General features: G+C 39.7%; 8 protein-coding genes across 13 annotated transcripts; 1 reads left to right on the top strand and 7 right to left on the bottom strand.

Annotated features, from left to right (window-relative positions):
• Window positions 1–964: 964 nt before the first annotated feature.
• LOC124406479 lies at window positions 965–49,985 on the bottom strand. Its single transcript, XM_046881905.1, has 7 exons — window positions 49,206–49,985; window positions 47,626–47,768; window positions 14,888–15,136; window positions 4,204–4,257; window positions 1,501–1,621; window positions 1,137–1,453; window positions 965–1,041 (listed from the first exon to the last, which is right to left on the bottom strand). Exons 1-7 carry the CDS (start codon window positions 49,349–49,351, stop codon window positions 965–967), a joined length of 1,107 nt encoding a protein of 368 aa, XP_046737861.1. The 5' UTR covers window positions 49,352–49,985.
• A 25,628-nt stretch (window positions 49,986–75,613) lies between these two features.
• LOC124407122 lies at window positions 75,614–80,092 on the bottom strand. Its single transcript, XM_046882962.1, has 6 exons — window positions 79,796–80,092; window positions 78,112–78,359; window positions 77,587–77,912; window positions 77,022–77,265; window positions 76,571–76,851; window positions 75,614–75,936 (listed from the first exon to the last, which is right to left on the bottom strand). The coding sequence occupies exons 1-6, from the start codon at window positions 79,866–79,868 to the stop codon at window positions 75,699–75,701; spliced, it is 1,410 nt and encodes a 469-aa protein (XP_046738918.1). The 5' UTR covers window positions 79,869–80,092; the 3' UTR covers window positions 75,614–75,698.
• A 4,800-nt stretch (window positions 80,093–84,892) lies between these two features.
• Window positions 84,893–86,300, top strand: LOC124406477 (cilia- and flagella-associated protein 100-like). Its single transcript, XM_046881904.1, has 5 exons — window positions 84,893–85,245; window positions 85,348–85,714; window positions 85,794–86,023; window positions 86,092–86,235; window positions 86,292–86,300. Exons 1-5 carry the CDS (start codon window positions 85,051–85,053, stop codon window positions 86,298–86,300), a joined length of 945 nt encoding a protein of 314 aa, XP_046737860.1. The 5' UTR covers window positions 84,893–85,050.
• Window positions 86,301–97,733: 11,433 nt separating this feature from the next.
• On the bottom strand, window positions 97,734–110,249 carry LOC124407124 (ADP-ribosylation factor-like protein 4C). Of its 6 annotated transcripts, none has more exons than XM_046882966.1 (4): window positions 109,513–110,249; window positions 99,879–100,226; window positions 99,570–99,785; window positions 97,734–98,691 (listed from the first exon to the last, which is right to left on the bottom strand). In XM_046882966.1, the coding sequence occupies exons 2-4, from the start codon at window positions 100,090–100,092 to the stop codon at window positions 98,495–98,497; spliced, it is 627 nt and encodes a 208-aa protein (XP_046738922.1). In that variant the 5' UTR covers window positions 100,093–100,226; window positions 109,513–110,249; the 3' UTR covers window positions 97,734–98,494. The 6 variants fall into 6 exon arrangements, with proteins under 6 accessions (XP_046738922.1, XP_046738925.1, XP_046738927.1 ...); XM_046882969.1 differs by having other exon boundaries at window positions 109,520–110,249; XM_046882971.1 differs by lacking the exon at window positions 109,513–110,249 and adding an exon at window positions 103,077–103,394.
• A 4,285-nt stretch (window positions 110,250–114,534) lies between these two features.
• Window positions 114,535–126,350, bottom strand: LOC124407120 (methanethiol oxidase). The gene is made up of 13 exons (XM_046882960.1): window positions 126,107–126,350; window positions 125,638–125,983; window positions 125,383–125,537; window positions 125,159–125,299; window positions 124,971–125,079; window positions 124,648–124,896; window positions 118,030–118,242; window positions 116,434–116,613; window positions 116,058–116,352; window positions 115,738–115,998; window positions 115,264–115,597; window positions 115,050–115,172; window positions 114,535–114,763 (listed from the first exon to the last, which is right to left on the bottom strand). Exons 1-13 carry the CDS (start codon window positions 126,328–126,330, stop codon window positions 114,715–114,717), a joined length of 2,679 nt encoding a protein of 892 aa, XP_046738916.1. The 5' UTR covers window positions 126,331–126,350; the 3' UTR covers window positions 114,535–114,714.
• LOC124407126 lies at window positions 118,594–119,596 on the bottom strand. Its single transcript, XM_046882972.1, has 2 exons — window positions 119,151–119,596; window positions 118,594–119,053 (listed from the first exon to the last, which is right to left on the bottom strand). Exons 1-2 carry the CDS (start codon window positions 119,456–119,458, stop codon window positions 119,002–119,004), a joined length of 360 nt encoding a protein of 119 aa, XP_046738928.1. The 5' UTR covers window positions 119,459–119,596; the 3' UTR covers window positions 118,594–119,001.
• LOC124407121 (sodium-coupled monocarboxylate transporter 1-like) lies at window positions 120,442–122,985 on the bottom strand. Its single transcript, XM_046882961.1, has 8 exons — window positions 122,718–122,985; window positions 122,281–122,626; window positions 122,044–122,198; window positions 121,832–121,972; window positions 121,647–121,755; window positions 121,336–121,557; window positions 120,760–121,259; window positions 120,442–120,674 (listed from the first exon to the last, which is right to left on the bottom strand). Exons 1-8 carry the CDS (start codon window positions 122,939–122,941, stop codon window positions 120,581–120,583), a joined length of 1,791 nt encoding a protein of 596 aa, XP_046738917.1. The 5' UTR covers window positions 122,942–122,985; the 3' UTR covers window positions 120,442–120,580.
• Window positions 126,351–128,279: 1,929 nt separating the features above from the next.
• On the bottom strand, window positions 128,280–133,832 carry LOC124406476. The gene is made up of 10 exons (XM_046881903.1): window positions 133,610–133,832; window positions 132,911–133,001; window positions 132,755–132,826; window positions 132,508–132,638; window positions 132,379–132,407; window positions 131,956–132,138; window positions 131,551–131,885; window positions 130,135–130,366; window positions 129,501–129,890; window positions 128,280–129,389 (listed from the first exon to the last, which is right to left on the bottom strand). Exons 1-10 carry the CDS (start codon window positions 133,830–133,832, stop codon window positions 128,280–128,282), a joined length of 2,796 nt encoding a protein of 931 aa, XP_046737859.1.
• Between the last annotated feature and the right edge of the window lie 10,347 nt (window positions 133,833–144,179).

Below are 144,179 nucleotides of genomic sequence, written 5' to 3'. Positions count from 1 at the left end.
TTCTCGCCCCTACTTGAAAAAAATGCTGTACGTAGTAAAAAACGTAATCTTTAGGCAATAATTTTTCTTTTTTTTCTTTGTATCACAAGTTTTTCAGTTGGGGGTGAAGGAAAACATGGCTTCCCATTGAAACACCTCGATGTAGGTCCGTGGTTGTGAAGTGAGATTTAGAAGGTTAGTCGACCAAAAGTCTGTACTGTGTATTAATTTTATTAGGAGATAGTTGTGCATTGAGTATTTATAAAATTATTATATACGATAAAAAATACTGAAATTATAAACAAAACCTTAGAGGTATTTTAGAAAATTTATGCCTTTCCGAAGCTCTACGCGTGGTCGTGGAAACCGAAGTGAGGATGAGGATTTCCTATCCGTGGTCGTAATTGAATCAGTGCCTATAGCGTGTGGTAGTATAAGGTCCATGTAGAACGGATTCAGACGCTGTTATACACCCGGGATGGATATAGATATGAGATTGATAATAAGTTGAACAGACGTTCATTAACGAGACGCGTTAACGCTGGATACTGAGGACTCGGAACTCGATTAAGTCTCTAATTTATTAGTTGGTAACTCGAGTAGGTAGCCCCAGAGCAGAGTTTCCGCCTGGTTGCACGTTCTGTTGTTAATTGGGTCTAGCTCGGATTCAACGGAGGAAAAGAGGAGAGAGAAAGAGAGAGAGAGAAAGAGGAACAGGGAACGAAGGAAGAAGTGCCAGAGGCTGCGGGGAACTCGATGCATCCTGGGCTCACTCCCACCGGAAAAGGGAAGGGAGAAAAATATATAGCACAGCCCTTAAGTCCGTCAGATTCATAAAATGGAGCCCAGTTTAATCAGTCCCGCTCTCCAGGTCGGAGGAAAATAAAGCAAAAGCTATTTAAGTCGATATAGATGATTAAAATTTGTCCGTTCTTCAGACGAATCGTTCCGCAAGTACAAGCTCTTTCTCTTCGACTAAGTGCTGTTAATCTCTCGCCAGCGATTTTTTCTTTCGCAGATGAGACGATTGACCAGAACGATGATTTGCGAAGGGATTTTTGTCTTCGAAATATAAGAGAAAGAAAGAGATAAAGGGAGATGGAGAGGAAGGGTTGAGGGTCGCTAGCCGCGGGCTGGGACTGCCGCAAGATTTTGACGGTAACCAGGAAAGAGGACGACATTCTCAACGCGGAAAGCCGAAGATATTGTACAACAAATGGAGCACTTTATCTCCTCGCTTTCTAGTCCTCCTCCCCCTTCTCTATTCTTGAGGTATATTTTGCGGGGGGCAGCGAATCTTGATATGAAGTCCCCGCGACACTTTCGCAATGGAGAAACATTCCTCGCTCTAAACTTCCGCAGAGACGCCATATCTTTTCTACTTTCCACCGGGAAAACGTGCGGTACCATAAAAAATATAGCCCCTTGGAGCATTTTGGAATGAGAGAATAATCCGAATGGTTCATTCTCCCTTCTGCGGGATTTATCAGATGTCTAGTATTCGCTTTGTGCAATACTTACACATGCGAACTGTCAATGCCTGCGCAATTCTTTATACGTAGACGCTTGTCAGCGCCATCAGTAGCCCAAGTGGAAAAGCTCACACCCTTACTAGCGCCGCCTATGGTCGGCGTTGATGGGTCTATGGTCGGAAGAGTTGATGCGTGGAAAATTTGTACATTAAAAAAAAATGAATAGAAATTTAGATAGGCTTTTTGGAACCGAAAAACAATGCAGTAATGGAAAATCTAAATTTTTTTAGTCAAAATTGAGAGGGTTCAACGGTCGAAAGGTATTATACTAGAATAAATTAATTTTAAGTGACTCGAGTTATAGCTTTCGAACTTTCGTATAATCCTTTTTCCTCAGTTCAGAAAAACAATAAATCATGGATGTTGATTCTTCAGGCTTCATTCACGAGGCCTATGTGGATAAAATAACGCATTGAGGTAAACACCTTGAAAAGCTACACAGAGGTGAGAGAACACAAACAAGTACCTAAGGAAAAAGGAAGGAAAGTTGGGGGAGATAAGGAAGCAGGGAAACAATCGGGATTTGTGTAGGACTTGTTTGCGAGGGTTAACCAGGTGATTAAAATCCCGGCCGTGAGTTTCGAATGAGATTTTATCATGCACATATACGGTACGTGTGTACAACGCAGGCAGGACCGAGTAGAAGCGGTTCTCGCGCGTCCCTTATTATAAAACTTGACCAACTTTTCTATTGTTGAGAAACTTTCCTCGTATATATAAATCTGAGAGATAACTCTTAATAACTCTTGGCTGAGAATTGTTGAAAAGTAAAAGCCTGCTGCTGCGAACAACGCAGGAAGCCTTGCACGTACTTTCTCTACCATTCCGCAATTATTCCTAGAGCCATGCTGACCACGCTTCAAATTTAATTACTTCCCAGTTTGACGTGTTTCTTTAATTCAATTTTCAACTCAACCTAGTTTTTATTAATTTTCGTTTTATTGCACTAATGACGAATCAATGCCTTTGCAATCAGTTTAATTTTTCATCCCTACTCTAAAAGAAAAACTAGTTTTAGTATTTTCAGCAATTTTCTTTATCCCATTGTGTTGAATTTTTTTTTCCAACAAAGAATTGCCAATTTCCTCACATTTTCATTAATAATTCAAAATTGCTTCAATTCGGAATGAACATAAATTTCAGTTCAACTTTTAATTTATTCTTTCAAAGTAGCCAATTTCGAATCTTAGCATTTTTATAAATCAAAATACAATGCAAATGCAAAATAAATCAATGCTGAACAATTCAATGGACGAATTGATGCCAGTTTCAAAATAATATCACTGCAAATCATAATTACAGTTAGCCGTTATTTTCATCGCGACTCAAACAACGCAAATTGCAAATTTTTTTCACGACAATAAATCGAATTCATCCAAAAAACTGGATGAAATTTTTGATCGAATAATTAAATTTTCGTGGCTCAACGTTAGATCTTCACTAGAAAAAAATCGTGACGTTTCTATTTTGTTTGTTCTGTTCACGTCGTGTCGACTGTTTGAATGTTGTTTCGCTAGTCTGCGGCGAGTGCGAGAATCGAATGAAAATTGTTTGTGTCCGTTGGATATATGAATATAAATTATCCGTTGAAGTCGGTGTGAATTTATTGAAATGGATTTATGCTAAGATGGTGTTTCTTTTTTTCTTGCTTTCTTACGACTTCAGCTCCGTTAGTCATTCTCTTACAGGCACTCTTTATTTATTTTACCAGGACCGTCATACGTTACGCAACGTGTCTGTACTTATGTGAGCTTACATACTTGATGAGAAGAAAAATCCGAAAAGTCGAAAATCCCCACACATATTACACATACTTTACAGCTTGTCTATCCATAACACTGAGGTGAAATATTTCCCTATTACCCTGGAAATTTCCCTCGTATACAACAACTCTTCATGGATTTTCAAGAATTTCCAGCTGGAAAATTTAAAAGGATTCTGAAATTGATGCGTTACTCAAATTTCCCAACCTCGAGTACAGCGCGAGTTCCGAATACCTGGGACGCCGCTGTTTCGCTGTTAAAATTTCAATCCCGACGACAAAATTTTTACATTCATTTTGAAATTTCACAATTTTTTACCAAGTATTTTCTTTTCTACTTGAGCTTATTTATCGATATTTGTACAAGCAGGAAAATTTTCTTCCACCTTGCATCATTTAGCATGAATTGTGATGACTCGTACAGTACAACATCCAAAAGACAGGATACAGTATTTTAAAATACAGCAATATACGTGGGAGCGTTGATGATCAATTTTTTTTTACGAATCACCCGCGCTAATTCGGAGGAACAAAGACTAAAACGCATAAATCCCAGAACGAGGGGACTTGATACAAAGTTCGCAGAAGCGTGAAGTTCAAATTGGTTTATCTGTCCTTCTATTTCACGTTTATAATCCATCGGTTTTTCTCTTTTCTTCACTCCCTGTCTGCTTTTTACGGCCCTGCGTGGTAAATATTATTAAACCACCCTCAGCGCTGCCCGTACCCCGTGAATAATCATTAAATTCGTACGAGGGGTTCGGAGTGATAAAATAAAAGCTGAAAAGGCCAATCGATGCAGATCCATTAACCCCGTCAAACCTTTGTAATTAACTGTAAAAATGGACGATCAGAACTGGCGCAGGGGGGGAGGGGGCTTAGATGAAAGAATACAGAAATAGAGGTTGAAAATTCGAATACAAAACTCACCAGTTGATGTCGTCACCTGGACTTCTGCCGCTTGTGCAGAGTTGAAGAGATTATCTGTAACAGAAAATTATTTCTTCAATAAATATGAGGAGTTGGAAAAATATAAATATATGCTATCATAGTGATCACCTAATGTTGCCGTATATTTAAATTTAAAAAAATCTTTGTTCCAAATTTACAATTTACACCACGAACCAATCACTTTTAGTTCAACTACGCATGACGTAATTATTTAATATTCACAAGAGGATTCAGTATCGAACTAATCGATGTGATAATTCTTTTTAAATTAACTAACGATAGTTAATCAGAGATAATTTTCACCACAGAATGAAAAAGAAAAAAAAAATGAAACAGCAACGATGGTAACAGTTTTTCAACATGTTTGGAAGTACCTCACACTATTTTTTTTTTTTTAAAACACCCTAGAGTTGTTATCGTTGGTGTTTTTCGACTTTTTTGCGTTCTTTGTCACTGCTTGTAAGAAAACTATCTCCTTGATGATACGTAGGCTCAACTTATTGACCCAAACCTTCGATAGAGGGTATACAGAAAGCTCCTTTTAGATGTCTGATATCGACCTGGAACCTTTGTTGCGTGTATAACGGTCTCGAGTTCCTTTCAGCGAACGTCCGAACCAGATGCGATGCCGTAACATGCATGGAAACTTGAAAAGCTACTCTCAATACCTCAGTTTATTTTATTTTATTTCATTCTAATCCTCTCGCCATCGCGTGGCTTTGATACCTTCTGCAGGTTTGCCGGTTCAAGTTCAACGCTGCTCCCAATCTCATCCTTCGCGTCTCATTTTACACATCGCCAGACCAGCGGCAAAGTTTTCGCGAAGAATATGTCGAGAGAAAACTGTGAACTTGGGTTGAACGATGAAATGCGCATGCGCAGAACAATGGAATTCTATTGGTCAGCGAGATCATACAGCGGTAATATTTTTTCTGCAAGGCAGGGTAGCCAATTCAGACGAACCTGAATATGAAATATCAAACTCTCCCGCGTAAATTGGTGAGTGAATTGGAATTCTGTTGTCACGATGATTCGAATCGCTGCATCAACTATTTCAAATCTGATTCCCCAAAAAATATTCGCTTTATCCACATAACTTCCACGTGTCCCGCGTTCGGCAGCTAAAGCTCCTGTTAAGGTGGCCAACCTGTGCGATAGATGACAAAGGTCACGCACGCGCAACCGGACACTCAATTTGCTAAATTCCATCCTTTCCTCTCGGTATATTTTCCGGAGGGTGGTATATACACGGGTTTTGACGTCATAGTTGGAACTCGATTAAAGGACGAATTCAAGATGGGTAGCAGGTACCCTTTCGATCAATTTTCAAGCCTCGGTGGAGTCGAGGGTTTCCTTCATCGGCCCTCTCTCGGGGACTCGAAGAAAATAACTTGTCGACCCAGCATCGAACGTTTATATCACCTCGCCCTCTCCGATTCCTGCACCCTATAACCTCCCCACTTAAATACGCACGTATTCGACTGCCTATCAGCCTGCCGTTTACTCCACAACAGTGAATAATAATAATAATAATAATAAATGCCTGCCTCTAACATCTCGTTGTTTTTTTGTTTTTTTTTCTTCTTTTTTCTCTTTAACTTGATTTTGTTTTTATTACTTCATTTTACTCGATCCCTTCCATATCGGTATCAACTACGCAGTGACTGCCTCTCTCGTTGACACCTAACAAAATAAGTACCTTATTTACAAAGAGAATGTAATTACGATGCATGGGTACTCATCATGACTTGCCTGACTTCGGGTTGGGTCAGGTTAGATTTTGCTGGGGTTAAAGCTGCAGGGACGCGCAAACTCCGCGACCCTTTAATCAATTTTACCTTCTGCCGCATGGAGATAAATCAGGAACGGTGGAAATGTTCTCAATTCTATGAAACGCACAGCCGTTGGTATCCAAGGATTTCACGGTTTTCGCTCAAACCAAAGTCGCGGAGTGTCTGCGATACTCTGTGTCTAATCTTATAAGAACTTGGAGTCATGAAATTAAAGCCTTAGACCAAAACACCTAAAACGATCAGTTTCTTACACAGACATAATTTTATAGTTACGGTAATTAAAGTTGTAGTTACGGTTAACAAAGAAACTTAATAAATGAGTGACAGATTTGCCATTTTGGTGCTCTGAACTACGTAAGCGTAGTACCAGATACTACGTGATACACATGGTACCTGTCACCATAGTCACGTGGTAGCCACTGCCATGGGACATTGTAGCTAATACCATATTCACGTAGTAGCGGTTACCATACCTACATAATTTCCGAAACTGTGCACATGGCCTTGACAACTATGATATCGTCTACCATGCTGTGAATAAAAATAAGAAAAGACGTTATCGATGATATAGAACTTGGCTGGCTCACAAAGTCCCATAATCTTTTTATGAAGCTTCAGTCATCGATTCAGAGATTACGTACTTGACACAAAAAAACTGCTAATACTTATTCACAAAATTATGCATTGAAAAAAAATTGATGGAATTTCAAAGTAACATTTTTAAATAAAAATGATGGTCTGTATTATGGTGAATAGGAAACTCGAGTATGTATCAATAGTGACGAAGACAATGTACCATAGTACCAGTTACTATGTAAACGGTAATGGTAACTACATTTTCAAGTGTTGGACATTATAATGCATAGTTAGAACTACTATACATGCACATAGTGCCGATTACCATTTTACCGTTATATCGTTAAATTGGCGCCATTGCCAAGGAACATTTTTTCATTGTAAGGACAAGTCAATCGAATCACCCCCTAGTAAGTGAATAGTAAAAAGAATCACCGTAATCTTTTTCCCTTTATCTCAACTGTGGAATATTAGCGAAAAGTAAACAAATGTAAAAATTAAAAATGGTACATCGAGTTGCCGGTAAAGAATAAACGAGGCTCTACAATCCGATTATTCTTTTCTTTTCCATCTGATTCGCGCCCCTGTAGATCGACCAATCAACCGATCCATATATGGTTGCAGGTGTATATACGAGGCTACGAGGCTACGAGGCGTGTCTTTCCAACCATTTGTCAGAATACCTCGGGGTTGTCTGATCGGTAGGAATAATTTCCGGCACCGAAGCAAAAAGCCGTGGCATCACGGATGTCTGACGTGAAACTATGAGGGTTTAGGGTGGATATTGAGGCGAAGCAAAGGGGTGGAAGTGGAAGTGGAAGTGGGTGTTGGGGGTGGACGGAGACGCGGTGCTAAGGAAAGGACGAAGATGGGAGAATGTAGGAGGCGAAGGCATGTGTAGATCGACGTGTAAGTGTGCAGGAGGCGAATGCCTGCAGCGCAAGCACCTTCGATATCAGCCCAGCTGCCTCGCAATATGACGTCGAGCCTCAGCGCCTTTCGATGTTTCGCTCCCGCCTCCATGCCCCATATCAGGGAGTAAAAACTGATTGGATCCAAAACGTGAGGGCCGTGACGAGGATCTTGGAAGAAAGAGCCAAGGCTGTGCCGAGGGATTCTTGTTTCTGGAGCGGGTATATTATGCCTAAATCCCTGCGTGCTACGCGAAATTACGGGACATTACGACTGGCGTGAAATGGAGGCGGGGAGGGATGAGAGGAGAGGAAAAATTGTGTCATCGTCGTGAGATTATCGTGCGACTCTTGAAAATCAAGGATTGATCCGTTCGATCCTGTGAAACAAAAACACGTGACAGAGACAAAATCGTTTGAAAAATCTCTACCCGCATGTGTTATTTGGAATGTGAAGTTAAGAAGCTTCAAGATTTATTTTCATTAACTATTTTCTCTAGCTCCGCAATAGTAAAATTTTTCTTTTGCCTGGGACAGGATTTTTTTTGTTTTGCAAACCTCGAAATTATTTCATCATTTTTCAGGTCCAAGTACAATGCGTGAATTGTCGATTGTTCGGCGAATTAGGTGTGAATCGTCCTGTAGGTTCTTCAACGCTTCGCCAAAATCTGCGAAGGGAGAACATCACGGTTGTTATACAAAGCCGGGTAAATGGTTGTCTAGACGCTGGCTCGCAGGCGTGTAATGATTCGATTAAATTAATTCCTCAAATAAGAGTAGGTACGCTGCTCTTGCGTGCATCCGTGAATTTCAACACGTGTCTGTATGGGTACAAGTAGGTACCAGCTGCACGGCTGCCTAGATTAAATCTAGGATACCCTGTACTCGAATCTCTCTATCTCTCTCTCTTTTTCTCTCTCTTTCACTCTGGTCCCGAACAACTCGAAAATGGCTAATTCATTCATGCAGGCTCCGACTGGAAAGAGTTTTTTAATTAAAAAGATAGGAGGCAAAAAGAATCAAATCATTTGCATAGTAATGAAAAATTTCTACACTATGTTGTTCAAGTAGCAATATGTCGTCGATTAAATTATCGTTTCAAACGATTTTACGAATGACAATTACTGATCGGATAGTATTTTTGAAAATACAGTCAACGCTTTGAAAAACTGGAAAATTAAACAGCTTTTAAACATTTAAAATTTATTTTCAACAGTCATCGTTCAGGAGATTAAATCGGTTTGCCCAAAATCAGTACTTTTTAGTCATTTCACTACAAGCTATTTGTTGTATGTGTAGTAGTTATCGAATTATTATAATAGTAAACTACGGAAATCTGTTTGCAAAGACATCAGTATTAAATACTACAATTATAAGCAAAGACTTGGATATTGATGCTTCATTTCAAATACCTTCAAACTTGTAAAAAAATTGGTCGATTCGTATGATGGTCCATTTGATTCGTAATACTATAATTTTCTCTGAATTTATTAGAAATCTTTATCTTATAATTTTAGAATCTTTAAATATTTCATTTGATAACGTCGCACTGATATTGATTATCATCAGCAATTGAGAATATTAAATTTCCTGCTGAGAAAAAAATAATTCTGTTTCATTCATTTCGTAGACGATTGCCCTTTGAATAACACAAATTCCATCGTCGAGTGACATCGGACAAATTTCCTAAATTTCATTTTATCAATTTACAAGTCATTTGAATCGAAGCATCGATATCTAATTGTTGGCCTATCATCCAGCATGTTGTATTTTCGTATTTTCGAAGTGATTCCCATAACTTGCAGTTGCAATAATTGAATAAACACTTTATGCACGACTGTCTTTTAATAAAAATTTTCGGCTAACCAGCTGCCTTAATTTCATCCTGCACTTTGATACATCGGTAGTAGCAAACATCGACTACAAGAGTTGAAGCATCTAGGTCAGACTAAATATAAGTATGAAAAATAAATAAGGAAACAGGAATAGCACTGAGAATGAATAAATCAAAGACGAAAAAAAGGGATGGCGAAATGAAAGATTAAAAAAGGAGTTTCAATCTCGCGATTTAATCTCCGACTGTATACATATAAAGTACATAACATGTATACATGACATATAATGTTTAAATACCGCAGTGTACGACTCTCTGGCAATTTATTATCTCCCATTGCACGGAGTTTACATCTGTGGAAATCAATATTAATATCGTATCGAGAGAAACTATCCATTACTGCGTTATTTGAAACTTCGTTTCAATATTAATTAAAACGTGATACGATAGCTTGCTTTACTGATTAAATAATTTCATTAAAATATCGGCTAGTGTACGGTAGTATTGAGTATCTGTATTAATTTTTTTACTTCCAATTTAGCTCCCCACTTTATTTTTTGGTGCCTTTAATTGTCATGCAAATGGGACCGGGTGCCGATTCTATTCCAGGGTTAAATGGACCGTCGTTTTACGTTTAACCGCGGTAGATGATCAATTATAAAATGAACGGTGAAGTCGGGGGAGGGTTGACACTTCCAAGCGTTGCGAGGAGAGGAGAGAGAGGGGGAGAGAGAGGGAGAGAGAGAGAGAGAGAGAGAGAGAGAAAAGGAAAAAGTCCCGAGGTTTTCTCCCCGCGAGGAATGATTACCAAAGAACCGAATGCAAAGCGAATGAACATAAAGAAGGTGGGAAACCATGAGAAAGGGGAATCAGCAGAGAAAAGAAAGGAAGAAAAAAAAGGAGAGAAAGGTACCAAAAAAATTAAAAGTTCTGAGAAATTAGCAGAATGAAAGAAAGAAAAAAAGCCAAAGGGTAAAAGAGAATAGCGCAAGAGAAGAGAAAGAAAACGAACGAGATATCGTTGCAAGGAAAGTTAAATTTACTTCGGGAAAAGTTTAACCGCATACATTTAAAAATTGGTGGTTCAACTTGGGCAATGCCGGAAACTTGTAGGCTATGTCGGATTATGTCTTGATGCGGGATCCTTTGAATATGTATATATGTAGTACGTATACACTATACATGCAGTTATATGAACCACATGAACTGACACTTATATTTTCATGGCATGCAGAGAATGCAGAATCCTAATTGCTGAAACTTGATTTGTTAAGCATAAGATTATGGACGCTTTTCTCGCGATAACTTCTAAACTGTTTTTACAATTTTCATGGAGTTTGAATGAATTTCATAAAAATCGATTATCGTATTTTTGATATGGGTTTGAAAATTCTTAGGCTATAGAAGAATTGAAATAGTTTTTGAAAGATCTTCAATGGTTGTACTGACATAAGAAATATTTTTGATGAATTAAGAAAATGTTATGGTAAACCATCTACAAGGTTGACGTGGAAAGCCTCGTTAAATACAAAGTGAATTCCTAAAGACTGCATGGCCAGTTATCTGCTAATATTCAATGCACATGCGCCGCAGTAATTCGTGACTAGTTATTTTCCAGGATGACGAACCGTCACAAATTCGACAACTGTGAAAAATTTTCAGGTTATAAATGTAACGGTTGGCCATCCTGAGAATAAATTACTCTTGGACTGTAGCACGTGCGTGTAAAATTTTAGCAAACGACGAAGCATGCAGTCGTTACGAATTCACTCTATAATAGATTGCCAAAGGTGAAGAGCGGGAAAGAAATCCATCTGGAATGCATGCGCACATTGGTACCAACACACGCGCGCAAGCTGTACACGTTTCTCATTAACGTAGAGCCGCGCGTTTCTATTTTGTCTTCTCCTTTTTTTGCCAATTTCTTTTTTCCTTCTCCCCCTCATTTTCCGCTCCGCGCCCTTCCCAGCCCCGTTTCCTGACACTCTTTTACTCTCGCCTTTTCACTGTTCTTATTTTCTTTTCATTCCTGGGATGGCCATCGCTCGCTGGCAGCTCGAGGTCTGACTCCGGGTGCCCGGAGGAAAATAACATGTTTCCATTCTACCTCCGCTATCTTTCTCCCGTTTCCTACCGTTTCCACCCCTCCGTTTTACCTATTCGCAGTTCCTCCTCGTCCGCTTCGGCGAGCTGCTGCGGATGCGAGATTATCATCCAGCAAAGCTACGCGCTGCAATGGGCGACAGATTTTTCCACGATGGGGGAAATCCGCCCGCCGCGCCCGGGCTGCAGGCTGAAAAGCCGGATGACATCCGGCGGGATTATTACTCGCCCATCTACCTACGCAAAAATCTAACTGCAGACTTCTCCATTCGTTCCACGTCGTTACAAGAAGCTCGTCGGCGAAGAATCGATGCTTCTTTATCAATTTTTTAAAAGATAACTTTAAATTTGTATAACTTTATTCATAGAATTATTATATTCGTAAGCTACGAAGATCTCTTTAAACAGACAACAATTGTTGAAGCATAGATATCAATGAAAATTTTTGTAAAATGTAATTTAATATACTCTTTTGATTTCGCTCTAAGCTAGCTCATTTTATTTAAGAAACTCTTTTTTATAACTTCGCTGAAAAACTTTTCATATCATGTTGGCATTGGTAAATATTTAATTTTACAACATAGCCCCGGTTATTCATTATTATCAAGAATACAGTCGTGGGAAATATTCGCTGCAGTGATTTGCTAAGGGGATTGTCGTACAAGCAAGGCGTGCTTTGTGAATTCAATTTTTTTTCTTTGAGTTTCAAAATTTGAGCAAGGATCTCATTTAAAAAGTCACGAAGGAATGTAGTATTTTATTGCTACGTATATACGTTTCTCATGCCAGTCGTTTGAAAATTTGGAAAAATCAATCTGTCTATGTCTGAAGCCATGAATAGTAAAGTCTGTGGCATTGCAATCGGTAAAAAGATATATTGGAAGGAAATTAGCATTTGATATCAGAAAAGCATGTTGGGTGAGGGTAAGAGTATAAAAGGATTAAGAAAAAGCAAGGTAAAAATTTTTGAAAAAGCGAAAATGCGTTTGAAGAAAATTTTAAACGCAGTAAAGTGAATGTAATGTAAAACCGACCCAAAATGTAGAATTGTCAGGATGAATGACAATGTGCTAAGCAAAAATATAGAATCTTCAGAATTTTACGATTTTGTATTTTGATTTTATATACTTTAATTTTCAGCGTTTTGACTTTAAAATTTCTGTAAAATACATCGTAGTAATTTTTGAAAATTCGATATAGTAATTCTTAAATTTCATATTCTTCAACATTTTCACCGTCAACCCACATGGTCTACTACATAAAAACGATGATTCAATCTTGAAAAATAGTACAGTCCGAATAACAAAGATCAAGTGGGTGGAAATAGAATCTGATTAATTAAAACTGGTAATACCTGTAAGAGTTGAAGTGTAGAATTTCGGCTGTATGTACATGTGAACATAATTAACGGTGGTTATTATCCGATTTATTAGCAACCTACGACCTATAATAACAGACTGCTGCATAACGCCAGGAGTTCGTTCAAGCAGAAAAACGTTGAGAATTTTTTACCCCGTTTTAACTTCACCCTTCTCTCGTTGGTTCTCCTTCTCGCGCCAATTTTCGCCGAATCACGTATTTCGCAAAACCGGATATTACGTGACAGCGGTAATTAAAGTGAAAACCGTGCGGTGCAATGCGCACGAAACAAGAGCAATCAGAATTACAGGGGGGGGGGGGGGGGGGGGGGGCAGAGCTCGCTCTACCCTTTTCGAAGCCCACGATGGTAGGTGGTGGCAACGCAGCCACCAACCACCAACCGCCACGTCAACGAGGGGCAATCATTCCGAAACTTTCCCGATTTTCCCCGCCAAACCCTTAGTTTTTCGAAGCAGAGTTACTGAATCATCGGAAGTCCAGTACCGACTCGACTCAAATTCCGTCTCTTAACCCTTTCAATTTTTCGCCAATCGTTCGTATATCCTCTAAGGTCGTGAAGTACTGCAACCCTTACCGACCGAGGAAACTCACCCTTTCTTTCCTATATTAAATAAATGAACGTACGAAAAGGGTTCAAATTTTGACGAAGCTTCGATCTTTTGTAACAAAAGATGTATTTTTTTTTTTTTTTTTTTTTTTTTTTTTTTGAGATGTGATACCACACTTCCTGCATTTTCAGGGGCAAAAAAGTGCAGAGGTGAGATAATTTGCGGAATTCCGGAAAGGTTATCTTTCCATTTTTTTATCGACCTTTACATCTTGCACGCGGTTCTCAGCACTTTTCAACCACTTTGTGTCTCTTCTCGTGTTATCCGCTCTCACTAAAGTGACTGTAACCGACAATCAGTCAATTTTAATGATATTTACTTAAAATTTCACTACATATTTTTGAAAATATGTAATTCAAAGAAATACAAAAGAAAAAAAGGAGAGTTTTTAAATTTCAAATTTTCACAGCATCTTTTTCCCTTAACTCCAGCGTTGAAAAAAGGTTTCCAAGTAAACGTATACCGATTAAAAAAAAAGAAAAAAATATGAACCTTTGAAATAAAATTCCGGAATAAAACGAGTGTTTCACAATCTGTGTGTTTTTAGGAGCGGAAAATTTTACAGCGTTTTTAACAGTGATTTGGGTATGACAGAGAAGTGCTGCGGAATGCGGGCGTGTAATAACTTCGTTATTACGAAAACCCAATCATAAATGTTACGGTTAAAATACAAGTGTAAAACACAACGTCGGGGGCGATTCGAGACCCCCACCCCACCCCCAACACCCATATTCGCCATTTCACCCCGTGTCGCCAACTTTTTACCCCCTCAGGAATACGCGTCAGCTTTACGGGGTGATATTTTGTGATTGGACGTTAGTTATAGATCTCTGGCGAAATCAGCGTTAAAAATGAAAATTCGATGTATATTTAATACTTGTGCAGTCAGAAATTTTGACACCTCATAAATTGTACGAGATAAGAGTGTTTGTTGTATAACCATCGAGTGATTGAAATAATATGGATGATTCCTGTGTCTGCATTGAACCGTTCAAGATTACAGCAACCTTTTATATTTTTTTGCTCGAACAAGATCTAAATTTTAGTTATTGCTGGACTCAAAATTACCCCGAAGTATAGGATTTTCGATTCCAATCTCAGAGATGCCTCAGTTTCATCGCGAGATTTTTCATAAATTTAAAACAATGCATTAAACATCCTCATAGGATTTTTAAAATTATTCAAAAAACGTTGAAAATAAAGCAAACATTTTCAGGACTACGGATAACCCGAAAATTCAAATTCTAATCGTGAAAGAAATTATCAATAAATTGTAAATTGCTATAGACTAGACTAGACGCTGTAATTTCCGTCACTTGAAAGACGTTGAATTATTCATCTTATTTACCGCATGTAAAAGAAAATGCAGCAAATACATCTTTTAACACTTAAATTAATAAATGAATGGTAATTTTTTTCTGGGGTTCATATTGCAGGCAAAATAAAATGAATTCTTACCGTTGGCGAGTTTTGCAGCTAAATTGAGTTTGCACTCGTGCTTCGTCCTGTAGGTATAAGGTTCCGGTTCACCTGGACACCAGGGAACGGATGGACCGCAGATGCACTTCCCGCTACCCACGTCGCTTCCACCTGCGTTGTGAGTCCCGCTGTTTTCTCTTCGGGTCAGCCCTTCACCGACGAGATTACACCCCGGTCTTGACATTTCTGGACCGTGAGGACAATGCCGCCGCCAACGACCCGGAATTTCTGCAATGGAAATGAAAAACGATCAATAACCACTAGGGAAACCTCGTTTTCAAGGCTCGCAGACGCACGGAATTATACTCGGCTTATTTCTGTTCCATTCACGATAATTACTGCAGTCGGCAGTTCCATTCTATTTCTCTAAATTGAGAAGTCTTCCGAAATTTCATACAAGACTTTTCAATCTTGTAGGATTTCTTTCAAAAATTTAACTCAGGAGGTAAAAATAATTGGCTTATACAATCTTGTAAAATTTATGACATCGAATGTGTCGATATCGTTCGTAAAACAACTCGAATGGTCATTGAAATCAGTTCAATTTGTGGGGAAATATTTTCACAATCTTCCAAGTTCTTCTGTAATAGTGCATCGCTCTTTCGTAGAGGAATTCAAGAAAGTTATTCATTTTCCGAATATGATTGTAAGAGCATTTTTTACTCACGAAATTATTTTAATTCCTAATTTTAGTTCAGCAGCCTCGATATTGCATAAAAACAATCTCAAGATGGCTCATTTTACTCCTCATTCTTTCCGGCATGGCAGAAAACATCTTAACTATACAATTTTTGGCCCCTGAAATGCGGTAAATGTGGAATTAGTAACACGTATCAAAAAACCATACATTTTTCCATAATTCCGGTATGAAAAAGCGATGCACCGTCGAAATTTCAACCCTTTCCGTTCGCTTGTTTATTTATAACAGGAAGAAAAAGGGTTTGAGTTTTCTCAGTCGGTAAAGGAAGGACTACTACTACACGACCTTAATATCAGAGTTTGAAATTTTTAGAGCTGTATCAGAAAATTTATAAAATTCACCACAGTCTCAAACCCATAAAAAACTTGTACAATTTTGCGAAAAACTATCTCCAAAACAATTAAAAACCTCCTTAAAATCGCATAAATAAAATACAATAAGTGTGTAAAAGAAAAATTGTGTTTGAAGAAAAATATGAAAAAAAGCACGACGGCTGCAATTTGGAAGTAAATGAATTCCACCATAGGCCAGAAACGTTGTAACTCAATGGCGGACAAGCAGTCAGCCATAATACGAATGTCCGTTATACGTATTGCGAGTGGCTTACACTGTAGGCATATACTATATACAATATCCTCGGTAGTAGAAACTTGTTACAGTTAATTGGAAGGACATGCGGAACCGGCGACAATGTTCATGGATATCTATGCCTGGGCCATAGAACACGGCCAGATTGGCAACTCTGTCCTCGCATAACGAGTCCATTGCAAATTAACACGCAGCTCTGCCGCTGTTCGCGGGAACACACGGAGAGCTATCGGCTTGTTCCGGAAGCTCTTCCTCCCGGTTACACTGCATATATCTGTAATGCGTGTTCTCTGTACTCCAGGCAAGCACTCGGGCACAGAGCTGCGCGGATTTACCTACATCGACATCGACAGCACATGGTCTACGAATTCAAATTGGTCATCAGTTCGAAATTGCCGTATTTACAATGGACGCCCTATAACGACGACCGAATACGCCGATCCTCCGCAATCACCGCAATGTTTCACTTCCGGTTCTGCACTCGCCATTAGAGTCGAGCCTCCTGTTATTTTTCGCACCCTACTACACCATTTTTTACTCTTCATCGAGTATTACAGTACCAATGAAGACCTTTGTTATCGTTATTGTTGTTTTATTTTTTTAACGAGGTTATTAATCTCCGACAGATTTGTCAATATCACATCTTTAGAACATTGAATTTTTTGAAAAAAATTGAAATATACTTATTAAATACTTTTCGATCGTTTATGTGGAATGTCAAACGGGGTGTCTAGCTGTCAGGGAAATCTGTAAAGCCGGGACTTGTCAGGTAATTTGCAATAAGTCTGGAAAAACCAGGAAATTTCAGAGAAATCGGGCATTTATCTTGGAATTTTCGTATTTTGTACGATTCTTCGAAGTATAAAAAATTATTCTTTGCGAAACAGTTGACGGGGTTAGTATGAAAAGGGTATAAGTAACGAAAAATATGATTTTTCGAGAAATTTAAAGAATTGATAAATTGATGTTGAACACGTGTAAAATTTGTGAAAATTTGGAAAAATTGTAAAAAATAGTTAATATTATGCTCTCAGATTGATGATTCTACTTTCGCGTTTCAAAAGAATGGTAAACTCAAAATAAATCGTAAGTGGGTCTCCATCTCTCTTAAAAAGTTTTACACATTTCCTTAATCTTGTCATTATTTCTTCGACATTAATGACATCCTCATCTCAGATAAGCTAATTTTTCTGCGATGGAATAAATCTAGAATTGGCAATTCTTTTTCGGTTTTTGCAAACCCTGAGAGGGATGATCGGAAGGGATGGGATGGGGATATGTGCCTGCGCAATTATCCCCGATTGTATAATACGATGTTCACTGTTATATGGTGAAGGTTTATTGTTAGTTTGTATTTATTCAAGTCAAGAGGAGCCTCGAATCGGAAACTCCATTAACGCAATTTACCCCCAACTCCCGAATATTCGCGGTTCCGTTGTTGGCTCAGATCCGATCAACGAGCCGCGGAAAGAGCAGCGCTGCTTTTACTCCCTTCGAATTTAGGTTACGAAGCGTAAACTTGGCGAAAGAATAAAAGGAGAGAAATAAAAGCAGAAAGTATTCACTGATGAAATGAATTGATACAGTGTCTGCAGTAGAGAATTAATATGAATCAGGCTCGGTTTCTCAAGATATTTGTTGAAATCAGTCTGCGAGTAAAGAAGAACTCGAAGCTCGTGTATTACAGACAGAAAACCCCGGTTGCTAATTATTTATAATTAATTGCATTATTGCATTATTTTTTAGATGCCAAGATGGAAGCATCGAATTGTTCCAGTTTGTGTTGAATGATAATTATTTTCGTGTTTGATTAAACTTTGAGAGTACACGTTACTTGGGATGAAATTTTTCCCTTAATTTGTCAATAAAAAAAAAAAAAAAAAAAAAATAATGCGTGCAAAATTATCGAATCACAACGATATGATGAAAAATCTAATTAAGTTTTACCGAGAAATACATTGACAGCATCAGAAATGGATTTTTAGTAGCCTTTACGGAGTTCATGTAACTACAAACTTAATAATCTTTTACACAGGGTATGGAAAAATTAGATGAATATTATGATTTTGATACAGGACAGAAAAACGGAACGATAACGAAATCATTGACAGTTAAACTGTCTTCATTTAAATTAATGGTTACAATAATTGGTTTTCCACGCGCTGAGGAAAGATTCTTTTAATGAAAATTAAACTTGATTATCGTCATCAATTTCACTGTTCAAGTTTACATTGCACCATATTTTTGATTCCTCAGAAGAAGAAAATATGGTATCAGTGTCCACAAAAAAAAAAAAAAAAAATAACAAATAAACAATAACAATTAGTAAAACGCACCAAATCTCATGGTTACAGTTAAAAAACTAATTCTTATTCTATAACCAGAGCTATATTTTTCGCTTATGGTAAAAGAAGACAATACTTTTAAGACCATAGAGTAACCACAATTAGAAAAATTTATCCCCATAGTAGAGGAATGCAATTGCTTCTCAGAACCCCTTTCCCCTTAAGAATCCAGCTCTACGCACAGCCTTACGAGGGAGGCAAGTTGGCGTTTTTCTCGAGGCGTGAAAAAGGTCGTCGGAAAAGTTTTTAGAAGAAAGGCAAGTGTGTAAAGGTATAGGCACCTAGAACGGATAGTACAAGTGTAAGTAAAAGGAAGTAGCAGGTGCACAGGGGTGCATGCATGTACGTATATGTATGTATGTATACGCATGCGTTAAGGTATACTGGAAGCATTACAACAGTTTCCCTGGAACTTTTCCGAAGTAGGTAGGAATGACAAAGTTTCCCGGCTGTGTGCTTTACAGGTATATGTATATGGCAGAGCGATAAATGGATTGAATCGTAAAAGTGACTGGATAGGAATTCACCCGTCCCGTTGTCGCCCTTCTCGTCTCTGTTCGAATCCGGCTAGACTTACGTGGCTAGAATGCCACTGAATTTCTCGCAGATTTCCCCTCGCCCCTCGCCCCTTTCGGTACAAGTGCAGGAATATCGCCTTGCCGTTATGCCCGCAGTGGCTCTGTGCAACAAAACGGTGCGGCGTGTGGCAACTGCAAGCGGCAACTCCCGTGATGAACGACTCCGGCACGACGTCGACGGATAAATAAAATACAATCCCACCACGTTTACTTTCCCAAAGGATTCCTCTATACTATACCTACAGGTATACCTTAAGCTGGACGGTGCAATTCGAAAGATTTGTTACCCGACTTTTGATAGACTGGTCTGAAATCGAAATGGATTTTTATCTTTTACAGAAAGTTTGCACAGAGAACCGTGAGTGCAGGTTTCAATACTTGGTTTCAAACGATTATTTTTTCATGTCTGTTGCAGACGTGAATTTTTTAAGGAAAAATTAAAAGTTTGTACGAAAAAAAAAAATGTTACCAAAATCCTTTGCCTTTTTGAAAGCCTTGGTGTAGGTATTTATTCGTTTGAATAACACAGGATTTTTGGGCCTTCCGGTTCGTTGTTTTCTCTTATCGACACGCTGGGTAAAAAAAGTTTCAAACTTGGTACATTCGTTTACGAATTCGATACAGAATTAAGAGATTTGAGGAAACAAGTTGACATTGAAGCTTCACAACTTTACTACTTGAATAACGTATGATTTTTGGTACTCTACGATTAATTCTATTTTCTCGTAGAACCCGACGAAATTTTACCCAGTAATTATTAATAGTCATTAAAAATTTACTGAGATTTTGATTTTTCAACGCGACACGTGAAAAAGAAAGAAATATTAACATGTTAAAGGCCGCTCTAATGTCACATACCACCATATTTCACTCGAAACCCTAATCGTGAAGAATAGTTTTCACACTTCTTCTACCCTAACTGTCATCATTAAGGTATTCTTGATTCGGCCCAGCTCCTAAAAAAAAACCCAATTTTTTTTCAAATTTTAGAATAAGACGATCTTCTACTAAATTTTAGAGTGTAATTAATTTTCACTTGAAAGGTAGGTCGAAATTAGATTCCTCATAAAAAATATTACTTCCCCTGACCCCAGTCGGTGCTTTCACTGTACATATGTGATATATGTATAGATTAGAAATGAGAAAAATTTGACGATCGCTTGCCTGAACAGCTGACATAAATAATGTGTAAAAATTTACAAGGTATCTTCTGCACGGTCTTATAGAACCTTGTCGATTGTATGAAGAGAAAGGAAAACAAAGAGGAAAAAGAAAAATAACTTAGCCGCGAAAAAAACTTCCTCAGAAGAGATGTAACCTACAACACCTCAGGTTGTCAATTAAAGTCACGTTTCTGCTCTGAAGATGGTCGACCTTTCTTTGACCAAAAAGTCAGCTAAGACTAATAAATTATACATGAGGATCGTTTATACCCACGTGTCTTAATACTTCAATTATTCGTAAAAGTGGTCCACTCGATGGATCAAGTCACATCTGTGTAAGCGGAAGCGGTAAATAAATTTGATAAAATATTTGAATAAGCAAAGAAATAAGGGGGAAAGCTGAAGAAGGGAGGCAAAAGAGATTCATCGAGTAAATATCACATAAATAATCGACTTCAGACATACCTATCCGGAGTAGAGGCTCATACCGGGAGTTTACTGTGAAACTCGGTGCTCAGCACCAGCGAAAAGGCAACCAAAATTACTTTTGAAATTTGCATTGCAATTTTTTTGCAAAGTATGTTCGAAAAAAAAAAAAAAAAAAAAAAAAAAACTGTCGCACCGAAGAAAGTGATCGTTCGTGTCAAGCTGATATTTTTTTGCTGATAGCGGAAAGAATAGGGGATGGTTTGGCAAAGTGGGCCCCTTGAAAAAAAAAAAAATAAAAAAATAATGCCTGAAATCAGAATAAAATTTTTAGTTTTCATATAAAAAATCGCGCGCCAAATCCGAGAGGTCAAGGGTCGGACGCAGGTCGAATTGGAAAGGACTGCCCCATATATATATATACCTGTTGACACGTTGAGTTTCGTATAAAACTTCCGGTATACAAATGATCAAGGGCCGTGTGTGGGCGTCGCACCAACGTCTACGCGTTTCTAAATCGAAACGGAACTCGCAGCCGGAAACGGATTTATTGAAGTGATGCTATATACATACCCAGGGACGAATCAAATATTTGAACTATTGTATGTGGATGCTGCGCATACAGTCCTGTCCATGTACATGGGGGTGTGCTGCAGCACACGACGGGGTTTGTGCAGAGAACGCGGACGGAACTGACGTGTAATTTATTGCCGACGAGTTAATTACGCGGACTAATTAGTGCGCCGTATACATCTATGTGATACCATTGGCGAGGCAAGTACCCACCCACCCACCCATCTTATACGTACATTTAGTGTAATTAGGGGTATTAGAACTCGATTAAAAGTGCAGACGCGCGATGAAGATTTATTAATATTTCATTTACTATCTTTTTTGCAGATATAATTTTCCCTCTTGTTATTCTCTCACTTTTGGCTTCACGAGGTAAAGTGATTCTGCGGGGATGGGAGTGCGGATGGAACCACTCTTTCGCGAGGGCATTTCATCTGTCAAAATTTTTACATAAATAATCTTACAACGATGCATTATCTAGATAACAATAATCGTCATTTTTTCTATGGAAGTGAATATCGCGTAAAGAAATTATTCATCGATCAGGAAGGAGAAAAATCAAGTTCGAAAATGCACCTGATAGATGTATTTTAAATCTGCAAGGCACGTCCGTGAGACGACGACGACGAGACATCGCATCGGCACAAGCCGAACGTTTTCAGCGCAGAAGACGCCCGGAAATCAGAGGTGAAATTCTTGCGGACAACTTGTTTGCGGTTCGAGACCGGCATACAAATTACTTCCTGAAATCGAATGAGCCTGCACTGACTGCCGGGTGAGACCAATATGGCGTAATAAATTCAACGGCGGTATTTGGCTCACCTTTATTATCAATTCTTTTCAAGTTTGAATTTGATTTTTAACCGGCAATTGCCCGACGTAACTAGTGGAAGAATATTTTCTGTAAGCGAGTCTGAGAATGTTAATCTTGTGATTATAAATCGAGTGTAGGATTGAGTAGAAATAAAGCGAAAAGAATAAAGGAAGATTGAATAATTCTTCGACTCAGAACCTGATCGAATGATGGATTCTTTTTAGTACTAATCCGATTTGCAAATCTCGTTCAATTTAAAAAATTTGATTAATCTAGAGAGAAAATTAGTTTTTGATGCAAAATTTGTGTACAATTTTGTCGTTAAGAATGCTAAATTCGAATAATGCAATCAAGTAAAATTTCCGAAAAGTTTTATCACGAAACTTAAAAAAAGGCAGTTGATTTTGTTGCCCTTTAATTTTTGCTTATTTATTTCTTTCGATTTTGAGACACTTTTACTAAGTTTCATAAAAGACGATAAAATAAATTCCTCGGCTCGATTCGTGGTACAGTTTTACACAGATTTCAAGTCCATGGGAGTAATATTATACGCATAAAGAAACGATTTTTTAATTTGGTACGAGAGTTAGATTATTATATAAGATTAAGGTATGAACGACGTTCCGACGGTGGTTCAAAACTTTTTCGGCCATGAATTATGATAATATAAGTTCGTTACTTAATCTGCACTGGCAAGTAATAAGAGTCTGTAATTTTATAACTTGGTCAATTAATCATATTCCGTTCAGTTATTATAAGCTCTGATTCTTAGATTATAATTAATAGCCTAATTACAATTTATTAACAAGAGAAGTTCCCGATTTTTTCCTCGTTTGTATTCCTCGTGTGATCTTTGAAATTCTTCTAACTATTATAATCTTTGTAATTCATTTGAAAATCTTTTATATTATTCACGTCATTTTTTTGCAATCTCTTGTAATCTGTGTAATCTTGCTATAATCTTTGTATATATTTTTCAATTCCTGAAATCTGCATAATCGATTTGTTATCTTCTAAATCAATATGAATGTCAGTTATTTTTACACAGTGATTAACCCACTGCTAAGTCCTAATCAGAGACGACTTGTAATGGCAAAAAATGAATAAATTGCAGAATTATAGTGTACAAGCAAAAATTGAATCACCCTTTTCTGCTAACTTTCTAAATTCTTCGACCCGGCGTCTCAAAAATTCCCGACATTTAGAAATCAGCTCAGCCCCAGAAAATATCTTCGGCATCCGCGGCCTTCGTCGTCCATGATTCGATGGGTCGGAGGCTCGGTTTGTATACCAGCAAAATATCGCTTAAAAGATTTTACGCTCATAGAGTTTGTCCCGATATTGAAGCGCCTCGCAGGAATTTTTAACGACGATCCATACCGGCTTTCCAATATACGGAGCCTGCAGCCATTTTCCACAGTACAGCCCGTTTATATAACGCCGTTACACTCAACCACCGACGCGACGTGCCCATCGATCGACTTTACAGGGATGCGAAATCAATTCTCCACGACTACCACGCCGATATATACTGTCCAGTATGAATAACCGATGCGACAATTCATAATTTGATTGTCAAATGAAGGGAAACATATCTGATAAGACTTGCAACAGGCCGATAAAAATAATCGTTTCTCTTCCCTCTCAACATTCTTCCCGACTTTCAACGTGACTGTTGTCTTGATTTATCATAAATTTCAGTATATTTTTGCAGGACCAATGTGTCCTTGAAACGTGTATTAAACGTGAGTCTGAAAAGTCTGATTTTTTCGACTTTCATTACAATCATGATGGCAACGGTTTTATTTTTTACACTATTACGATTTCTGTAGCTGTAAATTTAGAATTTAAATCTCCAAATTTTTTCTCTCTTCCCATTATTTAATTTACCTATTTTCCATTAGCTAATCTCTAAAAATTATTTACGAGAAGTTTGGATATACATATGTACTATATATTCTTCATTTGCGACACCTCTATCCACTCAAAATTCGCATAGATATATATGATGAATAAATATCAGAGGAAAATTTGCGAGACAAGATGAAAAGGCGGGCCTAGGTTATGCATAAGGAATTGATTTCGAGAGAAAGAGAAAGAGAGAGAGAGAGAGAGAGAGAGATAGAGAGAGAGGGAGAGATTGTGTAAGGAACCGTCGTGAGTCAAACAAATTGATGCCTGCTAGCAGGCAGTCGAGAATACCGGAATTGAATCTCATCTGAAGCCTTGAGTCTCGACTAATGCTGTTGCGAAGGAAAACGGAAGACGGTGCGAAGGTAATGGGGAGTAGCGCGGGATGGTTGGGGGGATGGTTGGGGGATGGTTGGGGGGTTCCCACTCAACGTTGCCTCTCTAAAGCCGTGGCTATTTATGTCTGTCGGTGGCAATTCAATTTTCCCAAAATTTAAATGCAAATTCATCCTTCTGCAGCCCCCTCCCACCACCCACCCTTCACCCCTCACCCCTCAATTCCACCCTCACGCCAGTTCTTTTCGGTGTTCTACATTTTATTTTATCTGATTTTTTTTTTGTTTTTTGTTTTTTTTTTCAAATACTTTGTACAGTTGATTGCGTGTTTTCTTTCTTTCTTGTGCAAATGTGCAGTGGTATGTTTTTTTTTTTTTTTTTTTTTTTCCTGACGGATCACATACGATTTTATTTTTTCAACTCTTTCAGGGGATAAAAGATTTGCGAATATAATTCCGCAGGTTTTCTTAGCGTATCTCAAATATTAGGAAAGATAATTATTTTTCAGAAAATATTGAAAACTTTACGTTTTTAGGTAGCGAAGTTTCTACTGGTGTGTTGATATTTACGTGAACAGTAGTATTTAACTTACATTTTGACATCATTGTATTCGGTATGTTCCTGAATATTGGTACTGTAAAAATAAAAAATCAAGCTTTCTTTGACAAGCTTTGCCTAGCAATTTTCGGTGAACGTACTTATACATTATAAACATACGTTTGTAACATTATAAATACATATACGTACATGTATATATTTATTTTACATGTTTACTATTTACGTAAAGAAAAGCAGTTTACTTTTTAACAAATCGTGATTTCATCGATTTATTTATAATTATCGATTTTTGATAAAACATTACACGAATGAACAAATTTCAGCAAATTCTATGCTAAATTACAGACATCCCAATTTTCCGCAGAAAATAGTATCTTCATTAGCTTGGAAGTTATGCATTATTTACTAGGATTGAGACTTGATTTATTAATATAGATTTTCCAGTATGTTGTGAAAAATGAGAAAAGAATTACAGGAAATCCGAAAAAAAAAATTGCCAAGATTATGAAAACCTATGAAAGGCATTTCGTTCATTTCTTCGAATCGTTGTAATTACATCTAGAATTTTCTGGAATTTATGACAGACCTTTCAAAGCTTTTGAAAAAATCTAGAATAATTGATCGACGGTGAGTTGTAAGTTTAGTTAATAAATCCATAACTTCCGAGCCAATCATTATACAACTGTCTGAAAATTTTCAGATTTTTTCGTCATTTTGCATAGCAGTTTCTATAATTTCTTCAGATTTCGAAAGGCTTAACAGCTTATTCTAAATTTGAAACGATGAACTGTATTACAAATAAAAAAAATTGCGCTATTTTATCTCAGACTATTACCATATACTCAAGTTACAACCAAATTATAAATTGCAACTGTCTGACGTTTGTTCTCTTTAAGCCTCAGTTTTTTGAAAACTTGTTACTTTTCTTATTCTTTTTTATCATTTATTTCTTTTCTTTTTGTTCTCTATCTACTGTTCTGCTTTTTTCTCCTTCTTCTTTTCTTCTTCTGACTTGGCGTGCCTTCTTTTTCTACCTACAGATCAGTTGGGTTGAGTAAAGCAAAGCTAAGTTGAGCTCAGCACCGGGAGGTCAGGTTGACAAGGGGGTGACGCAAGCTACGCATCTCTTCCCATAGAGATTAAACCATGTCATATTCCAAGCCCAGTATATATCTGCTCGAGCAGCTGCTCCCTTCTTTCTCGTTCTCTTTGACTCTATCTCTTACCATTTTTACCCTTACAAATATCAATATGCCACACAGTATAACCATAAAACTGACATTTCTATTTTCATGCATTGTTAATCTTTGAATACTGCTCGCCGTAATTAAGTTTGTTTTTAGACAAAATATTGAATTACCACTCAGTGTGAAACACGTAAAATTTCTTTTCGCTCTTTCTGGTTAATTCTATAATTATATTACTAATCTTAATTGTCAGAAGGATTGAAAAATATTAGCTAATTTCGGAGTGATCGTTTAAAAAAAGGAATCGCTGAATAAAGGGAATTGAAAGGAGTAACGAAGAACGATAAAACAAGTTAAAAATCAAAATTGTAATTATAAAGGGACGCAGTTGGTGTAGAATTTTTTTAATTAAATTTCATAACAGCGGCTTGACGCGCAACCCGGCATCTTATCTCTTCTTCAATACATGCTTTCACCTCACACGCCGCTGCCGGTGCAGGAGAAGTAATTTACAATTCCCAGCTCGTGAGTTTTGCGTTCGTTTTTTTCATCCTCCTTTTTTACGCTCCACGTTTTTGTATCTCATTTTGTCTGTATACCTACCTGGTCTTGTACCGGTAAGATTGCCACGTTGAAAATATTTCGTGGTGAAAAGTGTAACAGGTATAGGTATACTCTATGTGTATTTCGACTTTTTGTCTCCTTTTCTGCGCAAGCCAGGATCGAGAAGTTCGCGTATTTAAGAAGCGTGGTTTATACCACTTGGAGGAGCAAATATATTAATCATGCTGAAACCTGCTTTAGGCGATTTAAACAAACGCGAGCCCTAAGCTGGCTGGGTAAAATAAATTTCCTATCTCTTTTCTAACGGTTAATTTAAATTCTTTACTTTTTCATTCTTCCTTTTATTATACAGATAGGACAAATTTGCTTTCCAAATTTCTTCTTTTCATTTCGTTTTCAACAATTAACAGTAATAAAATTGATATTACGCTGGAAAAATTATACTTTCAGAATTATCATCGGTATAGTATTGAAGCATGAGATCTAAAAATCGAAATTGAAAACAAATCGTAGAGAAATTAATTTCAGCTTTGTTTAAAAAATTATTCAATTTCTCGCGAGTCAGCTGCGGATGTCAAATAATTAGCACACGCTCCATATACGTAAAAGTGCGATGCAATGCTTTGTCTGATCGTTGAAATTGGTTCGCGAATGAAGAGAATGATTTTACAGGTAAATACGTGTTGGTATAATGAAGTGGCTGACTGAGTGCGATTCATGTTACGTACAAAAGCGTAAATGCACGCAAGCGGTGGAAAATCGACAAGCGCATCGCGACTAGCGCAAGTCGATATACTGCTGCATAGGTGAATTCGCGTTGCACACGAAGTAGATAGCTAAAATATACAGGAAGAGAGCAATGCATCCGGATACATATGTCACGTGTGTCTCGTATATCTATAAAATATTACTGCAATATTTTCTCTCAACTCGCGTGTATCGATTTTCCATTATAGCATCGCTCAGCTTTTCTCTCAAAGGAAATGAAATATGTATCTATACATATAAATACTATGCATAGATGACGTGCATCGTACTCACAGAGACACAGTAATGTACGTATTGTTTGAGTCATAAACGTACACTTCAGTTTCCTTCTTCCTCAACAATTATTTGCAACGTGTCATCGTAATCCGATTCTGTGATACTGCGATTGCGTAATTCGATGATACTTATCATTTGCACCGAAGAATTGTTACTTTTTTTACATAGTGAAATCACGAAGTTCAAGGGTAAATCGTCTGAATTATGAGTTTGAAGCAGAAAAATTGTTCGAAAAATTTCTAGCGCTTTTATTTGCACCGGTGACAGTGAGATCGTACGCTGGGAAAAAAATTCTTCCGGACTTGTTTGAAACAAAAAGATTATATTCGAATATGGACAATTGAATAATTTACTTTGCGTGAGTAAGAAAATTTTATCTCATTCTGTCTAAATTTATTTCAAGCGAAGAAATTTTTACAACATTAAAATAGATATTTTTTCTAAGTGTAAGTTAAACAACATTTTCATACTATGCGCTAGAAATAAATCGAAGCAAATTTAAATAACACAAGTTAAGGTATGAACGATTTATGTAAAAATTTTGTAGCATAATGTTGAAAATAATAAAACTCTGGTGCTCTTAGCCCAATTCAAATGTTTGTGAGGTTCTTTTATTCACAAATCATTCAGTTCTGCATTCCTGGCGACAATTCACCTCGAATTTTGTGCGCGATAACAACACCGTGGATAAATCAAAACTTAAAAAAAACAGCTTACGTGATACCTGTGATCACGTATAACAATAATTGAATTTAAACGAGAATCGGGGTAGAAATCCTCTCGCCGAATATGTTACAGAGGGTAGGTTACATAGAGTTTCACAAGGCCATAGCACGCGTTACGCTTTCCTCTTGAGCGTTTGCAAAACTGCTGTTTCTCCACCCCGGAATATTACCCCGGCACGATATAAAAACACACACAATATCATGTACAAGTACCGTGTTCATACGACAAGGGCGATAAGCTGCCTTCCACACATTTGGAGCACTTAAAACAGCCGCGTCATCAGGGGTGTCAAGGGGCACCCGACAGAGGTGTTTCAAAAATTAAAACAATTCGTTTAAAAATTTCCCCGCATCAGCGTTCTCGAAGCGCGCGCGATTCTCTGTGAGAATGCGTGTGTGCGGGAAGTCGCGCAAATAGAAGAATTGATGAAAAAAAGAAAACGGAAAAGAAAGAAAAGAAAAGAGAACGTGAAAACATTGTACCGAAATGAAGCGAGAGAAAAAGCGCGAATTTAAAACACACGCCGCACCGCCAGTTTTGTTATCTCGATCAGTTGCGCCTCGTCTGCTGCAACCCCCGTTGCGTTCATGCGAAATACAACACACACAATCAGGCGCCGGGTGTTGGAACTCGTTTAAAAAGCACAGCGCACCCTCGTTTTTATCACTTTCTCTCTCTCTCTCTCTCTCTCTCTTCTCAACGCACTCACGATGCTCGCTCGTCGTTACCCTGGTAAAATTGCCCGCGATACGCTCCGGTTACAAGAGTATTTAATTTCTTCGTCCGATCTTGCCACAATATTTGATCGCCCCATTCATTCAGTGACGTAACTCGAGTAGAGAAGCACCTGCATTCTTACAAGGAAAGTACCCGATGAGTACCTAATCGATTTATTCATTCTGTCATATGTTGTAGCACATCGAAAAATTTTAGACACGTATTCTTCTGTTGGATCAGTTTTACCTTTTGGAGTAAAAATCACCCTCAATGACCTCCCCCCCCCCCCCCCCCAAATAAAATAAGGGCTGCAAACTCTCAGGGTAAAAATATTTTTATCAATTAATTTTACAGCATTCTACAGCATAATAAAAAGTCAATTTTAAATGATAAACTGACTATCAAAATCGCTCTGGGAAATTTCAGTGGAAATTCGTTTTTTATCGATGGAATTTCTAGAATATACAAGAATATATTGCGAGTGTAAGTTTAATGTGCTGCGATGTATATCATCTGCTTGTTAAAAAACAGTATTAGATTTATCAATGAAACAAACTTCACTCATTTATTTATACACCGAAATCTTCTATTTCGATCCCGATTTGGTTTACTGCTAGAAAGTTTTGTAGAGACTTCTGACGGTGGAAAATATATCGTATAATTTAGGCAAATTTGTATATTTATTTTTTTCCAACCTTTCATTTCTTTATGACTATCCGTTGAGATTTTATTCTGCACAGGGTGCTCTAATTACGAGATAATTACTACGGGGCGCTGCATGGGCTTTGCAGCCGTTGAAATCTGATATAAATGTACCGGAGCCTTTGATGTGTACGGTATTCCGTTGAATTGGTGTGAAATACCGTTGACCATTGAATTATTCATAACTTTAAGCCAGGCGTCAGCCCGAGTTCCCCATCATGCCGGGAGATCACCAAATTTTTTATCTCCCAGCAGACAATTTCCCCTAATTTGTATTCATTTTTTTTATTCAAGAAGAGAAAAGCAAAAAAAGGGGAAAGGTAACGAAAAGCCAGAAAACAGAAGTACAAATAATTTCATCATCAAATGGAGAAAAAAATACCGAAGTCAGGGAATAAAGGGAGTAGACATACAATATCAATCACCAAACAACTCTCATCGAATTTATCGATCCAATAACTATAGAGTTAACAAGATGGCCATTTAATTTGGTTGTGAAAATTTTCCGACTTTTCGTTCGGACACAGGAAATTTCGCAACAGATTTTTTCGTATTTTTAAAAACTTAGCATAAATAGTTTACGCGTATAAAACAGAAGGTTGCAAGGGCTAGTAAATATATCAAGTTTAGGTCTCATTGTTAGGCATACTTATTAACGATTTTATTTATAATATTATCATTATTATCTTTATGAAATTATAATAAACATCTATAGATAGAATTATTAGTCCTGCAGTTAAAAAATTTAAAGAACGCATTGAAGAGTTTATTCGGCGAAATTTGGTGCAAAAATAACTGCATTATAAATATATCATAAAACTCCCTGGTATCACCTTGACGTTTCCACATTGAAAGAAAAAAAAAAAGAAAAAGATTCCCTGATACTTCCCAGTATTCCAAGTTTCCCTGCCAAATCGCCACCCTTATTTAAATACGAAATTAAATCATGGAACTTCATCGTTTGAGTGAATATACGCCCAGATATCGTGGCTCAATTTGATTTCTCGTATTTCCTTCCGACTCGAATGAGTGTATATTGAACCAAGTTGAGAGTGGAAAATTTCGGAATGAAAATGGACAGAACGCGGAGCCCCAAGGGCCGGGATTCGCGGTATTGATAAACCAGTTACACCCGAATTGTTCGTGGCACGAGCTCGTGAAGATAATTAAAAAGGTGGGCAAGGGTCGCGTGCAGCCGCTTACCGCGTGCCTATTTACGTGTCTGACCAAGCAGCCACGAGCACATTACGCTCACTACGCGGTGGCGCGTAGTCGTGGAAAATTAAATGATCCATTTTGCAAGGGTAGAATTCCGCCCACGCGTGCCCCACGTATGTATACGGAAATTGGCGAAAGTACAAACGCAAAAATGAAGAACCAACTGTTTTATTTTCTTCGAATAATTACGTAGAATTGAAAAAAATACAGCAAACTCTCTGCTGCCATGCCACCGCGTGTATTAGACCATGCAATATTGGACTAGAATTAATTACAAGATTCTGTTTTATTTCCAAGTATCACGTATGTATGTACATACATAGCAAACGTCTCTAGGGGTGTTTTTCGTTGATTTAGTTTGTTTTTGGCATCTCGTGAACGGTTGTAATTAGGTTAATAAACGTAACTATGTTTGTCTTAATTTATTATTTTTTCATGTTGTCTTGTGTATAGATAATTAGTCACAGGAATGTAAAGAACGCATTGATGCAAAAAAAAAAAAGAAAAAAAAAACCATGAAACGTATGGAAGTTGAGCTATGGAGTTCCGATAATTCATTTTAAGACCATGAAGGACTCCCACCCTTATCGACCGAGTAAACTCACCCTTTTTCTCCTTATATCTATATATAATTAAATAAACAAACGAATGGAAAGGGTTCGAATTCCGTCGGTGCATTACTTGTTTACAATGTTTACAATAATTCCGTAAATTAAAGATGCTGTCACACATAGCTGGGCGCACCTTTAATTTACGAAATTATTATCATTACTAGTTCTTCTTTAGCGACCTCAATACTGCATGAAAACAATCTCACGATGGCTCATTTTACTCCGTATTCTTTCCAGAATTCCCTAAAGCATCTAGCTATAAATTTTTTTGCCCCTGAAATGCGAAAAATGTGGGAATAGTGAGACGTGTCAAAAAACCATACATTTTTTTACAGTTTTCGGGACGTGAATAATTTTCTTGAATCCCGCTACGAAAGATCAATGCACCGTGGAAATTTGATAAGAAGAAAAATGTTGAGTTTAAGGCTCTTAAGCACAGCCAGTGACGTGATTGGGTTGGATTCAATCTGAAGTTGGCGCGTTTAGATTAGGTTTTATGAAGCCGGGCCTGCGCCCAATCTGCCTCGTTCAAATGATTATATCACATTCTTTGGTCTCGCAAAGATCTCTCCATAGATGTTGGAAAAAATGGCGTGTGTCACCTGAGTGGATGAGCGATATCTGATTCGTATGAATACAGCGCTAGCAGCCTCACAGAAAAAACTCTCAACTTGAGTCTAAAGTCACACCCTAAACTTTTTTTCTTATGGAAATTTTGCATTATTTATGAGTTGTGAGGGCGAATTTACACTCTAGTTAGGTTTTTTTCCGTAAGGGCACCTCTGCGGGTTCCCTGATGGAAACAATTACGACACTTCAAAACGAATTTGATTTCACGATTGAGCAGAGAAATTTGGACACTTTCGTAATTCTGGCTTCGAATTTTTAGTAGGTTATCGTAATTTTCCATGAAACAGTACGTTTATCGTAGATTATCGTTATGTTTTATAGATAATTGTCGATAGGCTCGCGTTTACGCGACTCCGTTTTTTTTTTTTTGTTTTTTTTTTTTTTTTTACCAAATCCCACAAGCTTCTAAAAAAAAAGAAGTCAATTTTCTCCGTGTCGTATATTGTAATCATCTTTTATGAAAAATTGTACATTTTTATAATACCTATTTCTTAGAAACTTGTAATTTTTTTTATGCAAAATATTAAAATTTTCGACGATTTTTCACAATGTTTTACGTTCTACAATTTTCAACCAAACTTAACTTTATTGTAGTTTGGCCTGAAAATTATTTTCGCCGTTGCATTACGCTGCAAGCCACTCTCGTCGGAAACCGCCTACTTTCCGCACTACATACATTCTTGTGAATTTCGTGATGGTGGTGAAGTTCAATAAACAGAAAATGTGATATCTATATTCTCTTTTCTGATTCCACAGCCGCAGGAAGCAGCTAGGAGAGAAGCAGGTACATTTAAGCATCCGTAAAATGTATTTAAAAAGGAAGTATTTCTACCGAAGAAGTCAGTTTCAAAATGAATACGTGTACATAACGCAAGTAAATATCTTCCACTCCATCCTACCTTCCAAACAAATCTTCGACCGTTCCTGCTCGTTACAGAAGAAAGTACAGGACGCATAGCTATATGTATAGTATGTATACCTATATACACCCATTACTGCGTACTTTGTATTCGAATGCTTGGTGAATATTCGAGTTGGCGATAACGAAGATGGAATCATAAAGCCTGGAACTAAATCTCCGGCTGTTCGATATTGGATGTAAATCTCCGGAGGGCCCTCGTCCCCCAATATGACGCCCCTGTCGCCCTTCCGAGTCCATCTAGGATGGTTGATGAAACTTTGAAATTACAGGAATATTACTCGACCAATTAATTGGTCGATGATAAATCTATAACGCAATCAATCATAAACGGATTATACGAAATACCAGAGGGAGATTCATTTCGAAGGAGATGAATCGGAAGAATAAATTAATACTGTACTGTATATGGCTACAGGTAAATATGGGTGAATGAGAGAAATCGTGAGGAAACGTTTATCATTTCTGCCTGACAAATTGCGTCCTGAAATCTTGTTTAATTAAATATTACGCGTATTATATCTGTATATTCCTTACGAATAACATAATTCATTCGTCGGATCAATAAATTGATAAGCGAGGCCTTCCTCGCAACGATCAACCGTCAAAAATCAATCATCGAACAAGCCGTAATTGATATAAACGTTATATCATGTATTGTATAAGAGTAATAATAATAACAACAACGACGACAGCCGTGTAGCAATGGAATATGATTCATTTTCGTCAGAAAAAAAAACAAGTCAACAAGAAAAAGAAACCAACAATATTCGATATTTGATATCCACTGTTAAGCTTTATATTATTTCAAACCAACCAGCCATCGACTTGACCCCCTAGGATTCCGATGTCCAGTGGATTTTTTGTTTTGTTTCGATGAAAAATGATATCTCTGATTTTGCGAAAATTTTAGCGCCATTTTGTAAAAGTATGGTGACCAGAAATATCCTTGACATGAAAATGGACTTTTTTAAAATGAATGAAACTTTTTTGTAAAATCAGGAACTCGAAAACACATATCTTTTTATTGTGATTCGAAAATGGGATGACAATTATGAACATTTTTTTTTGGAATTTATTTTTAAAGATGGTTTCTTGTTGTAAAAAATAGAATAAAAAGAAGCTTCGTCTTGATAAAATTCGATTTTCCTTTTAATTCAAGAGTAAAACCATGAAAACAATTTTTTTTTTCGAATTAAGCATCGTTTCCTTCGGTTTACTCTGAAAAAAAAAAAGAAAGTCGAATTTCACGAGAACGGAGTTTCTTTTCATTTTATATTGTACTACAACAAACGATTATTAAAAATGAACTCCAAGAATTTTTTTTTTTTTTTTTTTTCAACAAAAATGCAAAATCAAATATTCAGCGTTCTCATTTCATTTTCGGATCATGAGAAAAAGCTGTTTCTTCGAGTAACTGATTTTACGAAAAAGTTTCATCGATTTTAAAAATGCCCATCTTCATGTCAGGCATTTATCGGGTCACCAGACGTTTACAAAATGGCGGATAAATTTCGAAAAATTAGAGGTATCATTTTTGACCGAAAAAACCAAAAATCCATTGGACATCAGAATCCTAGGGGGTCAGGTCGATGACTCATTGGTTCAACGTGGAAGCCCCATAGATATACTGACATGCACATAGACTATAGAGGCATGTGTTATAAGCGATCTGTAAGATATATATATATATATATATATATATATATATATATATATATATACATATATTTCAGCTATTACATATTATCACACTCTTCACTTTTCTTTCCCGATATTTTATAACGAGCGAATATCTCGCGAAGCGAAAAACGAAACAGAAAAAGGTCTTACGCAAGAGTTACAATATTAACGCTGACATGGGTGATTGGTGGATTTTTCATCTTTCATATTCTGCAAGTAACGTCAGATTTTGTCTAGGAGTAGACGTTTTCCGTACATGAGCATTTGACGGTGAGATCAAAGACAAATTCAAAGACGTAAATAAAAACAATTAACTAATACATTATTTGCTAAGTGATTTTCTAAGAATCTTTCTATTGTAAATATTTTTTTTCATTATCCTCATTTTTTCTCTTTCTTTTACCTCAGCTTTCGCACATTCATTTATAATCCCTTACCCTCGCTGAAAATATCGTGACCATAATGCGGGAGTCAAATTAAAGTTATAAAAAATCTTCATACTAATATCGTTTTGAACTTTCCTCAATTTTCCATCCGCAAGAAAACTCTTCAGCGTAAATGCCACTAGAAACAATCAATATGTACGGAAGCAAAGTTAAAAAAAAAAAAAAAAAAAAGAAAAAGAAGGAAATGTTTTTTTCTTCACATCCTTCAATTCTTCTTTAACATCACTGTCAACTGCCAATACCGGAAGTACGTATTCGATATCTGAAATTACTTGAAAAATTTCAAAAATGATTTCAAATAGTTATAGTTGGGATACTATGCCTCCTATGAATCCAATATATATATATATGTATATGTAGAGAGAGAGAGAGAGAGAGAGAGAGAAGAACACGATGCAGACTTGCCATATATGGACGTAAACTACGTACACGAATGCATGCATAGTGAATAAATGGGCGTACAGAACACGTCCATAAATCCATACATTATATAGATATACAATATGGACAATGCACATATACGAGTATGTATATATATATATATATATATGTATATATGTATACACATATGATATAAGTTCGCGAATGAATATTTGATAACAACTTCTCTGTGCAGGTATAATTTTGCGGTAAATGCACAGCCACAACGTACATGTATACATGTATCTATATCGTACATGTACATGCGAATATGTATATAGAAGAAACGAAATTAGTTGTAACTTACATGCCCGCGTAAAACTTTCAAGCTTAATTAATTTGCGGCGAGCCATTACAATCGCGGGCGTTTATACTTTGTGTGTATATTAAATTCTATATATTCATATACGACTCGTGCATATCACACATATTACGGGCGCATGTGTGTGTAATATATGTACATATATGCGTATAATATACATTTACAGGATGCGGCAGTATATAATCCCAAAACTTTCCCTGCTCAAGGTATGTACGTAGGCAGAAACCAGCATGCTATGTGCAACGAGCCGAAACCGCTAATCGTAAGTAACACGTCTGCTAAGTATGACAAACGCTTCGTCGTTTCCCAAGTTATGATATCAACAACTCCAGAATCGATTTATACCTAGTAAAAGAAAAATTTTACCTTATCCAAATCACAGAAATATGTGTTTAGGCTGGCCAAATCCTGTTTTTTTTTTTTGTTTCTTTTCTTATTTATTGCGTATTTGAATAGCTTGCGAATAAATATTCAGGTCATATTTTTTCGTCTTCGAATAGCCCAAAAATGACAGTTTATACCAAGGATTGAGAACAACAAAGATACGAAGTGATGATCAATAAATATATGTATTAATATGCATAAAAAACGCTGGAGATCATCTGCCTGACAAAAAAATAAAAGTACGCCGTAATTATTTCAAGTTGCTGGATGAAAAGTTCTTATCGATATTGAAAATGAAAATTTAGGATAAAGGCTAGTAAGAACATCGTTTCTGTCAATAATACAACCTAAAACCATCTAATATTTATTCACGTGCCATATAATTTTTTCATATTTCTACCAAGAACAATTTTTACACAATTTCTAAAGAAATTTTTTAAAATAATTTCGAGCATTGTTTAGCCTATTTAATTAAAATTAAGGCACCTTCTAAACATATGGACAAAATTGTAGAATTTTTAAACAAATTTTTCGCACGTACGCGTTGACAATTGCATGGCTGTGTAGAAAAATAATTGAATTGATGTGACATGTATTTGTAAGTTGATTATTATTTTATTTTAGTTCATTCGTTCTGTATAATAAGCTAGTAAATGTTTATTGTACTTTGATGCCTTTGAGTACCTTTGCATGGATACCAAGATTATACCAGACTTGTAAAAAAGGATGAAGAGGTGAATAAATAAGTGATCTAAGTAAATAAAAAAATTCTACACCGCAAAGAAGCTGACCTAGCTTAACTTAGTTAAAAATGTATAGGATCTACGTATATCCGGATAATTTTCCGCTCTGTAAACCGAGTCTAACAACCGTTGGATGAAATTAAAAATACAAAATCTGCGGGGAGAATCCTAGTCCGCTTTTGTTATACCGCAGATGTAAACCTAAGCTGCAGAATAAGTACGTTAATACTGATGAAAAAAATCCGAGACGTTGGCGATTTTCAACCGACTTCGGTAGTTAAATTTTCGTTCTATCATTTCAGTTAATTGATCATATTCGCATCCGTGATATTTCATGTTTATGTCTTTCGCAATTCCTTAATAATCGTGTCCAATGAAATTGTGGAGCATTTTTTGAAAAACTTGATTCGTTTTATTATTGTGTATATTCTTGAGAAATAATTGGATCATTCGACTTAAGCGTTATTAAATTACCGAATTATGAGCTTGGATAAAAAATAAAGACAGTCATTACATACGATGACTGTAAGAATGTGATTAACTTGTAAAAATTGTAATCAAACAGAAATTGATAACGACTTATAAATACAATTTGCATTTCATTTCTACCCCAAAATTACCAAACAAAAATGTAATTTATAATCAATTTCACCCTCATTACAAAATGTAATCAGACAGTATCCAATACTTTGTATATGACAAATCATCGTAATGAAAGCAGGGGACTTGGAGGTTGTAGAACGAGATAAGGAAAGAGGATTGCGTAGATGAGAAAGAGACCAGAGGGGTGTATATATATGAAGATGGATAAAACATGCCTGGAGAAGGGAAAAAAAACGCAGATGAGAGAAAAGTCGATATAGGTTTCCTGCCGGTGGTTTTTCGTACGCAAAATTCTTACACGCGTCTCTTTCCTCGAGCCACCTTCAACCTCGTTCCTTCTTTCTTCGCGCCTTCGTCCTGGACAGCCCCCGAGGCACGGTAGCAGCGGGCTGATTCTTAATATTTTTTTGACTTGATGAGCCGGTGCCGAGAACACATTTTCCATGTACTTCAGTGGTTGTTTCCAACTCTAGAGGGGTTGCAAGTCCATTTCCCATCCGAGGAAACTCGCGAATCTACCAAAGGGAGGCTTCGGCAACGAGCAGAGAAGGATTCCAAAAAGCCTGGGGCTACTCACGCTTCGCATCCCTTGCTTTATTGCACGTATGTACGATCGGCGTGAAAAAACACGCGAAAAAAAGCAAAGAAAATACGAGCTACTGCGGGTGCTCGTATATACCGACGCCGAACAAGATTCATTGCAACGAGTTTCAAAGATGACAAGTAATTTCAAGGATCACAACGATATCATGAAGATTACAAGTGATTACAAAGATTCGAAGGATTTCAAACATATGATAAAAAAAAAAATGAAAATCGATCGCAAACCATTACAGAGAATTATTTGAGAATACAAAGAATGAAAAAAAAAAAAAATTAAACATAAGATTGCAGAACATGTGTAACATAGAATTACGACAGGGGTTAACCTTTGGCCCTGAAACGATGATATTGTGGTCGTGACATCGCAGACATCCGCGTGATCGAAGGACCGAACGAAGCTCTGGGAGAATATCAATCAATCAAATCGGAAAATAACGCCCCCGGTAAATGTCACTCATTGTCAATCAATGAACAATGTACGTTAAATTTTGAAAAGCTGGAAAAGTTCAGAACCCTGTTGCACTCAGATTACGTAATTACTTTTTTTTTTTTTTTTATCAATCTAGCGTTTACTGGCCGTTCACCGTTCAACGCTATTTATAGCTGATGGTCGAGAATTCACTGCGTTGAGATTGCACCATCAGGAAATCGTGAAAAGTTGAACATTTAAAAATTTCATTATAATTCAAATGACTATTGCATATTTTCATATAATACAAAGAAAAAATATTGGAATTTGGATTTCAATACAAGCTCTAGCGGAAGAACTACGCTCCGTAGAGTTATATATTAAACAATGAAGATATTTCTGAAAAGTAAATACGACTAGAAAACAAGGCTCGCATTACGTGCTTCATAAAGACTCTAAATTTTATAACAAAAAAATTAGGACACCGAATCTTATAAAAACATATTGACTTCCGAAGCTGAAAAGTGGGGTTATGTTGCGTGATTTCTGCACAATTTTCATGAAAATTGGATAATTCGCATAGTTTGAGATCATAAAATAGATTTAAATGCAAGTGTTCTACTGAACAAGTAACTAAAATTATAGCCATAATTCTTTTCTTTTTTTTTTTTGTTTCCAAATGTATAAATTTAGATTACAGTACTTGAGCCTTACTGGGCCACCTACAAAATTCGCCCCCTCGGAAATGGTTCTTTTCCAATGCAATTTTGCAGATGATTTGATCAATTAAGTGATGTCAGTCGCTTCAAGAATACCGTGATTTTTAAACCCAGAAAACAGTGTTTTAGTTTCACTCTAATTTGTTACCAGTTCATTGGAAGTGTATTCGACGAGTTAATCTTGTTTCCGACAATACGTGAAACGAATTCTACATAAGACGGAGGCGACGTGTACGTTTGTGTCGATGGACAGAGAACAATGCTCGGATTCAAGCTACACGGAGGTGTAATATGAGCGACCTGTAGAACCGAAGAATTGTCAAGCATTGCAGTAGTTGTTCATCTTGTCTGTAAACCTGGATCGTTTAACCTGTTTCTATATTCTATTTTCTATTTTCGTTCTACAAACGAACGGGGAAATAGATCGACAAAAGACAACGTGTATTCGGGATATTGTGATAAATCATTTCAAAAAGTGTAACCAATGTATTGTTCGTGCCTATGAGTTTGAAAGTTCCGAACATGAAATCCGATTTTTATGTCAGTCTTAGAATCGGAAAATGAATTTTTTCCGCAGAGAAACGGATTCAGGTCGATAATTTTTTGTTTGAGAAGCATGGAGAACCCGATTATCGTTGCTGCTGAAAATTTATTCAAAAATTAATTTCATATTACGAAAAGTAAAATCCATTTTCACGAAAGCACTTTGAATCGTGTTTATTGTCGATGACAGGGTCAAAAGTTTAAAGATGAAAATTGCATTCATTCAATGTCCAATTGAAAGTACACTTCTGAGTTAAGGCTTCATCGTTTCCAACTTGCGACCTTCTACACCAGCATAACGAAGGCCGATAATTCTAATCATAATACCGATTTCGAAGGATGAAAGCATATAAGAACGTCAGAATCTTGCAGACGAGTACGCAACAAGGAGATATTTTTTGAGGAACGGCTGACATTTCGCCTCTCATTGGGCCTCATTGAGCAAACAAGATCACGTAAACTTTCGTGGAGAAAGTATACGAGTGAGGTTCAAATTCTTCTAACTCTGTTATCCTTATTGTCGCACGTGGCAAAGTCCCGTTGGAAACTGTGAGGCGATTACTACTTTGTTGTCAGAGGGGTTGGTAGGCAGCGAGCAAGGAAGAAGGACAGACGCGGGTCTGCGGACTTGCAAGCTTTCTACTAAGAACGGAGAGGGAACGCAAAAGAGAGAGAGAGAGAGAGAGAGAGAGAGAGAGAGAGAATACAGGAGGTTGAGGAGAAGGAAGAACGGGAAGATGGGTGAGGTCACCGGTAAATATATTCCTCAGGGTTTACGAACTGAAGAGATAAAGAAATACGGAAGGAAACAAAGTATCAGGAAGGGCGGCAGCTCCGACAGGTATAAGGACTTAGTTGCGTGCAGGAGTGGAAAATTGTAATATTCCTACACAGATACACTGAAAAAATTGCGTGCTTCGCATATTTTGCTATGAGAGATATTAGCCGTTACAGCGGTTGGACGTGGCTACAAACCGTGAAAAGTATGAAAGGATTGTCAACTGGAAAATTGAAAATCGGATATCAACTCAAAAAGAATTTAAGGAGTCTGACAACCTTTGAAATTTACAAAAATTGAATTTTGGTATTATTGCATATTTTAATAGCTGCATCCTTACTATGTATTTGCAGAGGCTGATCGTTTAAAAACTCTTAAAATTGACGAAATAGCGGCTAAAACTAATCGCGCGACTCGCATTTTTCGAGACTGTATTCACGAAATCTGAAAAACTGATCGACATATTTTGATGAAAATTAAAGGAGAGATACACGTGTAAAAGAGAAATGTCAAAATTTCATTTTTTTTCATAGATTGTTTAATTTTCGGTACCTCCTAATTTTACTCGAACACATCGAAGATACTACCGACTTAATTATAAAATCCTCCGGACTTTTGTTTCAGCAGTCTGGTCTACGAGTAATGCCCGAAGCCAACATATCCGGTGCGCTGCACGCACAGCCCTATAATTTTGGTCTCCGTAAACACATCAAGCTTTTATTTCGAATAAGAGTCGGTAAAATAACAAACAAAATTGAAAAATAACATCTCGCTATCTTCATTTATTGCTTTCCGAATCAACTTTGGAAAATAGCGTACTTTTAAGGTTTCAAAGGTAGTATACACCCTTAAGGACGCTGAAACCACAATGATTCGCAGCCTTATCCTTATCTCCAAGGTGAATAACAATACATAGAAGAAAAAATACATGTTCCAAGTAAAGGAATAAGACAATGCAGTTCATTTTTACAAATACAAAACTAGCTTTTATCCTTTTTTATATACTACTTCCCGATAAAATTCTTTACATGTATGCACTGTGTGATGTCTACTAGGATGAGTAAAAAAAAATTTCATAATTAGTCAACTGGCGTGAGAAGTTCGTAAATTGATTTCTCCCCCTGTTCTTACAAACCCCTTGAGGGTTCATGATAAAGTGTTTGTCTACAAGAAAAAATATCTGTTTAAGGTAGTTGATTCTCTGTAATGGTACCGTTAGGTTAATATGAATATGCCATTTTCCGCTATTGAAGCGGATGATCACACCTTGTGATCACTAATCATTTTAGACATTACTGCAGATTACGACTGTTTTAGTGAGAGTTTATCGGATCGAAAGAATATTGCAGCCCGTGATTGAATGCTTATACTTATGTATGAAAGTTCAATAGATTGCCGATAAGGAGATAACAAACCGTTTAAAATTCCACCCGTCGATTGGCACTTCGTGACGTCGTCAGCGTCTTGTCTCTGTATTTTCGGCACGAACTAATAACGGTGTAAAGGGTTAGCTGACGGGATGATATGGGCAATAGGTATTCAAATACTATTATTCGAAGCAGTCGCATTGCAAGAAGCCGGTGGCGTCGCGGTGCTACAGAAGGACGTAAAGAGGGATGAAAATCTCTGTTTCTTGCGGGGGTTATGGGCAGTGACAATAGTCGGAGAGACGGTTCCAGCCCTCTCCATTCGCAGAATGATCGCTTTTATTATACCTCTGACGTCTGCCGGACGATCATCGAGACTCCCTTCGCCCATTGCATTACCTCGACCAAATTTCAGCCCCCGGCGAGTCAAGGGGATGAAAACACCGCCCGAAGTCACCTTTGCGTTACTCCGTTCGAGGGTATTTTTGAAGGGCTGGTGATTCGAAGCCCCGTTTATATATATATATATATATACCTACCCGAAAGTTTTAAACCTTCGAAGGAAATTTGAATTCCTCGGACGCATTTCAGAAGACACGTGATCTCAAAGTTTAGGGACGTAAACTGACACTAGGGACGTATGTGACAGCTAAGACTACATTTAGTCACTCGGAGTAGAAAATGATATTTTTCGATTCCAGCAACGCAACTGCGTATAGCTCGTCGATCCTTTTTTGGCAAAAATGAAAAATCTGAGCTAAATCAAATCAATCCTAGTTTTCTCTCCGTATCATAAAACTTATTAAGCAGTGGGGGAAAAAAGGAACAAAGAAAAACAAAAGTGAAAGATTAACATCGGGGCAATGACTTTCGTCCATTTGTTTAATTCCAATACGGTAACGTTGATTGAAGGGAAAAAAAAAATAAAGAAAATGGAAATACGGAATAATATTGGCACTTTCCAGAAAGGTCTCTGCTACAGAGGGTAGTGTGTTCCTGTATTAGCTGCTAGCTGTTTCTTTGGAGGTTGTTTTCATAAGAAAAAGAGAGAGAAAAAAAAAGGAAAAACAACGCTGAAGTTGATTCGACGGAAAAGTTGAGGGAGTAAGGTTTTCAATAGGAACTAGTCAAAGGTGTAACGGTCACGACATATCGGCTAGCCAATCAATGGAACCGATAGTCTAGTGGTTACGTCACTCTTCGTTCGAGCGAGACGTAATTGGCTCAGAACTTTAGCTCGCTTTTATTTGAAAACCAAAAAAACTCCAAATTCCTCGGTTCTTGGTATTACACTGGAGTTTATTAGGAATTGCGAAAAAATCTTGGAGACCAGGAGAAACTATAAACATCCGATGTGAAGTCGACTACATACTTACACAGCCATCTTCTGGTTCCAGATGTCGATTCGAGGGAATTTTTTTCTTTCGCCATTCCGTTTTCTCTCGTTCGGCTTATGATCCTTATTACTATGATTATTATTTGGTTTTTTTTTTTTTTCTTTCAACCAAACTGCCGAAACTTTTATGGCTTTTATGTACGAGTTGATGTATAGAGATAGACGACGTTGAAAGGTAGTCTGATAAATATAGCTACGATTCGGGGAGAATTATTAGCCAAGGAAAAGTTGACTCCAGAAGTTGTTATTTCTTACGCAACTAAGGGGGATGGTGAGACTCGGTGGACTCGGTGGACTCGTGAAAGATGGTCATAGTTCGCTGAAAATTACTATCTCAGAAAATCTTCTTCCTCTGATGACCAATAGAAATAAGAAGATACGTATTCAGTTTTAAACTATGAGCAAAGCTTAGCCTCAAAACTGGTAATCGTTCATGTTCGATTTTGGATTCTAGAGAGCATCTTCGATGGAATACTCGTGCATGATCGTAATTGTTAGCTTGAATCGCAACGATATTTGGTCAGAGCTTCTCTCTTACTGGCAGATTAAACGAACATGCATAGCAATGATCAAAATACACGCCAAATAAAATCACTCGAATTTTTGAGGTAAAATTTAAATTGGCATAATCCATTCCTTCTGACAGTCATGATATGAAGTCTAGTTTGGTATGAACGTATCCGACAACGCAGCCTAGTTTAATTCATGGCAAAACGGAATAAACGTCAACTATCTATATACCCGATCCATCTCCGACTTTCCTTCATCGCGTCGTCTGGTAACCACACGCACAACGCACTAGACAACAGGTTTTCAATTTATGGCCTTTTTAGTCTCACAAGTCATGCTCAGATGCGTGAAAAAAGCGTTATCACAATCAAGGAAAACTTTGAGATGATTCACTGACACTGTCGTTCAGTAATTACAACGGATCGAAGATTTGAAAACGCGAGATGAGCGCGAGAGCAGCATCAGCCCGTCGGTCAGCCGGCAGCCATATTGTTTACGGTTACTCACGCGATGCCGGCCCTTTTCCACGGGGTTGCGTTCATTTACCTTATTTTGACAAATGAGCGTACATAACCCGTGTAATTGGTTAATCCTAAATTGCCTTACGGCATAGAGTGGGGAATAGAAATTCTCATGTGTCGTGGGTTTTACTGCGAATGCTATAGAAATGTGTCTGTTGAACTAGTCCAATTGCTAGGAATGATATTAGTCGAAGTGCATTACGTGTATAATTGTTTTCCATCAGAGCTAAGTGGACACATTTGCAACGTCGTTTCTCTTTTGACAACGGGTTCTTTGAGAAGATTAGGAAAAAAATAATATATATTCCACATTAATAGTTACAGGAATTACGATAATTGGGTATTTCTTAACAAATTCCGAAATTCAAATCCCGAGTCATTAGTGCCGAGTCAAGTGTATTTATTATCGATGTAATATTTTTATTTACATGTAAATTATTGACACTACGATTGTTAAAAAGATAAACCGCGATATCGTCGCAGAAAAAAAAATTTGGTCAATTAATTTCTCCAAAATTCATTCCCACACCTTGTGTCCCTTAGTCCGAGAACATTAATAAAAAAGCTGTTCATCTCAAATGAAACAATATTCTTATTGATCAAATATTGCTAAAATATTCTAAAATGAGTGTTAATTGTATGTCAAAGGTGTTATTGCACTACGACAAGTATATAAAACGGATAATCAATTTTCAATATATGTTCCACAAAATAAAATAAAAAATAAAAACTTGGCAACACATCCTTGACACATGCGTAATGGTGAACTAAATTTCCTGCTTTCCAATGGGATGTGAAACCCAACTTGTCAACAGTGTATTACAGCCAACCCATCCCTTAATTGATAGTAAGCATTCTCCACTCAATCAAATAAGGAAATGGTGTACATAAAAACGTAAATATTATACATATATATATATATATATATATATATATATATATATATATATATATATATGTAGCCTGAATATATGTTCCCCGGCAAAACATTTTATCGAAATAACGAGACTGGCCGAAGGATAGGGACATACAGAGAAAATGGGCTGGAGGGTGAGGAACGAGGGCAATCATATTTATCGTACATTTTCCACCCTATGCCCAAACAAATCATCTTCCTTCGGTCTGCAGATCCGTGTACATATGTACAAGGTACGCGGTCGCTATCTGAAAGTCTGAAACTCTGAAATCTCGAGAACCTTCAGCCTTTTCTTTCTGTGCTGTTGCAGCAGCGCCGGGCGGATTTTACAAGTAAATCGGAAATAATTTCATTCCTTTATATTTTCTCTACCATTGCCCTTCGCTTACGTATCTCGAGCGTAAAAGAACGAATACCGGAAATCCAATAGCCTTCTACAAAAGTTTCACTGTCCGATAACTTCAGAAACGACTTGCTTTAACTATCAATTACAGTTTGACTATTACTATATCACCATCGTCAAGCTCACAGTGACGTTGATAAAAAACACTTCAATGGAACTAGAGGAAAAAATAAGAATAAAAATTTAATACCGTAAATTGAATGAACAAGAGTTAGAATTGAAACAATTTATTCCAATTGAAGAGAATCGTTCTGGAAGACTGCAGGATGACGAATTTGGGGAAAAGTGTACCATCCCTGTTACTGGATGCATTTTGGGGGCGGAAAAATGGGGAAGAAACGCAAATACTTTAAAATTTATGACAATGGCATTTAAGTTTCACGAATGAGATGAGCCAAGCGGTCGACGAATCTACAAAATCATCGACATGACGATACCTATAAGATTTGAGAAGTTTGAATCGTAGGTGGTTTTGTTATCTTCTTGAAAACGTACCGCATCGCGAATAGGTAGATCATCTCATCTACTGCACCTCATGTCAATTCTAAGGCTAGTCGCTCTTTCTCCCATTCTCCCTCCGTCCTGACTCAGCTACTGTAGACAAGCTTCAACGCACACTTGACGCATAAAGTTCTGCAGACTAGACGGGATTGGTGCTACGTGGCTTGCTCAGCCGCACATCCATATTGCCGACAAAACGACGATGGCGGAGCAGCAAAGTGCACTACTGCCTAAATCCCTTAATCGCTTGTACAAGTAACACTTAAGCTCAGCCGTGCTTTTGGGCCCTGATGTTTTTGTCTCCTATTAGGTGATAATATTTTCCCGCTCTTTATCTTTCTATCATTTACTTCTTTTCGTTGCTCGATACATAGGCTCTTTCCTTTGAGCTTAAAGCACATACAGTTCAGAGTTTCAATACCGTATAATCCACGAGCTACTCAAACTGCGTGCAAAAACTTTGAAAGAAAGTCAATTTTCCACGGTATGCCCCTAAAGCGGCTACCATACTACAGTAGCTAATCACGCGTATTGTAGTACCGGATACTTTTTGCGAGGATTTCGATTCTACTCATTCTATACAAAGTTCAATAACTTCGCTGATTGAGGAAGCTAAATTAACAGTTAACCTTAGTAACTTATAACGAGAACTGGTTATATGGTCAGCTTAAATATCCTATATACTCCGCGCTATAGTGTACAGGTGGCCTTACACACTTCATAGATAAATAAAGCAACTGAAATTGAAACTTTGGAAGAAAATTCATTCTGTGTCGGTGATAAGTTTTACTGTTCTATAATTGTTTACTCTTTGATGTACTTGGAGAACTTATCGTGCAGATGTCACACGGAGTAGAGGGAAGAGGGTAGAGTAAAAGTTGGATTTACTATCGCAGTATGAAGATCACTCTCAAACTGTGCAGACTGTAAAACGTTATGCTATAGTACAGTAACCATTACGTTACAGAATCGGAATAATCGTCACACTGCGACGGTAAATCGGTCTGTTACCACACTGTATGCGAATCTTTAATGCACCCTTTTCTCCGTGCAGCATCTAATTTGTGGATATTCCCTTATCGTCGAAGTTCAATCATCCTTTATTCTTGTTACTGAAAAACTTGGAGAGATTATACTCACTGGTACAGGTGCCTTCATCGACTTCTCGCGCGTGATCCAGAAGTGTCGTGATCACGCACTGGAGCCCCTCGGAGCAGCTTCCAGAGAAGCCAAAGAGACCTCCGCATGGTTCACCCTCGACGCGAGCACAGACTCTGCAGCATCTGAAAACAGGGATTGATTGAAACGGGATCCGCTTTGGTGTGTGCAGAAATTTTCGTGTTATCTATATCGATGCCTTACTCTTCCCGCGAAGCAGCCGGCGTGAAGGGTTGGAGTTGGGTCAAACGGGCAAAAATTGATCAAACATTTACGACGTGTCGTGGTTCAGCTACTCAATGTGCCACCGTGATGTAAACTTGGAAGGGACAATTTTGATCGTGTGAAATTCGAACCGGAGAGGAAAGAAAAGTTAGTTTGTCAAAGAACTCGAGTGAATGTTGTTCCCCCGGGAAACGGGACCCGTTTGTAATCGTGATCAAGATCAAAAAGTCGAACAGAGAATATCTTACTACGGAGAAAAAAAAAACGGCAATTGAGTAAAACTAACGGCAGTTCTATTCTAGTGGTATTATCATGTTTTACAATATATGCGTCCGATGTGTAACAATTCTGATCGCAAATGCTTATCACGCAAAATTTCAATTCACGGACCGCTCTTTTGAACCCCGGCCTTTGACGAAGGATGACTTAAATTTTTAGAGTAATTCTCTGGCCCACTCTACTCGATACTTTGATCTCTAGACTCTGACCTTTATTTTCAGAGTGAGGAGATCAGTCCTGTCAAACAATGTAACAAATACGAGACTTTCAGAAGTCGGACTTTAGCTTTTTATCTCCTTTATTTTTTTGTTATCAATTTTTTATCCTTTCCTTATCTGGCCTTTTTTTCTCTTCCGTATATACGTGCCGTCAAGATTAATCCAAAAGCAGGCACTGGATGCCTCTCGAGAAAAGTATAATAATCCGCATCTCCCAGACGGTAAAGTAAGCTGCATGATTTATCTTTGCAAAGGATTAATGCGATTCTCAAGTACATTTAAAGGTCGAGGGAACATTTTTCACTCCGATCCAGCGACCGTGGACGTTGGCTGCGGCACGTTGAGCCGTCGCGTCGCGTCGCGTCTTATTTGTGATCCTGCAGGGTCCTCTAGCATCGAAGTGTCCCCAGTGAGAAATTGGAATTTTACGTCACCGTACAAACCCTTCAATTTCTCTCAATCCGGAATACAATTTATTCGGTTAATCAGCCGTCAATATCGTCACAAGAAATGCAAAGAACAATTCTCCTTTCGATAAATGCAAAAAACGCAACTATTTAAAAGAATTTTTAAAACCTTATGAATTCCTTAAGGCAACCTATGTTGCAAAAAAGGACCTTCGACTGCTGAAATAAAAGCGAAAATAAGCGGTAAAGAGACCAAGAGAGAGATCACCGAGCACGATAAGCCAAACAACAGTCTGCACTTGTCTGTTTGTTCTCGAGTCGCGTGTTTTTTACGGCTTCTCGTGTGCGGTATGCATATGCTGCAGTGGTCTGAGGGGTTACGAGGCATGCACGTGTGGGTTGGCGAGTCTGTGTTAAGAGGAGGGTAACGCACTTGCAAGGGTCCCAGGTGAGGCCCCCTGGGCAATCCTCTTCCGTTAGCGAGTCGCATTCCAACGGCGAACAGACGCAGGATAAGGCTCTCGCGACCGCAACTGACAGGACGACAATACCGCCGAGTAAAACGAGGGGGACTCTCATATTTGCGAGACCTTGAACGCAGTTCGCGAACTCGTTACGGTTAAGCGAAGTGAGTAACACTATCCAAGGCTCAGGGCGAGACTAGCGCTGGACCAGCTTCATATCATCCCACCGCTGCCACCATTAACCATCGTTCAACGATCGGCCAAACGTCTCGCACCCCAGTCACTTCCGGCACTCCGTTACATCGACGACTCTTATCCAACTGAACGAAAGGTGTAGAAGCACGGAGAACCGCATCACAAATCATAAACCACTATCCGGTATCAACACTTCAACTTGCACTCATCCCCATAATCCATATTCGATTTTATACTATAAGAAGTTGCAGAGACGGTTGAAGCCTCGGTTTCGTCGGCTGAGAATATATTCTTCGCAATTTATTACCACCGTTAACTGTGTTCGAACGGTACGAAGAGAGCCAGCAACGTTCAAGATTTTCCAAATGGCAACTTATTCCTTGAATGTACGACAGCGAAAGGAATGCATCATCGATCAATCACCAGCACTTTATCGACGCAACGAGTTTAATACCAAACTAAATTCCTGCTCGCTTGCTGCAGTCGGGATTTGGCCGTGTCACCGCGTTTCTCAACGGAAATCGAACGCTCGGATACTCGACCATGCGACGCGAAGTGTCTGCCACACACTGACGGTAAAAGCGTCGTGGAGAACGGCCGTCAGAACGGACTGCTCGCCTTGCGTCGGCGCCGTGCTTTCTCGAGCGCGAGACTTCACATTTCTCGATGATTTTTCTTCCCTGGGTATTGCGAGCTAAAGTCTCATCCTAATGTGTGTATTGATCGTTATTGGACGGATTATGTAGCTACACGAAAAGTGATTCTTTTTGCTCAGCGAAGCGGCGGGACTCAATCTTCAACTGAGCGCTTTCTCGCCAGCCGCTGACGCCCGCGCCGCGCCGGACAGCTTTTATACCAAATCTTGTGTCATCTCCTTTCTTCTTCTTGTGCTTTTTGTTTATTTTTCACAGCTCACAGGTATCCTTGTTTACTGGGTGAATCTAAGCCGCGATAAAAGTGTGGAAAGACACCCATTTCTGGTTCACACACGATGGCAGACCGGGCGAAAGTGAGAGGTTATGGCTGACAGCGTCAACCTCGGGACTTTGCGGCCTTGGTTCTATCCACTGGGAGATAGATCACTGAAAATTCCAAGTTCAATCTTATCCTTGTCGGTGGCAGGACGCAAAAAAGTAAGAATAATGTATATGGCGCGATAGAACCAGCGTAACGAGAGTAAAACAAGTTTTCTGTCCTCAGGGACTCCCTCGTGCGGTTTTAGCACGGCGCTAATTTCCTTCCACGATTGAATGAGCAGATTGTAGTAGGTACGGCGTCGTTTAGCTGCTTGGCACCCGGCGGCAATGGCTGGCCGGTTGGTCTGGTAAGTGTGGTCAAAGTGTGACGTCAGGAGCCAATTTATGCACCGTCAGCGGGGCGGTAACGTTCCTCCAGAAACACAACCGAATAATTAATGCCTGGTTAGCACCGGAACAAACGTTATACATTGTACGTCAGACGGCGAAAGGGAGCGAGGAGTGAGGTGCGGCCTTCATCCACCCTGTCAGTGGCAAGTTCTCGCAACCCTTTGTCGCAATGTTAAACTGGTGCGGTCATAACTTTTTTTAATAAATTTTCAACTGGGGAGTAAAATGGTCACCCATTTGTTCTTGATTTTTGAGTTAACTTTGAATAGCTAGGCTATTCGTGCTGAAAGATATGTGAATAGCCGCTAATTACAGAGATAAAAAATACTACAAGTTTCATCTTCATTTTTCAAAATGAAAACAAGACTAGTATTGACATTAGTTATTTGCAAATATTCCTGTACCAACAACAGCAGCTATCTAAAGTATATTTAAAAGTCAAGAGCGATTATTTAATTCAAGATCTGCGTAATAATGTCGAGTATGACAAACAAATGGCAGTTTAAAATTGACTATTGAAAAAAAAAAATAGCCTTCTGAATAAAATGAGTCGTTCCGCAGTCAACTCGATCTAATACAATCACGTTTGTGTGACTTTTATTTACACCCCTATGATTTTTGAAGAGATACTCGAAGCTTAAAAATGTTGTAAAAACTCAATGCACGACATTCTCATCAAAAAATTAATAAGAAGTACAGATTTTCGGCAAACAAAGCCTTCTTAAGTGATCCCACAGGTTTACTTGTTGTACAAAGTCGGGCCAGCAGGCATAAGCATTTCTCATTTTTTTCTTTGGAAAAACCAGCTTTCCACCGGTTCTGCGGGGTGTTATAAATGACGGAATACATCGGGGAGCGGTTATCCTTCTCTGCGCGTTTATTTTATGGTCGGGTAAATTTTCAACCCGTAAAAGAAGAGAGCCTGGCGAGACTCTACCGAGGAAGATTAATTGTCTTTCGAAGAGCGAAGACGTACGGTTGCGATTTCACAGTTTAAACTCTGCATACATCATTGCTGCTGTAGGTTATGGGTTCAGCTCAGGGTTGAATAAATCTCTAATACTTATCACATATCCAGCTACATCTCCTTCTCTCTTCACGTAGAAATTATCCTTTTCATTTCAATTTTCATACCAGAGCTTAGTTTTCAATTTCACTAGTTCCAAAAGCGCGATCTGTCATCGTAGACAACTCTATCCAAGGATAATTACACTCATGTTGATATACGGCCTAATGTCGATAGTGTGTGTGTGTGTGTGTGTGTGTATGATTGGGCACCCAGCTGGCTAAGCAAACACTTCAAAGCGAGGTGATCTGTGTCAGTGTCGATATAGGTCTGCCAAGAGTTTTTGGGATCCAAGGATCCTAGGATCCGGGGATACGAGGATTGAAAGGAACGTGTGTAGACTCCTCTATCCGTCATGTACGTTATGTACACCGAGTGTCTAACCTAACCGTGGCTATTTTCCGGGGATTATCGAAGCCTAAGCGGGTAGACTTTGCTCCGCGTTCAACAAGAAGTTGAATAATTAACCCTGATAACTACCGGCAGCATGGGAACATCAGCCATTTCCTTGTCCCATGCAATTAACAGCCAGGTGTATCTTTCGTGTCGATTAATCCTGATATGATGAAAATTACATTTCATCCTTTAAAAAGTAATTTCCATTTCCTAATTATGGGCATGCGGTATGAGTGTATTGAATTTCTTAATATTGGAAATCGATTACGATCGATATTGATATATTTTTCTCACATCAACCGACGGCTGAACACATTAATCTAGATTTAAAGAGATTTTCGTTGAATTGAATTTCGTTCTCTCTTTTTCAAACTGACTGTCTTGTTTTATACTGTGAAATATGGATACAACACCAGCCACAGAGAATATAAGAGACAGAAAAAAACAAAATAAGTGAACAAAAACTACAATGCCTTGACCAAAGATGCAAACGTTTATTATTTTATTAAAGAAACAGTAATGCCATGAGATCTTTCAGAGATTTTGTTTTACCCAAAGATTTTGGGATTCCCAACCATTATTGGATTACCCGAAGATTTCGGGATTGCCAAAAAACCCGTCCCAGACCCGAGTTCAAGTAGATGAAATTTCGAGCAGCCGCACACCCATACGCAGCAGATACTCACAAGTCATAAATATTGCGGATACTGCTAAGCTACAGCATTCGTGATTATATAACATGAAATACAGAACGTTTTCCGTTGTATTGTCGACTGCAAAAAGTATGACACGGCTATAGATATATTCATCCAAAAACTTTATGAGATTTTGTTTAACGAGACCAATATGGACAATTTTGTGTAAAAAACTGTAATATTTCGGACCTTTAAAGTCATTTTAAGGTGTGTACTTGGAAATTTTTGAAATGTGTCTATTTGTACAGGGTATCAGATTAATTGTTTCTTTTTTTATTTTACGAAAAAGTAAACATTTTCAAGGATATCTTTGAGAAATGTAAGGGTGAAAGGGGGCAAAACGGGGTACTTAAAGGAATACTTAGTTTTCGAGAGATCAAATACGCTAAATCTTTTTGTTTTTAATTGTAACCATAGATAATAAAAATGATCATCAGATGTCAGGGGAAAGAAAAATTTTGAAAATTTTTGAAAGTTCAATATAATGCTCAATAATGTTTACAGAAGTCATTTTCGACTATTTACATAACATTTTGAAAAACAAAATTTTTTCATAAGATTTCAAGGGTACCCCATTTTTCCCGCCTCTCCCCTATACGGTTTATTCAATTGTAATCCCATTTTCATCCCACTCTGAAAATTTCACGACATATTCTAAACTGTCCACTTTTTTACAAATAAAATACAAATCAATATTTTAATCTCCTCCTGAAACACAGGACTGTAAATGTAAACGAAAAATATTTTTGACGGTTCGATTTCATATCCCAAAAGATCGAGCTTTTTGATACAAACAATTAATCCATTAGCTCATACTTTTTCTAGACCACAAAAAATGCTGCCGAAAATTCAAAGGCAAAGGTTCAATTCGAAAACGTGTTAAAATTGATCAACGTGTTCATTGTAAAAAGTTGTTTAAGGTCGTATAGTACTCCTACCCTTACCGACTGAGCAAATTCACCCTTTTTCCTATATTAAATTAACAAACGAACGGAAAGGGTTCAAATCTCGACGGTGCGTCGCTCTTTTGTAGTGGAATTCAGGAATATTACTCATATCCTGAAAATCGTAAACATTGTGTGGTTTTTCGACACGTGCCACTATTCTCACATTTCCCGCATTTCAGGCGTCAAAAAGTGCATAGCTGAGATACTTTGCGGAATTCCAAAAAGAATGCAGAGTAAAATGAGCCATCATGAGACTGTTTTCATGCAATATCGTGGTCGTTTGTTTATTGCATATAGGAAGAAAAAAGGTGAGTTTACTCTGTCGGTTAAGGTAGAAGTACTAAATAGCCTTAATCACAGCCTTCAGTATCGGTATTTTTTTGAGCTAACAAATTTTACGAACGATGCCGAGACTTATACATTTGTAAAAAGGGAATAATCGTTACGCGAAATAAAAATCGTATAAAATTGTACAAGTCAGGACCAGATACGCATGGCGTGTGTAAGATAAGAGTGGTGAAAAAAATCGACATACATGTAAATGCATACGAAATTTCGAGGAAATAAAAAATGGTGAGAGCCTGGCGAGCATAAATATCGCGGTTCCTCTGACAACGAGTAAATAAAATTGGCATCACAATTCCGAGGCGTGTGATTTCCTCGCATATTCCACAGCCTCTATCACCAATCGATACCGGATCTGGCTAATGCGTTTCCCCTATACACACACGCCTCCCATGTATGCTCGAGGTAATTTCCAAGTGTGCAGACTGCTGATCTCTCATCCCTGTTGCAGGCATGCCGCGTGCCTTTGGTCGCCGTCCAACTTGCACCCTCCCCCGTAGCTGGACGCTGTACCTATTTACTCACCCCCGTCCGAAGCGCAACCCTTTGATGGGGAACAAATGTCCTAACCGCGAGCGCACCGGTCATGCCGAGGCAACGAGAACTCGGCCACTTTTGTCATTTCCGTGAAAAATTTGACAATCTGCCAATCGGTGGTGAGGAATTTTCACCTTTGTTTGATATTTTTTTCGGTGTTTAGGGGCATTTAATCTGTGACAGTGATTCCTTTTTTTAACTTCCCATTTCTCTGGTTTTAAAGGTGAAAGAAAGTTACTGTAATCACTCCGGAAATGATAAGTTCAATTTTTCCTAGATTTCGACGTTTCAAGGTCTAGAGAATCACCTTCAATCATTTTCAGATTGACGCTTACCTAGACTTTGGCGTTCATCAATTGGGTATTTTTCGAATTATTTAAATAAAATGAAAATGATGATATGTGTGTTGAGAATGGATGACCGGACTTGAATAAAAGTTAGTACCACAAGGTTTTTAGGGTTGGTGATCACCTATCTAAAGTCAGATTTTCGAAATTTAAATTCGGCGTATTCAGTATGCCGACAAAATAAAAAAAAAAAAATTAACACATTTTGATTTTAATGAAAATTGGTACTACAAAGTTTTTGTGCTCGCTGGTCATGAATTCAGCTTGAGTTGATAAAAAACTGTATTTCATAGCTGCAGGTCGAATAAGGTAGTTCAAAGCTCAAAACTCGTCTGATTTTTGTAGAGTTACTATAGCGGTATCTGAAAGTTTTTTATTAGCTGATCACGAATTTAAAATTGTGCTTTCAAATTTGGAATAAGATAATGATTGAAATAACGATGAAACGAGTTTAAAAACGAGAAACTCAAAGGCTGGTTCATGATCAGCCTGCAAACTCGCTTGTTTTATTTTATGTTCAGTTAGAAGCCGTGTCAGTCGATAAAAACTGAAAGCCTTCATTTCCGGTTTTATTACACAGAAGGAAAGTTTCATGCGTTTTAGCCACTCGAAAATTCTAGTAAAATGGGTATCGTTGTATTAGCGGTAAAAATTTATCTTGGGGCCCGTTAAAAATGTTACTTCATGTGAAAGAAAGAGAGAATCGTTGTAAGGGGTCGACCCACCTGACGAACGAAAAAAAAAACTTTTTTTTTTAAGAATTTTTTTAATAAGTTTTAACTGTAAATATTGATACAGGCTTTGTTAGGCTTAATAAATACACTCTCGAATTACATGAAAAAAGAATTTTCATCATTTTAATCACTTTTTATACACGAAAATCGGTGTTGCTGATTTCTCGGAGATGGTTAAGCTAAAACAAAAAATCGAAGGGTTATAGATTCAGCATGTTAACGGCCTTGGAATAAATCATACGATTTTTGATGTTTGCAAAATTAACAAAATGGCAGTCATTTTTTGCAAAAGTTGAAAAAGACCGTTCTTTTTTCCCGTTTTTTGCAAAAAAATTTAGTCAAAGTCAGAATTTCAAAAAACGGATGATTCGTTTCAAGGCCATTAACATGTTGAATCTAAAACCGTTTAATTTTTTGGTTTCAGGTTAACCATCTCCGAAAAATCATCAACACCGCAGACCTACCTTTTTTTCCAGACTGATTTTCAACCACGATTTTCGTGTATAAAAAGTGATTAAAATCAATGAAAAAATCTTTTTTCATGTAACTAGGTAATTCGAGAGTGTATTTATTAAACCTAACAAAGCCTATATCAATATTTACCGAATTGAAAAAAAAAAAACCATTTTTTTTGCTCTTCAGTTGGGTAGACCTCTTAAGGAAATCCTTACAGAGCGTATTTGGAATATATAATCTATCGTTTTCCGCTGTGTAAAACAAATTTGGACGATAGGAACAAATAATGTTCTACAACGATGTGAAGAATAAAAATCCAAGCCACACTATTTAATATAATAAAATAAAAAGAAATATAAGAAACGTAAATGATGGAATCGGCGGAGAAGAATTTCGTTTATAGGTATGTAATAAAAATCGTGTCGAATTTTTGAGGTACTATATTATATCAAAAACTCGGATGGTTGTGTGAAATAACCGCGAAAAAAGGGTTTTAGGTACAGGTTATTGCAAGGTATGATTGCTATACGGGGTTTAAATGCGATGAATTATTGCGCGCGTTTTGGGGTTCGTTGTGTACATACCGTAAATGTACCTATTTCAAATTCCAGCTTTACACGTTACGTGCACGTGTTGCAATTACCCTGGTATGACAACTAACGACTCGCGAAATTATTGCGAGTTAGTATACATATATGTATGTGTGGTAATCGATATGCGACATAAAGTGATTGAAGGGTCATTACGAAGTGTTGGAGAAAATAATTGAAGGGGTTGATCACCCTTTCACGTTACATTGCATAGTTAATTTTAAATAGTTGTTATTGATACAGGAAGGTTTCCAAGTAAACAATAATCATGTGGCCGGAAGATGCAAGTTTTATATTTGTTTCAACTTTTGAAATTTCCCCGATAATTGTTCAAGTTATAATATCTTTAACAGATTACAAAACTCTCGATGAACCTGCAATTTTCAGTTTTCATATTACTATTATTGTATTGTTCATCACATGAAACGAAAATATTTGGTGTTTTCAAGATCAATACACTCCTAGGTATCGCCGAAACAAAAAATCTAATGCTGGATACGGAAATCTATTTTCTCCGTCTGTTTTTTATAATTTTATCGAATTTGAAAATATCTTAATTAAAACTCACGCAGTCTAGTTTGGACATGAATCATTCTAGTTTCTACGAATCTTATATATCAGGTCAGAATATGCATCATTCGGGGTAGGGTTGAAATTCTGAAATTGAAATGATCCGAAAGCGTCAAATTCCGAATTTTCTGGTGAAACAACTTGAAGTAAAGAAATGTAACTTTGGCGAAACATCGAAGTTTTGAATAGTCTGAAACCTAACGCTCAAAGTTACGAAAGACTTCTGAAAGGGAAAAATGCCGAAAGGGCATAACCCCGACAAGTTAAAGTTCCGAAAGTACGAAAATAAGGAAATTAAAAAATCTGAAACATCGAAACTTCGAATGATCGAACATTTTCAGTTTCGTGAATTTCTGGCTAGGTGAAATTTCACCACTTTGACTTTTCTTTGTTTTGTATTTTCTATATTTTAATCTTCGAAATCCTGTTCATTCTGATTTTCGGTTTGTCTGATTTTTCACACCCACTCGTTAAGTAAACGACGTCGTGTGAGAATATTTTGATTTTCGGAATTTTACTATATCGCTACTTTACTTTTCAGAACTTTGCGCCGTCAGGTTTCAACCATCAAAACTTTGCTGTTTCGCAAGTTTTATTTCTTAACCTCACGTTTCGGCACAAAATAATTCGGAATTCGGCGCTTTCGGAACTTTTCAAATTCGGAACTTCAACCCCGTCCCGTCTATTCGAACCCGCATATATAGTTACGCTTTCCGTAGAGAGTTTCGGTCCATTGTCCGGTTGCTACGTGCCATTACCACCCTCGCCAGGTCGTCTAATGCCCTTTCAAGGAACGGACACCCGTTGAACGTACCTCCCAGGTACTCCTAAGGCACGCATAAACGCGCCAACATTATGCCCCCGATGTTCGGTAGCCCTTGTATTAGTTACACCAAGAACACACAAAGGAGTCTACTTTCACCCCTGCTGGATATCCCGAGCTAGAAATAAGGGCTGGTTCTCTAGCTCCATCAATATTTGCCGCTACAACTTCCTGGGAATCCATGCAACGAGAGAAATTTTTATTTTTTTCTCATTTTTTCTTAAAAAAGGATAATTAGTTTTCCAGCCGTAATCAGAAAACTTACTTGAAAGTTAAAAATTTTAAGTGGTTCCAGGATTTGTTAAATAAAAGTACTGGTTAAAAAATGAAGACACGTTTTTTTTTAAGTATAATAAACCATTTTTATCAAAGATATAATTTACTTTGATATTTGCGAAACGCAGGTTTTATAAGATCTGATAAAAATTTGAGAAACTCTGTCAAGATATGAGGAAAGTTATTATAATTGGATTAAATTTTGGTAACGAAACGAAGAATAAACAGTTTCCAATATTGAGGATCAACAAACGTACGTACATTTAAATAATTACAAAGTAATGAATACATTAAATAAAATCACCGTCATTCTTCTGTATGTAAAATTGAATTTTTCAATACGTTCTAAAAAACTTGGTTATATTTTACGATATTTCTCTGACTTTTTCAAAGTCTTTTCAAATGACCGCTTCGGAGATAGCAAATTGAATCATATCTTAGGGATGATTGAAAACCTTCAAGAAATAGGACTCCGTTTTTCGTACACAACTAGAAGCAAAAAATTTTTGAGCAAATCTGAAATCCTTACTTTCGGTCCTGATCGATGTCTCGTGGAATACCTCTACTATTTTTATAAAGCAAAAGCTTCTTTTAACCTGTGGCGCAGGTGTCTTGGAAAAATTAAAAAGTGGTGAAGAGAGTGTGATTAATGAATTGCAAATGAAAATAGATAAAAAATTATTGCATTAGCTTTGCGGCTGATATGCGATGTAATTTATAATCATGACGGCGATTATCATTCTTTGTTCTGATTTTACTTGTATAACACCCTGACTCCCGGGAAAACGTTTTCGCCTCTCTTCAAGGGAGAATTACATTTTGGCCATCTTCCAAACCTGGAACACCGTTATCTCGTAGGAAACACTTTTACCTTCTTAAAATTCCAAAATAAAAGTCAATATCACCATAAAATTTATAGACTTGAAAATTTTTGTAGATCCGAAAAATCCTCCGTCAGTTAGGTGAATCGAATGAGTCATGTGACACGTATTTTTTCACTGATAGACTATACAAAGAGATAAATGCTTGTCTGCTTGTTCAAGGTAATTTCTTACCAGAATTATCACGTAATACAAGGATTAAACAAAAAAAAATTACAAGAATTTAAGTGAATTTGAAAATTTGGAGAGGTAGAAATTATATATTTTTCAGTTAGTTTCGTTTCGATTAATCGATCAATCGAAGTTACCTGATAATAATTCTACAGGTCAATCGATATATGTATCAAAACCGTCGGTCAATCGATCAATCGGAAAACCGATTAACCGATATCGTCGATTTTTAAATTTCAAGCGTCTACAAAATCCTTTTTGCAATATTAAAAAATTCGATATAGCAAAGCTTCTATTCCATAACCATCTATTTCTCGAAGCTCGCTTATTACAGTTTCCCGTTTTTCGTGCCTTTTTCCATTCTTGTATCCTTCCACTCCCCATTATCGATCCGAGGGTGCAACCTTAACACTCAGTTCTAATTTCCTAATGAATTATTCCTCATCGTGGCTTGACTCTAACGTAAATGACCTTTGTGCTGCGTTTATACCCGGATCCCGGTCCTGAGTTGAATCCTGGTTCGGTCTAAGCCCTGAACCGGCCGCGGGAGATTTAATAACAATTAATTGAACGGAGCGTGACGAGGCGGAGGAGGACGCTGTTTTCCTTCCATAGCCACGCAGGTAAACGCGCGTGAAAACACGCCCGCCTCGCTAGGTACACAAGATTAATTAACCCCGTTACTATCCTGGATTTATAAGAGAGCCCCTACGCGAACCCGGACGAAAACGGGTTGTATTGAACGACGGGGTGGCTCGCAGATCATATCGGATTTTGAATGGTGAATCGCTAAATAAAACCTCTCTCATTTCGCTCTAATAACTCGCCGCAGATACTCCCGATTCGGTATAATTTCTAACGCGATAACTGCGATCCCGTGTCCTATCGGTCAGGCGCTTCATTTCACTCAGACGAACCTTTCTTTGCAATCCTATTTTTCTTCCGTACTTCTCGATATCTTTTTACTTCGCTCAGACAGATATTCGACGAATCGGCTGCGTGAAAAATTGCCTATATATTCATTGAACTAGGAAGTTACAAAATTGTACTGTTTGAATTTCAAGAAAATTCGACATGAGTAACAGTTCAGGGTGATTATAGTTGTGAAGGTAAGATTGTCTGGTTATTGCAACATTAAATTTGTTTCTTTAATTCGCTATTTTTTATTGTTGAATGAACCAGCAACATTGATTTATTGCTACGTCCAAATCAAATTACGTCAATAATACTTACTAGAAAATATATTACGATTGATCGTAATTAAAAAGAAGAGTAACACATACTAGAGGTTCTGGTTACAGCTGGAAAATTTTTTTCTGAAGTACTGTATTGCGGTAGGCAGTGGAAATGTAAATTTCTCCCAAGTTGACGTGGTCTCTCTTTGTTTCAGCGTATCGATTGAAAAAGTGAGTGAAATATTGTGTTTCAGCGAGTGGAAGTTTCGACGTAGCCATGAAGCCTAAGACCTCTAGCGCAAATATTTATTGCCCGTTTCGCGTTCCTCAATTTTTTTCAGTGCCTTTAGACTTTTTTTGTAGCTCTGTTTCTCTCGTCTCTCTCTCTCTCTCTCATCATCGTAAATGGGCACACGCGGTATAGTATATTTAAGTATATGTATGCACGAGGATATTTTTCCATTACGCCGGAGTTTATCACAAGGCTGAATATAAAACTGAGAACCGTGATGAATTCGAGGCAAAGCGAGGAGAGAGAAAATAAGAGAGAAATAAATGACATTAAAATAATGAATATAAAAAATAGAAAAACAAACGAAGTATAACAATAAATAATACGGAAAGAGAGAATGAAATGAAAAAAATGGTGCCCACTAATCAATATAGCATTGTATGGTATAACGACACAGTATAGAGATGAATAAAAAAGCGGGAGAAAATCGCCCGGGTATCGGTATTACAGAGATGGGCAAATTGATATTCAGCCTTGAGATTTACATTCGTCGTCTCAACGGCGATAAGACGACGCGCCGTTCCTCGTTTCTTTTTCCCATCTTTCTTTCCGTCAAACACAAGAGCCGAAAAAAGAAGATAAAATAAGGGAAAGCCGAAGAGGAAGAAAAAAATCGAATTCATATGATATCGAAGAGTTTCCTCTCCCCTGCACTCGGCATACACGGATAGCTACTTCGGTATGCTCCAGAGCCAAGAAATACTTTTAAACTTTTTATATCGGGCCCCGACGCACACATGTGTAATGTGTGTATTCGCGCTCTTCGCATCCGCACAAAGTTGACAATACTTGGAGAGCTTGTCCTCCGAATCCGGCGCGCCAACTTTTGTTTGGAACCTTTTCCCCATCAAAATACAGAATTTCAACCCTCGGTATGTTCACCGTTTCTTATCGTTGAAATTTTGAACCCACTTCCAGCTAACCAGAAGCTAGTCCTGATCCAAGGACTTCGGATGCGGGACAGGAAGGCATAGAATAGGGTTGATTTTTTATTTCCACGTGATCCTGCCATATTTCCTTCCCGATGACTTACGCGAGCCCCGCGAGAACTTCCTGTATAACGGGATTCATTCCTGCGAAAATGTTGAAGGCATCATTTTCCCAATTTACATGGCTGTGAAATAGCAGCTGAGGTGTCTCTGCCCATGGAGATATGGTGCCGAGAAGTTTGAGAGCATTTCATTCACCAATTCCGGAAAAGCTTTTAACACCGGGATGGCCTCACCAGCTCGAATATCCTCGGATGTATTCGAATCGTTTCGTTCTTCGGACTTTTCACACGAGGAATTAGTGAAAGATATTTTGTGAGTTTTTCTAACAGCCAAACGATCTGTGTGCCTGAGGCAGGCAACCGGAGTTACAGATCATGCTTAGGTTAAGCACCGTATTCCACCACAGCCGTTCCAAACGTGAAACATTATTTGTCAAGACAACCTGAATATTAGCAAATGTGGAAAATGATAAGAAATTCAATTCGGACGATCGACCAAGGCAATAATGAGGCAATTAAGAATAGGATTGTCGGTAAATTCACTTAATCATGTTAGACATGAAATGTAACTCCGCAGGCGCACGGATCGTTTCGCTGTTAGAAAAACTCACGCTATGATTTTTTGTGAGAAATTTTACCCAATATACATCTTATTTTTTTCCTCGTCTTTTTTTTTTTCTATGTTCAGTTTTTCAATGCATTCAATTCTTTTGTCTTAAGATACTTCATCCTTTTGTTTAAAGAAGTAGAACCCGTGGGTATGTATATGAAACTTTGTGTAAAGAAAGCGGAAAGGCAAGAAACCGAAAGCAAAAACTAAAGCGAGAAAAGAAAAGTAGGTCAAGTGACTTTAACCCTGATCCTCGAAACGCTCGGGATAAAGAAATTAATGAAGACGATTTAAAAATGGAATTGAATCGAGCTGCCGAGTCACCGTGTGTAGAAAAATTATTCCGGATTTAAAAACAAAGAAACATTTAAAAAAACGTGCATTTGTTTTTGCACACGAAAGGCACGTACCTCGTGACTACTGTGATAAAGTGAAAGAAAATGGGTTTGCAATTATTTATACGCTCTAATGTGCTCGGGGAACTATAATAAGTTTTTGCAAAGTTTCATTCCGATTACATTAACAAGTAAAATGAAGACGACTTGTTCACTCTGCGTGCCTCAGGTTTCAACGCTGCGTTGCGTTGCTGCGCTGATGATGCCGCGGCTTTGACGCAGATCCAAGAAGAAAAGGGCGAGAAAAAAGGAGAAAAATACGGTGCAATTTGTTAGACGCGCTTTGAAATTCGAGCCCCAACCATTCGTGTCTTGATTCAAAGAACCCTCTGCGCTCGTGGATTTTTCTTTCCGCAGTGAGATGGAAACGAAGCGAGAACGCGGAAGAGCGACAGTGGAAATTCGAAACAGGTACTTTTCTTCTTCAGTCTGCCATTTTCACTGCATTCTAAGTTCAATCAGAACACTGTAGCATCAAAATTGAAGTCATATAAGGGGTAAGAAATGCTGCCGAGGACCGAAAGCGAAGTGATGAAAAAAGGGGGGTTCAACGGATCAGCGCGCTTTCACCACGGGGGTGAAATTTTCCCAAAAACACATACTTGGCCTGCATATGTTTGCGCACAAGTACATTCACAATTATATTAGATACAAGAAGCTGCTCGGGGGTTGGAATTATTTTGGAGTCTGTGGGCGCTACGAGCCCTAAAGCTTGGGGTTTAATTCAATTGTTTCCTTTCTTCGCGTGACTATATTATCAAAACGTTTCTACTGTCTCGTTCGCAGGTCAAATTTATGCCATCGGATTAACCGCGGCAAAAACTCCAACGGAATAAAGCATTACCCAGGCACCCTGGAAAAAGCAGCCCCCGTCTTTCTCTCTCTCGCTTTTTCTCTCTTTCTTTTTCTCTCTCACTCTCCGTACCTTCCGTCTCGTTGTTCCTAAACTTCGCACTCTTCGCGCGAACGCCAACTTTCGGTAAAAATAAATCAATCAATATATTAGCTGGTCAAATGCATGGAAAAAAAGAATCTCTCGATTACGGAATACGCAAAGTGTATAGGAATTTACAGGGAAATTTTTTCACGTTTGCAAATGAAATTGTGCAAATCTTCTGAGCAGGGCGTAATAGACGTTTTTTTTAGTAGCCTTTACACGTCAAAGAAACTTGATTTTTAAGACGGGTTTTTATCTCCTTGTCATCGCTAAATAAAATTTTCCGCTTTTTAGAGATTTCTCAGCGCAAAGTCCAAACAAGATCACATCTTCGTTTCTGAATTAAGTTTCAAATTTCAGCTTTGTCGATACTTGACGGAGGCTAATTTCAAAAAGAAACAGATTAATTTTTTTTTTATTCCTGGTGTAATTAGTGCTCTGCAAGTCCAAGTTACACAGAGAATACTGAGAATACATTTTTCTCTCAATTTCACCCCTACTGTACAGGAAAACTGCACTTTTCACTCGCACTAATTCTCATTTACTATCCAAAAAAATCTGAGAGAGCTATTTCCACTCAGGTCGATATTTTCAGTGATGATAATAATATAATACGTGTAAACAGTATAAAAAATCGAGCGTAAAAAATTTAATATCACGTATGCTTAAGCACATCACGTACTATATTGTCAGAGAAATGTTATACTGTGTAATTAAATTTAAGCCGGAGAATCCCAGCTCCATCCGTTTGTCTCTCTATATCTATGTTTGCAGTCTCGGAGGCCTACATATGTACACTCTTAGCATACCAACGTCTCGCCTCTATCTCGTATATGTATATACATATACCTATATTCATTCCAGTTTACACTTTCCCGGTTTACATAATGCATTCTATGATAACACTCGGGAATATATATGTATATTGTATATATCTATATATCTATATACTATATGTATACATGTATACGGCGGTGAAGAGCTGCTGGTACAATAAAAAGGAGTAGGTACTCTTTTCTCTGACAAGTACCCTCGTCGTAGATTCTTTATAGAGTATGTATTACCAAGTTTACATCCCAGCTAGAAGATGCTTCCTCGAGTACTTTGCAATGTGTCGGTTCAATATACGCGCCACTGCGTCAAAAACCAACTTCGATCACTGACTCAGACTGTCACTCTCGCAGTTTTACATTTGTTATGAGTTAAATGCGGTATGAAAATTTTTACAGGTCTTTTTCCCAAAAGAAAAGAAAGTCAGAGTAATGTGTACAGAAATGTTCGTTAATAGGTTCTACTTGTTTGGAATGAAAACTGGAACGAGTTTCGTTTCTGAGAATATTTTATTTGCCAATGACTAGCGATGCAAGTACATAACAGGAGAAACGTAAACGATACGTTGATCATACGATACGTGAGATTTCTATAAGAAGACTCGTTTCAGTTTTGATTCTAAAAAAAATTGAGAGTCACTTGAAACCAATAATGAAAATTCCCGGAAGATTTTATGAGAAATTATGTATGTCAATATATAGACTTTTATTTTCGAGGAAATATTATATGTTGACATTATTTCATTCCATTTCTTTCTCCTAATGATTGTTGTGCAATGATAAATTAGAACGAATTATATCGGTAGTTTAATTACACTTTCAGGTTAGAATTTGTGGAAAGTATTAAAAAATAGAGAAATCAACGAAAGAAAGTATAATTATTGAACTGCCACGAAGAACTGCGTCCGTTCAGAAAGATTATTTGAGGCGGTTGGTTGACGAAAATCGATACTTCTTACAAGGAAGGTATTCCTGGTCTATTTCTTTTTACTGCCATTAAACACTTTAAGGGGGTGAAACCACCCTTCAAAGTAAGATGTGTCAAGGGGCGATTTGGCAGTTTCACCCACAAGAACATAATATTTTTTAATCAATCCAACTCGAAAAGTTTTCTCATAACGAGAACTGAAAACTATAATTTTTTCAATAAAAAAAAACAAAAATACAAGAGGTCAGCCACCCCTAAATATAATTACATTTATACAAAAAATGTGCAAGTTTAAGTCGAAAAATCTGAAAAAAAATATATAATGCGTATGAACCATGAAATCAATTCACATTCAAATTATTCGATGTTCGTTTATTATTACAGATTTTTAGATTTAATTTCAACCGTTTTTACATACACACAAGATCAACAGCCTTCAGGGGTTGTTACACAATTCAATATTCATTCTCGAGAAAATTCAGAGGTAACTCGTATTGCCTTGATATGTATACGCAATATATATTTTTTTCAGATTTTTAGACTTGAATTTGACCAGTTTTTGCATAAATGTAATCATGTTTAATTTTAAATTAATTTTAGCGTTTTTTCAGTCAAGAAAATTATATTTTTCATTTCTTGTTATGAGGAAACTTTTCTTCTTGGATTGGTTAAAAAATATTATGTTCTCGTCGGTGAGACTGCCAAATCGCCCCTTGACCCTTACTTTCGAGGGTGTTTTCACCCCCTTAAAGTGTTTAATAGCCGATAAAAAATACGTATCACTTAGTTCTTAGGCTACTACTATAACAAATTATAAAAGAAATCAACTTGGGATATATTTTACCAAGCGACAGTCGTACGTGGAGTATTTATTAAATTATTACACTCACAAGTTGTGCAGATCACTTCAAAAATATGAAAATATAGACAAACACCTACAAGATGCCTCATTTCGACTCGCTTGAAAATGGTTCAAAAACCCACCATGTTCGTTAGATTTCACTGTACGGTAGCTCATTTTATACAGAAGATATTCTTAAAAATTTATCAACGAGATTTTCTCTTCTTTCAGTAATCAGTTTGATATTGTCATTTGTCAATCATAATCAATATCAGTGCAGCGATTTAAAATTAAATATCTCACGATTGCAGCATAGTATGAAAAAATACTTCAGCAAATTCGTGGGAAACAGTCTGTTGAATAAAATGAGACGTCGACGACGAATTTTAAATAAAGCATTTACGTTGAATTTTTCTATTTTTAAAGAGATCTTCGTAGCCTACAAATACAATAAATAAATACTCAATGTAGAACCCTCGAAGTGATTAAATCCGTAATCACACAACAAATCAATAACTCATCCAAACTGCGGAGAACTCGGTTACGCAATTTATACATTGCTCCTCATTCTTATCAAGTATTTCAACGCTACCCTACCGGTGATGAAACCCTGAGTAATGTGCCATATTACAAGTAAAACCCAGTAGCAAGCAGGGTTGTTGCCACAACCCTGACACAGACGGTTACCTATAATATCCGAGTTGAAATCTGTTTGAGATTGACTAGAGTGGGTTTCACCGGGTGGGTGAAAACTCTCGGAGTGCTTGGATGTAAGGTATAAGGCGTAATATGCGCTTGACGAAAATGAAAATCTGCCCAGGTATGGGGCTGAGGTATCCAAGCCTAGGAGCCGGGCGTCTGATCACGAGGGTTAAAACGCGAGGGGGTGGTGCAGCGCAGAGCGAGGAGCTTTTATGGTGGAAACTCTAAAGAGCTTCTCTACCCCCCAGTTAACTCAATTATCCGAAGAGCGTCGGAGGCGCGAGGCGGAGAACGAAGACGAAGGTGGAAAGAGAGGAGCCGAAGACGTTTCTGCAGGCGGGTGTGTAGCTAACTACATAGGGAATAATGGCACCATGGTAAAATAGCCAGAATCGCTGAAATAGGACAAGCGTTCCCGGAGCTGCTTAAGAGGGTTGAGAAATGGCCTCAGTAAACTCGACTGCTCAACTGTTCAACTGCTTGACTGGCTTGCCGCCCGTTTCTCTATCCTCCATCACCTCGGTCTCCCAGATTGTTTCACGCGATTCCCACACCGTATACACACACCTGCTATTCCAAGTACAAACAGGCATACGTGGCAAGATTACGAAGACGCGTCGTTGCCGAAAGGGACGCAAGTATACTCGGGGATTCTTTTATGGACCTTGTATCGGCGGCCGCGGTTCTATTTCGTTCAAAGAAACCTCCGTTAAACAACCCCTTACACTCTCGGACTTTTACCTACCTCCAGAGCAGATAGCCGGACGTATAACCCCATTGTAAAAACGAATGGATCATGTACACATAACCACAGTGATTCTGAAACGGATAATTTTTTGGACAGGTCGGTCAGATTGGTAATGCAAAACTAAAAAGCATGTACCTACGACTGGAGTAGTACTGGAGGTACTGGAGACACGTTTCAAAGTCCCCTCCTCCCCCCTCAAAAAAAAAAACAAACAATTAAACAATTTATAGTATTTTGGAGAGGCTGAAATATATACATATGATTATAATATTTTAAGCCTGAATTTAGCACGGCAGACACTGTCTGCGGTTTTGACATCCTGGCAGAAAACGGAAAGTTACTTCTTGAGCGGCATATGCATGTATAATACTGTCGCACTCACTCCAACACCCATTCAATCTAGGTATGTAAAACTATCAGATATAATCAATGGTATGAATTATTTTCTATTAGCATCGGTTTCAACGCAATGATTTAACTCGCAGTGAAAGACGACACGTGCAAGTCAACCAAAGGCAGACTTGTTAGAATCCAAGTTTTCGAATAACGACCTGCAGTTCTTTTCAAACTCAATTGATCAGTAGATCGATTCCTAATTCCACTTTCGTACACAATTATTCTTCCAGGTACTCGCAAACTCTAATATCTTATATGACCATAATGGTTGAGCACATATCGAAGAAAGTCTGAGTACCAAGTCCGAGACGGTCAAACGGGACGACATAATAATAATAATGAGAGTATGGTCAAAGATGCCGAAAAGAAGAGTTCTTCAAACGATTTTCAGTTCAGCGTTCGGTAAAGCCAAGTCAGGCATACTCGTATAATTGGGAGGTCAAAATCGATGAGAACGATAAAGAAACCTGCACCTCATGCAGAGATGAAAGAACGTTGGTACTGTCTCGTGAAGTCAGTGATCGAAGCCTCCGACAATGCAGAGGGAGATTCTATACGGAAACGCAATTTTACTCTCTTCGATAAGGAAAGTTCAAAGATCGGCACCTGAGGAATCTCTGATGGGTGTTAAAGCTATAAAAAATATCGGAGTATCACACGATATTGTGATAGATTCTTTGGGAACATGAGTTTCCTGTTTCACAAGCTCAAGCAACTGTTTAAAAAGTGTTATCGAAGTACCTTGTCAAGTTAAATGTAATTCAAAAGAGCAGAAAAAATTCTTGCATATGTAGATCAGAAAGGAGCACGTCCTTAACCGTCAACATTTCAGCTCTGGGTGTGAGGCCATCCTTAAAACATATATTTATGAACCAAATGAAACGAAAGAATAAACGAAATTTATGACGATTCTTAGTTTCCAATCAGTGAATATTGAGAGAGTCAATAATACTAACCTCAAATTAAATTCCAAATCAGAGGTGGCAGCGAAGAATCACTTCAACTTTACACAGGTAAAACACGTCACTATAGGGAATGAGTTATTAACTTTTCGTGTGTCATTAAAAGCACGGTAGAAATTTGGAACTCATATTACCCGTTTTCAAATTTAACTTTTATTAACAACGGTTTTAAACTTTCGACTTTGGCAACTTCTGGCTCACATACGAGAAGTAATCCACACTTTTTCACATTTTTTGCAACCCTAAAAAAGTCTGAAAACCCGACTGTTTTCTAAAAGACTCAATGTACACACCGCGTCTCAAAAAATATAGTGTACACACGGAGGATTAACTTGAAATTGTATTCACCGAGGCTTCGTTACGTCTCAATTCGCTCAAATATTCCGCAATACTGACGAACTGAGGCACTCAACCAGAATCAGTTATTACCTGTTTCTCTGGACACATAAGAGCGTAATGTAAACATAAATAGTAGAACCAAGGTTCGACATACCGTCCTTGTATACAATAGAGATTAGTTTCCGTATATTATATTCTACATGTACAGTACATATGTAAGTTCATGTACTGAAACCTATCTCTGTTGTATACAAGGACGACATACTGTGGTGCGAGACGCAAATTAAGACTAGTATCAAGTCCAGGTACGTCGAAAAATGGTGCCGGAAGGGGGAGACACTGAACCACCACGAGGTGCCGGGTCTCAACTCTCATTCAGTTTATTATCGCGTAAAGCGTCACATCTCGACACCTGATCGTGACTCAAGCGTCACATTGTGAGTGAGAAAGTGTGTGTGTGCGTGTACCCGGGAGCCGTAGAGGATCTACCAGCGCCCTGCAAAGAACTTTTCGGTCAGCTAAGGTAAAATAAATCATAATAAATCATCAATTGTTATGATATGTATATAATGTCATATTTATTTGAGATTATTGCAAAACCTCGCTGCGGTAGCTGCGCTTGATAGCCGTGAGACTGGCTTCGTGCCGGCGGGCCGTGAAACGTCGGCGCACTATTTTGTAGGTTAGGTTCGATTTGTGCCCCTTTTCGTCTTCGGGAATTTGTTTCTTGATTGCGGGGAGGGTGTTTTGCCACAATATATACATATATATATATATATATATATATATATATATATGAAATCGAGAGTCGTAGACTTATTCAATTTTTTAATTTGACAATAAAGGACAACTAAACTAAGCTAAACTGAACTAAACCGGCAAGCGGAAACTACTCGTAGAAAACAAAGGAATTTCTTTGCTTATTTGAATCCCTTCATGTTCACTGATTGTTAGCTGAAAAGTGGGGTGAAGTTTGTTTATTCGTTTGTCGAATTAGATAAATAAATATGCGCCCCCAAGAGGGCCTACACCCTGGAGGGCCTTTATAACCTATAAATCCAAGGATTCTTTCTACGTAATGAATTCTGAGATTATGATTCCTGTTTTTAGTAATTCAAAAGTCCCTGTGATCCAGAAAAAAAGTTTTGAACACCGAAAGCACAACATCGGTGAAATCACATTAATCTGTTATTTTTTATTGTCGAAAAATTCATATGGTTCATTCTATTTCGACAAACACTCGTTATTACTTTATTCATTAATCATTATACGGACGGTTTCGTTTCACCAACTTTTTCGAGCTGACTGTACGTTGCACGAAGAATTGTTAAAGCTTCGTGGCGTGTACCAGGTGGAAAAATATCCGTGAATTATACGTTACTGCATCAGATTCGAGGTTAAGGTACCTTTCGCGTTCCGCACACTCCGGCGGCTGTAAAATGTAATACATTACCACTCCAGGTTTCACTGCAAAAATAGCGCAATATCGCGTAGCTGGCGAGTGAAAACGAGTCAGAAGCCGGGTGCGCGATTCCATTTGAAGAAATGAAATGAACCAGGGTAGCTCGAACAATGGTTTATATCTTTTGCGGTAGATTTCCATTCCCTGTGCTCTCTTTTCCTCCCTTCTTTATTTTTCCCTTCTTTCGTCCGACACGAAGACAGAGGCTCGTCGATTCTTTTGCGTTCACCTTCTGCGCAGGCGATACTCACCACCACCACCACCACCCCCCTGGCATATGTCGAGGACCCTAAGCGCTCGCAATCTACCCGAGATGCCTACGTTGTTCCCGTTAACTCGATTCGCCGGTCGAAACATTCACCCGACGTTCAAAGGGGCTAAGGGTAAGTTACCACTTGGGGGTAAAGCGAGGGCGTAAACTATGCGGGTGTGTATAACACCATCCCCGATATCAGCAGCCCTTGCACTGTACGCAGTACGCAATTCTGTGAGGAATATCTCCACCGCGTACTGCACAACACCCCTCGCAAAACTGCTTTTACGATCTATTCTACGTCCGCGATCTGGCACAAAGTTAAGGGATGTTGGGCCGGCGTCAAATACGCCAAATCGAAGTTTATAACAATTCCTTATTTTTCTGAGAAATGAAATCTTTTCGAACTCTGGGATACGATAGGGTTCATGACTATGCTTGTGGGTTGGCTAGAGATATTTCGAAAATTGATGGAAAGAGTTTAGTAATTGCAATTAGTTTTTCCTTGGCTTGAAATTATGGTGCGCTGCTGTAGCTGAGTCAGATATTTTTTGTATTTCGATATCAATTTTCAAAATGTTTCCTAGCTAACCCACTGGCACGTTTATAAGCTGCATCATTTCGCAAAATTTTAAGAAATTTTACTTCTCTCAAATAGTAAGAATTGTGAAATACGATTTGCCGGACTTCCTTGGGCAAAAATTAGGACCGATTGATATTTTAAAGTTCGAATGAATGATGCTTTTGAGAAAATATTTTAACAGCTGTACCTGTAGTGGCGTAAAAAATTTTCCGGATGAATCCCGAAGCACGGGTCCATTGAATATACCCAATATTAATTCAAGTCTTTTATTTTCGAATGATTTAGAATTTTCTTTACTACAGCAAACGGTTTCATTTTATACATATAAATCTTTATGCATGTTGATATGGTTATCTTCTCTCATCTTTGAAAAATTCAAAAGTATGTAAATCGTTCCATGGTAAATTCATTTCATATTATATACGACACGTACAACTTTTAGAACCTACAAACTAAATATATACAATGTATAAGTTTCTCGATGATGGTGCGTGAAGGGTTGCGCGACCCCGTGGGAAAGCGTACAGTGTTGTATAAATTTGGTGCAAATTTAGTCTCACCCTTGATCCTGACGCAAATAGCATTGATAATCTGCGCATCTACTTACCTCGTTCATTGAAACGATGACGTCAACCCTGAGCTAAAAGGATCTCATCATCCTGCATATATCCGCGTTACTCGCCGGCTTTACGTTTACGGTTATGATAACCTCTACGTCGAAAAATATTCTCGAGAAATGAAAATTTTTCGTTGTTACAAATCCACTGACTGTGGAAACGAACGTCGAGTTTCACTAACAATGAACGGGTAAATTAACAATATTCATTGAAATTATAGACATGTAAATAAAGAATGGCTGAATAGGAAATGAACTATCTCATGCAATCGGTTGTGAGCAATTGCGAAGCACATTATCTACCGATGAATAAATGAATGTATGAATGAATGAATATGAGATGAACAGATGAGCGAGTTCATACACTCACATGCAAGAATCACTGGGATATTGCATAAATTATGGGAAAATTTGAATGAACTGAAAAATTTGAAATACTGGATATAAATTGTGGAATGATAAAACTGTATCATGCGTATCTCTAATTGGATAAAAATGCGCTTCTTACAAAGAAGATGATCGAAATTCATCAGTCATTCTGCTGGATGATGAAAATCTGTTTTTTCGTCGGCAGAGAAGAGTAAAATTCAAGATGGGAAGCCTTACGTAGTACCCCATAATTTATGAAAACCCCTTGAACGCACGTCACGCTTTTTTAAGTCCATTGTACCGAAGCTTGCACCTCTTTTTTGCCTCTTACGTTACCATAGAAGGGCGACAATGGGGAGTAGCGAAAATCGGTTTGTTCGAAATAAGTGAGGAGCTTATACACACAACCAAGTGCCGCCGCAAGGGTTAGTAAGATAATTTCGAGGTGAAAACCATCCCTTGGCGGCAATAGTTTCGCGTCGTAAAAACTACACGTGTAACATGCGTAGCAGTTCTGGAGAATTTTTGAGGATGAATCGGCTGGATAGTCTGAATCAAAAGTTAGAAAAAGAGAAACAAGCGTATCGAATAGATATGTGATTGGCGCCAGGAATGGTGAACACAAATGGGACAACATCCTTATATGTGATAGAAATGAATATGATCAAATTCGATTAATACAAGCTAAGTTGTTAACAATTTTTGAAAATATGTTTTCAATAGAACGCTTAGAATGATTAATCTCTGGTGCATTTTGATCCCATTTTAATGTTTTTGGGCTTGTTTAGTTGATTCTAGTTCCCCAGAGATCACCTGGGAAAAATTTTAGTATCAAAACTAAACTTTAAGATTATAGAATTCTAAAACATGAAATGTCTAAATGTGAATAATCAAAAGATAGAATGATAAAGTGTATGCAAAAACGAAAATGTAGAATCGTCGGAGTTATAAATGGTTGTTTTTCTAACGATTCTGTTTTGTGGCCACTTTTTATACTCTTGTTCGTTTTGATGACTCTGTATTTTGACTTTGTATATTTTAACCTTTCTCCACTTAAATATTTCGTCAAAAGAATCCCTGCGTCTTCGAAATTCGATATTGCGGGTATTCTACTTAATACTCCTTTTTCATTCCTACTCAAGAATTTGTTCAAGAGTTATTTCTATAACAACTACAACAAGCTATATCATTCATGTTTACCATCATTGGTGCAAATAATATTGTTGGATATTTTTGAAACACTCTTTTCTCTTTTCTTAACTTTTGGATGTAACGGTCCGACGATTCATCCTGAAAACCCATACATGCATGTGACCCGAGTACATTTCCGACGAGGACCATATCGCCCTCTCATGAAGTCTGAGTACCGCGTTATATAGTCCATGCAGAACCAGCTCCGAGGCAGAGGTTCCCTGAGGATGATTCCTGATTACATAGTACACCCAATTCCCGTGAAGCAAGTCCTTTTGAGAGGGTTTCGGGCCGGAGGAAAGCCGAGGTTAATATTTTAGATGTGACATCGAACCGGTTACACAGGTCTCTGCAACGGATACACTCGCTGCGTTTGTCTTTCGGTAATTCTCGCAACCCTTCACAGCCATTTGGAACAACTTTGAAGTTTTCTCTTCGAAATGTATGCACATATAATGATAAAAACGAAAGAAAAAAGTTCCAGGTAATCAAGTATTCAATTAAGATCAGTGTCATTTTTTTTTAATTCGATTCAGTCCATTCTGATAATTAGCCAGTTAATTCACGGTTCATTCTTTGACTGTTAATCTGTAGCTTGAAATCGCATTTGGAACGGAATCTTTTGAATTCGAGTTTCCGAAAGTAACTTGTGTGTCTCGAGTGATTCCTTTCTTCTTTGGTTTCTGTTGCTCATTTTGCCTTGTCCTTCAACCTCGTTGTACGAATCGTCCCAGTAAGGATAAATCCATCGACTTTTTTCTCAGGTGGATATTATTATCCCAGGAGAAAGTTTTTTAAACCAGCTTCTACTGGCTGCCTTATTCACGTTGGAAAAAATTCTAACATAAAGGAGAGTGAACCATTTCACGTAGGACACGTAGACGCAATTGTATGTATATTTAATTGGTCTGATTGACCTGACCCTAAAACTCAAGAATCAAGTTGATTCATTTATGCATTTTCTATAACAGGCTATTAGATCGAAAATTAATTTTCTGTTAACCTCGTATTAAAATAAACTCGCAGTTAGGAATGATTATAACATCAAAGATATTTGCTGCTCACAAAAATGTTCGCAATAAATTGTTTCTGAAGTACGGATGGCAAAAACCGGTTACAAGTTTTAATTATGTATTTATTTATTATTTATTAGGAAAATCTTTTTTTTTCTCGTAGACGGAGAGATAGAATTATACGAATTATTTCGATGCATCTCTGTCCTCCTGATTATCTCTCTCAATTTGAAAAATTTCTACCTTCCGCCCATTCTCATTATAATTATGTAAATTACAATACCACTATATGCATTAATATTATAAATAAATCGTTCGCTACACGACATACCGTAAATACCTGCATCATTGATTTGATAAGTTTTGTCTCGTATTATTGTTAAAAACAAATTAATTACTGTAGAATCATTGATGCGATAGACGAATAAAACTTTTACGATGGGCCACGTTCCTCCTCGCTTTCTGAATACGGTCCCAATTCTTCATCGGTTAACTTTTGCTGCGGCTCTCCAAGATCAGTTTCCTCCTCGATCGGAAAACCGCGGAGTTGCTTCGCCTGTTCCTCGAGCTCGGGTAACTTCTCGTAGATCAGTTTCTCCACATCAACGTTTTCCAGCTCTTTTTGCAGCCGTCGCTTTACCGGCCCCTCGATGGCATCCATTATCTGGTACCTGAAACACCAGGTGTTTACAGCTCTTAGAGATAAAAGGTCTTCATGAAAATTAATCCGAGGCTTGCGGAAGTGATGGAAGATTCAGTAAACGGTGTGGTAAAAATTTGGGAAATAGGAACCTCAAAAGTGTCGACGAAATGGTGAAAAATGGTTGTGAAGGTCTCTTTGACATAAATATAGAGTCGAATCATCCCAGACCACTTAATCTTTAGGACTAATGACACCACTGTAAGAAGTAGTAAATATTTTCATTTGTAATTTGACGGTCCAAACTAGATGTACCATTTGCGGCCAGTCTACTATTAATGGCCACCTATATCAACCTCTGTACTTAATTTGTCTTTCAATTACTTCAACTATGACGAACAATAAGTCCCGACAGTGAACAAGTGTTATAAATAACTTACAATACTTGGCACCATTCATGGTATGAAGATCAGTTTTTACGTACATAGATCAAAGCACTTTTATAGCATACGTGGACGTGACCTCCAATTACTCATAATGAATATAACCACAAATGGTAACCAAAAACGGTGCATGCACCTTAAATCGAGGAGAAAAGAGTGAAGGAAATCTGAAAGCAAAGAAATTGTGGAACAAAGAAAGAAAACATGGTGATTCGTTTAAACCTGAGTAAATTGGGTAGTATGTTGATGCCGGCTTCCATGAGGTAGTCGATGGTACCGGCTCCGTGAACGCGGGCTTGGATGTTCCCGAGTTCTAAATCGAGTTCCTCGAGGGTGGCTCTTTTTCGAGTATCCAATGGCTGACTGAGCGTCAATTTCACCCTGACGTATTCAACGGTGAATGATACGGTTCCCAGCCTAGACAGGACCCCGCCGATTACGCTCACCTCCCAGTGCGTACTTCCCTCAATCTCCTGGGTCCCGACGTCAATGCCCGCGTAAACCTTTCATCATATTACGGATATTTTAAAAGACACGTCACCGTGATGTTACGGGGTGCGCGATGCGATAGCGCGAAGTGGCGCCGATACATCAACCCCCCGAGTGAACTACTCAATTCTTTCCTCCCCCCATCCCTTTCATTCCTTATACAAGCGGAGGGGAGCCACCTCACCGTTCCGTTCTTCATCGTCAGCGTGATGTTCCCCATTCTGTAAAAACTCGCCAGTCCCGTAAGCCATGTGTGAGACGTCGTAGCCGTGAACACCCCTACGCTCTGGGTGCGGTCCTTTAGCATGAACGGGTCATAGCCCATCCTCGAAACCTGGTTACGCGCCTCTGCGACCGCCATATCAAACGGCGATATGGAGTTGGGGAAGTACTGCGGCAGCTGTGATATCTGCTTGTTCACCTCACCCCTGAATTCAGAATACGAAAAGGTAATCAGATCATATCGACGAACAGCCCCTCCTAAACCTCTGGAGTGTACGTCTGATTTCAGAACTTTGAGACTTCAAAAGACTTCGCGAATTTACGTAACTTCGCAGGACGAGGTCTTTGACTTCAATTCACTTGACATTACTTTAGGACTTCATAATTTCAAGTAACTTCACGTAACTTCACGACTCTGAGTGACTTTCAGAAACTTCATTGGAGTTCAGGAGTGGTCACCCCTTCGGATCAAATATCGCAACTCTTCAGGAAATTGATAAATCTGGAAGTGATCTTCCAATACTTACTTCACGTTGGTGTTCACCTCCTGGAGTATGAATGGCTTGATACTGTCGAATATGAAAGTGCCAACGGAATTGAGGAGACTTTGGAATACTGAGCCCAAAAGTCCGAGGTTCTGGAAGTCTATGTCGATGTTGACGAACGTCAAGTCCATGTCGATGTCTTGCGCCTGGAGCCTTCCGCTCTGGCCAACCTCGAGACGCGCGACACCGTTGACTTCAACTCCCGTCAACTTCACCGTGAAATTGCCCGCCGAATTGCCTGCAAACCAGGATGATAGCGTGTAAGTTCCTCGGATGTCCAAAGCCTCCATGCTCAACGCAACCTCCACCTGAAAAAGGAAATGTGTTCAAAGGATAAAAGAAAAATAAAAAAACAGCAGAAGGCTTGCACTGGCTAAAGAGACGGCTCAACAAAGGACGAGGATAAAGCGTTGGAAACATAGGGTAGTAGGTAATTGATAGACAAGCATGACTAGAAAGTGAAGCGATTTATAATTAGTAGGAAGGCGGGGTCGGCGATAGACTGACCTGCATTGCGGCGAGATCGGAGTGTATATGGTCTATCCTAAATTTAGATAGTCCGTAGACGTGAATGTTCTTCAATTCCATGGTGTAGACCGAGAAGGAGTTCTTCATGTCCGGCACGGCCATGGGATCGGGAATCGGGGCACCGGGAAGTCCGACGGGATCTTCCTGTTGGTAGTGTTCGAGGATTACTCGCAGTTGCTCCTTAATGCGGTTCTCTCCCTCGGTGAGTTCATCCTTGTCCTTGTCATCTGCCAGAATTATTCAAACTGTGTCAGAAGTCGCGTATCGTTTACAGCCGCAACGACCTTTTGATCCTTGGCGCCAGCTGAACTTCCCGTACCCTATACTCACGAACTGAATTACCCCCCCCCCCCCCCCTCAGCCCCGCGCACAAAATAAATAAGGAAACGGGACCAAATGGTCGATATCGAGCCGCAGATGTGAGAAAAGGATTCTATATTTCGTCATATCAATATTGTATGAATATGTTCAAAAATTTAGTAGATTTGTTCGATTTGATATTATGGTGGGTAATTTTATTTAGAAACTATTTTCTACAAATTCATAAACCTGCTTTTGTCTATCATATTGGCATCGTTAAATATTTTACTTTTACTGTATTGAATTAATATTGATTATGATGTCGTTATGGAAATGTTAAATTGTGTGTTAAAAAAAAAAAAAAAAACATCCATTCCAGTCACTTTGTACAAACTGGGCTTATAATGAATATACAAAATTTTTAACTATTTTGAAGCGATTTGAAGCGATTTGAAACAAAGCATTAAGATTTTAGCTTCTGCTTATCATTCCAATAATTGTTATAAATTTTTCAAGAGATCTTCGCAACTTGGGAATATGTTAATTCGATTATTAACCAATTTAGTCACGAACTATTGTGAAAATCTGAAGGGGTTTAGACATTTATGAAATTTGATTTACGCCAGACTGTAATAATTCAGGATGGCAACGAATTCCTAAGATTTTGAATATTATCTAGGATTAGACATGAGTGATTCTGTAAGATTTGGCGAGTTGTTAACTCCTGGAGAACCTTGAATATGTAACAAAATTTAAGAATGCTGAAAAAAAATCGTTCTCACTAAGTTCAAGAGAATTTGTGTACCTGTGATTTTATGCAGTAATACACCGTTATTTGATTCAGATTCAGAAAACACAGATGCTTGAGAAGATATTGCGAATTAATATTATACGCGTCATATTTTTCAATCGAGATGGATTTTTTTCAACAAATATTGACAATGTGAAAAGTTGATGAATAATTTGATTGTCAGAGTGATATTCAAATATTCCATTGAAATGTCGCAATATGTTACGGCTGCTGAATAATAAAACAGTTCGGAACATTGACCAATATACTATATCTGTTTGCTACAGAGGGGAAAAAAACCGAATTCAAAAGAATGAGTAACAAGCGTAACGCGACGCTTTCTTTCTACATTCAAACAAATTTTCATTTGACAGAAAAATCATGGAATCTCATTAAAAATGAACATTTGCAACCAGTTGAGAATACGTATAGTCAATTCACGATATTTAAGAACACGAGCATCAAACTTCCAGCACAAATTCAGCGATGCGCAAATTATTCACGATTGCTTAACAAACGGAGGGAAGCAAGTGTATTTAATATTGATATTAATCATGTGACATTTATAAATACCTTTTGCGACGATAGAATGTAAAAGAAATGTTGAAACGTAGCACAAAACGATGAAGAACTTGAAGGAAATCATTTTAGGGTGATTTCAATAACTTGCATCAGGATTGGTTACTATCTATGGTATTTTTAAACTGATCAATAAACTATAAAACCCCGATTTCGGCACAGTAATTCCCATGAAACGAGTGTAACAGTTGGTATGGGTGAGCAGACCAGCCGCGTTCGGGACAGGAAACACTACCACGTTGGTAAAGCCAGACGATACTCGCACTTCCCTATCGGTTTGAGTGGATGGATGGGTCGTGGCTAAGTCAGCCGAGAATCGAATCATGCAGGTCATTAGAAGAGGGCTCAGAAATAGAGGGGGAACGAGAGGTCAAGGGTCGCCAGTTATCTCTTGGGCAGCCGTCTCTAGCCCCTCTGTTTCTCAATGTCGGCTCGCGTTGTCCGGTCGCATTATGCTGAAATACGCACGACGCGATAATACATCCAGGGTATCGTAATAATCCGATAGCCACTCGGAGGAAGGGGAGAAAAATGACTGAATAAACAATATAGAGTTCAAAGAATTTCCGACTCATTTTTTCCGCCCACGCGTATCTGATTCGATTCCTTATTTCTCACTCAATTCGAACTGTTTTCAATATTTCTTGTTGTGTATTAGCCTCATCGCGCTTCTTGTGCGTTAATGGCCGAAAATAACGGATAATGGCTACCTGAAATTTCCCTTCAGATAACGAATACTTATATATGGAAAAGGACTCAGTTCAACCTATATCAACCCACTGACTGGACATGGATAAATTAATTATTAACAAACAGTATACGATACTGGAATTTTAACAATTAATTATTAACAAACAGTATACGATACTGGAATTTTACATCGTGACCCAAACTTTTGTATTTGTTCTATGTCTTAATCTTTTACGACTTTAAGCCTCGATGGTAATCCCAACAGGCATACCAAAGACATTCCACATTTTTGCGAAGTAACGTGTATTGATATGACAGAGAAATTATGATAACTGTAATCGCATTATTATTTACCGCTGAGCATATTAGTGTCATTTGCTATTTCCACGAATGATGGAAAATGGTGTTATTGATACGTTGAAAATCGCTATATCTGATACAAAAAAAATTTGTCCCGCTATTACACTTGTATTTTAATTCGTGCAGTCTTCGGGCTTAAACTACAATCAGTAAAAGCTTTCTTTTAACAAATTATTAATTTGTACCAGTAAATTTCTAATACCGCCAACAGAAACAGTAGAAATCGCATTTCGATGATTTGGCGCCGAGTAGCGATAGTTGCCTTATCTTAAGCCACCAAAACAACCAGCAGCAGCGCGGAGCAGCAGCACATTAAATAGTTCGCTTTCTTACCGATCATCAGCCAGTAGGAAGTCTGCTTTTTAGGCAGTCTTCATGGCATTGATGACTGATGGTAACAGAATCATCATGGAGTCACGAGTGACGGTCGATAAATGTAGTTCAAATAATTCTACTTTTCACAAGTTGCAATTTTTAGGCGCACGTGATGTATTCGTCGGTGAACGAATAAATATTTTCAGGCATGAAAGAGTAAAACTTTATTAAAATTGCATTCGCTACAGCATTGAGAGGGTTCTTCTTTTTGCCGAAATTGTGTAGGATTCATTTAGCCATTTTGAATGCAGAGCGCCTGCTCTGATATAAAAGCAATAACCGTGCTATAATTCTGCTAGTTAAGTACTGATTGCTTTTTCTACATTTTTCACTCTCTTTTTGTAAGACATAACTTTTGGGCCAGAGAGTTAATTATCGAGGCACAACATGAAAACATCTCGAGTTCAATATTCATCGAGATAATTTTTGTCTTGTGCATTCACCGGCTCCTTTCAATTTTAATTCATGGTTATTTCTGTTGATTCGTATCGACATCAGTCCGAAAGATAATAGTAATTTTATATTTTGAATATTTATGGGGCTAATAATCTAGTTCTGCTGAAATGAAGTAAAGCAACAATGTTACGAATATCACTTGGATCTAGTTGTCACGTCATCAAAAATGTGATCATACAGAAACTCTCTTGCAATTCATTTGGCTAATATTTGTTCGTTACGTTAATTGATGAAAGTTGCTAACGAAAATCAAACAGAAGAACGAATGTAAATAAATCAAACATTGCAATTGCTCGGGAAGCAAATACGTAAAATCTCACTTTGAATCGAATACGAAGGGTTCGTCGAGCTACGTGTGCATACATTCGAGTCTGTTTTCAGTGGCAACGGATCGATCAATGAAGAATACCACCGGATACTACCTCTTGCGCCGTACAGTCGAGTTCTTGCCTATGTTTGTTCGATTTTAAAACAGTCTTGCGCATATCAAAATGTGATTTCTTGCGTTACGAAAAACTGTCGAAATAAATAAGCAAAAAATAAAAATCTAAAGAAATTGGCACACTGTGTGAAATTGTCACAAATCTAAACTTATTTCCGCGATTTCATTACCGGGTATAGAAACTATCAATTCGATGCGAAATTAATAGCGGCGACCTTCAGGCCGATCATAGCGTATCGAAACTGTCACAATTTCAATACGAAGATGAATAAACCGTCATTCTCCATTCCATGTCAAAAACGGGAAAGTATTTGTAAATATTCATACACTTATCCTGCTGTTGTTAAGTCGCAGCGAAAGTTGTACCCACATAATTTTAAACGGGTGTTAGTAGCGACACGTCAATAAAATCATTATCCTGCCGATTTACAACGGGAGAAAAAAAAGACGAAACACCGACCAGTAGAAATTCGTACAACGCAGACGACAAGACCCGGTGAAAATAACCTAAAAGTAGGTAAGTGTCGTAAAGCATTAAACCTCGGTTCACATCAGATGATTGACATATATGAATAAATTAACACTTATGTTTCAGCAGTGAAATCAGTTTGCTCTGCAGTTAACTTTAGTGTTATTACAGATTTATTTATAGATACTGTTAACGTCTTCAAATTCCAATCAGATACCCGTTCTCAAGCTTTTCAATAACCGCAATTTTGATACGATCTTCTTCTAGTTTCGATTTTTCAAGCCTCAAATGGCTTGCTTCTGCGATATTGATCGATTTTTTCACAGCATCTAACTACTCGGTCACACACTTGGTTTGGTTGATCTATAGAACTCTACACACTATCAAATATTCATGATTTCACCAAGGTGCGCTGAACTCTTTTGTTACCCGTTTTATCATTTATCTCAATTCGTGTCTCGGTGGAATCTTTTGCCTTGGTCGTGTGTCTTAAGTAGAAAAGGGGTCAAGTTCGAGGAATCATTATTACTCGAATGGACTTAGCCCCTGACAGTCGGAACTTTCCACTACCTAAACCCTGGGCTCGGGTATTTCGTCTCTAGAAAATAACAAACACTTGAACTTTTTACAACGTGAAAGTTTAAGCGACTAAGTTATGTCGGGCACTTTCGAGTGTGTCGCTTACACGACACTTCAGTCAATTAATACACACTTACATTACAGCTGACCGGCTCAGCACACAGAAATAAACAATTTCTTCAAACACACACTGTGAAATGCAACAAGAATAATAAGAATCAAAGCCGTGTTGATAGCAATGGTGAAATTTGATTTTACACGGTTCTAGGAAGAAAATTATTTGCAGAAATGTAAAGTTTAAATCAGAAGAAGAATGCAAGTGATTTGGAACTCCTTTCTTATGGTCCATTAAAATTCAATCCCTTTCATCTGCAGCCTAAGAAATTTCTCGATTTCTACAGATTTCTTCAAACGTGATTAAAATTTCTAATAAAATACATAGAGTACACAGAAATCCAGGTACCGATGCAAAAAGCATCCTCTGCCGTTGAATGCTTGCGTTACCCATACGTACATAAGTTACCCAGCATAAACACAAACTCTCGTTTTGTAAACGAGATGAAGTTAGAAAAGAACAGTGGATTTTGCTGGAGCACGTGAGCTAGCGGTAAAGAGAAGAAATGGTAAACGTTGTAACGAAAAATATTTATGCTCCTCGCTGTACGGCCGATCTTTTTTAAGATAAGAAATCAAAGTCTGCTGCTGCAGGCGCAGTGCACAGCATCCCGCAGAGTAAACACGTGGCCCTGGACCCCTTTCTCTCTCACTTACTCCTCGGGAAAGCCTAACTCAAGAGACCCATAAGCCCTTTCGGTCCATGGGTCATATGCACCGTCTACATGCTCAAAGCCTGGAAGACGGAAGGGAATGTCTGCGGTTCACTGGTTATCTAATGGTCTGTTTATTGGTCCTGAGGGAGTCCACCACCCCATGCTCGAGCGCATACAACCATACGTCGAAACATATACATACCATAAATTATACGCATGGGGTATTCCACGGTGTAATAATTCCGCTTGAAGAGGTCAGAAGAGATTTTACCGACTTTGGGTCGGTGATTTATTACGCGTTTCTGAGGAATGGGATTTTTATAGAACCACATGAACCCCCCGGCAGTATCGATGAGAAATTGTGAGAACGACGCGCTTATCTTCTTTATGTTTCAGCCCGAGTGCTTTTCGGAAACTGAAAAATGAGCGACGCCACACCACCGGCGAGTTTTTCCCGGGTCCGTCAAGTGGATCGCCGTGTTCGTCCACCTCGAACGCGCGCTGGTCGTCAACCGATTGTCCCACCGAGCATCAATGACGTTATATTTCATAGGCGACGAGTACCAAGGTGTGTGAAAATGATTTCCATCTCAGCCTTCGACCTTTTCCAATTCATCAAGGCTTTCTGCGAGCACTGATACTGCCCTGGAGAGAATCGGGACAGCACTTCGAACTGATTTTCAGCTGATATGTGTTTCTTAAAACACGAATCCCTGCAAAATAGGTCCACTTATTACTTCACGAGCGGCCATGAGCATCTAGGAAAACCACGGGACGTGCTCCATGAGCACTCACCGTTCATCGTGGTGCCGAAGACACACTTGTTTGGGTACATTCAGTGTAGCAAGGCCTGGCGAGCGAAAGGAGTGGTGGACGCTCAGACGAGGAAGATCGCAGACTCCCAGGGCTACAAGGGTCTCCAGTTTAAGGATCTTCTCCAGCGACTGCATGTGAGCCAAAACAGCGTTGTTATAGTCGCGTTTTGGGAGCAATAGCTCACGAGTGACACACGATTATCAGCGTAACTTGCGCGTCTGTGTCTCAGGTCGACGTGCCGATCGAATTGGAAGAGGCAAAGACCCATAAACACCCCGATGAAGCCACGGCTATGACCGACGTCGATCCACAGTATTTCACCGAGCTAAGAGGTCGCGTGATCAAGGATCGATCCAGCCTTCGAACGTACATCGCAGACACCAAGGAAGTGTTCAGGACAAGGCTTCTCGCCGGGCAGGAACGCGACGATTGCATACGCATCGATCAGCAATTCGACGAGGAGCAGAAGCGTCTCGACAAGATCAAGGTCCGTGTCAAGAGAACCCAACGGACGATATTTCAGTCAGTCCTTGGGAGTATAAAGTGAATGGGACCTTGCCTGATCGCTTAGTGATGATTCGATTTACAGCGGAAGTACCGTCAGTACGTTGCCGTTTTCGAGGAGTTCCTATCCAGGGACCATGAAGAGAGTATGGAGGTACTTCGCAAGGCGGAAGAAACAGCCCTCGTAACTGTCGAGCTGACTAACCACCTTCGGGACGTCTCCAAGGCCGTAGGTCAGATAAGGTTGCAGGTCTACGTGTTGGAGGAGGCTTGGCGGATGGTAAAAACATGTCAAAGGTTCCTCTACCACGTGGCACCCCACAGTTGGAGGTCACAACATGACCCGACCTGCAGTCGAGAGTCGGGTGTGACTCTGACCTCGAAAAAAACGGAGGAGGTCTTCTCCCGAGATAGAGCAGTCGAGGAAGCCGCTTCTCTCGAGTCGTTGATCGGTCGGTTACTTCTCGCTTTGCTTCCGAACCACGTTTGATGTCGAATACTAGCTATGATAATGTCCGGGTGTGCTTTCAGAAATTTTCCAGCAAGATATCGCCAACGCCGACGAGCCTACCATGTATTTCGAAGACCCGTACGATCTGATAAACATCTTCAGGGCCATGGAGCTTCAGAATTTAAACGCCATGCTTCACTGTGAATCACTCGCCGCTCCTCTCGTAGAAATGGCCGCCTCGGTGGCCAGGACCGACGTCGTGATAAAAGGGGAAATAGCTGAGATCATTGAAGGGATACAGGACCTTGAGGTGGATGAGGGTTAATTAAAGTAAAATTATCTCCTTCAAACTGTCTTGATTATCATTTTTATTCTCAGCTTGCAATCATCTGGGAGGAAAGCCGAGCAGAGAGTCTCGAGGACTACGCGAACTACTTGCTCCAAGGTGTTTTCAGGGAGCTGGTTTGCTCGGAGACAGTATTGTACTGCTTCGTCTTCATCGAAGACACTTACGAACACTGCGTTGCCCAAAACGATGCCAATTTGGACACTTATTCGATGATGCGATCGATCGAGAGGGTGCTTGAGGAGCTTAATTCACAGCTGGACAATCTACCCGTTGAGGTGGTTCTGCAGTGCGAGAGGGAGGGCTTTAGGCAGGAGATGAAGACGATGAAGGACGCCGAAGAAGCTGCCAGGAAGGTGAGTGTCGATTTGGGGGTTTACCGAAAGCTAGCTGACTCGTTCTGCTCTCCTCTTCGTAGATGGCATTAATGCGACGTCTGCTCGCCGCTTTGGTGCGCATTATGGAGCCGCCGAAGACAAAGCAGCGGAAGCTGATGTACCGCTCAGCGCCGGCGGAGCTCAAGAAGAAGGTGACGCCTCCCCCGACACCCCCGACGAACGAGGAGCTCGTATACCTCACGTACTTCACGAACTATTGCGAGCGGGACGATCACCACGACTTCCGTTCGCAATACCCAGATGACTTTGACCTGACCTTCAGGCCTCGTGGTCGTCTGCAGATGATGAAACTACCGGAGAATGCCGAGGGAGCTAACACCAAGGGTGATGATCAAGAAGAAGAGAAGGGAACGAGAAAAGATGAGGAGGATGAGAAAAAGGAGGAAGAAGCTGAAGAAGAAGCGGAGGAGGAGGAAGAGGAGGAGGAGGAAGCGGAAGACGAGGACACATAGGCGTCTGGCAAACAGCAATAAACGTCTTCACCAGCCCCTGTATTAATTTCTCCTTTCTTCAAGCCATTCGGCTATTTCAATGAAGGCTGCAGGAGGCGGCGTGCTCCCTCGAGATCATCCCCATGGCAACGGGGTTCGATACCAGACGGCTCTCGGCTGAGCCCTTGGCGCAGCTAGACCGTGTTCTGCAGGTCTTTTTACTTCAACGGCGTCTTTGACGTCTGCGGTTCATTCATTCAACGGGACTTGGTTGTGAATAGAATACACGCCGGAGGCGGGGGCTGTCCTCCCGGTATCTTGCGAAGGTGAACACTCGCTCTCTTCGTTGCCGAGTGTCATCTCACCCCCGATCTCAGATTTCACGGCAATATTACCTTGCCTTTGCATCATGTGTGCAGCCGCTTTCGCCGGCAGACTCTCAAGTCTCACCAACCCACCACTGCAATGGCTACTGTCCACATCAGTCCACCCCTCTGCCTTATCAAAGATGCATTGTGTCTCGTCGACTTCGCGACGACGCAGTATCCTGAATAATTGAGCCAACATCAGCTGAGAATGTCCAAAAGTACATGCTCATCTGAGTTCGAAGTCTTACGGCATCTTGGCCGAAAAATTAGAGGAGCTTAAATTATGGGATTCTAATGTTGATTCTGATCTCAAAAATCTCTAGTCTATAGAATAGTGGTCTTAAAATCCACCAAAATTAGCTAGTATGTACAACTTTCGCACAATTTTTGTAATCAATTCGGAAATTCATCAGGTAGTGTTAAATTGACGTCAAATTATAGTTCGTTAAACTCTACACTGCAATTTCGTTAGGGTAAATGTAAATGTTTCGTTGGTGTTTTTTAGTTTCATTTGATTTCGTTGAAAGTCATCGCTAAATACAAAACGACTGTGAATTCTTGTCGATTGCTGCGTCCCATTGTAATGAATTTCACAATTTCAAAAATAGATCCTTCGTCAATGACGAAAACACAGGACAAAAAATTTACCTCAATGTCGATTTGATTTACTGCTTCATCCTCTAAGCTATCTCTTTCGATAAGTGCTTTTAAAGTATGCTCATAAATATAACGTTATATGTATGTCGTAGAGGGTCGCAGTCAGTCTCGACCATAAAAATCGAGATCGAGTAAATGAATGGAAGTCAGTGAGTTTCTCGGTCTATCGGTCATTCCTGTGTAACGTGGCTTCAAGTTCACGCTGAATCGAGTCAAGGCTGTCCCGTTATGTCACATCACTCTGTGGTCACTGCAGACAAGTTGTGTCCTATGAGCACCTACACCTATCCCCTGGAGCATGCTGTCCGTATATCGAACAGTTATATAGAGCTGTGGTGGAAGCTCTAGTCCGGTCGTTTATACCGCCGATCTCGATGCACCAACCCGTTCTTAGCACCGTTCTCGCAAATCGATTAATGCACTAGGGCACTGCATCCGGTGCTCAATCGAGAACGGAGAAGATTAACTACAGTTAATTGATTAACCAAGATACGGAAATCCGCGGGTCAGTGTTACGCGTTTTACTTCTCAGAGACGGATAACTTCTTTCACTGGGACCAAAATGGCTACCAATCACATAAGACGGGGGATTTTATCAGGAACTATCGGACTTTGCAGTGAGAACGAAGGATACCAAGCCGTTTTGATTTGCGTTACCAATCTGCATACTCTGCAGCTTTGTGTCCTTTTATTGACTTCCCATTTCTCTGGTTTCGGAGAGGTAAGGAAGTTATTGTAATCACCCTGAAATTTAAAAGTTGAGTTTTCACTGCATTTCGACATTTCTAGATCTAGAAAATCACCTCCTAACATTTTCGGATGGACGTCTATATGTATTTACGTATGTATGTGTGTGTGTATGTGATCGATTTTTTCTTCCGACGATATCTCGAGAACGAGTTACCGGGTTCAATGGTTTTGGTCTCAAACGATGCGGATTTTCCAAACTTAGAACTAATCAGATTTTCGCTTTGAACGGTTCGGTACTTTTTAAATTATTTAAATAACAAAGTCCCCAAAACTGAAATAAAAATCACGATGTTTTGAGAATGGATGAACTGATTGGAATGAAAATTGTAACTGCATGGTTTTCGGGATCACTGTTTACGAATCTAAAGTTAGATTTATAAAATTTAAATTTGACGTATTGAATATGCTGAAAAAAAAATAAAATCATTCGGATTGTGTTGAAAATTGGTGCGTACAAGTTTGTTGGATCGCTGATCACGAATCTGAGGTCAACTTTGCAAAATCCAAAATGGCGAACAAGTCAAAAAATATAAATAGTAAAGAAATTCGAAGTCAGACTTCCAAAATTTGTAATGATAGATCCACTATAGTGGTTCAAAGTAAAAATACAAGTTTTTTATGAAATAATAGTAGGCAACCGTTGTTACATCGTTAATCATCACGAATCTGAATTTGTAATTCGAAATTCGAATTGAATATTAATATTCTTTCGTTCTGTGATCTTGAAATCTGCAGTGTCAAAACGGGAAGTTTTTAGGGGTGGTTTGAAGTCAACCTAAAGCCTCTTGTTTCGTTTGGTAATTCCCTCAGTCGTTGCAGAGGACGCTCTGATCTAGAAAATGATCGTTCAAAGTCTTATTGCGCAGTTTGTGCTACAAATGCTCTTTTATTGTCATTGTTGCAGTACGGATATTTCTATTATTATTATTACACGCTCCTACCCACCGCACATATGGCGCGAATCCGCTTCCTGTTGGGCGGTTCGGTCCCATTTTTACAATTTCATCATACCGCGAGTAATACCGCAGCTGCCACAAGCCCACTTACCCTGCGTAGTGGAGTCGAAACCAAACCTGATTAAAAACAAAACAAAAAAAGGCGATTACAGCATGGATATAAAGACTTTTTAACTTATCATTCATACGTGTATACTAACTGCACTCGTATCCATCATTAACTAAGCCCTCATACAGACGGTCGTAATATAAACAATTTGCGTAGGTGCACTTGAGACACGTACGATGAAACAGCAAGGAGAGACGGAAAGGAGCTCACGGAACGAATGAATGGATGAATGAATAAGGAATTGTTTCGGTCGACAATTGAATGAATCTTTACCCATCTTCAAGTCCAATAAATGGTGAAATTATCCGAAGTCTATCTCTTACACCCCGTTACGGGTGTGTTATACGTGTCTGCTCTCGACTCCAGGGAATTACATAGCGATTACATGGCATTGAAGGTACGTAATCAATAACAGCTGTTCGTGACCAGCCTGCCTAGCAACTGCCATCTGCTTACTCTCCTGCTTTTCGCACCAAAGCTTTACTCTGCATTTGGTCCCGCAGTCAAGTACGACCCTTGATTAATTGCGGTTCAATTATCGCTCTTAAAGCTGAGGAATCTATTACCCGGTATCCGGTTACAATCTGCTATTTTCTCGTTTTCATATCAAAGTTTTGATAAGTCGCTTGTTTTTTGACATGGAGACAGTTTTTTGGAACGTTAGTTAAGTCGTCAAGACTGATTAGAGGCATGACCGGATCGTTGGAGCATTCCTCTTAATATTTCATCAGCAGTCCAATGCAATAACCAGTCTTACCTTCACCCTTATCGTTAGTGGAAAATTTGTCCAGGAAAAAACAGCCGAAGGTTTTCATTTCTGATTGCATTCAATCAATTTGGTGGCTACTTCCTCTATTACAGTCGTCCAACTCCGTGGATTGCGGTTGGCACAATGGATTGTAAAGAAGATAGAGACGATAAGTTAAACGCAGAGTTGAGGTCACTGACTGCAACACACTCATTGCGCAGCATTTACATAGAGGCTCGTTGTCCGTCCCATGCGGCTCTGTGTTTAGGTCCAGCGAGTCGAAAGCTCTTAATGCTCGTAATTGTTACCAAAGCCATGCCAGCCGCCTGGAACATACATGCAGGCTTTGTGTACTTTCTTATAGGATGATTAATGGCTCGATGGGGATATTGACGGGCGTCTCGATCTCTCTAGTTATCATTTACAACCAAGCTCGTGTCAGTTTCAGTTCCGCATGTCACCACACGTCGTAGCCGGGGCTTCCTTTTCCTCCCGAAAACTTTCTTGTATTCCTAGATGTTTCCTTTTACCGCATCGCTCGTTTTGTGTTATTTTTAATCCGACGTCAGACGTTATATAAAGTGATGTTTGTTGCCGCAGCAGCTCAGACGAGCCCGTCGAACGTCCTTTTCTCCTCGGAAAACCCCCGAGTGGATATTTAAAAATTTTCTAATTGGAAATACATAATTGCTAGCTTGTTGAGGATAATGGAGAATAACAATTATTCACGGTATTCCCTAATTGGAATTCAACGCAATGCTTATCCATCGATCAGAATCGAACCCGTGTTCGAAGGAAAAATAGAGATAAAACGTAAAGGACAAAAGCAAAGGAGAACCGCTCATGGGCTCGTAGATTGAAAGCGTTTCTTGGTTAATCAGCCCCTCGACCCGGACAGCTGCCTAATTTAATCTGACATGAATACTAGCCGAGAAATTGGCGCCGGACCAAAGACGAAAGATTGGCTTGAGAAAGGATTTTGGTCGCGTGTCTGCAGTGAGAAAAAACTTGATACCTTTCGTTCTCGATTTCGTTCGACGAAGAAGCGCGTTGCAAGATTTTTACCCCCATAAGGCGCCCACGTGACTTCGATTATACGTAATTTGCATTCCCATCTCCCTTCGCGAAAGTGCGATTCGCATACAAGACGTCCTTGACGTGTTTTGAAGGACCTTTTATCCCCCGAGGGCTTTGATGTAGGATTCTGACGTCTTTTCTGGCTTTCGTAAAAGATGCAAGTGTAATGAAGATTGGTCGAAGCTGGTCATTTTAATCCTGCCCAATGAAAAAAATATCCATTTCTTAATTGTCAAAGGAAAATTTTAAAACCTGCATAATTCTGTAGAAATATTTAAAAAGAAAGACAGCATGATTGATCATGAAAGATATAGGAGAAAATGTTAATATGTTCGAAGAAATGAAGAGCCTTTAAGGAAAACTACAAAATTCACTGCACAGTTCTTGAGTATCTTCTTTTTCAATACAAAACATTTTTCTGTGTAGTCGAATCTCAATTATTAATAGACATTGGCTACTTCGATATTTTAGGATAAAGTGTTCGTAACAGAAAGTAAAATAAAGCAAAAAATTCTAAGCAAGACAAGAAAATTTACCGGTAATTCATAATCGAAAGAATTCTGTCCTTATGAAAAAAAATGCATTATTTTTATGAGTTAGCGCGAAAGACAGAAATCTCTACGATAATCAGTTCCGATTTTACATATCGCCATTAAAAATATAATTACGAATCTTATCGCAACATTACGAAATTGAATTTCAGTAATAAAGTATAGAAGTACGTTAATATGGATGACTTCATATTGCTATAGTTTTCAATCTAATGTACTTACCACTTTCAAGAATTTTTGTCTAATTTAAAACTGAACAAATACGATCCAATTATTTCCGGTTCTTATTTCTCCCAAAGATGCAAAAAATGCCATTCAGAGACCGGATTAACCAACAATTTATTTTCTCTAATTAAAATCTAATATCGATTGTCCGAGCTTGCAGGTCAAGTGCCGATGAAAGGCCTCGGAAAAAGCTGATATCCGTTTCCGCGATCCTCTCCACAAGCAGCGTCAAGTGTTTCGCAGCATGGAAGTAAAAATCGATACACTTGATTCTTCCTCCTCCGGATGGAAATTAGCAGACCCTGATGAAAAAAAAAAAGAAAAAAAAGGAAAAAACCTCATGCCATGTATAGCGCAGGGCCGAAGGTCCACTTAAGGACTCACTCTGCGAGCAGTTATCGGATGGCGAATAAGGCGGCCGACTCTGGTTCGTGAAGATTGAAAGTCGTTTCGCTGCAGCGGCGCCGATCGTCGTCGCTTCGAGTCTCGCTTCGCCCACGTCGACTTGTATCCTGATCAAGCAAGTAGAGCCGGAGGCGGGCAGACAGACAGAAGAATGAGCCGGCGTCGCCGTCTCCGACGCCCAGCGTCGTTGTCGTCGTCGTCGGCTCTGCGTCGCGGCGAAAAACTTCGCCCACTCGAGTCGCAAACTCCAGGAAAGCGGGAGAAGACCTCCTACGGGAAGCCGGCCAAGTCCATTCGCCGCGATCGTGATCTCCGGCTCTATATACGGCAGGGACTTATTCCTTCGCCTAATCTGAAATAATCGTATTATCCGCATGTGGAATTACACGCATGGGTTTCGCACACACAAGTTTCATTCCGGGGTCTGATAGACCCCCTAAATCGGACTGGACGCCAGTATAGTCGCCCGATACGCGAATATGGTTATGTATTTGGTTCGTTCAATATTTTTTTTTTTTCGGCGAGTTTTATTGTTTGGAAATTGAACATTTTTTTCATGTTTGATTAAGACTGTTTGTTTTAGTAGCCTTCGTACGCAACTAGAAATTTAATTGTCTCTGTCACATATTTTTGATATTTTTGTCTATATAGGAATAAAAAGATTTAGCGAAAGAACTGATATTCATTTTACCGGAGATTGTGAAGAAAATATGACAAAACGAGTATCTTACGATGAATGAAAAGCGATTTTAGGCACTTTAAAAGTTTTTAAAATGCTGATTTATTGCAGCTCGTGTTCTTCGAATTCGCTCAGAATCATTTATACTACAAACAAGATTGATAGAAAAATTCTCGAACAATTTTTTCTCTCCACATAACTTTTGGTTTGGATGGTCAGACGAATTCGTCCTCAAGTATTTACCTTTCAATTTTCTTTTCAGATCGCAACTTTGAAATCGGTCTTATTTTTTCCAACCCTTAAGACCATCCGTTCATTTGCATTCCTTTATTTTATTTAGAATCTGACTTTAAGTATTCAGATCTCTGCTTCTCATCTCGCCTTAAGACGCGTTAGAATATAAAAAGACCGACACCCCAACGTTTGCGCAGAGGGGTAGGACTTACACAAATGTCCATAACGCGTCGCCAAGAAGCACGTGCAGATGCGCCCCTTCTAGTCCCATTCGAATTTATGTTCCAGGGGGAAGCTGCGCCACGTGTTAGGTACCTACGTATAGAATGAATCCGGATTTTTCAAGGCAGGAAACGCTCGTACGGTGATAAATATTCCGGTTTCGACGCTTTATTATTTCGGCCTTACGAGTCCTCCGGCTATACCTAAACTCTAAATGCTGCCATCAGCTTCGGCACGTGTTACACACGCAATGAATGTTCAGGATACGCACAAGGCACAATTTTTTTTTTGTTTGTTTCATTGTACCGCCCGAGCTGCCGTCTCGTTGCAGCTTCCGGTTTTCATCAATGACCGGATACACTTCCTCGCGACGGGAAACGCGATGCAATCGTAGATTAATTCACGGTGTGTGTAATCACGAGTCATGCGAGAAAAAAAATAAATAAATAAAAACAGTGACCGTAATCAGGATCTCATTTCATATTATACAGGTATGCATCTAACACAATTCACCAAGGTTTTGCTGATTCGAATAAAGGTGAAATTATTTTGTTGGTTTGCTGAGTTTTGAGATTTTCTTGGAAGTTCAAAAATTCTGGAAAAATTCACAAAAAAATTCACGATTTAATTAATAGTTTATTTGAATCGAGAATCGAGCACATGGATTTGGACACCAAATTTTATATCAAAATTTATTTCAGCTCAAAAGTTACGAATCATTGTGAAGAACTATAGTACATGAGAATTCGAATATTCTTGATTTATAGATTACAGTTGTACTTTGATGAACTCTTCGAACTATAATTTTCAATTTTTAATCAAATGCTTAGAAAGTCCAGAAATAAATCGTACAATACTTTTGAAATAATAAATAAAGATAGAATAAATAAAGAGAACGGATTACGTCTAAAGGTAGCTGAAAAATTTCGATAAAGTCTCAAGTTTTTCTTCACCTTGTCATTTCTTCTCTCGTTCTTGCGATCACAGGCGCGCTTCTGTGTTCCTTATACACAAGGCTGATTACAATACATTGAGACAAGCCTTCGGAAATAATCGCATACGTGATTGCACAATGAGGAACGATACAAGAGTCTCGAGAGCCGAGATAAGTGAAGAAAGAAACGCACGAGTTGAACTGGGTGTACGATACACGTGTAGTCGGCTAGAAAGGCTTGTTCTAAATTTTCGTTACACGTTACATGGTCACGTGTGAATAAGAGAGCTATCTACAAATATAACTTTTTACGGACTACTGACCGACTGCTGCAGCGCAAACGCTTTCAGCCCACATCGAATTTTAACGGATATAGGTATAATAGGGGCTAACAGCATCAACCGGAAATGGATTGGTATAATCTGTACGTGAAATTTTCATTTTCACGGTCAATTGTTCGAGGACATTATTTCGTTGATGCGGGTTTGGATGGTGAAGTAAGAGAAACACAGACGGTTTAGAACGTAACAAGTATGACTTTATAATAACATTATGGTAATATTGTTATCGTTACAAATGACAGCTATAGGTATGTATCATATGTATATTGCCGGTGTGCTTCGTTCGAGAAGATCGTGAGTTTACAATTTCATTCTACGTGTGTCTTATGCGTGTATTATAATATTATTATATGCATGACGATGAGAAAAATGATGCTAAATATTTTACTTTAAAAAACTTCAATTTGACAGCTAAGAATGAGTTATATCATATGCATTATATAGTAATTATAATTATCCAATATACATGTACACTTACATTACATGAATATAATTATAATTACTTACAGAAATATGCAATACAAAATTGATCGTTATCGTTAGAAATAGGTATATGCGGTACATTATAGCTAGGTGATCGGTTTAGAGGTATGTTCAAGGTACATCTATGACGTAGCAGAGGGTGAGGCAGGGTTCACCTTATGAATATTTCTATATATGGTCGATAGTATCTATTGTATAATATATATGATCTATTTTTGACGCTAATAGGCATATAACTTCATATTCACGGAAACGACAGTCATACCGCACGTCGGATTCAATCATGTCATAAAAAAAAAACTCGCATTTTTTTAGTTGAGAACATATATATTTATATATTGGGATTTGCAATACCATATTTCTAGGTAAAGTTAGTCAAGAATAGAGACACAAGTGCAAAAACAAAATGTCATAACTCAAAAAAGTACGGCTCGTTATTCTACAAAAGTAACACAACTCAAAAGGAAAGTGAAATCGAATGGATCCGAACCTTTGCCAAATGATTTAAGAAGCCGTGGAAGAACTTTTTACCATTAACAGTTTACTTCATGGAACAAGAGGTAACTCCCTTACACATGCAAAGCTTTTACTCGTTATTACACTTATTTACTTCTACTGAAAAATGAAAATTTTTTGACTTGTGACGTTATTGAAGCCGACGTGCGATACATATACATTATATCATATACGGCATGATAATGATTGTATATAATATTACGATGATATATGTATAGATATAATTGTATAACTAGTCGCTGATGTCACGCATTTACGAATTCATTCTTTATATAACGCATATTTTTCTTACATTACAATGTATATAAATAGTCATTTTATATTATTGTAGGTAGGATCGATAAATCGAAGCGCGAGATAAAATATTGAACAATACAATAAACACAACAAGGATAATTATTATGTCTGTGAAAAATTTCTCGGTCATAATCTAGGTAAGTATACCTAAGATTTTCAAACTCACCGCGGTGTTCGGTTATTCAATTATTAATTAAATTTGTCCGGTTATCAAATGTACTACTCTGATTGTTTTTATTATTGCACCGAGGAAGTTCAGTCTAGACTTTGAGCAAAATCGAACAGAAAAAAGGAATTGCTATTCCTCGGTATAAATTGATTACATATTATTCGAATTTTACGTAAAAGAGACATACAAAATTACAAAAACAATTACCAGCATTAAACTTTTTTCTTATTTTATTCAACAAGAATAAATCGAGTGTGGTGAAGTTAGGATTTGAAGCAAAGAAAACATGATTCTGGGTGGTGAGTATGAAAATTAGCTCCCTAGATTGCTCGAAAATTTCACATCCGTCATGTGATCATTTTTAATACACGTTTATCGTACGATAGAATTTCGAAGAATAATAGTTGATACGTATATTATTTGGAACCAATAAGAAACTAACAATGGCCCTTATTTCTACAAACACAATAGTCATCATCCAATACGCACCGGATCCTTCGTCACACTGCTCTGATACGAGCCGGAAATCAAGAATATAAATTTACAATTATTTATCTAAATCCACAAACAAGACATATAATATATGCATATATGTAATTGATGTTAGTGGTTTCAACAAATAATTATGCTGTTTTCATACCGAAGGTATACAATATATATTTAATAATTTTACACAGTTATAAAACATCCGACTTCAATATACATTAATTACAGCTATAACGTAATTTCGATTTCTGTACAACAGCAAAGTAATGATCCATTCGGCTTGCTTCTATAATGACCAGTTTAATATCAAACTGCATGCACGTTGTACAGTTACAAACAGGTTATATTTCGCGTGCATGAGACGATACTTTTTATATACGACGGGTGCCTATTTACAAATGAATTTATACGCATCGCTTGTTGTAATAAATATTATCAGAACATTCACGTTTCGCTAATTTTTCTTCCGACGACGTCAGACTCGGTATTTTAGTTTACACGATTCTTCAAATCTCCAAATAACTCCCAGTTCATCGACTAGCATCGTCACTCATTATAAAATATGATTGTAAGTATATATGGGCAATCGCACGACATTTTATTTCTTTACCTGCATCATTGCACTTAAAAACATTATTTTTCTTTAGTTTCTTTAAAAATTCTTTAAATATTTCCTAACCCTATCAGTCAATAACAACGATTCGTTAAATTGAGTTGTTATCGCTACATTAGGGAGAGCTGAGGTCGAGGCTCTGCATGTATTTTCTGCCCAGCGGATTACAGATACAAGTTCTTTAATAATCACTTTTGAAACCCGAGATACATATTTAGCGTTACATACACACGTGTCGATTTCTCAGGCTGCACAGTTTTGAAATACGATATCCATATATCGCCGCAGTCGGCGCTCGCGGTTCCCACTGGTAACCCGGGTGTCACATTACCTTCCGATACACTGTCGGACTTCCGGTACCAGGCGAAAATCCGTTACAGGTGCACTTTGCCTCTCCGCTTCAATAGCGGTTGCAAAAATTATCGGTGAGTGAGAAAATCGCACAAGTATCCGTTTTTTTTTTCTTCTTCACACCCACAGGAAAAGGACATTGGGGTAGGGGATTACTAATTCGACATCCGATCTGTCGTAAGGTCCTTTCCGCGATTCCAAAGCTCCTTAAACTCCACAAGGAGACTCTTCTTCCGGTTCGAAGCTTCTCTCGCTGCCCCGTCGATGGAATCCAGGGTTCGATCCGTCCATTGGCTGCTCAGCGGAGGCTTGGTCTGTGAAAATAACCACCGGGTCGCCGTCGGACGACACCGAGGATGGCGTCGACGCCAGGCCTGGCGACGGTGGCTGGGAACAATATCAGAAGACGCATGTGCAGTCCTCTGAAACGCGGGCCTACCTCGCTCTCTTCCGATTCAGCTTCGCCAGCTTCCTCCGCTTCAGTATCAGCTGGTAAAGCGTGTCCAGACCCTCGTGCAGACCTTCTCCAGTTATCGCGCACGCCGGCTGCACGCGGATGCACGAACTCCCCGGCATTCCCGTCAGCTCGAGCACCCCAAGCTGCTTCTCTAACTCGCCAACCTCCTTTGCTCCTAAAGGGGCTTAGGGTGAGATTCTGAGAGGTATAGGGGGCGACTTGAAAATTTGGAATATTCTCGGAAATTTTGTGAAAGTATGCATTTGATTGTGATGTAAAATTGAGGAATTAATTAAGGGTGCTCAAAGTTCTTTCGATACTCTTTTTCGCTTTTCAACGGACAAAAAATTTCAATTCAAAATATGAGATATTTGACTTTTATTTATTCTTGCCATTCTAGTCAAGCTATTTTAATGTCATTTTGAAGTTTACTAAAAAGTTGGACAAAATTTGCAAATTTGGAAATTGGAACAAAACAGTGGGGATTATTATTAAAATAGAAAGTCCAGGATTTTTTTTTTCTCAAAAACTATCCGAGATAGAGAGCAACTCAGAAATGAAATATATTCTTCGGCTAGTTCTAGATTATCGTAGAAATTTAGGTCTATCTATATTTTGCACCATTTGAAATATTTGAAAAGGAAACAAAAAAATTGAAGACAAATCGTAAGAGAACATAAAAGTTATGGGAAAGTGAAACAGAGAACTCTTAGAAAACATTTACAAAGGAATAATTTTCCTTTTAGTACTTTTCTGGCTACCCAATCCTTTTGGAAAAAGTTGCGTTCTTTAGAAGAATTAAACAATCGCCAATGACACCCCTTCCGAGGTTCTTTCAAACAGCCCAAACTGTCTTTTCACAAAATTTCGCGTCATAATAACAATTTCGGTATGAAATTGCTGCCACTATAATTTTCAAAAATTAAAATAAATGGTAACGAAAAAATTTGATGAGCATTTCGCCAAGATGAAATAACAAGAGTCTACACACGTGTGCGGTAGTGAACCTGCGTCGTGATTTCCTTTTCACCTCACTGGTTTTTATCCACTTACCAGGCAGATCCTGCTTGTTTGCGAGGATCAGGATCGGGACCCCAGCGTTGTCCGGGCTTCTGGCCGTCCGGGTCAGCTCCATTTTTGCCTCCTCGAGCCTTTCGGCGTCGCAGGAATCCACGACAAATATGATGCCATCCGTGCACCGGGTGTACGACTTCCACAACGGCCGCAGCTTTTCCTGCCCACCAACGTCCCATACGAGGAAGTTGACTCCTGCAGAATGAAGAAGCACAATAATGCAATTGCCACGGCGAAAGGAAAACTCGAATCTCAGAGCTTTCTAAAATTTTGGTCACTGGTACTCACCCTTGGCCTTGCCACTTCCGCCTCTTATTCGTTCGCAGTTGAAACCGATGGTGGGCACAGTGTTGAGGTACTGATCAAACTTGAGCCGGTAAAGGGCAGTCGTCTTTCCCGCACTATCGAGGCCGAGCATTGCGACGTGAAGAGGCGTCCCAGTCGGCAAAGCCTCGAGAAGTCCTCCCCCGCTTGTACCACTCCTTCCCATTCCAGCTCCCATCTCTTTCCTCCCTCGTGTACCTCAGGATATCCCTCGCACCATGCAGGAATTACGGTTATAGCTCACCGAGCTATACATATACCAACCTCCCGGATCACTTGAAGCGCACGACCCCTCGACTCACCGCTGCATCCCTGTAACAAGAGTAATTGGGTGTCACCACGCTGGTTCATGGTGTCTAATTTAATGGCAGATGTGACAACGCGTCTTATTGGAATTCAGTATGTCGAAAGATGCGATGAGGAAACGGTCGTGTCCAATCATAAAGTCACACACTACACTCTTTTAAAAATGGCTAGTCTGAACTAGACGCTTAATTAACCGTCTTTGACATCATGTTATATGTATCTCAATTTCAGCGAAACATTCTCAGGGTTATCGGTAGAAGTAGAAACGTTCAGGTAGAGATGAGGAGAATGTTTCATTCCAATTCATTGGTAAAATTAACAATGTTTCCCACTGGGATCTAGCATATTGAAAGACGCGATAAGGAGTCAATTGTATTCAATAATGAACCCGTACTGTACTGTCCGAAGAACGATTACCCTCAGCTGGATGCTGTATGAACCATCTTTGACATCAAGTGGATCCTTAATCTCAAGAACAAGTTTCTGGGGCTCCGGGTGAAAGTAAAATCAATGTGGAGATAGGTGGAATCTGCTATCAGCCTTCAATCTTCCAAAAGTAAGAAGGAATTTAGCGAAGTGCGATTTAAGAGTGACAGATGTCAGAAGTAAAACGCGCGGTTGGTCTTTCGTGGAAAGAACTGATGGAGGTGCGTTTCGTTCGCGGTGAAACATCCACTGTAGAATGTCTGCTCAAGCCGAACTGATAAGCTTCTTATCAGAGTGAGTCATGCCGAATAGCTCGATCGTTGATAAAGGTGGAAGGTGAGCCAGAGAGTCAGGCCATGGTCGTACTATAGTTGGCGGGATCAATAAGTTCTCTATGCTCATCAAGATCATGAATATCTGGGAACTCACGTATCGCTCGATAGTAATGAAATCATGTCGGTATTCTGTAAGGCTGAGTAAATTGAACCTGATTTTTGAGACAGTGAGGCTCGAGAACTGAGGCTCTTATCTTCTGACGTCCGCTCTCTGCGAACAACTCGAAGGTGCGCCTATCTTGAGAGTGAGTGGTGGGCATGCCGTGTACTACACATGCCTACATCGGAAAAAGATGCCGGTATAATTATACACTTGATATCTGGCCCAGTTTCGTAACGGAAACTATATAATCCTGTGTTTATCGCGTGCCGGTTCCTCCGCTTTTGATCAACTCGGAAGTCTCTTGACAAAAATAGAAACCCGTCTCTCTAAGGATGATCGATACACAACCAGGCACGCGATTCACGAAATCATGGAACTGGGTTCAACGGCGGAGGAACCACCCAGAAGCGGAACCATCGACGTCCATACTCCAGAGTCGGCTTACTTTGAATACAGTGAAACCAAACCACGGGCCTCAATATGACCCACTTGATGGACCGAGTCCCGAGTTGGGCACTAACTTTGGCAAACGGTGCCTGTGGCGGGTGAGAAAAAAGGCGGGCCTTCTATTTTGCCGATACATTTATTTAGTCAACGATGGGAACTGATACGGTCCACGTACGTGACAAGTGTGGCTTTGATACAAGACCAAAACGAGGATCGGTGGCGTCGCCTCGACGTTTTGCGCACAATTGGCAAGTGTCCGGGACCCAGGTGGTCGGGTGCTCGATGCCAAGATGAATATAGACCGCCTAACGACCAACGGTGGCCGGCGATCTAGAGCAGAGGAGAACCAGAAGGGCAAAGTGGTCCACGCCTGGCAAACTGTATAACTTTCTGAAGATCTTAGTCAAGATTGCGCGTATTTGCTGCAGCGCTTTCGAGCGGTGAAAATCTGCCGGTAATAAAATTGAATCGTCACGTTGGTTAAAGATTGACACCAACATGCATATCACGAGTTCACTTTGCTTCGAGTAATCATCGGACTTTACGGTATTCCCGAGATGCCTCTCGTAGAAACGGTCCTACATCTGATACTTTCGGACCTTTTTCCCTCCAACGAATTTAATTATCCCGTCAGGTAGGTACGGTTATCTAGGATTACATGGAGGCCATCAGGTAAGCGTTAGTCCGGTGTTCCAGGCACGTGAATGAAGATGGATTTCAAGTGGTAGGTATGTAGGAATGGTTACAAACTGACCGTGTGCAAGATCAAATCAACTACCATATGCAATTTGAGAATGAATTCCTTCAAAGTTCAAAGTATTCAGATATAGCCTGCGCAATGTGTTAGTGATTCAGACTTTTGGCTCGTTCAATCATCTATCAACTGTAATAGTCAGTGGTAAAAATCGTTGAACTACGATAATCCATATTGAATTCGTCTCGCATTTTAAAAGCAGGTATATAACAGCTCCATAAACAATCTATATAAAACTGGGGCGGTATGAAATGTTGTCAGAATTAGAGAAGATGTAACTATTTTTCAAAACTATACCTACAAAAGTGCATTCCGTAGGAATGAAAATCTCGTAACCGAATCACGATTGACAAATGTTGCAGTCTGATGCTATCAAGTAATCAATGATGGTGTAGAAAATTAGACGTTTCGAGACATAAACGAGCTACAGGGCATAAAGTACATCTATTCAATTGAAACGATGATCACTAGGCGGTACGTGCTACAATCCTGAGGTAACACCACTTAGACGCCGTATTCGTAATAATGAAAAACGGTTTCGCACGGTGATTATACGAATCGACGATTGGCTTCGTCATTCAAACGCAAGGCGAATTCGTTTCGCGAAGAAGACTTTGCAAGCGAATTTATCTCCGATGATCGTATCGACTGTCACGCCTTATTACGATCAGTCGCTTTGAAACGTAGAACTTGAGCCATCTTGACCTGTCATAATGGAATACCGATAGTTTCACTCTGCTAGCCATTGTTGAACAGGACGAGAGGAAACTGCAAAAACCCCAATTACTCACGCATTAGCCTCTCGGCTGAAAAAGCTCCAATTCACGGATACCTCGAAGCAGGACCTCGAGTTCTTCTTGCAGAGAAAGAAGCAGCTGAATCATTTCGAAAAGGAGCAATCAGCGCCAGGCAGGGTCCAATGCTCTCTGTAACTACAATGCCATCTCTCCGACCGTTCGTAGCCATTCCTCTCTCGATCGTCCAATGCGGCAGGTGTTGCCAGCCAGTGGCTCGAGCCGAGATGAAATGAGATGGCACGAGTTCGTCGGAGCCATATCGTGGAGCTGCTATGCGTGGAGCAGAAGGTCCAGACGAAGCCAGTGGGTCACCTGCCGCCACGTCTCCGTCTCACTCGTTCCTCGTTTTCTCTCCATCTTTCTCCGTCTCCTCGATTTTCTATCCCACTATCTCCGTCCCTCTCCGACATCTTCGTTCTCGGCACAACGAACGGAGATGATAGCGGTCCATCGCTAGCGAACAGTTAACTAAGGCCAAGATTCCAAGGCGGTTGCCGGTGCAGCGATGAGACCATGGCAGCCTGCATCGCGCCAACTGACTGCCGGCTTTTTATCGGTGTGTCCAGAGTTAAAAAAAAAAAAAAAAAAAAAAAAAAAACGCATGTAAAAGAACTTCTCCTATTTCTGAGCGGCGCTAAGACTGGAAGGCTTGGCCTCTGGCTAGACTCGGTATTTAGTCGAGTATTTAGCGCCGTGTGGATTCAGTTATTAGCGTTGACGTACGTGTCTCTTCTACTTTTCTCTCGCTGATCAACTCTTGTTCAGTATTATTAGCATCGTTGCGAACGAGCGATGTCGCCTGTGTTAGATGCCACCTTTGCCGTCATCCCGACGGACTCGGTGAGACTAGCTAGATACGGCTACATCTAGCTTGACCTAGAGCGCTAAATTTCTACGGCATGCTGCACCGCGTCCACCCAGATTGGCGATGGATCGTTTTATTTATATGCGAACACGACGCGGGTTTTATTTACCCTGAATCATCGCATGCCAACCGGCGCCATCGGGCTGCAGCTATACATTTGAATGTCAGCCAAAAAATTTAACGGAAAAAGATATTTGCCATGTGTGCTGCGCATTTTAGAACGATTTTTTCAATTCTTTTTTTTTTTTTTTGGTTTCGTTTTATTTTTACTTTTGAGACTCGCAAGAGATTCAGCTTCTTCGTTGTTTGCTTTAATTTTTTAACGTTCTTTTGTAAATTTATTGTCAATGCTCGTTCTAAGTTATTTTAAGTTTTATTGATTTAAATACAGACAGAAAAGATTTGTTAGCATAATTTTACTTGATTATTATCGTTTGCAATAAGTAATAAAATAGTCGTAAACTGATATAGACGACGCAGACGGAAATATACGCGATGAGAAATAGAAATTGAAAGTGAGTAAATCACGTCAGGGATAATCGATTTTGCACGGCCTCTTGAATTTTAATCTATCGATTGCATTTTTTTGTATACTCTGTAAATATGTAATAACGATTACGTTTCGTAATTGGAAATTACCCTATTTCTACGACTGTGTGTTCGCTTTATGAAAATAAAAAGAATCTATTCGCTGAAATTTTAATCCATCTTTTGGTCTTCTATATTACAAAGTTTTTTTACCTATTCAAATATTGCAATCACTCTAACGAATAATTCAAAATCTAATAAACAATGATCGAACAATTTTTTTATGGTTATATTTTACAATTTTCACGTCGAGTATTTAGTCTAGCGTTATAATTTCCGAGATCCGAATATCGTGGTGTGAAAAAGTACGGCGATAAATCATTTTTCATTGGCTTTCCCCCAGATCACATGTATGCCAAAATTGATTCTTTTTTCCACAGATACTAAGTGATATTAAAAAACGGTATAACCAATCAAGAAGGATTAGACCTGTAGAACCAAAAGTACTTCCCTGGTTCGCAAACTATTTATACATTTTATTTGAACGATCAAGCAGCAGTCCGTGAGGCACAAAATTTACTGATCGCCCAAGCGGAAAAATTCCGCGGGACAACGCAGTGCTGGGTGGTAGAAAATTGAGACGAGTTTGCATAAATAGACACTGCGGATTAATTTTTATAACCTTCATAGAGGCCAGTTGACTGATACAGCGGTCAGATATTCGACTGAACAAACATAAGAGTTACGCAATGCGCAAATTCGTGCTTTTTAGCCAGGATGTAATAACGACACACGTGGGTACAGGATGTTCTCGAATAAGAATTACAGTGTTGAGTTGCCTCTGAAAAAAGTGAAATTATTGCTATTTCGTTTCCCGACTATTCTGTAAAGTGATGTTAGGATGAATCAAGTTCCGTGTTTCTAAACGATTGATCGTAATTAGGCACGATAGCCGATAAGATCATCGGGTATCTACTAATTCGACTGTAAAATCTTTGTCACGAAACGAATTTGCCTTTCGTTGGAAGAGCGAAGTCGATCGTCGATTCGTATGATCATCGTGCAAAACTGTTTTTTACCATTACGAATGCGGCATCTATATATCTGTAAATAGTATTATCTCAGGACTTTAGCGTATTACACCGACTAATGATCGTCGTTCGAGTCGAATAGATGTACCTAATTTGTGTCCAACAGCTCGTTTATATTTCGCGTCGCGTAATTTTCTTCATCATCATTACAGTCAGACAGTATTTATCAGTCGCGATACGGTCATGAGGTTTTCACTCCTACTCAATGCATTTCTATAGTTCTGAAAAATAGTCACAGTCACTCTAATTAGCAATATTTCACCGAAGTTTCATAACAACGTATTGTTATAGACTTTATATAGAGATACTCCGAAAACACTAGACGAGTTGATTGCGGATGATTCATGGTTTTTCCGATTCTTCAACGCTGACCATTACCATATAATAAACTCTGCGTGAACAATTTGGTAAGTCCCCTGAGAATTTATAGTGAACTCATTAACACAGAAAAATAAGTACTCGATTCTAAAAGTTTGGCATCTGAAATTTTTCTCAAAATTCGGTTGATCAAGCTAGATCGAAAACTCAAATTTTATTATGTTCTGAGTTCTGATTGTAAACAAGTGTACAATTTAGTATCAAGTTTACCATCTCGTGGAACCATTCATTTACTAATTAAGACCTAATGATTAGAGTTTTCGATCAAGCTTAATTGATTAAGATTTCACGATTTCGCAGAAATTTTCGACAGAAAACTTTCAACATCTGAGATTCTTCTCGTATTTTATACACTTGAAGACTGTGCATTATACTTTATAAGTAATTTTCCAGACAATATGTTTCTTCGGGATAAACAGTGCGGAATATCTTAAGTATCATTCATTCGTTGCGGGATTCGTGTGGCTCATGTTAAACGATGCCTGACCGACACGATAAGGTCAAAGTCGTAGACCGGATTCGATTTTTCGAGGTTGTAATTCACCGAAGGGCAGATAACGCGGTGCAATCTTATCACAACACCTGCGGTCTACAGTGACGCCGTGATGCAGGTCGCGTATTTTCCTAACGCATGATGCAGGCACCTGAATCAATAACAAGGTTTCCAACGCGTTGATGACGAAGCGTTCAATTACCCGTGGCGATCGCACGGCACGAAGCCCAGACACAACGCGATAAAAGGACACAATAACTGCAAGTACAAACTGCAGCATGATACATAAATTCGGTTTTCATAGTGCGTAATTTCATGGTAGACAAATTATTTTTGTCTACTATACAAAGAAATAATACATTCAAAGTTCACTATTGTTGAGGTTTTGAATCAATCGTCCAGTAGATAGTCGGGCGGCTATTTTCGCTTCTTATCTGTTGTTGCAGAGCATTGTCTCTAAGGCCGACAATGAATGGAGAGAAGAAAAGACGCGTACCGACGATAAGAGGACTGCATGCAACGGTGAAGATGAGTGCCAGCATGCTGCGAATTAGCTACCACCAGCTAATAACGTAACGGTAGAGTCAAATAATTGCGACTCACTTTGTTCGATGCACAATTACAACATTCCACCCAGTTTTCATACGACGGTTATTCGCAGTCGATGGTTCAGGCTCTCATTACCTTCAAGCAAACCGCGATCGGACTTCCAATTTAGTTGAGTTCATCCTCCGGAATTCGAGTCATGATTGATCCTAAGTTCTGGCTGACCACGATTAGAGCCATCATCATCATCATCTTTATTTGCGATCCAAGGATCATTCAATCCTTCAAGACTTGGAATTGGAGCTTCGTCCGTAACAAGCATAATGGATTGAAAACATAGGCCAGCTGTCGCGTCGTGTCCTCTTTGCGCAGTTGTACATGCACAGGGCACATTTAACGGATGTCTGTACGCTTCTACAACGCACTCAAAAACCCGGGAAAGATTTCTTCCCAACAATAATACACGTCAGCTGGTTATAGGCACAGCAACAATGAGGAACACGCACCGCACGTGCAACTGTACCGTTCCGTTTATTCAATTCGGTTCTAAATTGGGGGCTAAAACGAAAGCCAGTCTTAACTGATGAACGTCTCCGCTGCACAAGCGAGAGCACTGACCCGCAGGATTCTGCTGAGGAATAAGGAGCTGAAAAAATCGGAGCTCCGAACGACGACTAATTCAAGTCTATCTGTTCATCTTCATATCTGTGCAATGCTTTTCTGAAATTTATTCAACGATCTTGAATCTTAACCAGTAGACTCATGTGAGTTGGTAGTAAGGAAGCTTATTCGAAATTCCTCCTTTATTATCCTTCTAGATTGATTGTGAGTTCGAAAAGACACGCGTGCCGTAGAAAAACGCTGACAGATCCAATATTCGTGCATCGATCGGGCGGGTCTTTGCACCTGGCCGATGAAAGTCGTACGGATTCGACGGTTCGATTTCGAGCGTGATAAACCGCCCCCGAAAACCCATATCGTCGTAGAGTAAATACTTCGAACCGCGATGCCATCTCGTTCCGTTTAAGCGAGAAGAAGTAGAATTAAACAAGCAGAAAGTGTGTAAACGCGAACATCCCGAGTAGAAATTTTATCAGACCAACCTGACTTCACAGCAGGCCCTGATCAGGTTGAAATCAGGCGTGCCTCATTAAGGCACACCTGACGTATCTCTCGTCAGGTCGTCATCGAGCATCCGTTATTGAGGTGTGCCTGATATGGCCCTGATCAGGTTAATTAAGTATCAGACATGTCTGAGTAGGGCATGCCTGATCTGGCCCTGAGCAGGCTTAGGTCAGGCAAACTTTACTACGGTTCACCTGATCTGGCCCTGACGAAACCTGACACACTGCAAGTATCGCGAGCAGCCACCAGGCGTCACGGAAGTCCTTGCTGGAACAATCATTGCCCGAATCTGATCAAGTAGTGCCTTAAGCTGCCCTGATAACCGCCTGATGAGGCCCAGATCCATTTTTAATCAACGCCTGATTAGGGTCTGAACATCGTACATGAACTCGTTATATTTTTAGCCAGGCTCTGATCAGGCAGCCCGATGTGTACCTGATCAGGCCGTAAGGCAAGCCTGATCGTCGCCGTTTCTGAGCCTGATAAAAATTTGTTCTCCGAATGTCGTGGTTTTTGAGTATAACACGTGCTGCACTTGCCGCGCAATCCTACCGCAGGCCGATTCTGCGGGTGTTGAAAATGAGAAAATCTTTATCTGATCACCGATAATAATCTGCTCGGGCAGTTATTATCAGTGGAGCAAAAGCGACAGACGCTTGTTTTTGCATTCATTTCAGAGTTTTTCGCTTGTTCTGTAACGAACTCCTGCAGACTACAATACTCTTTTGCTTTTGCTTTACACGCGAAGGTGTAAACTGGGCCCCACACCAGCCGAGCAAAACGTAATCCTCGTGTACCGTTGATACCTACCCGAGGCTTATAATTCGAGTGTGAAATTCTAATTAAATTTCAAACGGGCAGGTAGACGACTGGATGGAAGACTCTGCACGGTCTCTACTTGGTGGCCGTATCGACTGGCCATATTGCGCTTGCGCTGCCACCTTCGGCCATGGTGCCAAGGGGAGCAGAGGCGCATGCTGGCCACGATATGTATTGTCACAACAAATTGGACGACTTTGATTGTGCTTGCTGACAATGTTTGCTTGCTCAGATGACCAACTTTTTTTACTGCTCTTCTTAGTCTCGTCAATCTCATCGGTTTTCCTTCACTGCCGTGATAAGAAATTTGAGAATTCAAAAATTGCGAAGAGACAGAAATGCCGCGAAATCAGCGCAGGTGATCAGATGCGACGAACAGGTGAACCGCAACACTACAACGCATCCCCCACGGAGAAATCGCGGTTAACTAGATATACGGGAATAATTTTCTCCTATTACACAACGGAACGGTATTCATGTATAATATGAGTGCTGCAATTGCGCGCACTCGTTATCGTTCATACGGGCCCAGGCATACAACGAGGTGAAAAAGGCTTTACAAATAAGGAAAGGAAAAAGTATGACCATTCACCTGCAGTGTGTTTTTTTTTTTTTCGTCTGTTATTACTCCAATGGTTCCTCTTCGCTTGCAGGATATTCTTTTCTTTCTTCGCTTGCGATTTATATCCGATTCCGAAAGGCACTCACGTTACGATCGCGTATTCGCAGGACGATTGCACACGCTAATTACACTGTGGGACGATGTATTAAAACATTGGCCAAACGTCATCTCGCGATTTGGTCACAACGAATCATTGAATTTGTGATCTACGTCCAATCCTGCGATATTACATTATTCCATCGAATGGTCTATAAGTGTGTCATTTCATTCGAAATTCTTCACTACCATTCACATAATATTTGCTCGATTTTATTCACAATGACATTGTTATTATTATTATTATTATTCAGGTTTATTAATCAAGTTACAGGTATAAACGTTGCATCCACTTGTTTATTGGACTATTATTTCGTATAAAAACACACACTCGCAGAAACGCACGCTGACCAGGCACGGGTTTACATAATTCTGGATCGAAGTATACAATATCTAGAATTCAGTCGGGACAAAATTAGGTCGGAAATTTTGAACGTCTGAATTAAAAAGGGTTCGGAAATATTGGACAGAGGTGAAAATGGGAGAACGGAGTAAGGCGGACCTGCAGTGATTGGTGTACGAGAGTGATTAGCTAGCCGGTGCTTCGACGCCGACTACACCTTGACCATGCATCGGTGAGCGATGGCTCTAAACTGTGTTCCGCTCGGCGACAGCCTCCTCTTCAACTCCGAAACGACCGGGCGAGGAAAGTACCGCTAGGAGGCAGCAGACGTCAACAATGCCTTCTGCGTGCTCGTAGCACCAACAGAAACTCGGCTGGATTCAAATGCCCGCGGTTCATGCGCACATCGGCCTCTCTGAAATGATGTGCGCATCGCATATGCTAATTTCCTGGATTCTACGCGCAAATGCTGTTATTACGTGGATGTCCTACTGTGTCCTCTTCGTGCATGTCTGTTACGCCGTGCGATTGCGTATTTGTTCTTTTTTTTTTCTATGCGCTTCAGTTGGAGAAAAGTTTTTCCTTTTTTATTGAGAAAATCAATTGTGTCGCCAAATTTTGGGGATTTTTTTTTATTTCAAAAAAGTAATCAAATTATCTATTCATGATTTCTTGATTTTAATTTGACAAAATTAATGGAATAACAGTTGGGTTATGGTGTTGCGAAAATACTGAAGCAGTCTATGGTAGATTCAAGAAATTGTTTTATACAGTTTACTAAATCTATTTGGTGAAAATGTTGATGTAGTTAAATTTCGGAAATCGGGAAAATCGATGATCAGTTACTGAAATTGAGTAATACTTACGTTACATCGATACGGTATACAAAATATTTAATTTAGCTGGGAAAATATAGTATTTATGACACCTCGAAAATAATCTCCTGCAGGAAAAAGATGAACTTCGGACACTAATTTTGTTAGAACAACACAACCTAATCATTCGTGATCAAATGCCATTGTATGAACTTGACATTAACAACAGCAGACGTTCGACTGAATTCAAGTTACATAAATTACATTAAAACAATAATTGTATTTAATTACAACAATTAAACAATCATATTTCAACCTTTACAAAATGATTTTACGACTAGTGGATAGATCTGATTGCGTAATCGCAACAAGTCGTTACATAGTATCTTCGTAAAAAGGACTCAAGTATTTCCGTTTACTGCACAAGAAAGTTCGCATAAATTTTTTGTTTGCCCCAATAAGACCTTCGGCAACACACTTTTTCGTTCTCAAAATTTAACGATTTTTTCGAATTTCTCCGATCCACGGTAGGATGCCTCATGTTTTTGTACGGATGCAAAGAACACTCTAAAACCAATTGACTATTCCTTATCTCTATCCACTGATGATAATGATGATGATAGTTGGTGTAACGGCTGTATTGTATATGCATACATACGTGCTTCGGATCGCGTGCCGTTTACCCAGGGTCGAACCCCTGCACACCTTTCAATTTTCACCTTGGTTTTTTGCCTTTTATTGTTATGCTCCAATGCGGCAACGGAGACTTTACGAAGGTTTTCACCATTCTGCAGCTGAGGAAAGGACGGTTTTTTATCAAACTAGAGAAAGAATAATTCCGTCACTGATATCAGAAATTTTTGCAATACGCTGGTGTCTCTGACGGTTGACATCAGATTTTTGAAGACAGAGAATTAAATTAGAGCGTTGCCATACCCCAGTCGTTTTTCCGAACAATGATAATTTGCTTAATTTCACGCAACTTTCATCGATTATACTAACGACAAGCAAACTGAAATGAGCATCATAAATCTTGAACATTCAGAATTCACCTCAGTGATTGTTTTGACGGATTCAAATAATTTCACTCAGGCAATACTTGGCCGTAAGCTCAGCACTGACGTTACTAAATGTGTTTTCTTGTCATTACTTAAACTCATCTTATATTAGTCCCTTAAGCGGATCATCCGCACCTCGTAATTGGAAAATAAAGGTAAAAACCCTGTTTTTCTGTGTTTTACGTTTTTCCCGCTTACCCTGTCGCCTCTTCTTTCTCTACAATATAATCGCTACGCATCTTACCAAAAGTCTCGACTTACGATCAAACCATGAATCGCGAGTCATGCCGTGTCGAATTCGTGATTTGTTCACACCAAGTGGCAATTTGGCAATGGATCAATCCACGATCAAGGCGTTGGCATCATCAGTTTTTGACCGGAGTGAATTGCGGGATGGAAAACCGGGTTCTGCTGCGTCACTGCAACATGTGTCCCAGCTGTAGGAGATCCGGAAAATGCCTGCCTTCTAGGCATGTGTGAAGTGTATATGAGAAAAGAATGGTTATACATAAAGCACTGACAGTGAATAGTGAAAAAGTTCCCACGTTTGCCAGCTGCCGCTTGTTTGATCTGTGATTGCTAGCAATCTTGTCAACGCTTGTGTCTTATGCACCAGTCGAATTAGCGGTACGAAATCCAAAGGAAATTCTGTACATTATTTTTCACAATTGTCGTATACAGAACCTGGGCTTCACTCTAATCGTAAGTGGTTCAACGATTCCACTTAAAAACAGCAGTAAAAAACATCGATAAAAATGAAGAAGAAACAAAACAGGTTCAAAGACAAAATGATGACGTCCAATTAAGCTTCGAGAGGCTGATAATAACTGTCCCTGTCCCCCGTAGATAAATGCGGTATAATTGATCTTACTAGCTGCAAAACGGTATAAGAGCAGCGATGAACAACCATTTGGTTTGTATCGCTAAGCGCTGGAAGATGAATTGCTACTCGGGGAGTATAAGATTATTTTGTTCACAAACAGGGATAACAAGTTGCTGTCTGAAGCAGAGTGCATCTCAAGGTAATCGATTGTACAGGTCTTCGGGTCAAATTTTGAGCGGCAAAAAATGAAAGAAAGAATCTGAGAACAAGCCATGGAATACTAAGAAAATTTACCAAAAATGACGATTTTTTGAAAAGATATACAGTGAAGTCCAACTTAACCGTGAATAATATCGATGGATAACTTTAGAAAAAGTCAGAAACAAATTCGGAGGAACGTGTGGAAAATTTGACCGAAAATTTATTTGCAAAAAAAGAAAAATTTACTATTGTTAGATATTCAAAATCTGGATTTTTTTAGAAATTGCGGAATCCTCGAACATGTAGGGCAACGAATATTCAGACCTAATTCACCGTCGAGATTCCCAGCACTGATGAAACGGCTGAGAACAATGAGTTTGTTGTATTCAGTGGCCCGATTTCTTAAAATGGATCTGTCAAGCGTGTCTGCAGGGAGCTACAGGACTGAAGCGGGCAGTTTAAATTCGTTAAACTCTACTTACCATTAGTTTGTAGGGTTTAGAGTTCAGACTTCCAGTAAGCTCATGATACGCCTGGCTGGACCACACGCTGATATGGTCAACGAACAAAACAACAAAGATGCGACTTATATTTACCATTATTTGACCCTGCAGGGAGCTTGAGAAAAAGTTCTCAGCAGCTGCAGTTTCACCCCACTTCTCGACCCCTCGTGAATAAACAAACAAGAGAATTAGAGCCAGATTACACTCTCCATTAAATCGTTTGCCGTTTCTCTTCTTTTTTCACTGCTCCATAACCGTTTTTGGTAAATTTTTTATTCTTTGGTTTTTCGAAAGAAAAACCACTACGGAATCTCTTATATATAATATTTTTCAAACAACTTATAGCCAGCGTCTTACTGACGTCTTTTGAATTCCTGTATAACTAATATTACCGTCATTTACGGATCAAACTTATGATTTTAATGTAAATAATTTTGAGAATTCACTTCATGCTTGACATTGAGTCGCATTGACGAATATTTGAAGTGTATTCGGCTCCACAATTATGCAAAGAGTCCATTATAATTGACTAGAATTCACCACCAATAGAACTACAATTCTTTTCAACTTTGCAAGTAATTACTTAATTATTCAAGTCCTCGTGAATCACAAAACAGACGTCGGCTCGACCGACAGAAATTTATTTTTCGGCTCGTTTAACGCATTACTCAACCTCGAAGTGAATTAAGTATATACCTGCAAGAAGAAGAGGCGTACACACACACACACACATGTGGGACTATCAATAACTTCGGGTTCATATCATTGGTGGAACGTGCGCCAGCGGAAGATGTACTTTTCGAGACAATGGAGTGTACAAACGTACATAAAATACCGTACACACACATAATTATCTGGCTACTTCATCGGTTACTTTCACTAACTTCCGGCTATTGTTGGATGTGTAGCTATGATATTCAGACACTCGTCAAACGGACTGGCGACCGGATATCGCAGACAAAGCCTCTGCTTACCTCAATAGCTCGTCACATTAGTCAGACTAATCAAATGAACCCACGACTCAGGTTCGAAGCTATTACAAATTGGGATCATTCATTACTAATTTCTGTTAATCAGGAACTTTTACACGAGGAGAATATCAATTCTGATTGAATTAGGTGACTTGTCAATATAAAGTCATTTAGCTTTCTTGAACAATATCCCTTTTCAAAGATTAATATTTATTTCATCTCTTCTTCATAGTAAAATACAGTATAAAATATCATCACGCAGATTAATTCGGTCCCATTGATTGCTTTGTGAATCTCCTCGGTTACTCGCATCGATTAAATTCAAGTCAGTTTTTTACATAATGTGATCATCCTCTCATTTCTCCGGAAGCCAGATGTCCGAAGTGCAATCTCCGCCTGGGTATCTATAATTTTCGTCATTATTAAACTCATGATGTCAATGGCGGAAAAAGTACCAAGTAACATTTAAAACGTTTACCAAACTCGATTGTCTGGCTATTGAAATTTCGGTCATTTATGGGTTTCAACCCAACAAATATATCTTATCGTTTCGCCACTATTTCTTCTTAAAATTCAACAAGCAGTTCAACTACTGTACCAATGATAGAAAGAAAGTGAAATTTGCAAATTATGGCCCCTTAATTCCCCACGAAGCCTTATTACTTTAACTATTATTATTCGAACACAAACCTCATCTCGTGAGCCAATAGAATTTCGTCCTTGTCGGCTCCAAAGTCTACGAGAAAATCTTTATCCAGCGTCATGCCTCCGTTCTGAATATCGACATCGAGTTTCACCATAGTAGATCCGTGTCTGAAAAGAGCCACCATAAATAAGTTTCACAGACCATAATTTTAAGAATAGTTCTCCTGGATAGTACAGGCTTCCAAAATCTTTCACATACTTGACTTGTTCAGGGTAGAACTGTTTGTCCCAGGGTGAGAATAAGGACGTGGTGACGTAGAGGCGACGGCCATCGAGACTGAGCTGGATCATCTGGGGAGATCCGTGAAGTCGGCGTCCCTTGACGAAGACGGGTTCAGGCTGCTTGTCCAGCTCCTTATCGTCCACGACGCGAACTTTTCCATCGGAAAGAATACTTCCTCCGAGATAAATCCTACCGGTCAGTTTTGGATTGCGAGTATCGGTGATGTCATACTGCCGAACGTCACCGTGAAGCCAATTCGTCAGGTACAAATACTTGTCGTCAAGACTGAGTATGATGTCTGTGATCATGCCTGGAACGGTCGAGTGACTAATTGAAATAAAACTGGGAGTTGGATTTTCACGCCTGTTACCTTACATTTTGACACATTGCTGATCAAGAAATATTTATACGGTTAGTGAAAAAGAAAAATAATTCGGAGAATTAAGTCACCTTCCATGTACGGCGCTATCCAGCCCTCCACCTTCTTCGCCGGAATGCTGATGACCTTCTCAGCAGTCCATTCGCCTCCAGATTTCTTGAAGAACCGGAAGACGTTCGAGTGTATTGCACACCCTACGAAGCCTTCGGCCGAGGTTGGGTCGTGCAAGAACCGCGTCTCCAGTGGGGCGAAGCCTTCCTCGCCAAGGTCTAGGGTTTGCAAAAGTTTCCGCTCCGTCCACGAGTAGATGTTCAAACTTTTTCCGTAAGTTTCTGAAATGACGTATCGGACAAATGAGGATTTCTCGAGTTCAGAACCACTCAGATCTTACCTGCCGTGACGTGACCAGGTGCAAAACCCTTCTTGAAGGTTCTCGGCACTCCCCACTCGCTGGCTACCAAGACGTCATGATAAGGCTGGTACCAGAAATCGTATCCGAAGGCAGCCTCGTCTTTTGTCCAAGCGCCAGTCGTCTCTAGAGTGTTGCTGTCGATCGTCAGGAACGAGCCCAGGGCATCACCGTTAGGCTTTCCCATCGTGGAAATGATGATTTCACCCGTTGGCGAGCAGTGGGAGGTATGTGGAGTGGCCAGACCCCATTTGTGCATCTCTTCTGGCTCCAAGATCTAAGGTGGAACAGAGCATTCCATTTATGATCAAAGGCAAGAGATCGGTAATAACGGTCATTGATTTCAGCAAGGTGTGACCTTCTTGATCTTCGGGTTTCTCTCCTCGGAGAGGTCGACAAAGTAGACGCGGTCCGAAACTAGGCTGGGAAGAACCATAGTGTCCCGTTTCTTCGGCGAGTCGTAACAGCTGCTGCAAATGTTCCATCCTGAGTGATGGAGCTCGTCCCCAACATTCGGCATTCGGAGTTTGTGGATTATCTATGAAATTTATAATCTCGTGATTGTCATTTTTCCATAGAATGCAAACAACAAAGCAGTGAGCTATGAACAGAGCATAAGGGAGGTCAGGTTTGCGCAATAAGTTATCGCGATTAGGATCGTACAAGTAGCAGAATGGTCTAAAATCAAACCTACTTTTAGGAGTTTTCTTTTTTAAAGAAAATGAAAACATTGGGAGCAATTTGAGCTTGAGGGTTTTATTATTTATAGTTTCAAGAATACTTCAGAATTTTTTCGTTGAAATTAATAAAAAAATGGCGGCATGGCGCATATAAGTAGCGAACGATCATTGTATTGAGCAATTTGTATTCGATCGACCTGAAATTTTGACACAATCTTTGAATCTTGTTTACCGACTTGAGCTCGTGGCTAGATTTTTTAATTTCAATCCCAATTTTTTTTTATGAAAACCTTTTTAACATTTTTTTTATTACCAAAAAGTGAAATTTGTTTATAATAAATTTCAACATTTGTACGAGGAACTCGAACCCAAAAATGTTTCGTAATTGAAATAAATTTTTTCATCTGACACAAGTTGGACAGTGATATCAGGAGACGCGCAACTGCAAAAGCCCTCGAGTTCAGCGTCATTCGCTGCCTATATACACCATGTCAGCATTTTGTTTTTTGATTTTAATTTAAAAAATTTCAAAATGTTCCTAAAACTATAAACAATAAAGCCCTTAACTCGAATTGCTCTAAGTATTTTAATTTACTTGAAAAAAACTCCTATAACCGATATGAACCGGTATGATGAGATCCACTAAGCTGTAATAACCCCCCCCCCCCCCACCCCCACCCCCACCCCTCGCCCTTAAGACAGCTTAGTAAAAGCACACAGCACCATCGTTCTCAAACAGTTCAGTGATAGATATTAAAGGCGTAAGACATGCGCACGTCACAAGTTGGTAAGGCTTCCCACGATTACGCGAGGGGCATATAAAGTGTCACAAGATAACACATCGGTAGGTAATCATAACAGATATCATTCACAAATAATACATTCTCACACTGTAAAAATCTGGCATGAAATGATGTATATAATGCTTTTGATAAATGAACGCGCCAACGATAATGTTTGTTACTCAATATGTAGATTAGATTTCCGTAGCTCTACCGAACGTCGCAGTTTGCCCGAGACTTTATTTTTAACTCTTGCCACTGCGACAGCGCTGCACGATTCTTATCGCTGGTTAAACAATCAACTGTCTTTTCTACCAGCACGTTAATAGCTATTGTGTGATTTATGTGATGCGAAAGCGAGAGCCGAAGATTTTCGTCCACACAGTAAAGAGTGGGGATTCGGGGTCTGCGACAAAATTTCTGGGCGTTTGACTATAGCTCGATACGATTTCGCAAGGAATCAACCGAATAAGAAGAGATAAACCGGTGAACCTGAGAGTACGTTGAGCTCTTCGGGTCCACGTCGACGGTCGCAAGAACATCGGGTTTCGTGGGGTCAGGCTGGATGCAGACGACGTAGATGATCTCTTCTCTAGGTCCCTCAAGCATGGCTGCCAAGGGGCTTTTGTACCCGGGTCCAGAACAGCATCCGCCTTCTGGAATCATTACAGACACAACGGTGATCGGGCAAGAGCAAGCGAGAACCTGCTGTTGCAGATTTCGTTCTTTCTGGCTTAAGGCCAGAACGGAGGCAACGGATTTGCAATGCAGCTCCGGAAGAAGAGAGAGCGAGAGAGAGCGAGAGAATAATTTCGTTCTCTAAGCGCGTCGTATAGTTGGCGAAAATCAGGGTAAAACTATAACGCTCACCTTTTGTTGCAGCTGCCATGATTATTGCGTTTCTTCTCAATGTGCTAACGCCCGGTAAGGCTCGGTATTCGACCCAACGACGCCGAGTAACAGAATCAAACTAAACACATCGGTGCCTCTGTTCGTCAGTTGAAGTGTTTGAACTGAACCAGCTCACTTACTCGCTCACTCGCTCGCTCACTCGCTCACTCACTCGTTCCCTGCGTCTGTTCTTCTTTATTTTTTCACTATCTCTCTCAGTGATGGTCAACAGCCTTGACCAAGACCAAGACCGTGTGGCTTCGGTGACAGCAAAAGATGTGCCACTCGGGTTGCATCTTGACGGTCGCCAGGCGCAGAGTTCGTATTCTCGACTTGTCAGGCAAGATTAAAACAAGTCCAAGTAACTTAACTTGAATTTTTTAAACATATACCCAGATATGTAAAATAGTATTTTATCATTTTCCTTGGATTGTTTGCTGAAAATATCAAATCGATTTCGTCTCATCGCATTTTGTAAGATGATTTGTACGACAAAGTCAGGATGATTATACGTATGTAAGTGAGCAACGCTTCCAAAGTTTCGGGGAACTTGTATTGCTTCTTAAACAGAAGCTAGTCTTTCCATGGCTTCGTGATTGACCGTAGAATATGCAGATAAGAATTTCTGAATTAAATTGAAACAAAATTCTAATGATTTTTTTTTTTTTATATTTTCAAATACCTACCATCATATAGCAAGTAAATATCAGTTTATTCTTGAATCGTTATCGTACGAGTGATCGGCATTCTTCTCATGTTTTTCGTGAAGAAGGGCGCATATCATCAGATTGTCTCTATGTAAAATCGCGAGCTTTCGGAGCTGACCCTTGGCCACTTCCGTTCTTGACGCGATGATGTCTAAGCCGTCGTCCAGTTTATCCAGGTCGGTGCTGATGTTTGCTACCATCTCCAGTAGCAGGGCATTCCGCCGGGCTTCCAAAGTGAACTTTTTACTGGTCAAAACGGCAACCAGGACGATGGTCATGAAGATACTAAGACCCAGAAGACTCTTTTGAAAGCCAGTCGTCATGCCGCAGGAATGCAGTCGATCCTTGCAGACGTCCTCGACCCTCCCATTTCGTGTGGAAAACCCTGTTTTGTTGGTACAAGCAAGCCAAGCACTAATTCACCTTTATCGAAAAACACGGAGTCACTCGACACTAGAGGATTCGTCTTTTCGAAGTAAAATCAGCGCGGCTTTTCAGGCAAGTACAGCAACTCAAGAGAGAAGCCAAGAACGTTGGGTGAAGTCGCCGTGCAATTAGATAACAGAGAGCAATCAGTCCCGACGAACTCTATGATAGGCTGGATTTTATGTATAACCAGATGATGTAATTCAAGTCACTCGGTACTTGTTGATACAATCACTTCTGATGGCCGATGGAGGCGACCGCCCCACGTGCAGGTGCGGTTCACCCGCCCTCAGCGTGGACCCCGAACTGCCTTGCTGTGTCACAGTTGATAGAGGCGATTCCTCGCAGCCCCGACGGCGCAGGCGTACGCGAATCAATAAATCCCCAATCTCATGGCGGTTTTTTGAACTAGTTACAGAGTTCAGGGCGTCGAATATTCATTTTTGGATAACTAGGTTCAAATGGTTTGCATGTTCTATAACGTGTCCCCACACCCTGCAGCCGTTTTTAATCGACGAGCCATGGATGTTCTCGATCGATTTTCAATGTTCGCGATGTTTAACTAGAGAGCGAATTACTGCCATAAATAATCTAACAGTTGTCGCTCGACGTCTGTCTGCTATATGTATACCAGTCACGCGATGGTAACCGGTCATTTGTTACCGCTGAAACAAGACTGTATGACGGGCTAAGGTAGAAAAGGTTGTTGGGGATTGAGCTCATTTTTCTTTCACAGAACCTTTTAATTCGTCTAATTGCACCTGTTCTTAACAATAATGTTGAGCATGATCTCACAACTAGGTTCTTTGTAACCTTCACTAGGGGGGTATTTTTCGCAAAATGAGACTGTACGGCAAAAGGGTAACCGTATTTTCACGTATCTTTACATTGCCCGTTCTGCTTTATTAAAAATATCTTAAAACTAATTTTGTTACATTATAGTTTGCGTAGGCAAATGACATGTGACTAATTTTCAAGCATGGACGATGAGATTCACATCCAATGGTTTTCAGCGTGGGTCATTGCATAGCCTCCTTTTCCTTGTCAGGATTGCTTGGTATCGTGGGAATCGGCGTCATCTTTACGCCTGCGTATTTTTCTCGGGGCAGGAATCTACGGTATAAATAAATAAAATAAACCTCACATTACCTGAGGAGTGAGAATTTCAAAACAAAAAACAAGTGGATCGATCATAAACCTGTGTATTATCGGCGAAAAATGATCCTTGTCCAGATCCTTGGGGTCTGGAATACCGGTGACAAAGCTCGCGATGATACCACAAATAACCACAGTTACGTAGCCGATAAGGGAGTAGTAGAGGAAAGAAACGGTGAAGAGGATCATGGGTTCGTCTTCCGGCTCCATAGGGGGTAGCGTGGGCTGGATCCGGTCAGTAATGTTCAATGTATACGGACAGTTATCCGTGGACGTTGGCAGCGGGTCGTACCGTATGTTCTTTTTTATTTTGTGAATTTGGGCACCCATAACAATCCACGCTGATGCGATGGTGCCCACGACACCTCCGATTATGGTGCCCTTGTTATTTGCCCATGGGACTAACATCCCGAGGGTGAATAAGCCGAGAGTAGTCCCGGAAGTCACACCAGTCATGCTCGAGGACATTGTGAATATGTCACCCAACTGCTCGGCTACCAGGACCAGGGCAACGCAGAGCATTCCCAACACGACGACGGTAACCTATCGGTTCAAAGTGGTTTCTAGGTATGATAATGATTCTATGATTGCCTTCTATGTCTTTTCTATATCCCCTCACCTTCATAACCCTTGTTGCCGTTTGTTCCTTCGTTGGACTTTCCGGCACCCAACGGGAGATGAAATCTTCCCATATCGTTCCAGCCACTGTATTCAAGGCACTGCTCATGGATGACAAGGCGGAGCTGACGAGAGCAGCGAGGAAGAGACCTGGCAACCCGGGAATTCCACCGGCAACGTCCATCACGTAGTAGGGTAGAATCTGGTCTGGTTGGGCTACTGCCTGTGTGACATTTAAAGTTTCATTTGAATGATGAACAGTCGTTTCAATACTTTAAATAAGTTTCGAAAACCTTGCAAAAATCAACTCACCTCTGTCACAATCGGATCACAGTCATGATATTTGGAGTACATTATTAGCCCGGTATAGACAGAAATGCCTTTTACCACGATTATACCAGCACACATGAGACAAATGGTTCTGTTGGTGAGACAATTAATAGTGGGCCTTGAGAATATGAAAAATCGAACTATATCAGTATAGATAAAAACCTTACATTCTGGCATCTGAGAGAGATGGTACTGAAAGAAATCTTTGTAAAGAATTCTGACTGATGCCTATACCGGAAATCCAGGTTGTCGTCATGCCAATCGAAATACCCCAGAAGCTAGTTCGAACGAACGGGCTGGGGTTCATGCTACGCCATAGAATTACACGGTTACTCTTTGCTGAATACTTTTACTAAGGATTGGCTAATCGATTACTTACTCGAAGAATATAATTCGGCCACCTTCTTCGGATATACGCCAAATCTCTTGAAATCCACCGATCGAGATTATGCCAAGAATGAGCACGGTGAAGAGAGTGATCACTGTCACAGTGAATTGAATTGTGTCCGTCCACACCACCGCTTTAAGTCCACCCTGAAGTTATGAAGAACTTTGAGGATTGATTATTATTCATTTTACTTACATGGTCAGAAAATAACTCATGAACTATACTCACCACAGTCGTGTAAAAGATACAGACAAGTCCGATGATAAGCGCGATATAGTGAAGATCGAAACCAGTCACCTGAGCAAATGCCAACGCTGGTCCATAAACGACGATTGGAGTGTGAAGTATCAGACTAAGAATGAAGATGACCGAGGCAAATTGTCGAACTGATCTCGAGAATCTGATCTCCAAGTATTTGAAGGAACTGGTTAACTGGAGTTTGTAGAAAACCGGAAGAAAGACGTACGATGTTACGACGCCAGTTATAAATGTGGTGAATATGCAAGCTGCGTATTGTGTTCCATACCGATAAGCCTCGGCGGGAACTCCGAGCAAGGTAATTCCTGACAAGTGGCTGATGAAGAAAAAAGTGACCACGTGTGAACTAAGCCATTTCCTTGGTATGGAAGATTGCATATGGAGAAATAAAACATCCAGATACTAACCTAGCAGTTATGCTCATCGCTACTGGTAAATAGCTCATGGTTTTTCCTCCTAGTAAGTATTCCGTGGTAGTATCTTGCTTCTTGCTGAAGAATCCGAAGTAAGTGCCGACCACTGCACTAACGCAGAGCATTGTGACGAAGAGGAAGTAATCAACCCATCCAAAGGTGAGGTGTTCGACATTGTTCTGGATGGTATTCACTAGGGAGAAATTGTTCGTAGACATTTTTAATTTTATTTCACTACCAAGAAGAAGTCGAATGAGAACATGTGTGGCCACTGAAACGAATGGACACAAAATGATGATGATTAGCAGCAGAGAACGTGAATGTCCAAGAAATACTGGCAGATAAATGTGATATGGAGTTGCTCATAGCGAGTATAATTGCACGCATGTTCAGCATTTAAAAATGACAGATAAAATGATTTAGAGTAGTGCTGGCTGGCGCCTTGGAATATGCAAACAGACTTTGATATAAAGTGCAAATTTGAATTTCCTGTGAGCTCAGGGCTGAAATAGCATTGGAAGTTGCAGTAGTAGTAGATTAGAACACGAATGGCAGCCTGAATTTTTATAATATTCAAGTTCCAAGTGAACCAATAATCCCCTTCCACATTCGAGCAAAATAAGTAGGGGGACGATTGTTCTTTCTGAAGTCTATCGCCCACAAACCAGGTTTCAGACAATGACTTATACGACGAAACGCTGAGCCGTTTGTACGATGTGTCAGTCATGGTTGGTCGTTTCCATTGCATCAAGCGTCTGGACCGACTACTTTTGCGAGGAGGACAAATATTAACGAACCTTCACATATTTCAACTCGCAAAGATAACGTGCAACAGCAAGATCGGTTTGAATGATACACGTACAGCTTAATATTTGGCACATGAAAATTTAATAATAAATAGTTCGTTTACATGTTCTCCAAATACATTTATAAATAAATAAACCTATTATACAATGTACTTTTCGCTGACATTTCCATGCGGGAATTGAGCTACGCGATCTACAAGGCGAATTTCATTCACGTCTAACAAAATTCATGTACACAATTTATCATGCTATGTTGTATCCAAACTGCGCAAATCTGAAAGCAAACTGACATTCCGAAAATGTGATAACAAAACCCGTTATGCTTCTCGAATACTGATGTAGCAATTGGAATAATTTGCATTTTTAAGCTCCATTCATTTTTTTTTCACCATCACAGTAAACGGAGACTCTTTGAGTACTGGAATCACCTCCACTTCACATGGCCTCTTTTTCTTTATCTGGTACCTCGGGAATTGGCTTCAGGGGTACTTCGGTGTATTTCTCTCGCGGAAGGAACCTAGAGTTGAACAAAAATAAGCAAAAGAAAACACAGGTTCAAGTACAATAAGGTAAGTAACCCCCACAAACCTCTGAACAATCGGGGCAAAGTGATCCCTGTTCAATTCATTAGGGTTTGATCGACCAGTTAAAAGGCTGGCAATGGTTCCGCTAAATACGACGACTGTAATTCCGACCAAGGAATAGTAGAGGAAGGAGATGGTGTAGAGGATCATGGGTTCGTCTTTGGAATCGACCGGCGTAACCGACGTCGACTCTATCAAATGTGTCATGTTCGGTTGATTCGCGCAATTAGCTATCGAGGTCGGAAGTGACTCGTAGGTGTCTTTCACTTTCTCGACTTGGGCGCCTACTATCATCCATGTTGAGACGGCAAAGCCCATGATCCCTCCGATCACGGCGCCCTTATAATTCGCCCACGGAACCATCATTCCGAGAACGTAGAAACCCATGATAGTTCCAGCCGTAACGCCGTGCATGGTCGTAGACACGGCGAATATGTCACCTAAGTGCTCTACGACGAAAACGGAAAAGATGCACAGGATTCCCAATAAAACCACGGTCACCTGTTTGCAGAAATTAATTTTTCAAGATTTCACTACAGTCACTCCTACTCGGTTCCTCACCTTCATCACTCTTGTGGCCATTACTTCTTTTTTGTCATTCTCTGGAATCCAGGGGGAGATGAAGTCTTCCCATATGGTTCCAGCTGCCGTGTTTAATCCACCGCTCATCGTTGATAAGGCAGAACTCACAAGAGCGGATATGAAGAGTCCTGGCAGTCCAGGAATGTTTCCTGCGACGTCCATTACGTAATAGGGTAACATCTGATCTGCCTTCTCTACAATCTGGGTTATACTCAGAGATTATTTCATGACGCTGTTTAATGAATGACGTACTTGAGCCGAGAAGTTGAACTCACTTTTGCTGTAACCGGGTCGCAGTCGTGATATTTGGAAAATATTATCAGACCAGTGGCGACGGATATCCACTTTGCGGTAACCAATCCTACACACAGTACCCAGATGGATCTGGAGTTTCAAGATCTTTGTACTGTCGAAACACAGACAAGCTTGCAAAATGAAACTTTGGTATGAATAGAAACCTTACACTCTAGCTTCCGAAAGTGTTGGCACAGCAAGGAATCTCTGCATACTGCCTTGATTAACGCTGATGTTAGCAGCCCAAGATGTTGTCAGACCAAGAGATACTGCCCAGAAACTACTTCGAACGAATGGACTGGGATTCATACTGTGGGAAAGTTTCGACCGTTTTTGAAAGTTTTCATATTCCTTGATTGTTTTCTGATAATTACGAACTAGATTCATCCTTACTCGAAAAATATCAGACGACCTCCTTCCCCGGATATCCGCCAGATCTCGCTAATACCGCCAACGGAGATGATACCCAAGGTAAGAACGATAAAAAGAGTGACAATTGTGACGGTGAACTGAATCGTGTCAGTCCATACCACGGCTTTGAGTCCACCCTTGTATAAGGAAGAGATTAGTGGATTAATGAAACATAATCGCTTGTACTTGCTGATCATTTTCGATGTTATTGAAGCTTGATTTACCATTAATACTCACTACAGTTGTGTAGAAAATACAGACACCTCCTATAACAGGAGCGACGTAATGCATTTCAAAACCGGTCACCTGGGCAAAGGCCAGTGCGGGTCCATAGATAACAAGGGGCGTATGAAGAATCAAAGATATGGTATAGAGAACTGAGGCAAACTGTCGAACCATCCTGCCAAACCTTAGTTCCAAGTACTCAAAAGTGCTGGACAGCTGGAGCTTATGGAAGACCGGAAGGAAGATGTACGAGGTCAACAAGCACATGAAGATGGTGGTGAATATGCAAGCTGCGTACTGAGTCCCGTACTTGTAAACCTCAGAGGGGATTCCCAATAGTGTGATACCCGATACGTGACTGGAGAGAGAGACTTATCACAATGAATGGCTTGGATATACAATTATATTAATCTGATTTTCTTTCGTTCATTCGCAACTGATCGCTGTCTCTTTACCGTGTCTTTAAAATATGTATACTGACCCTGCAGTTATGCTCATGGCGACTGGAAAGTAGTTCATTGCTTTACCACCGAAAAGATATTCCTTCTTCGTGTCTTGCTTTTTGCCGAAGAATCCAAAGTAGACACCGACTGCGGCGCTGATGCTGAGCATCATGAAGAACAGAGTGTAGTCCATCCATCCGAATGTTAAGTGCTCGATATACTTCTGGCCAGTGCCCACTATGGAAGAATTATTGGTTGACATCTTTGGCTTTTTTCTCCGTTACGTGTCCCTTGAAGACTGCGCTGCGGATTTTTGATCTTCGATCAGAGCAATGATCTGACACGGTAAAGCAATCATCAATCTGAGCAGAGAACGTCTAGGAAGCTCGAGGAATACTGAGTGTAATCTAGCGATGGGGACCCGCGCGTGGAAGGCACTATTCTGCGTATGTTCATGATTTACAATCGACAGATAAACGGACGCCTTGAAATTTACAAACAAGTTCTACTGCGTGGCTGGAAGGTTTGAACTATTACATGCACTCTCAGATGAAATTTCCTTAGAAAAGGTTGTGCTTGTTGTCGTAGGTTCCACAGCACGCTGCGCAATTCAAGACTTCTTTCGGGATCTGTGCATTGTTCGTTTGGAAGAAAGATGCCGCGATGCATAGTATGCATCGGAGTGTCGAGTTTTGTAAAGTGATACCGTTTTCTCGAATTTGCATCTCGTGAACCGTGCATTTCGTTATCTATAAATTGCGGAATTAACAACGCATTATGCACCTACGCGTTGCATCAGATTCTGCAATCCAGTATCGTCGTGACTAGTCTGGTTTCCGTGACCTTTCCTTCAAGCCAAAACAAACAATCGTTAAAACCGCTGCAAAAACGCGGTTGGTGTATCAAAATTGTCAACGTCTGGTAAAAATGAGCTATTTATGGTCAAAGTACATATTACCTAAATCAGAGTCGGGCTTTTATACACACGTATAAATTTGGCAACAGTGACCTTGTGCTGCGTTTAGCTTCGTCGGATTGCTGCTTTGCAAACTTTGTCTATTATCTTACATTTTTGTCACCTTATATTTACCTCGAGATATAAATCTGCTAATTAATTTTACGTGCGGTGATTCTTTGAATGAAACTGGGATTTAATTGACGATTTTTAGAATTTGGAAAATGCATCAGAAGAACATGAACTCTCACTCAACAATTTATTTCAATATTTACAGTCTTACGTTTGCAGATGCAAAGCCGTGTAAGACATATTTACAATCTATTTACAAAACTTACTTCCTTTATCACGACTGGCATGTAACCAGAACGTTCATAGGGATTTTAAATTTCACTGGGGGTACGTCCCTACGCCACAACTACCGTCGTGACATTTTTCTAATATTTTAATCTTAAGCCATACTTATCAATTAAACCAATGTACATCTAATTAAGTAGTAATGTGCCGATAGGAAAATTACACCTTGGTTCTAGCATCTATTCTATAATATTCACCTATGATTATGATTCTTGAAACCACTGACAATGAAAGATCTAATTTATCTACAACGAGTGACTCAGAAATCGATTTTCTGAGTTGCAATATGCCGAATACAGTAATTCAAAATAAGAAATTTGCAACTGTGACTTTTAAACTACAGATAATTCTAAGGTCATACTAGTTAGTTTATCGCAATATTCACAAAAAAGATTTACAATTCATCGTACTATCACCGTACGACACTTTTTCTCCACCATCTTTTTAACTACTAGATAAGCCTAAAATATCCACGTGCATGATATATTTTTTCTCTTACATGGCGTTCATTTTGTGTAAAAGATATACGACCATTTGGGGTATTCGCTATTTATATCAGAATTATCTCAAAACCGTTTACCTAAAGCCATAAAAGATTCCGTTCTTAGAAATTTTCACCCAAGTGATGATATTTTATCAAAAAGAAGAAAAACTAAATATTTATAAACAAAAACCAAGCACATGATTTCACACGTTGAAATTTGCAAAAATTCTTTCATACGTTTCTTTTTCATAAAGTTGAACGGAAGAATAATAATACTGTATCTTACAATGTATTATAAGTTTGATTTTGATTGATTTTTTCCTCACAATCAGATCCAGGACTTACGGCCGAAAAGTGAATTTATCGAGTCCACGGTTGTCACTTGCCGGTGAAAATTGGAACGAAAACTCTTCGATCAGGTAAGTAACCTTAGCATCGGAGACAGAAAGCTGAGAAGCAAAAGCAGAAGGACAGCAGCAGGTTGATTCCGGGTGATCGCCGACGAGGGTGAGAAGAGCCCGTACCTGAGCCCGACGCTGGTTCTGAGATGAGCGCGAAGTCCTGGATTCTGGGAGCTGGTGGGTCCGCATTGATGGAGCGGAGCGTCCCAGAGGCTGCCGTCCCTGGGCCCGAGCAGAAGAGTGTATTCGCCGCTCCAGGTGACGCCGACGCGAGCCCTAAGTCCAAGGGTGGCGGGGGCTTCGAGGGCCCGTGGGATGCAGTCGGGGGGCCAGGCGACGAGCCGCCCGCGGCCACCGCAGCGAGCAGCGATCGCTGGGTCCCCAGGAACAAGAATGGACTCGGCGACGTGAAGGTCAAGCTCGGTGGTTCCCGTCGGAGTTGGTGGCGTCGGGGTGACAGAGACGCCGGGCGTCGTTTCCTCGTAGCGCTGGTTACCACGCAGCATGGTGGCAAAGGAGAGCGCGAGAGAAGGGTGCGCGTTTTGAAGCAGATGGCGGTAGGAGTCGTCCTCGTCAACGAGGCTGCGCTTTGAAAGTTGGGCCCCAGTTACGGGGACCTTCGGCGGCGCGGGCGGCCGCGTGATGGCCTCCTGGATCTCGTCCATCGTCGGGAGCATCTCTTCCGCCGACACTTGCTCACGCTTCGGGACGTATATGTCCCATATGTTTTTCGCTAGCTCCGGAGTCATCCAGGACACAACTTCTCGTCGGGCCCGAGCTTCGAGACGGTCCCCATCTAGCGCGGACTGCGAAGCTTCCGTTTCTAGCTCCTTGTGGCGCCGTTGTCGCCCAGCCCGTTGAAGGTAGCTCCCGGCTGCTGTTACCGCGTACAAGAACGAGCTGCACTTCGGATCCCTAAAGTAGTCCCATTGCCCCGTCCACAGCTTGTCTCCCGGCCATACTCGAAACTGTCTTCTCATCCACAAGCCTCCCTCTTCGCTCTCGCAGCTCTTGCTCGCCCAGCTTCCGCCCAGCAGTGCTGGTAGTGCTGCGACTTCGTGGAGAACCGGCGGACTCGTCTCTGTTCCTCGGGATATCGCGCTGCACATTGGACACCCCGTTGTCTGATGACAGAACGAGAAATCATTTAAAATTTATCAATGTTACCTGCGAGCGAATGACTGCAACTGCATTTATTGCTATATGAGTGAATTTTTTGTTCAACTTCTACTCACCGTGTCAGACCTCAGAAGTGGGGTTGACTGTAGAGCCGTGGGCCTGTGGGTGAAGCGAGTTTGAGTTGTGGGCGGAAGACCGCCTAATAGGAGTTCGACTCTGGGCCTGCCTGCGGGCTTGTGATGGGTCGTCCTGGAGGCCGAGGGTCTCTTCTGGACCCTGAGTAGTCGCAGTTCCCCAAACTCGAGGCCGAGTGTTTCAAGGCAGTCGATGCCGCGCCGATTCCGCGAAGGCTGATGACCCTGTAGGGAGTTGTACCTGGGCCCTTCCCATAGGGGATTGGAAATGCGGTGGTGAGGTAGTTCGTAGACGACCTGAGGGACGTACGGCCGCCATTTTGGCTGCGGTCCACACGATGAGTTCACCCTGAGTCCCAGTTTGTGGGCAACCTGCGACACGGGGAGTGATTTACCATCGGTCTTGTGGGTACGATTATAAACAGTGGCCTCGTGATAGCCGACCGTCTCGTACTTCACTGTCAGTCAATCTCACGGTGTTTCTCTTTGGCACACAGTCGCTGGATCTGATTATTATTCACGAGAGCAAATTGACGGCACCGTCTGGCTTCACACCGCGCGAGAAGCTCCTCGCTTTGTTCCACAAGACTTAAATCAAAATTATATCCATGCTTACCTGCCGATTTAGGGGGATCACGTGGACCGTATCCAACTGAAACCTAGCTTCTGTGGCTCCAGGAGTCAAAATGGACGCTGAGAGCAGCCGCAGCACACCTCTAGCTGTCACTGTGTGAGTGGCCACACTGCACGACTCTTCGGCGTAGTGGTGACGCAGCAGCAAAAATGTACCGTTCGTGTAGAAGGTGTACTTTCGGATCACGTATTCGGGTCCCGATCTCGTCTCGCACCTTTTGAACAAACAATATAAAGCTTGAAAGGCTGTCAGAATTTTTCAATTTTTTCAATCATAAGATTTCACGAATAAATGTTATTCATACGGGTAGCACAAAGTTCAAATTCTCAACTAGCAAGATGTTCAGCGCAACAAAATAGCCAACGTTATACTTCAGGCCACCTTGTTCTTAATAACTCAGGAGAAGATAAGAATCCTTCAACATGTTCATCTTGCGAATTCTCCCTGGTTAAAATAGACGCAAAGGATGGGGTACACTTCGGGAGTAAGAGTCTCGGAACCCGAGTTGCCTTCGGGGCTCGTCAAGTAGGCACAAAGGGTCACAGTTTGCTACAAGCACCCTGCAACTGCTGTAAGTCGGTAACGTATGAAGTATCTGACTAGACTGTCTATCTCACAATAAAAATAGCTTCAAAAGCTTATCCAAGATTTTTTCGATATGAAAACAGTGCCGATGTAATGATACCTTATTTTTTCGAATGATTATATTTTTTTTGCAAAATTCTGATTGCATTTTTTGTCGGTTGATGTAACTATTATCAGTTTGTTGATGAAATGACTTTAATAGATTTTCAGATTGTGAATATCATGAAAGTGACATGATCAAAGACCTTACCGGCTCTGAGGAATGTCTGGAGTTGTGATCGTTCTTCAGTTTGCTCAGAACAGAATATCTGTTCCTGAGGTACTTCTCTTGGTATATACGTAATACAACGTTTCGAAGTGTTTCTGGGAAAAGTTTAGGCATAGCCTTGAAAACAGTACATGTGAAAATACAAATCGAAGTTTTCAAAGATCAAGACCAAGGGGTAGACTACCCTTAAAACCCTGTGTACACCATTCATGAAATCTTATGAAATCGTTGAAAATCTTCGAAATACTTTAAAATTATGAAAAATGAAATTATGCAAATCCACCTTCTTGAAATCACATGAACTCCCTCTTGCAATACGTTGAAATTCATTGAAATCCTTTAAGATCCTATAAGATTATCGGAAATCTCTGAAATCTAGTGAAATCGTGGGGAGTTCTAATGAACTCATTTGGATATCCAAAATTTTCCAAATCGTACAATCTGGAAATCTTGGGCGCCCACAAACTAATAAGTGATCAGCCTCTCAATGAGGGTAAAAAGCCGAATTTTGAGAGTCTAAAGAATAAAATGGTGCGAAAACTCACCCCTGTGATAGCCAAGTGGCGTGCAATCTCAACGGGGTGGAATCAACAGCGATTGCAAGGTCGGAGACAATAGTCTCTCTGAAGAAGGCCTGGCACTGGTCTCCGCCGCGTTCGGGGCCCCAAACCATGCCGAGGGATGGACCTGGAAGACAAACGGTAATAAAAAGGACAATGCATATAGTGTCATACTTGGCCGCGAGGCTATGGCGCTCCGGTATCGAAGGGACGCACCCTGGGTTCTCGGGTCTCATGTCCGAGGTATAAAACCCAGCAGGTACCAGAGTAGCCCGCCCGCTGTGGCCCTGCTCCGACGAAGGATTCGGGAGATTTAGGGTCTGACAGATTCCGGAAGATAAATTTATTCGATGATCCTAAGCCTCCTGCCACTATTGGACTTGCCTATACGCCTGGGATCAGGGCCCCCGTAAAACCCCATCGCGGCGACAACCCGAGATCTGGCTGGATAAAATATCCCAAATTCTTACCAGTCAGAATCCAACTGACAAAACTGGTAGAGAAGTTTAACCACTTAAGCATTTCCCTGCAAATCTGTTTGCAGATGTTTCTAGCTAGCTTGAGGATTCTACGCTCAAGAATTTTATTGGTATTTAAAAAGGTTTTCCGTACATTTGTAAAAGAGTATTCAGACGATAATTAGAAATTTTCATATCACTAATTTACCTAAACTTCGGTGAAACAAATTGGTCATTTAAATTTTTTCATCATGTTTTTTTTAGGATTAAAAGAGATTGAAAAAACTAGATTTTTTTCAAAAATATGTGAAGGAAAATATATACTGAAAAATAGTAATGGTTGTAAAATTCTTACCCCAGAACCGGATAAAAATATATAATTATCTAAATAAAATTGACAAGAGAATAGAAAAAGCGTTCAAAAAATGTGCAAAGCCGTTGACAAAAAACGTAACTTCATGTTTCGGTTAAAAATTATTTCTACAATTCGATGAATGAGAAATTGTATTCAAAGTTTTCCTTTCAAAATTGATGGTCCGCGTCGTGCTTTCAATCTGCTGAAGCAATTTACGGCATTTGTGCGTCAAGGCTCTGGACAGCTGGGTAAACTCTGACCTGGTACGAAATTCGGTCGAGGATTGATCACTGACACTGAGCAGTGAACCCGACTCCACGATTCTTGGGGTTCCGGGACCCGCAGCCTTCGTTCTTGGGTTTCAAGGGCTCTTTACCCTCTTCGCCCTCCACCCTCGCCCACCGCGCAGTCTTTGAGAATGATGTTATGTTTTAAACATATGCGGACGCTGCGTGTGCATGCAAGGAAAAGTACCGAGGGTCGAGCCACGCGGTGGATGTTGGAAATCTTATAAAAACATGCTACTCGCTACTCGTGAGCAGTCTGCCGAGTTTGATAGTTATCGCCCGCTTTTGAACTCTGCAGTTTGACGATGAGTCGGTATTTTTCAATTATGCTCTTGTCTGCAGGAACTTATTACTATCAATTATAACGTGCTGACAAAAATAATGACAAAATCATTTCATTTCAAAATGTAAAAATTTTGTAAAGATGTTTGTAAATTTGATAGTGATCGTTAGTTTTTGTTTTCAATTTGCATAAAAATTCAATCAAGTGATTTGTAGATCTGGATAAAAACGAAATTAACTGATACTCTTTCCGTTCAAATAATCGAATGCATCTTTGTTCATGGAAAATTGATTTTATACTAACCAGTATCACAATAACTTCAATAACATCAAATAAAACCCTCAATAACCAACCCTGTAAATTAAGTAATACTCCATCTGTTCAATCAGTTAAAATCCATTCAGCAAATCATGTGAAAACAATTTAAAATTAGTTTAATCTCATATCAGATATATACCTTCTATCTCAATAATAATAACAAAATGAGTGTATAATTCTTTCATAAGTTTGGTCAACAGTTACAAAGTATTGATGAATGTGTCTATTCTATGAGAAAAATATTTCCCTAACTCTTTTTCCGATTCATAATATTTATACAATGATTTAATTGGTTTTCAAAACCAAAGATTTTTTGCTTTTGAAAACCAAAGATCGTTTCGACCAGTTTGCAAATGCCCAATAATACACACGTGCATTGCGCATAAGTGTTCATCCGTGAAAGACATTCCCACGATCAGTGGGCACCACGTGGCAACACGTTGTCTCAGCTGATTGCTATTCTTCGCATTTCGTATTCTGCCCAACTTGAGCCTGCTAACGACGACTGCAGCGTCGACAGCCAAGCTTGAAGGAGGTGCAACCTCCTCGATCGTGCAGCAATGCATCCCGTGGCGCTTATAAACTCAAATTAAACGATTCGAAGCTGTGTGATTAACCGGAATAATTCAACAAAGCTTCACATGAACCCCCGCGTCGTTTTCCCATTTGCATACGTCTTTCCTCCATGATATGATATTTGATTCTCACGGAAGGCGCCGCAATTGTGTGGATATAACTGCACAGTTGACAAAGCTCTGCGATTTTAAGGAGGTTTACCCTCTTTGATTATGATGATACAAAAAATCTAAAGTGATATTTTTTTAATTGCCGACTTATTATGACAAGAATTTATTTTTTGAATTATTCATATTGTGGAGAGCTTGAGTTTGTTTATAAGTAAAAATCGAGACTTATGTTTCAAGTTTTGTACACTCAAAACAAAATTCCAAAATTTTTCCAAATCTTACGGTAAAATTTCATAAAAATTTTTATCACCAAGTTGTGTTAATCAGCGTGTAATACAGTAATAATAAGCCAATTACTTGAATTGATTCGGACGGTTAAGGAATGTTCACCTATCATTGAATATGATACAAGGAAATGTAGAACAATCTCTAAATGAACAGTAGATACTGATCTTGTTACTCACCGATAAGGAGAATCCCAACGTGGAGGATCAGGGCGTCGACCATGGCGTTGTATTAATACTCTCCGAGATGTTATTGCAGCAAAAAATTAAGCTAAGAATCCTTCACCTTCGACATTTTCGACGTCCGTATACAGCAACGCTGGGCTGTGCGTCCTCCCTGTCACTTCAGCCAAAGTTTGGTTAAAACTTCTCTCAGAGCCGACCTACCCCACGCCTATATAACCTCTGATCCCCACCCGAGCCTCCCAGTGGATTCAGCGTCGGGCCCAAAGGCCCAGCGCCCATGCAGGGGCGCCGCGTCTCGGACCCCATGCCGATCCCGCTGTGAAGATCGAACGACGGACCCATTCCCCACCTGCACAAATTTATGTCCACTGTACGTACACATCCATTGAGTTGCCTGAGTCGCTATCTCGGCACCAGCTCTCTGGGGATCCGGTGAAATCCGAAAAACAGCTTCGAGAAACTAAGGGCTTTGATAACTGCGGAATATATCCTGTCGGATTTACCTAGAATGTGTTGGTTTACACGAACATGGAATTTTTTCAGTCTTCCCAATACAAGGTAGTTCTAAATTGAGTATTTATCAAATTATTATCTTCGTAAGCTACGAAGATTTTTTTTCAAAAAGTATAAAAGTGTAAACCTTCGGAATTACAAACTAAAACTTGGATATTTACTATTCGTTTTGAATCGCTTTAAAAATGCTAAAGATCTAGTAGGTTCAATGACAACGTTGAATTGTCCACTGAAAAAAAACTGTTCCAGTGACTTGGAAGAAAACTGTATTCCGAATAAAATTAATCATCGTAGAATGACATCGGACAAATTTACTAGATTGTCAACCATTTTTGAAGCAATTTGTAACGAAGCCCCGATTTCCAAGAGTTTGTTGATTATCTCAAGTACTTTCTGTCTTTGTATGTTTAAACAAATTGTCGTAGATTGGGAATGTAATGATTTGAAGAATGGTATTGAATTCTTAACCAACAATTACTTTCATAAGGAGTTACCCAATTGACGATTAAAAAAAATAGGGTTTTTGCAAGAATTTTTTTAAGCCTTGGAATGAATCATACGATTTTTGATGTTTGTAATATTCACAGAATGGCGGTCATTTTTCGAAAAAGTTGAAAATGACTGCTCTTTTTTGCCGTTTTTTGCTAAAATATAGTTAAATCGGAATTTCAAGAAACGGATGATTCATTCCAAGGCCATTAACATGCTGAATCTAAAACCGTTCAATTTTTTGGTTTCAGATTAACGATCTCCGAGAAATCATCAACACTGCAGAGCTGCCTTTTTTCAGACTGATTTTCAACTACGATTTTCATGGATAAAAAGTGATTAAAAACAACAACAAATAATTTTTTTTTACATAATTCAAGAGTGTATTTATTAAGCCTAACAAAGCCTGTATCAATATTTATAGTTAAAACTTATTAAAAAAAATTCTTGAAAGAACCCTTTTTTTGCTTGTCAGTTGGCAAGACCCCTTAATGAACACCCTGTGGATGGAGAAACTGAGATAAAGGACAGCGATGGGATTCTGTCGGGTGGATTTAGGACTAGTCGACAGAACTTTCGGCGATTCTCAGTAGGACTCCGCTTTTTCTACCTAGGCACAAAGTTGCGATGAATGCCGATGCACCAAGTTTCTGGGGACAATGCAGGATGGATCCCGGACCCTGAGGATAAGGGCACATTATTCTTCCGGTGAGCGGTATTGTCGGAGGGCAACTGGAGTTTCGAATTTTGACTTGGTTCGAGACTCGGGATTCTGACGCGTCAATGGACGCGATTGAGAAATCTCTCTTGGGTGGCCCCCGGCCCGCTTCCATGGACCCAAGAGGAGAGAAAAAAATCCCGATACCTTATGCCAACATCTGCTCAAGGGTGCACGCCGAATTTAACGGTCGTTTAGGGAAAATAATTCATTCGGACCAGGCTTACTATGTGCACAAGGCAACGTATGAATGGCGAGGGGGACGAATGTTGTGATCACTCAACTAGCGGTCGATCCTAGATCTCAATTCAGCCCTGACGCGCTAGTTTCTTTTGATCACATGGAAAATGCACAGATCTCAAGAAACTTTTAAGATATTACTAAAGTTTTGTAATTGATGACATTAAGAGCAATGGTCACCATCTCGTTTCTGATTTTTAAGCTTACTTTGAATAGCAGTTATTCAAATGAGCAGTTTCGCAAATAAACGAGCGCACGGCCGGAAATTACTGACTTTATCTTCATTCTACTCTTTGAAATTTTAAGAGACATCTACAATTAATCAAACTATGACACCTTCAACAGGCAACAGAATTCTCCACGAGTCTATACTTTCCGAGAGTCTAGCACTCACCTCTGCGACTCAAGATACAAACTTCACACTCATCAAAAATTGCCTATTTTCCACACTTGTAACACAACATACTAATTTCAAATTTGCCTTATTAGCCTTGAATTCAGTCCTTTCATGTTTAATGCAATGATGATATCTAAAAACCACAGATGAAGTCTTTACGGACTTGAGAGACAAAAGGCAAAAAGTTTCATCCTGTGATCAACCTGATGATAGAAATAGAAGCATTTAATCCTTTGAGAGTCGTTTAATGATCTCGGATTGTATGATTAATTGTGGTACTAGAATAGCGAACGTTTTCGCAGATTCGAATGATAAATCGAGCAGGCGAGTCTTGACGCCAGGTAGGAAATCGTGGTCTGCGTACCTCGCCTCTCATTACTAGCCGACAGGTAAGACCAACCCATGTTATGCAGGCGTTGTTGAGCGTGAAATCTTTCCTTTGAAAGTGTTATTTGTAAGATACGAAAGTACAGGTGTACGCGCCGAAGTAAATAGACACAGATAAGATAGAGAGACTTGGAGAATTTTTGTGGTGACGATTTTGGTCTTTTGAAATGAGCTGCAGACACCCGAAGCTTCTTAGAAGTAACAACCTGCATTAGCATCAAGGTTACGAGTGCGCCGTTTGACGAGAATCTCGTCGAACCACTGAGGATCAAGGATGGATAACGGGGTGCATGATTCTGTTCAATGCCCATTGCAGTGACCATTGAGCAGCTTACATTGGTTGAAACGGGTGGCTAGCTGCTTCGTTAAACGGAATCCTCCGCATGCTAACTTACAGCCGTGAGCAGAATTCGTACCTTGACTTGAACACGCGTGTGACGCATGTGCTTACACAGCAATGATCAGAAAATTCATTAAACTGCAGGTTTCAAGAAAGTTGCTACGACGTGAATGCATTGAAATGATTGAAGAATACTAATTTTTTTCGTGTGAAGAATGATTCCAGATTCACAGTTATTTGCAATTCTTTTATGCTTGGCGTGTGTAAATACGATAATTGGTATACTTGAAACTTGAAACAGGTTACCCCCTTAAAATAGGTTGCGTTGAAAAGAAATCGTGGTCTAGTGGGTTTGGATCATCACACGTTTGTTAGACGCAAATTTGAAAAAATTTGATTCACTACTAGGGATTTCGATTTTAAAAACATGTATTCCTGACGAAGTCGATACTATTTTACCCGGATGTTCGGCATGTTTTCGGTAACCCCTAATATAATACAATAATGTAAAAATTTCAACGGCTGAATTTTGCCTGTGGAATAGTGAACTATATTATCGTCAAAAAACTTTTTGTAACAAGCCACCCCCGTACTGATTGGTGATTTGCGGACACCTCGTAAACTTTGACGATATTTTTTAGTCGGAATTAACGGAAACGCTAGTATTTTCATGATGTTATTCAGCTTATGTATGTGAAATATATGAAAAACTTTGAAAAAATAGATTGAGCATATCAGAGATTCTACTATCCCCAATAAAAAATTTAATATATTCAGGTAAATATGAACGATACACGTTCATGTAATTGACTGACATTTAGTTGTAAAGTTTTGGTGTACATCATTCTTGTACGAGATTTTCTCAATCTTTCAATTTCACAATGTCGAAGGTATGTTACCAACGTTTTGCAGGCGATAGATGTTGGTTATAAAGAACTTTTCTTACCGGCGTGGTCACCAACTTGGTCGATAATACGTGAAGCTGCTAATACCCCCAAACCCACCAAGCCGGCCGAATTGTTACTAAAAATAACCCAAGGATGTGAGTCTTCTGACATCATCAGGTAATGCACTCGATAAGTTTTTTTATGGTTGCATGATCGATTAATAAATTTCCAAATCAGAGCTCGGCGGAGTTCATTGCGTTTCGCGTGGCAATGCAGAATCCTCGACTGCCAGTCGAGTTGCGGCGTGTTACCAGGGGAATAATTGATCATACAAAACGGTGAAATTGCCAGTGCAAGGTACAAGAGGTTGAATGCGATTACTTCAGTCAACGGCGATTAGTTGGTAAGGTATCGATAGTGAACGTCGCAGTCTCTGAAATCAAAGGTAAAGCAGTGCATCAGACGTTGACTGAAAATGTATAAAGGCTACTAGCCTAATGGGGCTTTCCGTTATCGGAAATGAACGAGATAAATTCATCGTCAAGCGGCACGCTGTGCATTGCGCATCTTAGGTCGGTAAACGATAGGTAAGTAAAGACGGCGAGAACTAATGTTACTATCACATGTACCCAGATGGATAATGCAGTGTCAGATATTATTATGACTTATATGAAGTGACGACCGATTGAATAGATTCATTCGAGGCAATTCATTTTTCAGCCAAGTTCGGTAATGTTAATTAGGATAAAAATCTTTCGTTTTCCGGCTGTACCTCTTAATCCGTTGCTTGCAGCGTATTTGGGATGCACCCAATCGATTCTTCTTGCAAAATTACACTGACACAGCGCATCGACGAATTGATTCCAGCCTCATCCAGAATCTGCGAAATTTTCATTTGAAATCCAAAAAGGTTACTGTTTTTAGCTGAAAATCTATTGTCTCAGAATCGATTTGTACGATTTTTTCTGAACGAATCGGACCTTAAGTTACGCAAAAGAGTCATGGAAATAACGTCGGACCGACCGTTAAGAAAATACAAAGACAACGCACATGAATTTGTTTATTCGTTTATTTCAATTCACGATATATAAAACAATACAGTGTCCTACATGTCGTATCTTGCTGTGGTGCTTTTCACCGGTGCGCAGGGTAGAACCTAACATATACTCACAAATTTCATTGATTACTATCTTATTACTACTTTTCATGTGCTACTTGAGGTAAAATGTATAATATTAATATGTATCATGTAATTTCAGGTCTGTATTGAGGGTGCAGGATACCTGAGGCTGCTCTACGAAAATAGGCCGAATAGCGAGTGACGAGGGGCAGGATGGGGATGACGAGAGACAGGTCAGCGAGAGTAGATTAGGATGCCGATTAAGGAGGAAGAACGTGATGTGTGTATTTTCAGTGAAGTAGACTTGAAACAATTATACACTGACATCCTTACACTTGTAATCGAATGAGGGCATAGTGAATATACTGAGATTGGACCAAAATAAAACATCATAGCTGAAAAATTTTTATTTCCCTTCCCCATCGCTTTATCAATATTATGCGATTTCCATGTTCTTTGACCATTCCTTTGAATTAATTCTTCCACACCACAGTAATAACGGAAGAGAGACCAGCTGCAGAAATGAGAGTCGCAGCGTATTAGGACTGCAGTTATTCGATTTCTCTGGCAAAATCAGGTCGAAATAGTCCGTGTTAGTATTGTTGGCAGAATTTTTTGGATAAGTCGAACTATGTGCCAAAAATATGAAGAAATTAGCATGACGTTTTTGGTCGTTTTCGAGGCCAATAATTTTTCGTCTCCGAATCGATTAGTACGACCCTTTCTAGAGTAATTCGACCACTAGGAACTCAGAAAACACATAAAGAAGAGCGTAGGACCAACAGCAGAGAAATGACTAAGAAAATCTGCAGTTTTTCGGCTGTGACTTTTCAGGGGCTGCTCGCAGCGTTTTGGGACTGCGCTCAATCGATTTCTCTGGCAAAATTACGTCGGAATAGTGCCCTAAGAAATTCGTTGCAGCCTTTTCCGGATACGTCGAAATTTTCGACAAAAATCCAAAGGGGTTAGCCTTAGTTTTTTCTCGATTTTCGTAGCCGAAAATTTTGCGTCTCCGAATCGATTAGTACGACCCCTTCTAGAGTAATTCGACCACCTGGAACTCAGAAAACACATAAAAAAGGGCGTAGGACCAACAGCAGAGAAATGACAATGAAAATCTGCAGTTTTTCGGCTGTAACTTTCCAGGGGCTGCTCACAGCGTATTGGGACTGCGCTCAATCGATTTCTCTTGCAAAATTACGTCGGAATAGTGCCCTTAGAAATTCATTGCAGCCTTTTCCGAAATCGTCGAAATTTTTGACAAAAATCCAAAGTTTTTTCTCGATTTTCGGACCCGAAAATTTTGCGTCTCCGAATCGATTGATATGACCGTTTCTAGAGTAATTCGACCACCAGGAACTCAGAAAAAACATAAAAAAGAGCGTAGGACCAACAGCAGAGAAATGACGATGAAAATCTGCAGTTTTTCGGCTGTAACTTTTCAGGGGCTGCTCGCAGCGTATTGGGACTGCGCTCAATCGATTTCTCTCGCGAAATTACGTCGGAATAGTGCCCTAAGAAATTCATTGCAGCCTTTTCCGGAATCGTCGAAATTTTTGACAAAAATCCAAAGGGGTTAGCCTTAGTTTTTTCTCGATTTTCGTAGCCGAAAATTTTGCGTCTCCGAATCGATTAGTATGACCCTTTCTAGAGTAATTCGACCACCAGGAACTCAGAAAAAACATGAAAAAGAGCGTAGGACCAACAGCAGAGAAATGACGATGAAAATCTGCAGTTTTTCGGCTGTTACTTTTCAGGGGCTGCTCGCAGCGTGATGGGACTGCGCTCAATCGTTTTCTCTCGCAAAATTACGTCGGAATGGTGCCCTAAGAAATTCATTGCAGCCTTTTCCGGAATCGTCGAAATTTTTGACAAAAATCCAAAGGGGTTAGCCTTAGTTTTTTCTCGATTTTCAGAGCCGAAAAGTTTGCGTCTCCGAATCGATTAGTATGACCCTTTCTAGAGTAATTCGACCACCAGGAACTCAGAAAAAACATGAAAAAGAGCGTAGGACCAACAGCAGAGAAATGACGATGAAAATCTGCAGTTTTTCGGCTGTAACTTTTCAGGGGCTGCTCGCAGCGTATTGGGACTGCGCTCAATCGATTTCTCTCGCAAAATTACGTCGGAATAGTGCCCTAAGAAATTCATTGCAGCCTTTTTCGCAATCGTCGAAATCTTTGACAAAAATCCAAAGGGGTTAGCCTTAGTTTTTTCTCGATTTTCGTAGCCGAAAATTTTGCGTCTCCGAATCGATTAGTATGACTATTTCTAGAGTAATTCGACCACCAGGAACTCAGAAAAAACATGAAAAAGAGCGTAGGACCAACAGCAGAGAAATGACGATGAAAATCTGCAGTTTTTCGGCTGTAACTTTTCAGGGGCTGCTCGCAGCGTATTGGGACTGCGCTCAATCGATTTCTCTTGCAAAATTACGTCGGAATAGTGCCCTAAGAAATTCATTGCAGCCTTTTCCGGAATCGTCGAAATTTTTGACAAAAATCCAAAGGGGTTAGCCTTAGTTTTTTCTCGATTTTCGGAGCCGAAAATTTTGCGTCTCCGAATCGATTAGTGTGACCCTTTCTAGAGTAATTTGACCACCAGGAACTCAGAAAAAACATGAAAAAGAGCGTAGGACCAACAGCAGAGGAACGACGATGAAAATCTGCAGTTTTTCGGCTGTAACTTTTCAGGGGCTGCTCGCAGCGTGTTGGGACTGCGCTCAATCGATTTCTCTCGCAAAATTACGTCGGAATAGTGCCCTAAGAAATTCATTGCAGCCTTTTCCGGAATCGTCGAAATTTTTGACAAAAATCCAAAGGGGTTAGCCTTAGTTTTTTCTCGATTTTCGTAGCCGAAAATTTTGCGTCTCCGAATCGATTAGTATGACCATTTCTAGAGTAATTCGACCACCAGAAACTCAGAAAGAACACAAAAAAAAACGTAGGACCAACAGCAGAGAAATGACGATGAAAATCTGCAGTTTTTCGGCTGTAACTTTTCAAAGGCTGCTCGCAGCGTATTGGGACTGCGCTCAATCGATTTCTCTTGCAAAATTACGTCGGGATAGTGCCCTAAGAAATTCATTGCAGCCTTTTCCGGAATTGTCGAAATTTTTGACAAAAATCCAAAGGGGTTAGCCTTAGTTTTTTCTCGATTTTCGTAGCCGAGAATTTTGCGTCTCCGAATCGATTGGTATGACCATTTCTAGAGTAATTCGACCACCAGGAACTCAGAAAAAACATAAAAAAGAGCGTAGGACCAACAGCAGAAAAACGACGATGAAAATCTGCAGTTTTTCGGCTGTAACTTTTCAGGGGCTGCTCGCAGCGTATTGGGACTGCGCTCAATCGATTTCTCTCGCAAAATTACGTCGGAATAGTGCCCTAAGAAATTCATTGCAGCCTTTTCCGGAATCGTCGAAATTTTTGACAAAAATCCAAAGGGGTTAGCCTTAGTTTTTTCTCGATTTTCGGAGCCGAAAATTTTGCGTCTCCGAATCGATTAGTATGACCCTTTCTAGAGTAAATCGACCACCAGGAACTCAGGAAAAACATGAAAAAGAGCGTAGGACCAACAGCAGAGAAATGACGATGAAAATCTGCAGTTTTTCGGCTGTAACTTTTCAGGGGCTGCTCGCAGCGTATTGGGACTGCGCTCAATCGATTTCTCTTGCAAAATTACGTCGGAAAAGTGCCTTCGGAAATTCATTGCAGCCTTTTCCGGAATCGTCGAAATTTTTGACAAAAATCCAAAGGGGTTGGCCTTAGTTTTTTCTCGATTTTCGGAGCCGAAAATTTTGCGTCTCCGAATCGATTAGTATGACCCTTTCTAGGGTAATTCGACCACCAGGAACTCAGAAAAAACATAAAAAACAGCGTAGGACCAACAGCAGAGGAATGACGATGAAAATCTGCAGTTTTTCGGCTGTAACTTTTCAGGGGCTGCTCGCTGCGTATTGGGACTGCGCTCAATCGATTTCTCTTGCAAAATTACGTCGGAATAGTGCCTTCGGAAATTCATTGCAGCCTTTTCCGGAATCGTCGAAATTTTTGACAAAAATCCAAAGGGGTTAGCCTTAGTTTTTTCTCGATTTTCGGAGCCGAAAATTTTGCGTCTCCGAATCGATCAGTATGACCCTTTCTAGAGTAATTCGACCACCAGGAACTCAGAAAAAACATGAAAAAGAGCGTAGAACCAACAGCAGAGAAATGACGATGAAAATCTGCAGTTTTTCGGCTGTTACTTTTCAGGGGCTGCTCGCAGCGTAATGGGACTGCGCTCAATCGATTTTTCTCGCAAAATTACGTCGGAATAGTGCCCTAAGAAATTCATTGCAGCCTTTTCCGGAATCGTCGAAATTCTTGACAAAAATCCAAAGGGGTTAGCCTTGGTTTTTTCTCGATTTTCGGAGCCGAAAATTTTGCGTCTCCGAATCGATTAGTATGACCCTTTCTAGAGTAATTCGACCACCAGGAACTCAGAAAAAACATGAAAAAGAGCGTAGGACCAACAGCAGAGAAATGACGATGAAAATCTGCAGTTTTTCGGCTGTATTTTTTCAGGTGCTGCTCGCAGCGTATTGGGACTGCGCTCAATCGATTTCTCTTGCAAAATTACGTCGGAATAGTGCCCTAAGAAATTCATTGCAACCTTTTCCGGAATC

Source organism: Diprion similis, chromosome 6, assembly GCF_021155765.1.
Source record: "Diprion similis isolate iyDipSimi1 chromosome 6, iyDipSimi1.1, whole genome shotgun sequence".
In the NCBI taxonomy this organism is placed as follows: Eukaryota; Metazoa; Arthropoda; class Insecta; order Hymenoptera; family Diprionidae; genus Diprion; species Diprion similis.
The sequence above is the reverse complement of the archived record's forward strand: the minus strand, read 5'-3'. Positions and strand labels throughout refer to the sequence as shown.

Coding starts and splice junctions, on each gene's coding strand:
- LOC124407124 (XM_046882966.1), bottom strand. CDS start 100,092: ATGGGAGCTGGAATGGGAAGGAGTGGTACAAGCGGGGGAGGACTTCTC. Junction 99,786..99,878: donor CGGAAGTGGCAAGGCCAAGG/GTGAGTACCAGT, acceptor TTCATTCTGCAG/GAGTCAACTTCCTCGTATGG. Junction 98,692..99,569: donor AAACAAGCAGGATCTGCCTG/GTAAGTGGATAA, acceptor AAGCCCCTTTAG/GAGCAAAGGAGGTTGGCGAG.
- LOC124406476 (XM_046881903.1), bottom strand. CDS start 133,832: ATGCATTGCTGCACGATCGAGGAGGTTGCACCTCCTTCAAGCTTGGCT. Junction 132,408..132,507: donor AATTTCTCATTCATCGAATT/GTAGAAATAATT, acceptor AATTTTATTTAG/ATAATTATATATTTTTATCC. Junction 129,891..130,134: donor TGATCCCCCTAAATCGGCAG/GTAAGCATGGAT, acceptor CCCGTGTCGCAG/GTTGCCCACAAACTGGGACT.
- LOC124407126 (XM_046882972.1), bottom strand. CDS start 119,458: ATGACGACTGGCTTTCAAAAGAGTCTTCTGGGTCTTAGTATCTTCATG. Junction 119,054..119,150: donor GATCACTCGTACGATAACGA/TTCAAGAATAAA, acceptor AATTTAATTCAG/AAATTCTTATCTGCATATTC.
- LOC124407121 (XM_046882961.1), bottom strand. CDS start 122,941: ATGTCTACGAACAATTTCTCCCTAGTGAATACCATCCAGAACAATGTC. Junction 121,973..122,043: donor GGCCGAATTATATTCTTCGA/GTAAGTAATCGA, acceptor TCTATGGCGTAG/CATGAACCCCAGCCCGTTCG. Junction 121,756..121,831: donor TCTCTCTCAGATGCCAGAAT/GTAAGGTTTTTA, acceptor TCTCACCAACAG/AACCATTTGTCTCATGTGTG.
- LOC124407122 (XM_046882962.1), bottom strand. CDS start 79,868: ATGATTTCCTTCAAGTTCTTCATCGTTTTGTGCTACGTTTCAACATTT. Junction 78,360..79,795: donor ACATTCTATCGTCGCAAAAG/GTATTTATAAAT, acceptor TAATTCTGGCAG/ATGACAAGGACAAGGATGAA. Junction 77,266..77,586: donor GAGGTGAACACCAACGTGAA/GTAAGTATTGGA, acceptor TTCTGAATTCAG/GGGTGAGGTGAACAAGCAGA.
- LOC124407120 (XM_046882960.1), bottom strand. CDS start 126,330: ATGTCAACCAATAATTCTTCCATAGTGGGCACTGGCCAGAAGTATATC. Junction 115,999..116,057: donor ACCTGGTCACGTCACGGCAG/GTAAGATCTGAG, acceptor ACGTCATTTCAG/AAACTTACGGAAAAAGTTTG. Junction 115,598..115,737: donor GATAGCGCCGTACATGGAAG/GTGACTTAATTC, acceptor CGACCGTTCCAG/GCATGATCACAGACATCATA.
- LOC124406477 (XM_046881904.1), top strand. CDS start 85,051: ATGACCGACGTCGATCCACAGTATTTCACCGAGCTAAGAGGTCGCGTG. Junction 85,715..85,793: donor TTCTCTCGAGTCGTTGATCG/GTCGGTTACTTC, acceptor GTGTGCTTTCAG/AAATTTTCCAGCAAGATATC. Junction 86,024..86,091: donor AAGGGATACAGGACCTTGAG/GTGGATGAGGGT, acceptor TTTTATTCTCAG/CTTGCAATCATCTGGGAGGA.
- LOC124406479 (XM_046881905.1), bottom strand. CDS start 49,351: ATGAGAGTCCCCCTCGTTTTACTCGGCGGTATTGTCGTCCTGTCAGTT. Junction 47,769..49,205: donor CTCACCTGGGACCCTTGCAA/GTGCGTTACCCT, acceptor CCCTGTTTTCAG/ATGCTGCAGAGTCTGTGCTC. Junction 1,454..1,500: donor GGCATTGACAGTTCGCATGT/GTAAGTATTGCA, acceptor TAAATCCCGCAG/AAGGGAGAATGAACCATTCG.